Below are 144,179 nucleotides of genomic sequence, written 5' to 3'. Positions count from 1 at the left end.
ATCTCTGGCTTGCCCCTCACTTCCTCTTCTTCTTACTCCCAGGGTTTCTTTAATTCCTTTACTGTTTTTGTTCCTGGAGGCCGTTCTGTGCATTCCCCACCCTTATTCTTTTCTTGTCATCTAATGCAATTTCACTAGTTTTTAAGAGTGCTCCTGGTTTTGGATTCCACTCATGTGCCTCAGTGGCATCCCTGATGCAGAACTTTCATGCATCCGTGTGTCCCGTGCCACTCTCAGCCGAGAGGAGGGCCAGGAAGAGACCCGGGGTTGGGACTGAATGTGGCATTTTCAATGCTCTGTGGTCCGGATCTGGGGAAATCAAGACAACTGCAAACATGGCAACTCTGACCTCATAAGAACATAAGAACATAAGAAAATGCCATACTGGGTCAGACCAAGGGTCCATCAAGCCCAGCATCCTGTTTCCAACAGTGGCCAATCCAGGCCATAAGAACCTGGCAAGTACCCAAAAACTAAGTCTATTCCATGTAACCATTGCTAATGGCAGTGGCTATTCTCTAAGTGAACCTAATAGCAGGTAATGGACTTCTCCTCCAAGAACTTATCCAATCCTTTTTTAAACACAGCTATACTAACTGCACTAACCACATTCTCTGGCAACAAATTCCAGAGTTAATTGTGCGTTGAGTAAAAAAGAACTTTCTCCGATTAGTTTTAAATGTGCCCCATGCTAACTTCATGGAGTGTCCCCTAGTCCTTCTACTATCTGAAAGAGTAAATAACCGATTCACATCTACCCGTTCTAGACCTCTCATGATTTTAAACACCTCTATCATATCCCCCCTCAGTCGTCTCTTCTCCAAGCTGAAAAGTCCTAATCTCTTTAGTCTTTCCTCATAGGGGAGTTGTTCCATTCCCCTTATCATTTTGGTAGCCCTTCTCTGTACCTTCTCAGAGCGTGATGTCAATGCCGCCGCCCCCCCCCCAAGCCGATCCAAAAAATCTGTAATTCCAGGTACATCCCTTGAAGATGAACACCACCAAGTGGCCTTTGCTTTTGTGCTGAATAGAAACGATGCCTAATAATTAATGGCATGCAACTAATTGATCTGAAATCTAAGCTTTCCTTCACAGATTGGTTGGTGATTGCATGTGTAGCTTGCTTGGGGGAGAAGGCAGAGAAGTAATACAAAATGCAAAATCAAATGGATACCTGTGCACAGGTTTGGAAGAAAAAGATGTCAGGGCCTGATTTTGTGTTTGTGTACCACCAGGCACATCTTCCAGGAAATGTGACTAACCCGGTCATCCCTGGTACTCTGATACATCCTGCTCCCGTAGACGTTAAGAGGCCGGATTAGGATGGGGCAGTAAATTGTTTTACCTTTATTCTAGCAAAGCTCTTTTATAAATCAGATCCTCAAATTGCTAATGTAGAAAACAGTACATTTAATGTTAAAATACAACTAAGATTTGATTTTAATGTTCTTTGTGTATGTAGTAGTGGTTGTGATGTGAGATTGTGATACGTATTGCAGGGGTGTGCGATGTATAGTTTTCACTTAGGTTTTTATACAAGTGTTTGTGAATGGTGGGGGGTTTTGTTTACATTGCATTTATATGAAAATATTTCTATGAAAAGCATGTTTGTAACAGAATATATGATATATAATTGTATAAAAAATGTTCTTGTAAAAGATTTTGATCGAAGCGTTATGTAGTGTATTGAAACATAGCATGTATGTAATTGTTTGTTTTATTACAAAATAAAGATTGTAATTCTTTGAAACATTAGTGTTTAGTGAGACTTGCCCCTTTTCTACTGTAGTATTTGTTTGGGGAAGTGCTTAATTATTTAGTGGCCAATATTTATTTTGTTCCTTGTGTATGTAGACCATGAAAAAAATCCATAGGCAGATGGAGACAAAATAAGGGAATTTGTTATTGTCTGTGCATTGCTTCCAGGCACCTGGGGCCCAATATTCAAAGATATTCAGTTATTTAAGTTATTCGAATATTAATTATCTGGTTAACTTAGAATGGATGTTCAGCAGCCTGGCTAAGCTGCTGAATATAACCAGATAAGTGCTAGTTAACTGGATAAGTTATATCCGGATAATGTTAGACCTGCTATTGGGTTAATTTAACTGGATAAGGCTGAATATAGGCACTTATCCGGTTATGATAATCAGATAAATTACTCTGCCTTGATCCGCCCATTGTCCACCCCCAAGATATCCAGCTATCTAATTAACCAGATAAATACTTATCCGACTAAATGGCAGCTGCTGAACATAGCCTGATATTCAGCGGCTGCTACTTATCCGGCTAAGTAGCGTTTGAATATTTATTCCCTGGATTCTCTGCAGTGCAGCCCTTTGACTGGAACAACCAAAGGGGTTCTCCATAAAATGATGCTGTGTGTTAGCTTTCATAATAACAAGGGGTCTTTTCTTCGAACTGTTTTCAATTCAATTTATAGAAGCCAGTTTTTCTCCAGGAATAAACTCAGCCAGAGCTCTGCCCTTCAGGGTCTGCTTTGCTAAACTCCTGCTGTAATCTGCAGGGGGGGAAACAGGATTAGCACAAGCAAACATGGTGTCAGCATGATAATCCCTTTTGCCCTAGAAGTTGGGGGCTCTTTAAATTTCCTCAGTTTGATGCCTAAAACCCACTGATAAAAAGTTTCTTTGTTGGGTTCTCTTACCTTAAATCTCTCTTCCCAGGGGGCCTGCAGAAGCTGAATCATCTCCAGGGGGGATCCCAGCTCCAGCATGGCTGTGACCCTTCTCTCAGGATCTAAGCTATTATCATAGCATTCACCATACAACTGCAGGAGGCAGAAGAGTGATTTTCATATTAATGCGTATGCAAACAGAAGGGAATGCAATGAAATTACAGTGCTCTGAAACCTTTCAAAAACAAAAAAAAAAGACTTTTACACAAATGAGGGAATGATTAAAGGTTCTGCATTACTCAAATGTGTTTCTTCTAGGTAAACTGAGCATGAGGCGGTCTGAAACGAAATATTCTGTTAAGGATATTAAGCTGGGTACAGGCTGTTTGCTAGAGGACAGTCAGCACACATACTACCACTTCTGTGCAATGCAAGCTCTCAATTGCAAGCTGGGTAAGTCATTAACACCAATAATTATGAATGCATCAACCCCCACTAAAGGTCAGAGAGGAGGAGCGGCAGCAGCGCCTGCTGCATCCGATTCTGACTCCGGGGAATTGTCTTTTCGCTCCCTAAAACTTTCTTTTAAAATTCACTTCATCCCTTCGGCCTCTCGCGCCGGAGATTTTCTGAAGCTCCCTTCGGTGACCGCTTCCTAAGAAGCAACCGCCACCGCCTCCCAATGAGCGTTTTACTGACACCGATTGCAGCTCGGGCCATTTCGCCACCAACGTTTGAAGGGAGCCGGGCAAACCTGGGTTTCCAAATCCGCATAAAGTCCTGGAAAAATCGAAGTGGCCAGATCGCAATAAAAAGAAAATTTAACCTCAGTCATCACCATCATACAAACACTGCTGCTGACCCCTCTGTAAAAGTTCAAAGGGCAGCAGTGTACTTGCAGAGGTGGCCACAGCTGTATAAAGAGCCGGTAGGGGCAGTAATGATCAAGGGGTGAATGCCCAGATGATGCTGGGGGGCTATAAGGAGCTGGCGGGGCAGGGATCTCGGGGGGGGGTGTTAACATGCCTGGATGATGCAGGGGGGCTATAAGGAGCTGGCAGGGCAGGGATCTCGGGGGGGGGGTAACATCATGCCTGGATGATGCAGGGGGGGCTATAAGAAGCTGGCAGGGCGGGGATCTCGGGGGGGGGGGGGGGGAGGGTGGATCGGTAACAATGCCTGGACTTGATGCCGGGGGGGGGGGGTTTTATAAGGAGATGCCGGGCGGTGATCTCGGGGGGGGGGGAAGGTAACATGCCTGGATGATGCGTGGGGCTATAAGGAGCTGGCAGGCTAGGGATATCGGGGGGGGGGTGGGTGGGGCTAACATGCCTGATGATGCGGGGGGGGTATAAGGAGCTGGCAGGCAGGGATCTCGGGGGGGGGGTAACATGCCTGGATGATGCAGGGGGGCTATAAGAGCTGGCCAGGGCGGTGCTCTCGGGGGTGGGGGGGGTGGGAGGTAAACATGCCTGGATGATGCCGGGGGGGGGTTGATAAGAGCTGCCGGGGCTGTGATTCTCGGGGGGGGGGGGAGGTACATGCATGGATGATGCGGGGGGGGGGGGGGGTGTATAAGGAGCTGGCAGGGCAGGGCAGGGATTCTCGGGGGGGGGGGGGGTTGTAAACATGCCTGGATGATGCCGGGGGGGGGGGGGGTTTATAAGGAGCTGCCGGGGCGGTGATCTCGGGGGGGGGGGGGGGAGGTAACATGCCTGGATGATGCGGGGGGGCTATAAGGAGCTGGCAGGGCAGGGATCTCGGGGGGGGGTAACATGCCTGGATGATGCGGGGGGGGGTTGTATAAGGAGCTGCCGGGGCGGTGATCTCGGGGGGGGGGGGTGTTACATGCCTGGATGATGCCGGGGGGGGGTATAAGGAGCTGCCGGGGCGGTGATCTCGGGGGGGGGGGGGGGGTTACATGCCTGGATGATGCCGGGGGGGGGGTATCAGGAGCTGCCGGGGCGGGTGATCTCGGGGGAGGGGTGTGTAACATGCCTGGATGATGCCGGGGGGGGGGGGGGGGGTATAAGGAGCTGCCGGGGCGGTGATCTCTCGGGGGGGGGGGGGGGGTGTAACATGCCTGGATGATGCCGGGAGGGGGGGGGTATAAGGAGCTGCCGGGGCGGTGATCTCGGGGGGGGGTTACATGCCTGGATGATGCCGGGGTGCCGCAGTCCTCTCAGCAGGGTGACTTCCTTCCGCAGTTTGTAGCTCGCCAGCCTCTGGCAGCCGGCAGGGTCCCGGTACAGCCGCACACAGCGCCTCACGTCGCTGCCCTCCCCGTGGATGCGTTTCAGGGCGACGGCGCTGCCGTCCGCCAGGGTCGCCTGCAGGACCAGCTTGGAGAAGCCGGAGCCCAGGTAGCGCGTCCCGGTCAGAGAGGCGAGATCGGCGCAGCCCAGCCGGGACTCGGCCAGAGCCTGCGAGCTCAGGGCGCCGGAGTAGCGGCCCAGGTCCTCCCGCCGGGCTCGCAGCTCTCCCAGTAACCCGGGGGGCTCGCGGCCTGCCGCCCGCCTCCCTCTCCCGGGCGGGCAAAACGTCAGGAGGGCGAGGGCCCCTAGGAAAAGCACCGCCCCCAGGGCCACGCTGGTGCCCAGGGGCTGCATGACGCGTCCGCCGCCCCGCACTACTGCCCCCTGCTATAGGCTCCGTGCCGGCTACTGCCCCCTGCTATAGGCGCCGTGCCGGCTAGTGCTATAGGCGCCGCTCCGCCCTACTGCCCCCTGCTATAGGCGCCGTGCCGGCTAGTGCTATAGGCGCCGCTCCGCCCTACTGCCCCCTGCTATAGGCGCCGTGCCGGCTAGTGCTATAGGCGCCGCTCCGCACTACTGCCCCCTGCTATAGGCGCCGCTCCGCACTCCTGTCTTGAGCTGTCGGGTACAGCTCGCCGGCCACAGGCAGGGCAGCCGTGCTGTGTATTTATAGCCATTGCTGGTCCCAGGCAGGCAGGTTTGGGGCGGGGCTTCCATCACTAGGTTAACGCCCACCAGAGCTGCTCGACTGCTGGAGATCAAGCCCAAGCCCAAGCCCAAGCCCTTTAAGGCCCTCGAACCCCGGGCCGACACTGGCAGCAGAGCCACTTGGGCCATTTCTCTCAGCCAGCGGCTCTGCAGGGGTGCGGGGCGGAAGGAGAGGGACCTGGAGTCAGCCTGCGGCCGCAGCTCATTTTGCCTTCTTTAGGTCGGTGCTTTTTATTTGTTTATCTCAGGCTTTTTCATTGGTAACTCACGACAGGTTACATTCAGGGGCCGTAGGTATTTCCCTCCCTCCAGAGGGCAATGGAGGGTGAAGTGGCTTGTGCAAGGTCACAAGGAGTGGCAGCAGGATTTGAACCCTGGCTTTTCTGCTAATAGGCTTCTAAATACACACTGAACCTTAGATGCAAGAAAGTGGCCTCGGTAGACAAATAGGTTTATAGAGCCAGACTCCTACTGCGAGCTGAAACCTGCAGGGGTGGACGGGGCAGGCAGGGCAGTTTCACGTGACGGGATCTGTTGGGGCTGCAGAGAATTCCTCTAGGAGGACCTATGCTGCCCTGTGAGCCTGTCTGGACGGCAAACCGAAGGCTGAAGGCAAGGCACACACATCTAACGGTGACAGAAGTTAAGATAAAGTCTGGCTCTGGCAGATACAAACCAGACAGAGCATCCATCATTCTCTCAAAGAGGTGGAGGACAACACCCCCAAACTATCTCTGCTGAACCATTAAACAAATACATTCATCGGCAGATAGAAGCAGCAGCCTATGAGGAGACCTGTCTGATAAAGCCTGGACAGCTTCCTAATCCCCTTCTTATCTCCCCTTGTTTTGTTACCAGGATAGGATTCCCAGATCCCCCGGGGCTGTGGTACTGCTGGGGAGTCCTGGAATCTCATCAAGCCAGTGGCCACAGGGCGTTGGGGGCCTTCTCATGTCGATCGCCTTCTTTTGTCTCCCGCCCATCTCCCTTCAGAGCATCACTAGGGGGGCCCATGCAATATCAAGCTCGAAAAAAAAAACCTGCGTCCAAACTGGGCACGCACATCCCCCTCTCCGGGGCAAATGAGCTGCCTCGCTAAAAAGGAGGCACTAGGGATAAATTGTGCGTCCATGGCATCGGGCGGCGGGCGCCCAAGAGACAAGACGCCTGTAAATTGCGCATCCGTTTTTCCTAATTTGACCGCCGTCAAGCCTTTTTTTTTTTAACCCTGATGGTTTCGGTGGTTCCTCCAACTTAGTATCGCAACGATATTAAGTAGGAGGAACCACTGAAAAGCAGGATTTTTTTTCCTTCTTTTTGGGGGAGGCTTGGGGATGTCTCAAGGCTTAACAACAGCTCCTGGGCTGGGGTTAATTTTTGGGAGTAAAAACGTGCACCTTGGGCAGAAGGTAATTCTTTTGGCATGGGGGTAGTAGCAAATAGCCTCATCTACATGGCTGCATCTATGCGCCGGTTTGGACACGCGTTCTGGGCACGTTAATCCCATTATTGTATGGGGAGTTACTGTAGCACATCCCAAACGCGCGTGCAACTGCGCGGCAAGCTTTGCGCTAGGCTGAGCGCACTGTACTGTATTGGTGTAGATATGATCTCCCATCCCTAAATTTCGACTTATTTATTTCTATAGCACTGCTAGACATGCACATTGGTGTACAAATACACAACTGAGACAATCCCTGCTCCAGGGAGCCCACAATCTATTCAAGACAACACATGTCAAACAAGCGTCTATGGGAAACGTATCTATTGCAGAGAAGTGGTTAGGATTTAAAAGCAGCTTCAAAAAGGTGACTTTTTAAACTGGGTTTGAATATAGTCAGACCACGAACATGAGGCACTGAATCAAAAAGTTTATTTCAGGCCCACCGACGCAGCAAGGTGGAGAATGCAGAATCAGCAGCTGGGGATGGAGGAGAAGTGCACAACTAAGAAAGTCATGTCCGATGAACGGAGTTCATAAGGAAGGGTGTTGGGAGGGAGAAGAGGGGATAGGTAAATGAGGAATTGCAGAGTGAATGCAGTTGCAGTTAATGTTCCCTCTAAGCTGCACTTGTGTGCCGCCACGCATAACTTTTCTCACTGCCGCGCATGGCTTTTTTACCTCCCTCCCCCGTGCAGGAAGACCCATGGGGCTGTAGGGAAGTTCATCCCAGCACGGCCTGAAGCAAAGAGGAGAGCCCCAAAATTCCAGGAGCTCCTCCTCCTTCCTGCCCGCGTGGCCCTGGAAGAAAAAAAAGTTGCTGGATCCGTGTGGGCAGGAAGAAGGAGCAGGGTCTGTGGTAGGGCCACTGGGGATCCCATTTTGCAGCGGCCTGAGGAGTCCCGGTAGTAGGGCCGCCAGGGATCTCACCTCACGCCGGCTCATGAAGCTCAGCTCAGCCGAGCGCACTGTTTAACCTGCAGTTGGACGCGTGTTTTGGAGGCACGTCCACAGCCCCTTATGCTATAAGGGGATTAATGCATCCATAACCTGCATCCAATGAGCGCGAAACTAATAGTGCTCGTCACATGCAAATGCATGTTGATGAGGCCATTAGTTATTCATCCCACATGCAAAAAAAAACCAATGTGCGCCGAACCTGCACATTTTTACATTCAGAAATCAATGCGTTGAGCAGTTTTGGGACATATTAGTGACAGAGGTAACTCTCACTCCCGAGCAGACATTACTAAACTTGCTCTATGATGTTACAGTGGCTCAGGGAAAACTCATCTCCTTTATCATATGGGCAGCAAAGTGTGAAATAGCCTTAGAATGGAAGACGACTGGGCATCTTTCAATAGGAAAGGTTTCTTCCAGGTTCAGTAAGTTAAATCCGCTGCATACGAAGATGGGATATCCCAGGCCCTGGGAAGCGACCCAGAGCCAAAAGATATGGCAACCAGTCCGGGAATGGCAGGAGAAGAGGAGAGCGGACGGCCATGATGTCTAACAGTAACACAGGATTCACCTCAAGAACATCCAACTTATTGATGAACTAACATACAGGCCCGATTCAGTAAAGTCCGCAGGAGAGCGGACGAACGCCTGCTCTCCCGGCGCGCGCATCGGCAAGGGGCCGGTGCGCGCGATGCAGTATTCAAATTAGGTGGTGCGGTCGAAACGGGGAAAAGGAGGCGCTAGGGACACTAGCGCGTCCCTAGTGCCTCCTTTTTGACAGGAGCGGCGGCTGTCAGCAGGTTTGACAGCCGAAGCTCAATTTTGCCGGCGTCGGTTCTCAAACCTGCTGACAGCCACGGGCTCGGAAACCGGACGCCGGCAAAATTGAGCATCCGGTTTTCGGCCCGACAGCCATGGGCCAAATTCAAATTTATTTATTTATTTATACTTTTTTTACTCTTCGGGACCTCCGACTTAATATCGCCATGATATTAAGTCGGAGGGTGCACAGAAAAGCAGTTTTTACTGCTTTTCTGTGCACTTTCCCGGTGCCGGAAGAAATTAGCGCCGACCTTTGGATCAGCGCTAATTTCTGAAAGTAAAATGTGCGGCTTGGCTGCACATTTTACTTTCTGTATCCCGCGCTCGTACCTAATAGGGCCATCAACATGCATACCTAATAGGCTTGGCTGCACAGTTTACTTTCTGTATCCCGCGCGCATACTAATAGCGCCCTCAACATGCATTTGCATGTTGAGGGCGCTATTAGGTGCCGCGGGTTGGACGCGCGTTTTCCTCCCCTTACTGAATATGGGGTAAGGTAAAACGCGCGTCCAAGAGCAGGCTAACAGTGCGCTCCGTCGGCGCGCACTGTACTGTATCGGCCTGATAGCTTGTTGGCTTTAGGATCTGTTGATGTTTTGGGGGTTTTTTTCTCTCTCTCTCACACACCACTAGGGGAGGGAAGGGCTGGGGAGGGGAGGGGGGGATGAACAATTGAGGACAAATACTGTAAACTAATGAATGCCAACACATTGTTTTGTAAAATAGTTATATTTCAATTCTTAAGCATGTTACATACAATGTTCTACATTTGATCATTTTAATAAAAATATAAATGAAAAAAAAAAAAGAAATTAATGCCTGTCCAGAGCAGGCATTAATTTCTGAGCACCCCAAAAAGTTGTACAGAAAAGCAGAAAATACTGCTTTTCTGAACATCCTCCGACTTAATATCGTGGCGATATTAAGTCGGAGGAACCAAAAGTTTTAAAAAAAATACCAGTGGTCAAGTTAGGGAAATGGACTCTCAGTTAATGAACGTCCATATTCCTAACACGTGGCTGTGCACTGGTTAGGAAAACGGATGCTCGTAAAATTGAGCGTCAGCTTTCCTAACCTGCAGACAGCTGATCTCTCCCGGGCGCCCGCTGCCGAGGAGGCATTAGGGGCGCACAATCGACATTAGTGCCTCCTTGGCAGCGTGACCCTAATTTAGCTGTTGCATGGTGCCCCCAGGAGAAGTGCTTGGGCCCACTTTCGGTGCACTTTTATTGCATCGGACCCTGTATGTGTGTGTGTGTGTGTGTGAGAGAGCATGTGGGAGTGAGAACCTGTGTGAATGTGTAAGAGAGAGACAGCATATGAGAGCCTCTTTTTGTATGTGAGAGGCAGCATTTGTGTGAGAGCATGTGAGAGTGAGAGCCTGTGTGTGTGAGACAGCCTGTGTGTGAGAGAGTGAGACAGCATGTGAGAGCAAGCAAGGGTGTAAGGTGACTGCTGAAGTTGGTGGTACATCAGAAAATTTTCTGCTGCCGGTCACCAACTCTCTGAGCTGCCTCCCCAGCCTGACATCATCAGTAAAGGCCAGGCCCAAAATGTCTCCTTTTCCTTGCTAACACGTGCGACATTGAGCCGGCCTTTGATGATGATATCAGGCTGTGGGGGAGGTAGTTCAGAGCGTTGGCGGCCCAGAAGAGGAGCAGAACTTTACTTTATCGGTAACTGATGCGAGGGATAGGATAGGAAGAGAAGCCCTCTCCACTGCTGTCCCTGCTAAGGTACCCAAAAGGGGTGCACTCTGCAAGAGACAGCCCACACCAACTCACCATACAAAAGAAAATTTAAATTCTGGTGTCACCTCAGTAACAGCCACACAAACACCTTTCACTGCCAGAAACTTTGAAGGAACACCTGGAAGTTTTTAATTTTCAGTCACTCTGAGATTAATGGAGAAGAGATGGAGGGGAGCAGGGAACAGACCAACTTTCTCCTCACCCTCACCCTCCCACTCAACCCTTCCCTGTCACTCCCCTCCCCTCCACCCTTCCCTTCCCTCTCAGTCACTCACCCTCACCCTCCCACTCAACCCTTCCCTTCACTCTCAGTCATCTCCTCCCTCCCACTCACCCCTTCCTTTCCCTCTCAGTCGCTCCCCTCCCCCTCCCCCTCCCCCTCCCACTCAACCCTTCCCTTCCCACTCAGTCACTCACCCTCTCCCACCCACTCACCCCTTCCTTTCCCTCTCAACACTCACCCCTCCCTGCCACTCACCCCATACCTTCCCTCTCAGTTACTCACTCTCTCCCTCCCTCCCCCTCCCCCTCAACCCTTCCCTTCCCACTCAGTCACTCACCCTCTCCCACACTCATCCCTCCCTGCCACTCACCCCATACCTTCCCTCTCAGTCACTCACCCTCTCCCTCCCTCCCCCTCAATCCTTCCCTTCCCACTCAGTCACTCACCCTCTCCCTCCCACACTCATCCCTCCCTGCCACTCACCCCATACCTTCCCTCTCAGTTGCTCAACCCCTCTCTCCCACTCACCACCGTGCAGGGTCTCTTCTCACTGGGGAGGGATGGAACCCCTCCAGCGCATCACCACAGAGCGCTGCTGCGCAGGGCCAGTGCTAGCTTTCTGCTGCCTTGTGCAAACCATTACCATGCTGGACCCTCCTCATCCTGTTTTTTAAATGTTTAATTTGTATTCTTTTTCTAATCAGGGCCAGTGCAAGGATATTCGGTACCTTGTATAAAAGCCAAAAAGACACTTGGAACATATGGTATTAGGACTATTGTAGTGTATATTAGGTGTGGGCTTGGTGGTCAGAAAGCCATGAGCAGACTAAATTACAATATAATAAACTTCCCATTCCAAAATAACACTGACTGCCAGCACTCAAACAGTAACAACGCTACCTCTGAGAAGGCAGCACTGCAAATACTACACCAGGCCTTAAAACACAAATATAAGAACATAAGAACATAAGAAATTTGCCATGCTGGGTCAGACCAAGGGTCCATCGAGCCCGGCATCCTGTTTCCAACAGAGGCCAAAACCAGGCCACAAGAACTGGCCATTACCCAAACACTAAGAAGAACCCATGCTACTGATGCAAATAATTGATTCATAGCCATTAATGGACTTCTCCTCCAAGAACTTAGGCAAACCTTTTTTGAACCCAGCTACACTAACTGCACTAACCACAAGCTCTGGCAACAAATCCCAGAGCTTTATTGTGCGTTGAGTGAAAAAGAACTTTCTCCAATTAGTTTTAAATGTGCCCCCATGCTAACTTCATGGAGTGCCCCCTAGTCTTTCTACTATCTACTATCCGAAAGAATTTTCTCCAATTAGTCTTAAATGTGTTACTTGCTAACTTCATGGAAAGCCCCCTAGTCCTTCTATCATTCGAAATTGTAAATAACCGAGTCACATTAACACGGTTATCCACGTAACAGATCGGCGCAGGGGGAGGCCGGAATAAAAGACGGTTTTCGCAAATATACCACTTATCAGGAAAAAGAGAACAAACCAAGCTGCTATAGATCCCTGCACCGAAACTACACGCTGGCAGAATATCTCACCTCACTTACCCAGACAGACCCTCACTAAATACAGAATAAAGAGACCATAAATAGAAGCATGTAGACAAAACCTGAACTGGAAATCACAGCAAGTACATACAAAGGGCACCAATGAGAAAACAGAAACATCACCATTCCTCAGAAAACATCAAGCAATAAAATCAAGAAATCTAAAGCATCAATTATAATGGTAAAACTATAGTAATACAAATAATTATTTCATAACAACTGATGAACAGAACAGCATCCAATAATTAAAAATGCATATTTATATGTTTTTTTTTAAATTTCCCAAATACCAATAAAATATTTCATAACAATAAGAATAAAACAAATCACTCACTCTTCATACCTGGGAACTTCTGACTTCCAGTCGCCCTGAGATTGTCATGGATTAGTGGGAGAGGAAGGGAGGTGCACAAACTTTCTCCTCTCTCATATACACACATGTTGATTCTCATGCTCACACAGACATACACAAACCCTCAAAACTCACACAGGCTCACAGATATACACATACATGCTGGTTCCCTCCCTTTCTCTCAGGTGCACACACATGCTGGCGGCTCCATCTCTTTTAGATACACACTCACTGGATCCCTCTGTCTCAGGCACACAGACACATATACGCTGGCTCCCTAACTCTCAGGCACACAGTCAACACACTAGCTCTCTCCCTCTTTCTCAGGTACACACACACAAGCTGGTTCAAGCTCACACACACACTGGCTCCCACTCTCTCAAGCACACACACACTGGCTCCCTATCTTTCAAGCACACACATGCTGGCTCCCTCTCAGATAGCCAGACACACACACACTGGCTCCTATGTCTCAGACAAACACACACACACAAGCTGGTTCAAGCTCACAGACTCACACTGCCTCCTTGCTCCTTCCCTCTCATGCACGCACACGCACGCTCCCTCTCCTCCAGTTCAGACGAGATCCCCAAGGTGTCCTCCGCTTCGGCTGCCAAGCTTGGTGCGATCCTTCAGCAGAGCTGCTTTCACTTTGGCTGCTGGCTGGGTTGGGAACTCCCAGCAGCTGTGCAGGCCTCTTTCACTTTGGTTGCCGGGCGAGCTGGGATCCCCAGCGGTCATGCTGGGCTCTTTTACTTTGACCGCCGGGCAAAATGGGGTCACCCAGCGGCCACGCAGGCCTCCTGCAGTCTGGGCGCCAGGCAGGATGGGATCTCCCGGTGGCTATGGGCATCTAAAATTGGTGCACGGCATACACCTTTCTAAAGTTGGGGGTGCCTGTACACCACTGTACACAATGGATGCTATGCCCCTGACAGCAAGAGCCTGTGTGTGTGTGTGTGAGAGAGAGAGTGAGATATTATGTGAGAGAGAGCGAGCCAGTGTGTATGTATGTGAGAAACAGCATGTGAGAGTGGGAACCTGTGTGTGTGTGTGTGTGTGTGAGAGAGAGTGTGTGAGAGTGAAAGTGTGTGTGTGTAAGACAGCATGTTAAAGCCTGTGTGTGTGTGTGAGTGAGATAGCATGTGATATTGATAGACAGAGAGAGTGTGTGTGTGTGTGAGAGTGAGACAGTAGGTGAGAATGAGAGCCGGTGTATATGGATGGGAGAGAGACCGCCGTGAGTGTATGTGTGAGAAACAGCATGTGAGAATGAGAGCCTGAGTGTGTGTTTGAGGGAGGAAGGGAAGAAGACAGGTGGAGAGAGAAAAAACAGAAAGAATAAAAAGGGACCCTGTAAAAGGAATTGGGAAAAGAATGAGAAAGGGAATGTGGAAAAAGAAAAGCATGGGACCACCTGACGAGAAAAATAAAATCAGACAACAAAGGTAAAAGATAAAATATTCTGAATTTTTAATAATTAGCATATTTTATCTTTGGGAATGTGCATTACATATTGGTATTTTGTTTCTTCTTTGGGATTCACTGTTGGTTTCTGGGGCTTTCCATTTTATTTTTGTCTGCAAGTTTCTGTTTCTAATTTGTAATCCCTTATTCTGCATTAGGTAAGGGTCTATCTGGGTTCTGCATGTGTAACTGAGGTGCAGTATTTCTGCTGGCATGTAGTTTTTCTGTAGGGTTTTATTCTGTTAACACCAGTAGGTGGTGTATTAGTGTTCTAAGGCAGTGGTTCCCAAACCTGTCCTGGAGGACTCCCAGTCTGATAGTGGATCCCCCAGGACATGTTTGGGAACCTCTGTTCTAGGACATGGTATAATATTTGCATTGCTGCCATGTCATAGATAAGGCTGCTGCTGAGTCCTGATGGGATTTGTGATATTTCTAAAAGTGTTTGGCAGTGAAGGCTTTGCAGTACAGAGATGATTGTGTGTGCGTGTGTGTGTGTGTGTGGGAGAGGAGAAATGAGTGAGTGTGCATGTGTGTGAGACTCTGGGGAGTGAATGAGAGAAATGAGAATATGTGTGTGTTTGTGAAAGTATGCGTGCATGCATGTGAAAGAGTACAAGAGCGAAGATGCAAGTGTGTATATGAGAAAATGTGCGTGTTGCTACAAATGCTCCCTCTAAGGATTGGGTTGCTGTGAGCATAAAATTGATAGGCTTTTTGCATCAAAGAAAATAGTGCCCTCAGGGTAAGGAAGCCACAAAGTTCTGTACACAGCAACTCAGTCCTTAGAAGGAAGACTGGTTGCAGTTAAAACTGTTCTTGCAGAAATGTTCCCAGCTCACCTTCCTCCTGCTGGGGTCCGTCAGTGAGGACCAAGCTGTGGATCAGTTTGGGATAGGCCTGGATGGACACCACCTCCTTCTGGAGTACCAGGACTGTTGCAGGCGAAGAAAACGGCATCTGGGATGCAGCAGAAGAGCCTCCATCGAAGGTGCATATTAGACCAACCACAAATGTTCCAGAGAGCAAGCGACAGGTTTATAGATGACGAAGGCTAAAAGTGACACCTAATATAGTCAACAACCAATCTACAGTTTTACATTAGGTTTTCTAAGTGGCTTGCAACATCAAGAATCTTCAAGTTTTATGTGGCAAAACTGTGCCAAGGAAGAGGCGTGTGCAGTCAAAAATGTTTCATGTTTTTCATGTCATTTTCTGGTTTTTTCCACTTTCTTTTATGCCCTTTTGTTTTTAGTACATGAAAAAAGAAATGTAGTGCACACTAAACTGATTTATCACATACACATACGTTTAGATTGTGCATATTCAATCATGCCCATGCATATTCAATTTAGTGTGCAGTAAAAAAAAAACCAATTTGTGCAAAAAAACAGAAAACAAGTGACAGCACGATCCTATCATAAAGTACCAGGCTGGCATTCCCCAAAAAGCAAAGGAAGATCCGGTCAGCAAGGAAAAGGCACTGCCAGGCAGCCACAACTTGCCACACATCAAATGATGATCTCAATTGACTTCTGCAATATAAGTGCCAGGTGTCCGAGAGCGCAGAGACAGTTCAAAGACTGACGTGATCATCTTGCCAAATGTCCAATTTCTGTGCTGATGATACAAAGCTCAGAGGAGAAAACTTCATACTAAAGTTCACAGAATACATTCAGCCATGGTCAGCTTTCCCTCCAGTCTTCCTGGTGAGAAAACCGATGCGGGTTTCCAAGGCATCTCTGAAGTTCTGCATCCAAAAGCAAAATTCTTTTGAAAAGGTGTAGGGGAAGGGGGTTGGCTGCCGGTCCGAGGCAGGGCCCTGGGATCCAGCTGAGGGATTTTAAAGTGGAAATTTTGTCCTGCAAGATTACAGAACCCATTTATGTCTCTCCAGGCTCCCTTCTCTGCACAAAAAGATGCCATCAGAGTCACAGCGTGGGAGGACACTGGCAGGCCCAGCCGTAAAATGCCTTTAATTTCCTGATCACAGAATTAGTGCTGGGTGATCCTATGACTGGAGGATGATTGCTGGGGAAGTAACCTAGCAGATGATGGCGAATAAAGACTAATGAACCCGTCCAGCCTGCAAGGATATTTTCTGTATTTATTTATCCTGTTTCTAAAGCTGCATGTTCTCTTGGGTTTCCAGGAGAATACGCTCCGGCCGCCGGCCATGGAAGCTTGACCGCTTCCAGGGTATCGTCCCTTTTCCAAGTCCGTTTTTGTTGTTGTCCTCTTTGGTTTTTCTGGGCCTCCTGGGTAGATGAGCCTACGAGTTCCCGCACTTCCAGTAAGACCAGTAAGGCGGCCCATCAAAAATGAGGGGGGGGGGGGAAATGTTCCCGCCCCTGGCCACACCCCTTTTCTCTGCCGTGGATTAATTACAAGCGCACTTGGCTGCTTTGGCAATTTTTCTAAAATACCAAACTCTCTCTCTCTCCCGGCTGTAGGCTTAGCCAGCACCTTCTGCGAAAAGGGAAGCTGGCACTCGCCCTCCTCTGACCTTGGCAGCAGCTCTGGCACTGCACTCTTCTTCTTTCTTTTTTTAAAATTTATTTATATTTTGCTTTTCAGCGCTTCCAAGTGAATTGCATTCAGGCACTTCCCTTTCCCCAGAGGGTAAAAGTGATTTGCCCGAGGTCAGAAGGTGGAGCGGTGGGATCTGAACGCTGGTTTCCCTGGTTCATAGCCCTGCTGCTTGAAGCACTAGGCTAGGCCTCCTCCGCTCCTTCCCTTCAGCAGGGGCAGTGGCTGGGGCACCAGAGAGGAGAGAGAAGGTCACAAGAGGAGAAAGAAGGCAGGGGGAATAAGGGGAGGGAGGATGGGAGGGGGAGAGAAGGGCAAGGTAAAGAATGAAGGAGGAGATTAGAGATGGCGGGGGGGGGGGGGGCCCTTTCTGCTTCTACCTCTTTTTCTCACCACCCCTTCTCCTCCTCCCTGCAGGCTGATCCTCCTCCCAGCACTACAGAGGGAGACTTTCTCTCTCCTGCACAGTCTGCCTGAGATTCCTGCTTGCAGACATCCTAAGGGAGGGAGGGAGGGAGGGGGCAGCAGCGTTCCCTTGAGCTTGGCACTTTGAGTCATGTCCCCAAAACTGGCCCTGCCTCCTGCCGCTTGTCTGCTTACTCCCTTTACACTTTTCTTCCCCTCTTCCTCTCCTCCTCCCTTCTTTACCTTCTGCTTCTCTCCCCTCCCCTCCCTCCCTTACTCCTTATTCCTCCTGCCTTCCTTCTCCTCTTGACCTTATCTCCCTTCTCCTGTCACTGAGCCCCTAGTCCTTCTCTCCCCTTCCTGCTCCTCTTGCCCTCCACTCTCACCTCGCCTCCCTTCCCTCTTCTCCTGTACCTTGCTTTTCGTTGGCAGCAGAAGCAGGCTTTTCCCAGTGTGCATCATTTGCATTAAGCATATGCTAAATCCTATGATCAAGCATTATTCGCAGTTAGTGCATGCTTGCTCTTTTTAGAGGGACATTATTCGCAATTAGAGCATGATAAATCATTTTAGCGCGCATTATTTGCATTTACTGCATGCTTATTCCATGAAACGAGAGGGGCTGTAATACCAGCCCTGGCCATAAGGTGGTAGCATCATCACAATCAGAAAGACTGAACCAACGTTCCAGGGAGGTACAGAGAGCTTACAGAACAGAGGCTGGGATAATGGGCTCCCCCATGTGAGAGACGGGGATGGGGTGGTTGAAGCCTTTATAAACCCCTGCCACCATCTCAGATCATGGAATTTTTTTTGAGTTGGATTAACTCAGTTAACCTCATCAAGGGCAGCATGGCCTATGCTTTGCCAAGTTTTTATTATTCTATTTTCCTGGATTAGGAAGCTGGGGTTTCTCTGACTAGAGATTGGGACAAGTGAGGCGACAGCGTGCCTTATCCCTGTGGTTGTCTGTGCTTTGTTGAAAACCTTTTGGTACATCGAGGAGGATTTTTTTTCCCCTCCATTCCTGCCTTGTGTTTGGTTTCCCTCTTTGGAGTGAAATTTTGCCTTTTTGTGTTGCTGAGGACCCATGGGTCTGGGGCCTCAGCACTGGGCCATCTGGAGAAGGAGGTGCCTTTTGTGCCTGGGAAGGACCTGAGAAGAAGAGGTGTCGTCAGATAGGCATAGACTCACCTCCGTTCTCAGAGAGAGCCATCGGGGAAGAGCAGAGAACTCCCATGCCTCAATGGTACCGATAAGTGAAGAGTGAAGCCTAGAGAAGACCACACCAGAGGGATGAGAACATCCCAGGGAAAGGAGCTGAAGATTCAATTGCAAGGTGAGGAGGACTAAAGAGCTAAATTACTCAAGGAACTGGCTGAAGGATTGGGAGAACTTTTGGGGGAAGAAAAACGGGCCTCACATTTATTAAATTTCATCTTGTAACATTCAGTCGATGATTTTTTTCAATTTGAGCTGTAAAGAATCATCAGTTCACTTTTACAACCTATCAGTAAAATTGAGCTGGAACCCAAACTGTTTCCAGTGTGAGTATTGCTGCTATTGTTGTCAAGAGATCATCAGTGCTGTTTACAGAGAACTAAACATGTGGTTTTTGGGGTAAACAACGTAAAAGGGCCTTGAAGCTAGGCATCTCCCCCTGCACAAGAGATCCTGGACTCTCAGCGAGGAAGGATAGAGCTATGCACTTAGGGTCCAAAACTGAGATGTGAGCCTTTGGATTCATGATTAGGATTTTTCCTGCCCAGCGGTCTCAAATATCCATTAGATTATAATCTAATAGATATATACATAGAAACATAGAAATGACGGCAGAAGAAGACCAAACGTCCATCCAGTCTGCCCAGTAAGCTTTCACACTTATTTTTTCATACTTATCTGTTACTCTGGTCCCTTTTAAATAACGTTTTGGTTCAATTTCCCTTCCACCCCTGCCAGCAATGTAGATAGCAGTGCTGGATCTGCATCTATGTGATGTATCTAGCTAATTGGTTTGGGGTAGTAACCGCTGTAATAAGCAAGCTACTCCCACGCTTATTTGTTTACCCAGCCAGTGCAATTCAGTCCTTGTTGGTTGTTTGACTATAAATCCTCTTTTCTTCATTCCCCCTGCTGTTGAAGCAGTGAGCTGCACTAGATATGTATTCCAAGTGAAGTATCAGGCTTGATTTGGGGTAGTAACCACAGTAACAAGCAAGCTATACCCATGCTTATTTGTTTTACCCAGACTATGTAATTCAGTCCTTGTTGGTAGTTGTCTGAATATAAATCATCTTTTCTTCATTCCCTTTGCCGTTGAAGCAGAGAACTATGCTGAATATGCATTGAAAGTGAAGTATCAGACTTATTTGGTTTGGGGTAGTAACCATCGTAACAAGCAAGCTACTCCCCTGCTTTTTTGTGGATGCAAATCCTTTTTTCCACATTTCCTCTTGATGTTGAAGCATAGAGCAATGTTGGAGTCGCATTAACCGTGTGTATGTTTATTGAATAAGGACATTAACCATGTGTATGTTTATTGAATAAGTATATTAATCTCCAGGTAGTGGCCGTCATTCCCGCAAGCCACCCCCATGCCACTTCTCTTCATTCACATCCTCTAGACTTTATGGATCCACAGTATTTATCCTACGCCCCTTTGAAATCCTTCACAGTTTTGGTCTTCACCACTTCCTCCGGAAGGGCGGTCCAGGCATCCACCACCCTCTCCGTGAAGAAATTTAAATCGTGACCTCTGGTTCTGCTGATTTTTTTTGCAACGGAAAAGGTTTGTCGTTGTCTTTGGATCATTAAAAACTTTCAAGTATCTGGCTGTTTCCTGGCTGAAGGAGCACCGGGTGAGCTGATTATTGCTTGTTTTGAACTTTCCCGCTTGCCGTGACACCGGTGGGAGGAGCCAACAAAGGACACCCATAAGATCGGCGTCGGGAGGCTCCCAAGCGCTGCTGTTTCCTGGCTGAAGGAGCTCCTGGTGAGCTGATTATTGCTTGTTTTGAACTTTCCCGCTTGCTGTGACACCGGTGGGAGAAGCCGACACAGGACGCCCATAAGACCGGCGTTTCCTGGCTGAAGGAGCTCCTGGTGAGCTGATTATTGCTTGTTTTGAACTTTTCCGCTTGCCGTGACACCGGTGGGAGGAGCCGACACAGGACGTCCATAAGATTGGCGTCCCTAGGTGCGCCACTGCCGCCGGCGTGCCGCCAAAGCTGCACGCCCCTAAGGGGCGTGCGGCTTAGTTCAGATTTGAGAGGATGAGAGAGGGGATCTTTTTGGTCTGGATTACAGCCGCCACAGAGGTGAAATAAATGTATTGACAGTGGGAAAAGAACAGCCTGCAGGTGTGTGTTAATAATCTTTTTCCTTTGTTTAGTCATGCCTCCAAAACGGAAGGGGAAAGTTAGGGTCTTTCCCTCTCTACCCCTCCCGACATTTTCACAGCAGGAAATTGTTCGCTTTATGACCACTCCAGCACTGAAACCGGCAGCCAAAAAATCTGCTGATTCAGGCCAATTGGGAGGACGGTCTGAATCCATGGAGGAGGCTTCGCTGAGTCCCAATCTAGGATTGCCACCGGAGTGGAGAGCTGCTGAGGGAACTCTGGGATCCTCTCAAGTACAGCCTATTGCCCTTGGGTCACAGTCACCAATTGGTAACGGCGCGGGAGATCCAAGTATAGAAAGACTCAATCTGAGCCTGATGGGAGATCTAAGGGCACAATCTACTCAGCAAACTTGAGTTAGATAAAGAAAATCAAGCAATAGGAGGTGAGGGTACATCAGAGACCCTGACACACCCCACAGTGGTTACATCTGAATTCTTGTGGGATATGATGGCATTGATGGCATCTAATTTAAAAGGGCTAGAAAGAAAAATGGATTCTATTGCAGGGAAAAATACTCAGGAAATAACAGATATCCAAAGTGTTTTAAATAATTCAGAAAGTAGAATTAAATCTTTAGAAGAAATGGGGAAAAAGAATGTAGAATTTCATGTTGCTCCTGTTAAAGATAGGGATTTTCTATCTAGGCGAATTGAAATGTTTGAGAACAATACTAAACGATTGAATCTTCGTTTACTTAATTTTCCTCGAGTAGTAGGTGAAGTTCCAATTGAAACTTTACATAGATTTCTTAAAGAAATACTGTTTTTCTCTGAAAGTGAATTGCCTGAGATTAGTTATTGTTATTTCTTATCAAAGAGAAACCCCAGTTTGAGTACAGAGGAGATGCCTTTTCGAGGGAATCTCACAAATTTCCTAGAAAGTACAAGTAATCAGATAATTGATCGGGGTTTATTATTGGTTTCCTTTATGAACCTATTAGATTTAAATAAAGTGATGAAGCAATATTTTAGTAAATATCCTATCTCTTTTCATGTATGGTAAAGATTTTTCCTGACTTATCAGTAGCCACACAGTTAAGAAGAAAGAGCTTCTTGGCTTTCCGCCAAGAAGCTATTACTATGGGATATTCGTTTACACTGCGTTATCCCTGCAAGTGTATAATTAAAAAACAACAAGATACGTTTATTTTTTTCGTGCCTGATCATTTAAAAACCTTTATTGAACAAAGAAGGTCAGCCGTACTGTCCCCGATACCCAGTGAATAAAGTATGTGTTAGTGTTGGAAGTACAATGCAGGAATTAGGTAAAAAAAATTTCTGTTATATTATTTCCCCTTAGTTACCAAGCCTATGGTCTTTTATAGTTGACAATTAGAAAAATTGCTATTGATTATATCATAATATTAGATTGAATATGTTTTTGAAAATGTTACTTTGAAACTGTGTTTGGATTATGAATTAAATGTTCCGTAAATTATATTGAAAAAATCAATAAACATATAATTAAAAAAAAACAAAACAAAAACCTTTCAAGTATCTGAAAGTCTGTATCATATCACCCCTGCTCCTCCTTTCCTCCAAGGTGTACATATTATACCATGGTATATTGATGAGTTTTGAGGTGACTTAGGAGTCCAATCCATGAATGTAAGGTCTTGTCCACAAAAGTTGCAGCTCGTTTTTTTCTCCCTTTAAAGTGAGCTACTTGTCTCGGCCAGTGGCTGTCAGTCTACCTGCAATGTGCCTTTAAAGTGTCTTTGTGACTTGTCCTCTGGCCACTTGGACCATGAAGAGGAGGGAAAATGTTTAGGGAGTGCTTTTACTCAGCAATCGTTAGCAAGAGTCAGGGCCAGTGGAAGCTCTAGGACTAGGCAACTGCCTAGCACGCCACTGTTCTAGGGGCGGCATCTCCTCCCTCCTGTCCGTGCAGTGGCTCGGATGAGGAAGTAATGTAGTGGGCCCTCAGATGAGGAGGAGGAGGAGATGCCATCTCTGTTAGGAGCACAAGCACATTGCAGCATCGGCCAGCGCAGCAGCAAGAAGCAGAAGGCGTAGCAACTGACCCGTGAGTGGTAAGAAAAAGGAGGAGCAGCCAAGCCCCCACCGCTCAAGAACAAGGAGAAGCAGCAGGACCATGGGGTAGTCAAGGACGACAGAAAGCAGAGCAAGGTTGGCCGTTGTGGCCTGAAAAAAAAAAAGAGGAGACTGAAAGAGAAGGCTGCTGCTGCTGCTTCTCGGGAGCTGGGGGTGGGGGAGGGAGAGGGAGGGAGTGAAAGACTGTGTATGTGTCTGTGAGTGAGACCATGTGCGTGAGGGGGCATCTGTGTCTGTGAACATGTGAGAGAGAGCACGTGTGTGTATGGGTGAGAGAGAGGGGAGAAAGTTTGTGTGCAACAAACAATCCCCCCCTCCCTCTGCCTTGCTAATCCATGACAAGCTCAGGGAATCTGGAAATCAAAAGTTCCCAGGTATGGAGAATGGGAGATTTTATAAATCCTTTTTAATCTTAATTATTAGGTGTTATTTAATGTATCTGCTGTTTTAAAATATTTTATTAGTGTTTGGACAATATATGAGTTTTTAAATATTGGATGTTATTCTATTCAGCAGCTGTTCTGAAATAGCCTTTTTATTATTGTGATTTTACTATTATGATAAAATGATTTATATTTCTTGATGTTATTGTTTGATTTTTCATGAGGAATGGAGATGTTTCTGTTTTTTCACTGTTGCACTGCATATAGAGTCTGGCTTTCTGCAGTTTCCAGTTCAGTTTTTGTATGCATATTTCTATTTGTATTTTATGATCTCTTCCTTCTCCGTTTGGTGTGGGTCTGTCTGTGTTCTGCATGTGTGACCGAAGTGAGGTATTCTACTAGCGTGCAGTTTCTGGGTAGATCTATAGCAGTTTGACTTGGTCTGTTTTCCTAATAGGTGTATTGGTGTTTTAGGGCCTGGTGCTTTTTACTGTTTTACTTCTAGGAGTTAGTGCTGTTTTGGTATGGGAGATTTAATATCCTGAAATTGTAATTCAGTTTACTCATGGCTTTCTGCGGGCCGAGCTCACACCTAACACGCGTTACCATAGGGCTAATACCATATGGGCTCCAAGTGTCTGTTTTTGTGGAGTTTTCTTGTTGGTACCACAGTAGTGCTTGTAAATATAATGAGATGTAAATGATATTTCTATGTCGGAAGACTCTCCTTCATGCAAAATCTTTTGAATACATAATTTTTAAATTGTGTGTGGGAAGGGTTCAACTGGGGTGGGGGAAGGGGACGCAAAGCTGTGAGATTCACCTAGCGCACCTAATACACTTGCACTGGCCCTGGTAAGAGAGTGGACAGCCACAGGCACATCAATCCTGCAAGAACACGTAGGAGTCTTTAAAGAGCCCTGGCTCTGATTTGATTGTTTTTGCTAATCCCTCTTGTAACTAACAGTAATTTACCTAGACTTGGATGGCACAGTGACAAATCCTCAACAGGTGTGACAGTATAAGCTGCTGTCGTTCAGACCTGCACAAAAGAAGCAAATCCTGGACAAAGGAGATGGATGCACAACGATTTATTGATGCATTTCACCAGTTTAATAGAAGCTTAGACCGGGGCGTTGTACCGTGAGTTCCTACCAACCTACCTACCTCACAAGTTAGAGACTTAGGAGTGATAATAGACAACCGGCTAAACTTCAAAGCACATATCAACAAAACAACCAAAGACTGTTTCTATAAACTCCATGTCCTGAAAAGGATAAGACCTCTCTTCCATGCTCAAGACTTCAGAACGATCATCCAAGCAGTCATCTTCTCAAAATTAGACTATTGCAATTCCCTATTGCTAGGTCTGCCCTCATCCTATTCCAAACCATTACAGATGGTTCAAAATTCAGCAGCCCGACTACTAACAGGCGCAAAAAAGAGAGACCACGTAACTCCCATCCTGAAAGAGCTACATTGGCTACCCGTATACTTCCGTATCATGTATAAAGCCATGTGTGTCATCTTCAAAACTATACATCAACGCATCTCCCTCGATCTTCAAATCCCCCTCCAAGCATACAATTCGACAAGACCTACCAGAGAAGTTTACAGAGGCGCCCTCCAAGTTCCTCCCACGAAAACGACCAGACACATTACCCTCAGAGATCGGGCCACCTCCACAGCTGGCCCTTCTCTATGGAATTCCATTCCTACAGATCTCAGACTAGAACCATGCCTCCTAACTTTTAGGAAAGGACTTAAGACTTGGTTATTCAAGCAAGCTTTCCCAGACACAATCTAATGACACAATCCAAGGACTCAATCCAAGGACTCCCCAAAACATTCAACCATTAACAATACCATTTGTACATAGTATTTAATTAATTTAATTTGTATTTTGTCTAACCAGTTATTCTTTCCTATCTCTTCCTTCTTCTCCAAGTTCTGTGACCCTTGTTAATTGTAACTGTTTCCTTCGATCACCACAGTTTTAGTTTGATGTATTTAATGCACCCCATTTCATGTAAACCAGCAAGATATGTCCTCATGATTGCCGGTATATAAAAACCTTAAATAAATAAATAAATAAATAAATAAATAAATAAGTAGGTACAAGTTCCTTCCCCAGAGAGTTTACAGTCTGGGTGGGTACCTGAAGGCAGGGGAAATAAAGTGACTCGCTCAAGGTCACCAGACATGTCAGTGGGAAAAAGAGGGATTTCAGCCCTGGTCTTCTGCATCCCAGATCATTACTCTAACCACTAATCATCTCCTTTCCCATCCTGGACGCTTGGGTGTCTTTCCATTTTGTTTTGGAACACGAAACTTAAAAAACAAAACAAAACATCAGCAGGGTCTGAGAGCTTGCATGAAAGTCCAAGGCTAGGATAATCCATGAATGGGAGAAGAGCGAGGTCTTGGCAAAATTGTCCTGGAAGAAGCCAAAAACAATGGCCCTAAATAGTCTTGAATATTTTTACACTGGGAGACTGGTGCTGTTTGCTTGACAGATTTTCCGTTGACACATAGGGGGAGAAATTGACTTTTTTTCTTACATGCTTATGGAGTTGAAGGAACTTGCTAAATCTTTAACCATCTTTAATCATTCATGTCTCCTGAAGTTGGGAATTTACATCAGAATGAAAAAGGCACATCAAAGCAAATCTATCTGATATTTAATCATTGCCCTAAGCTCTGTGATATTGCAGAAAATTCAATCACACTTCCTCACCACATTACTTTAAAGGTGAATACATTTTGAACCAGCTATAATTAAGTGCCAAATTACCAGTTTACTGATGTTTCACTAATGAAGACATTTGCATTAATAAATGCAGCTCTTCTGGCTAAGTTAAACCTAGGCTTCCTCCAGCTGTAGTAACACCTGACTTCAGAGCAGGTCCAGGAAATGGGTAACTTAAACAACAAAAAATTAATTTCCCATCACTTGCTTTTGCATCATTTAATGGTACAGCAGCAGAATTTGTTTCTTTAAAAATGTAATAATGATGTAATTTATCTGTAAAATGCTTTATATCTGATGGAAAAGCACAATCTGGGTCCAAGTGCAAACCTTGTAGTGCGGCTATAAGTATTGGCACCACCTGGTGGACAAAGTGAATAATCATGTACACATGCTGCTGGAATTAGTTTTTCTGTCAATAGGCTGAATTAGCCATGATCTGTGGGCTAGCGGCACCGAATGGATCTTTCTCTCCACACTATCTGAACAGAGACAATGACTTCATGACTCACTACAACTATTGATGAACTTAACTGTTAGATCATTTTGTCTTTTCACACCTCCGTTGTCAGTAGGCTATACTTTAACGCTATTAACACTCTCTCCATACCATGTCCTGCCTAATCTAATGCCTTCTCTCTATTCTGTATATATTTTACTCATCTCTTGTACATCACTTCATGCATTTGACAAGTGGACTCTGTCCTCGAAAGCTCATACTTTTATAAACTGGTTAGTCCATAAGGTGCCACTCGACTCCTGTCATTTTTGCTACACCAGACTACCATGGCTATCCCTCTGAAGACAGTTTGCAGAGACAGATCATTTCAAGATGATCTCGTTGGGTACCATTCTTCCCTTCATACAAATGGGGAGATTAAATGTGCTCCCTAAATATCAAGGATGTCTATGTACACATCTCTATACCTTCCTCTTTTTGGCCTTACCTCTGCTTTCATGTGGACTCTGAACACTACAAATACAAGGTTCTCCTATGTGTTTTTTCAGCTGTGCGACCCCCCCCCCCCGCTTCTACATAAATTGCCTTGAGGTGGTGATGGTGGCCTACCTATGTCACTAGGGCATTTGTGTATTTCCATATTTGGACAGTTGGCTTGAAAGACGGTGTGCATAGGGATTTGATGACAACAATAGATGTCCTACATTCGCTCAACTTTCCTAACTTCGAGAAATCAAACCTAGTCCCGATTAAATGTCTTTGGTTCATTGAGACCGTCAGACTTGAAGCAAGTGAGAGCATACCTTCCGACAAAGCGATCATGCTAGCCAAAGTTGCTACCACCTTCTGGTGCTTCTGTCACTCATTGGGCATCAGATTATAGGCCACCTAGCAACTACAATGTATGTGGTACCTCTCCCGCGCTTGCAAATTGCCATCTTCAGTGGGGATGCACAATGGAATCAGCTTTTGCAACCCCTAATGACATTTGTTTGTCTCGCTTCAGAGATGAGAACAGTTATCAGTGCTTCTCAAAGGAGTGCCCCTTCTCCTCGTTCCTTATCAGCTGGAAGGGGGCACTCCTTCTCCCAGATATGGAAGCAGCTGGTGACAGATGTTTATACTCTGGGCTGTTGCGTCCACACCAACACCTTCAGAATGCAGGGCATTTGGTCTCCTCCAGAACATCTTCTCCAAATCATCCTTCTCGAGCTCCAAGCAATAAACAATGGCCTACAGGCATTTGCTCATCTACTATGAGGAAAGCACATCATGATTCAGAGAATCAGGTCGCCATGTTCATATATGAACAAGCAAGGCAGAATTGGTTCCTGGAGTTTGCCAGAGGAATAAAGAGGCCACAGTTCAAGCCACTTACTTGCCAAGAATAGCCAATACACTAATGGATCATCACAGTAGAATCTTCCATCCTCATGAGTGATCGCTCCAGCAGTCCATAGCCAACTGACTGTTTCAGCTTTGGGGGAAGCCCTAGATCAATTTATTTGTGACAGAGCAGAACCGGAAATTAGATAGGTTCTGCTCCATACTGCCCAGTACACTTCATGAAATTCAAGATGCCTTCTTACTAGACTGGGGTAATGGACTTTTCCTCCATTACCGCTTATTGCGAAAACCATGCAGAAACTTATGCGAGACCAGGCCACTATGATTTTCATTGCACCGGCATAGTCCAGGCAAGTGTGGTACATGTATTTCATACAACTTTCCATACCACCCCTGATACATCTCGGGGAAGATCCGTGTCTCTTGTCTCAAGAAGATGGCCTCCTTCTTCACCTAGCCCTTTGAACTTTCAACCTCACGGCTTGGATGTTGAGTGCACAACCTTAGCTCCTTGGTCTTTACCTAGGCTGGTGTAAGAAATACTCCTGTCAGTTAGAAAACCTTTCTTGAGGCGTAGCTATTTCTTCAAGTGGAAAAGGTATTCTGACTGTTTTATGTCTCCCACCCTAGATCCCTTCAGCAAACACTGAGAAGGAATGGTGATGAGAGAGCCCCGATGGGGAGACCCGCCCCTCCGACGTCATAAAGTCAGCACTGGACCATTAAACGGCGCCGTACCATCAGGCGTCCACGCTCAGAGGGGCCAATCACCATCATCAGGCACCCTGCAACACCTCAAAACAAAGAAAGAAATGGGAAAAAATGCCAGCAAACACTGAGAAGGAATGGCGATGAGAGAGCCCCGATGGGGAGACCCGCCCCCCCCCCCCCCCCCAACGTTATCAAAGTCAGCATCGGACTGTTAAACGGCGCTGTACCATCAGGCATTGCGCACTGTGCGTCGCGCACTGAAGGGGCGCGACAAAGGGGCACTCCCCTTTGTGCACCCCTTCCTGCAATCCGTAGTGCTAGATCTAGTTAAAAACTATACAAACGGTTGCCTCTCATTGTTAACTATCATATTAATATGTTTGTAACCTTCATATGTTTGTAATCCATTATGACAGCTTTATTATGAAGCTTCTTTTCCCCCCTCCCTTGAACCCTCCCATTATTTCATTGATTAGCAAATGTTAAATTAGCTTTAATGTTTGATGCTTGTAAACCGCTGTGATGGCTTTACCGAACAACGGTATATAAAACTCAACAAATATATAAATAAATAAATATGAACTGAGTCATCTTTTGTTGTTTCTCCATTATTTGTCTCAATCTGGTCTCATGACATCCTCTGTGTGCATAAACCTTAGTGCCATTGCAGTGTACCATTCGCCAGTAAACAGTGCACCTGTCTCCACGCACCCTCTCGTGTCCAAGTTCATGAAAGGACTGCTGCAGGTGAATCTGCGATTCGCAAACCTCCAGTTCCTTTTGACCTTAATGTGATCCTCACACCTTATGAAACCTGTTTGACCCTCTTGACTCTGAAATAGCTCAATTGGAAAGTTATCTTGCTGTAGTCATGTCCAATCTTAGAGTGAGTGAGCTCCAAGCTCCTGTACATTATCCTCCGTACCTACAGTTTTTTCATGACAAGGTGGTGCTTCACACTCATCCGAAGTTTCTGCCCAAAGTGGTATCTGCTTTCCACATCAATCAGTCAATTGTGCTGCACATCTTTTTTCCCCACCCTCATGCTCATGACGAAGAAAAGGCTCTTCATATGTTGGACTGCAAAAGGACCCTTGCCTGTTATAAGCAATAGACTTAGGCCCACAGGAAATTGTCTCAGCTCTCTATGTCCTTTGATCCAAATAGACTTGGCAAGGCTGTTTCAAAATTAGCTTTGCCCAGTTGGATTACAATCTGCATCCAACATGGTTATACTGCTGCTGGACTTGTCCTCTCAAATCTGATGTGAGCCTGTCAGGCGCAGGCCAGAGCCTCTTCAATTGCACATCTGTAAGAAGTGCCCATTGAGAACATTTGTAAGCTTATCACCTGATCTTCAAGCATACTTTCACATTCCATTACTGCCTGGACAGTCTGGTATCTTCTGGCAGTGCCGCTGGGAGGTCAGCGCTGCATTAGATGCCATTGTTGGTGATAATTCATCAGCATCAAGTTGAATCAACCAATTTGGGAGTTTTGGCTGCCGGCCATCATAAATTTGTATGGGAGATGAAGGCGAGGGACAGTAAAGCTCCTCCTGATGCAGATAACAGCAATACCCGGGGGCTAGGTCATGTTCCGTCACCATTCCCGTGCCTTTGCACTTCTTCTATAAGGTTTTTGGACCGAGATAAAACATTGGATAGTTATTATTTAAGAAGTTTAATATACTGAGTGATTTTGTTTCTAATGTGGGCACAGAAGAATTTTTTCCCAAAAATTGTTGCCACATTCATTTTTGGTGTAGACTGTTAAAAAGATGAATATTCAAAAAGTGCCACACATAAAAATCTGCATCTACACATGTAAATAGCATATACTCGCTTGCATGCTATTTTAGAAACCTCCAAAATACACACTTAAGAGTTCGCGCGTAAATGTACGCGTGTAAAAAAAAAAGGGGCGGTCCAGGAGCATTCCCGGAGGGGGCAAACATTTACGTGTGAAAGTTTCTCTTTTATAAGAGATTTGCGCATGTTGATTTGGCAGCTTACCCGCGTACATTTACACCTGCTCTATATCGGGAGTAAGTGATCGTCAACCTCTTAAAAGTGAAATACTGACTGGGTGAAGGGTCTGGGTGAAATGGAGAGAGTTGAGGCTGAAAAGCCAGAAGGCTCTCGATGACCTGCAGATGGACTGGGTGAACTGGTAGACTAATTGATAAAACTGGTAATTTCATTGCCGTGCGCATCTTAGAAAATCTCCTGATTTACACGTGTAAAACCTGACTTTTGGGGGTAAATGCATGCAAACTATGCTGGAAAACTCTCCTTGGGTACATTTTTTAATGTTAAACATAAAATACATGGTTAAAGCAGTTGCATGCCATTTATCCGGATAAGTAGCACTAGTTAAGACTTATTTGGCTACTTAGTCCAAGCTTATCCAGATAAGTGCAATATCATTTTGTGCATTTTTTAAAAATACGTGCGCAGGTTGCAGGTGCATTTGCGCATATTTTATAACTCGCGCAAATCATAGATACGTAGGTTATAAAATTCAGAAGTAGATTTCCTCCCACTCATATACATGCAAAGGTAGCTTCCTATGGTGTAAGCTCCCTTTTTATATAAGTACAAAAACACAAAGATGACCAGTAGCATATGAGATTAATGATTATATTTATCCAATGTAAAGAGTTTATCTCTGTGACCGTTCGCTTATGAATTTCCCCTTTACACTAATGGGTGCCGAGTAGTAATTTCCTCCGATTTAACCGTGACCCAGGAATACTGCCAAGATGGGTGTCTGAATGCTGCTCCTGGACAGCTAGAAGGCCTGGGCCACCAAACTGTTTAGCCCTCCAGCTCAGAGCACGGGGCACAGAATTTGGTATCAGCAAAAAGCACCAGCAGTGTCTGAAAGGGCTTCCAGGGCTCTGCTGAAGACTCGAAATGCACGAGGCAGATTTTAAAGTACAGCTGCAGGGCCGAGGAGGGAGGAGATAAGAGATGCGCTTCCTAGCACTAACTCGCAGGGCCGGTGTGATCTCCAGGGGAGGCTGCACTCTTTCCAATCCTTTGTCAAAAATGTGGAATGGTTGTGCAGGAGACAAAAACGAGAAGATGCATAGACTACAGATTTAAAAAGCCCAGGCAGGAAGCTTCTGCAGGGCTCCTTACCGGAAGCTGGGGAAGGGGGAGGGTTCTAGGGCAGGGGAGTCGAACAGATCTGATTTTAGAACCAAAATGTGCAAATTAATTAGATACAGGCATGAAATAAATGCAGATGTTATCTCATGAATATTCAGGATGAGCATCCTTAACATCAGATCTGTCCATGGTTTATGAGGTCCTGAGTTGCTTGCATGGTAGGTTAGGATGTTATCTCATGAATATTCAGGATGAGAATCCTCAACATCAGATCTGTCCATGGTTTATGAAGACCTGAGTTGCTTGCATGGTAGGTTAGGATGCTATCTCATGAATATTCAGGATGAGAATCCTCAACATCAGATCTGTCCATGGTTTATGAGGACCTGAGTTGCTTGCATGGTAGGTTAGGATGCTATCTCATGAATATTCAGGATGAGAATCCTCAACATCAGATCTGTCCATGGTTTATGAGGACCTGAGTTGCTTGCATGGTAGGTTAGGATGCTATCTCATGAATATTCAGGATGAGAATCCTCAACATCAGATCTGTCCATGGTTTATGAGGACCTGAGTTGCTTGCATGGTAGGTTAGGATGCTATCTCATGAATATTCAGGATGAGAATCCTCAACATCAGATCTGTCCATGGTTTATGAGGTCCTGAGTTGCTTGCATGGTAGGTTAGGATATTATTACCTCTCTCGGAGTGTGCAGGATGCCGTGGCGGGGGGCAGATTTCACTGGTATGAGTAAATCTGAAAAACACTACCCCTGTCAGGAGTATCCCCGACCCTCCTGACATGCACTGAAAATAGGGTGGAGCACACATAGCCACAGCAATGTCTTAAGTCTTCTTTTCTTTCGGGTACCAGGGAAAGGACTTTCTTAGGAGAATAGATGAGGGAGTTGCATCTATTAAAGCAGAGATAATAATGCATTCTAAAGGGGGCACATACTTTAAACCATATTCTACCTAGGAATATACAGATGAAAGTTGCCATACAGAATTCACTAATTAATCGTTTCCTTTCTATTCTCTTTGCTATGAGAGCAGCACTGCCACAAAAGAAACAGAAGAAAAACTTCCCAGGTCTGTAGGTTTTCATTTTTCATTGAAAGATGAAGTCTTTCTGATCGGGACAGGGAATTGTCATTTGGCATCCAATTTAATTCCACTCCCCCCCCCCTTCTTACATTTGATGGGGGAGGGGGTGTGTGCAGAGAAGGGATGTAGATATGAAGACTTGGTCAGCGGTCACAAAATAAATAAATAAATAAAATATGTTGATACCAACAACAATGCTTGGGAAACTTTATTATACTTTTACATGATTTATATTCCATCTTGCAAGCACCTCAAAGTGGATTATATATTTTTTTGTCCATGCATCCCATCCCATACATTCCCTCACAGCAAATGGCTTTCATGTGTCACATTTCCTGATCGAACGACCTGAGCAGAAGTCATGCAACTGGTGTATGGATAAATAATGTGGCCTTGGAGGAGATTTGGTTGAAAATTTTATTCTCTGTGATTTGAATAAAACAGATTTATAAAACAAAAAATAAATTGTACACATGCTCTAATCACAACTGATAGCTTCCTCCGCATTTTGATTTGATTCCGTGTGGGACAGCAAAATGAATTTCATTTTGAAGGCAAAGGCCACCACCTATAAACCCTCCCAATTTCAGTCTTCTGTTGCTGCTACCAGGAGCCGGCTGTGTCTTCCCGGGGCTTTAAGCGGCAGATGACGCCATCCAGCGGCCGCAGCGATCCTGTGTCCAGAATCTTGAAGCTCTGTCCTGCCACCAGCCGAAACTCAAACCTTTGCACCAGTTTAGCCATGACCACCTTCGCCTCCATCTGCAGAGAAGGAGAGAGTGTGAGCAGCAGTGCAGCGTCACATCTGACATGCAAGAGAATTCAGGATTAGGCTGTTGAAAAATGCTGTCGCAAGAGATGTGCCAAGAGTTTAAGCAGCCAAGATGTAACTTGCTACATCTCAGGCTCCCAAAAATCTTAAAGCTTTCTCTCTTGGTCTTACTCCTGGGTCTCCTCTCTTTTGTCCCTATGGCATTTTCTTTGTAACATTTTCACTCTTTTTGGAATAAAAGATGCACGCTTTTAGTATGACAAACCAGAGGCTTAGCCAGAAGTAGGCAATCTGACACTCGAGGGCCACAAACAGGCCTGCTTTTCAGGATATTCATCACAAATATGTATCATATACCTCTACATACAAAGAAGACAGTGCAAGTAAATCTATCACATGCATATTCATGGTGGATATCCTGAAAACCAGGCTCAGTTGTGGCACTCAAGGACCGGAGCTGCCTATCCCCGGGCTAGGTTCTCAAAGTAAATAAATGAAGTATCGCATCCTAAACAGAATATTTTAGTTTATTAATACAACAGATCATAAGGGGAAAATGGAGTAGAGTGATTCGATTTTACAAAAATAACAAGTGATACATATATATATGGAGCCCAACAACGGCAGAAGCATTCCCAGAAGCGATGGTCCCGGATCCCATTAGGATCCTGGAGACCAACTTGAAATCAAGCTACAGCGAGGCGGGGGGAGAAGGGAAAAACCTGGGGTGGGCACTGCAGTGATAGGAGGAATCGGGGTCCCGCAAAGTTTAAATTTTTGAGGTATAAGGAAAAGTCAAAGCAGTGGGTTGGGGAGGGGGACTCCAGCGCCAATAATTTTTTTGTTTACATTAAATGGGCCATTTTGGGGGGTGGTGGTGGCTAGTTTGGCCTGCTAGGACCTTTGCAACTGGGGTGGGAGGGACGCGAGGGACAGGCTGCAATGGTTTTTTCAGGGAACCTAACTTAACCAGATATATTCTTTTTTTAAAGTATCCGGTTAAATCTAAAATTATACGGCTAACCAAAGCCGGGCAACCTTAAACATAACTGGCTTTGGTTAGTCAGATAACTAAGCACGTATATTCAGCTGTCGTTTATCCCGCTGAATATATGGGACAAGTCCACTAAACGGCCTATTGAATATTGACCTCATAATATCTTATAATCACTTATCAATATAACGCAAACTCAACCCTTTTAGGATGAAACACCCATAAGCATCAACCAGATAGCCCAACATACCCACATATTCATGTATCCTAATTAAAAATGAACTTCTGCTCACATTGCCTTAATTTATGAGAAATGTCTCCTCCACGATTATTTGTCACTTGTTTAATCACGAAAAACTTCACATCCTCAACTGATTGGGATGATGCTGACCCATGGGACATCAGGGGGGCGTTTTCCTTCAATGTACGTACACTACTTTTATGTTCAATAATTCTCAGTTTTATCTCTTGTTTCGTCTGGCCTTTGTAGATGTAATCACATGGGTATTCAATCACTTATATTACGCATGATGATCTACATGAAAAACAACCCAGTAAAAAATATGGGCGAGTTAAACAACTATTAGAAAAAGACTTTATTTGCATAACATTATCACATACTGAACACTCGCCGCAGACAGACTGTCCACATTCCTCTTATCTAACTGGCTCCAAACATGAATCTTTGGCACCATATAAAAATAAGAAATGGCTGGGTGTTGTTCAAACAAAAAATCAATGTTCCTTAGCTGAAATGACCCAAGGTTGTAAAGCCCTATCTAATATCTCCTTAATCTGTTCTTGAAGCCTATGAGTAGGGTCATGATCCAATATACGGTACACATCTGAATTATTCAACTGCCGAATGGCTTCTTGATCATATGCAACCTTGTCAAGTATGACCACACCACCGCCCTTATCAGCAGGGCATATCACTAAAGATGTCTCCTCCCTCAAAATCTTAATGAACCGAAATTCTTCTTTGTACAAATAAAACTTCACTTGCTCCTTCTCAGCTTCCAACCCCTTCAAATCTTGCAATACTAGATTCAAATGCTATCATAAGGGGGTTAGGAGGTTCAAAGGGCAAACATTCAGCTGAGGATGTGAATATTTTTGTGATTAAACAAGTGACAAATGATCTTGATGGAGACATTTCTTGCAAATTAAGGTAATGTGAGCAGAGGTTCATTTTTAATTGAGACATGTTGTCCCCTAATGATTTGAATAATGAGGTGGAATGGTCTACATTTGTATAATTATTTTGGTATAATTGTCCCTGGTTGGTTTTCATTATACCTTTGTTCGGGGAATACAGGTTTGGTGAAGAGGTACTTAAACACATTGTGGCGAATGAACGTTTATCCGTTGACGTTAACCCTGTTGTTCAAGGAGTCAGTGTTGAGGTGAGAAGATATGCATCGGCGTGTCTGGTCAGTGCAACAGTTTGTATGTTATTTTGGTATTTAGTACTTATGTATATTATTTTGGATATGGTGAATTTAAAGTTATGTTGAGTGTATATGTATATTTTGCTTCCTTAGGAATATCGTGGAAAAAGAGGTTGTTCGATGTATGAGGATTCATGACTGATGTGAAGGGAGTGTTAGCAACAAGGCTTTTCATGATTTTCGCTACATGGTGTGACACTTAGAAGTTTGCAAATGTTGGTAATATTTGCAGTCATTGGCGATTTGGGTTCTTTAAAATGTGCGCTAGATTGATAATGAGTTATTGTTTTGTAGGAATCTTGCCCCCTGAGGATGCCCGGTTGGGCGAAACGAGGGTCCCTTGTTAGGGAATATTAAGTCACCATGCACACTAAAGTATCATCCTAACTGACAAAAATATCAGTGTAGGAGGAAGCTATTTGATAGAGAGCCAGCGCTGAATGTTGCCGGCATGCTTTTCAGTACATTTTTGTACAGTGGTTGGATTTGGTTTAGAATTTTTTGAACATTTTGAATTTTTTATATTTTTGTATCTATTCAAAGATAAGGAGATGAAACAGCGGAAAATAATTCAATAAGTAGAAAAACGCCCTCAGTTACCTACGTTTAACAGCACTGAATAAAGTTTATTTAATTTGGAGGAAAAAACTTCAGATGCCTGATCTCGGCTAAAAGACTGCTTACTATCAGGTGACTAGGGCGCCATCATTAGTTTAAAAAACCTCCAAAAATACTTTTATTATTTTTTTGTTACATTTTTAATTTTATGGTTTTAGTAACATATAGGAACTGCTTATTGGGAAACCTCCAAACTGTGAAATGAGCAAACCCCAGTACATTCAAAAGACTTATCTTTGTCTGTTTAAAAACGTATCTTTGTCTTCTTAGTGGTTGAGATTCTGCATTGGCAAAACATCATGGTTTTAATAATGCAGAGACTGGACAGACTTTGATATACTTCTATCACCGACACTGACAGCGTTTTGCCCGCTAAAGGCTGCGTCAGCCCTTTTCTGTTGGAACATGAAGACTTCACATCTCTGAAAGTTTGATCGTGTGAGTATGCACTGTCTGAATGATAAAAATCTATTTTTTGAAAGGAATTCTAAGATCTTTTGTCTTTCTAGATGCATTGTGCGCTATCTGGACTGTCTCCCTGACGCAGCCTTTAGCGGGCGAAACGCTGTCAGTGTCGGTGATAGAAGTATATCAAAGTCTGTCCAGTCTCGGCATTATTAAATCCATGACGTTTGCCAATGCGGAATCTCAACCACTAAGAAGATAAAGATAAGTTTTTAAACAGACAAAGATAAGTCTTTTGAATCTTCTTGGGTTTGCTCATTTCACAGTTTGGAGGTTCCCCAATAAGCAGTTTCAAAATAGAAAAGTTGAATCTCCTTTCTATATGTTACTGAAACCATAAAATAAAAAATGAACTAAAAAATAATAAAAGTATTTTTGGAGATTTTTTTTTAACTATCGATGGTGCCCTAGTCTCCTGATCATAAGTATTTTTGTATCTGGCAAATTTTAAATTATTGATATTAGTATAACTATTGCTGCACTTTATTCTGCTTTACAATTTTAGAGTGGTTTTACGTTTATGAATGAGGTAAGCATGAGTATGGAATGTTTTTTGTATGAATAGAGTGAAGGTTTTTAGTAATTTGGGGTATGCAGGTATATTGGGCTATCTGGGTGATGCATATAGGTGTCATCCTAATAAGGTTGATTTTATGCTATATTGCTTTATATTGGTAAGTGATTATAAGGTATTATATTTTGTATATTTGTAATCTCACAAATATATACTGAAAGAAGTGACATTAAGATTGGAATATATTTAATTATAATTGAGACATTATTGTGAATGTTCAATTTTACAATAGCCAGAAATTCTCCCCAAAAAAGTGTTGGCTATCACTGCTGCTTTAAATATACTGATTTGGATTTTCTACACTTTTTGAATAAGAAATTCCCCCAAAGCGGGGTACAACATATTAGAATAGCACCAAACAATGCAAAGTCATTAACGGTATTAAAGTGCGCATTGAGGACTAAACTTTACATAAATCTCCATACTGACTGACTAAGCTGGAGCAGTAGGTCAGCCGAACACTAGTGGCTAACTCAAAATACATTCACAATAAATAAAATCACCCCTCAGCAAAACAACAGATGTACATAACGTTCAATGCTCCATTTTGGAGGTTGTTTGCAAAGAAAATGGCTGCAGTAAGGCAGCCGGGGACTCTGTGTGTGGAAGAGCGTGTGCGTCACCCTTTCACACATAGTTTTATGTGAAGTGCAGACAGGCGCTCCTGGGGAAGGGAAGAGGGTTGGAGTTGCTTTAAAACGTCTGTGCGGAAGGGTACACACGTTACGCCCTCTGAAGAGGTGGTGTAATTTTACGCAAGGTCATTTCTGCTTGCACTCGACCAACTGCCTGAGGATTTTCAAAGTAGAACTATGCACGTGAAGTCACTTTGAAAATCCTCCAAGAAGTCTGCCAGACTTTACCGCTATTCAGGGTAAAAACGAAGTGCAGGATTGCAGTCCTCGAGTCTTTCTGCGAATCCCGAGGTGGGGTGTGGCAGAAAGTCACAGAGAAGACACCCGGCGCAGCTCCTCACCTGTGCAAACACCTGGCCGATACAAGAGCGGGGTCCCAGGGAGAACGGGAAGTACGTGAAATACGGCCTGTTGTGGAGAAGCAGCATGGAGCCAGTTACTCGACCAGTAAGGCAAATTAACATGCAACAGTCACAGAAGGTTTAATAATCACATCTCAGCAGTATTTTAGCATTCAGCCTAAGTATCTTCTGGAATCCACAACATCTATCCTGCCTCGAATGATAGAAAGTGCACGTAAAAAATGGTTGCAAATAAATACATTTCCGATCGTCTTTTTTTCCATGAAGATGTCATCTGATCCTTATTCCTGTTTCAGGCACAGGCTGCCTTTCCAGGTAAAATAAATAACCAAAAAGTGACTGAACGTTAGTGAGAAGGCTGCTTATGACCCGTCTCCAGGAAGTCACCTGTGTTACAACCGTAGTCTGTTCATTACTCCAAAAGTGAGCAGCACGAGGCCTTCCCTTTTCTGTTTCAAATGGAAATTTCTATCTAGCCCAATGATTCTCTATTTTGGGGGGGGGGGGGGGGGGCAGGCAGCTGGTACTAGCTGGAATCTCTCGCCCCACCACCATTAGAGAGAGGAGGGCTGCAATCTTCCCACACATCTGCCTGCCTGTGAAAGAGAGAAAAGCAAGAGGGGAAAGGAACCTCCTGCCCCAGGACCACAGAAGGAAGAGAGGAGCTAGAGAGAAGGGTCTGCTGTCATTTGCAATGACATCCGTATGTGAGGAGGGGAGAGCGTCCATGCTCTAACTGCTCTAACATCCAAGCACACTAGTTAACTGAATGTGAAAAATCACCCAACTGCCCATCAGTGAGAATATAGCCAAGCAGGCCCAAGGCAGACGTGCAAATCACCAACAATCAGTTATTTGATGTTTAATAAAGGCTTCTTATGCTCATTTATGCTGTATTTCTTTCAGTGGGTAAAACCAGTCAATTAGGCTGGTTGGCATAATGAAATTACTACATTTTATATAAAACTGAACGTGGTGGAGCTCAGTGCAATGGCTTGCTTTCCTCACTGGATACTAGTAATAACAATAAATAGGGAACTATAGGAGAAAATACTTATTTTTTTCTTTTCAGAAAAAAAAACCATATAAGCTTCTTTCACTGGCAGCTAAGAGTACAGAAGAAAATGTGGCCACTTGATGTGTTAAAATTATTTTAGGTAGTTATTTTTCGTTTCCCAGAAAATTACTGTATGTAAAAGAAGGATTAATAGTGAATCAAAATAATCACCAATAATTGATAAATGTGGATCAATATATGTACATTACACATAGCTTAAAAATAAGGAAGGCCTGGAATTGTAGCATGCTGTCTTTCGTTTTTCTTTCTAGACTGCTTGGTACTAATGAGTTGAAGATAAGCAGGAGACTCTGTTCTTTCTAACATTTGTTTTTCTAAGAGATAAGGCTGGTGAAGGCCAGTATTCAGCAGTCTAGCACAGGATGCCTCTCTAACAGACATAGCCAGGCCATACATTTTATTCTAACTGTGAGTTTTAATTAGCCATAGCTTAATGAGCAATGGCTGGCTACTGTCAGAGTTATGAGTCCAAGTCAGAACACCTAACCCTTGTAGACTCTAGATTAAAGCCAGAAAATGAGAATATAAGGAACTGCATTTGACAGTGTTCTTTGGCTGAGCGACAGACTTGAGCTGGTAGCCAGTTCGTGGAATCCCCAAGCTCGTACAACCTTTCATTTTCAAGAATATACTGTTTCATAGAAAGGAAGGCCTACAAGGGAAGTATTTCCTATGTAGACTCTTTTCTTTATTACTATCTTTGTTATTGCATTAACAATTTGCCTTGATTAATCTATGTAATGCTTACTGTGATGCTGTATATGGATTACAATATTCACTTTGATATTGTTTATCTTTACTGATTATATAATTTTCTACCAATTTTTACCATATTTAGTAAACTAAGTTTTGCTTTTATAAGATTGTGTATGTGTGTTCCATGGAATAATATAACACCACTTTAGGCCACTGCTTACTCTTGATGTTGGCAATGGCTTGCGAAGAAGTCAGTAGCAGTGCACAAATCTGAGGCACCCTCTTATGAAAGATAAGCAAAACCATTTGATCAATTTTGGCAAAAGAAAGTCACATAAGTTGTCCATCAGCAAGGCACATAATTCTTATTTCTTATTTCTTTCATCTCATCTCCCATCTAGCTCAAATTCCAGCAACTGACGGAAAATAGTTACCTTGGAGCATCAGAGCTGAAGCGATCGGGGTTAAAGGTGAGCGGGTCTGGGAAAAACTTGTCCATCCTTCCCATTATGTACATGCTGAACTGTTAAGAGAAAACATTTGCCTGTATGAGCTGCGCATACTCTGCAGTTCTGAGTGAGCAGCCCAGAGGGAAAGCTCCCATGCATGCATACATCCATCTCTGTATGGAACAACTTGTTATGGGCCCACCCCAGATCACATGATCAACTACAGCCATGTAAGCACGATGCACAGACCATAATCAGAAACGTGCATTGTGATATAACACTGATTGAACAAAGCTTCAACCAACACACGTATAAGCTCAGTCTCACCCACTCACCAAATCACTGCCCAGTTATAGACTTAAAGTCCTGAAACAAATTAGGGGAAAACAGTTTTCTTGCTGTTTGCCCAATATTTGCCCCATGGCTAGAAGTGAAAAAAACTGGACTTTTTTTTTCCCATTTCTAGCCTTGGTGGAAAATACTTTTTCCCAGGCCTTCACATCTCATACTGAGGTTTTATAAATAAGGCATAATCTGAGCTGGAGGGCAGTGCGGGTCCGTTTTATGGGCATTGTCTTTGTTGGTTGTTTTATAATTTTACAAAAGATTTATTTTTTGTATAATATTCTTCACCACTCTGGGCAATCTCTTAAAGACAGGGATAGTGGTAAAGACATTTTTTTAAATAAATAAATCAAACTCTAGGCCTGTACACTGTAGAGAGTGGTGGGAGTGTCCCCAGGTCTGGCTGGGATTCCAAGCCTGGATCTTGTGGTAGATTGCTGAGCTGAAGGGAGAATCCAGTTTGGCTGATGGATGGCTTCTGAGCCATTGTTCCCAGGATGCTTCATGTATAATTGCAGTTCCAGATGTTCTTATGCAATTTTTATACCTTCAAAAAGCACCGATGGCAATTTTGAAGCTCCCCATGGTGCTTGTAGGCGTGGAAGAGAATTTTCAAAGGGAAACCCCCTGCAGAGTTTCCCTTTGAACATTCCACAGAGGGCCAGTGCTTCACAGAATTTTTATCCCACATACTTTGAAGATGCCAACTACATGGGCTAAAGAACAAGCAGGGGCCTCAAAATGGAATCCCCTTCTTCAATGTGTACTTAAGAGAGTCTGCACTAGCCCATCCCCTAGCACCCCACTCGTTTACCCATGGAAATCCCTTTGAAAAACTGCCCTGTCATTATAATTCATTCCTCAATAAAACTAGCAACAACTGTTGCCCTCTGGAAGGACATTAGGTCATTTAGCAGGCAAGCGAAGTTGAACCTGAACCATAAAGCTTCCTATACCTTCCTTTCTAGAAAACCTACTGTTATGGTTAAGCGGTGTTTGGGTGGATTCTTGGGTACTGAGGCAAATGACCACTCCCACGGGGAGGAGCCCCGTGAGGCGCCACAGTACTGGGCTAAACGCAGATGCACAAACACAGAGTTAGTTCTTTTATTAAACAGCCTGAAGTGTACCACCAGAGGTGGCAGTAGTGAGGTAGTCTGGATGTAGCAGTCTCAGGACCCTCGGCAGAGGGGACCCTTTTCACCCCATTGGTATAGGGGAATTCCGGAGTAGGTTTCCCAGCAAGGTAGCACTGTGGATAAGATAGACTGAGAATTAGATTACTCACTAGATGGTTGCTGTTGGTATGCGATTCCACCAGGTTGAAGAAGTTGGTAGCGGCACCGAGGCAGGGAGAGCAGGCCCTCGAGGAGCGAGTACCTGATCCTTGTAAGGCACCTGAAATAAAGCAGAGGGCCCCTGAGGAGCGGGTACCCAGGTTAGCAATACCCCAAAGGGCAGAGAAAGAGCTTCCAATGGCAGCACGGAAGCGGCAGAGTAGCTTAGACCGGCCGAGACCAATCCTTTGCTAACTAAATGAGCTAGCAACTTAGTACAGGCTATATACCCGGATGGCGTGACGTCAGTAGAGGGGAACGCCTCGGAGGTTCGCGCCAATACTGGAATAAAGACGTGGGTGGCCTGCACACCCTAGTAGGCCCTTGGGAGGAGCATGGCGGGAGGCAGCACCATAGCCATTCCGGGGATGCCGGAGAGGTCGGCTTGTAGACTTGACGGTAGCCATTTTCCCAAGGGAAGCGGGAAGTGCTGTGAACAAGGTGAGGCAAACGGGGCGAAACCGTCTAGCACCGACGGACGCAACTGTACCCCCCTTCAAATGGTGTCCTCCGGACTTCCTACCTGGTCTTGGTTTCAGAGGATGCATTCTGTGGAATTCTTGTAGCATCTTTTTATCCAATATATTAGCCAAAGGTGTCCAAGAGTTATCTTCAGGTCCATAACCTTCCCATGACAGGAGGTATTCTCTGCCTCTTTTTCTTACATCAAGGACAGCATCTACCTTGTACTGGATGTCTTCTTCTGCATCTACTGGTGTAGGTTCAGGTGTCTTGTTAGAGAACTCACTAAGGATCAATGGCTTCAATAGTGAGACGTGGAATGCATTATGAATCTTCAATGTAGGTGGTAGCTTCAGACTATAGATGAGATTGCCTAATCGTCGGAGAATGGGAAAAGGTCCAACGAAGCGTGGAGTGAAGTGAGCTGAAGGTATTTTAAGTCTTAATGCTTAGTGGATAGCCAGACTTTGTCACCAGGCTGGAAATCTGGAGCCTTGCAGTGGTGAGCATTGTATCCTTTCTTAGCTCGAAGTCCTGCTTTGAGAAGCATCTCTTTGGTCTGAGTCCAGAGTTGTTGAATATCTTTGGCAGTAGATTGAGCTGCCGGGGATGACACGGACAGTGGAAATGGCAGTGGTGGCAATGGTAGTCATCCGTAAACCACTTCGAATGGTGTTGATCCAGTGGATTTTGCTGGATGAGAGTTGATGGCGAATTCAGCCCAGGGCAACAGTTCTGCTCAATCATTCTGGCGAGTGTTCACGTAGGCATGAATGAACTGCTTGAGTGTCCTATTCATCCTCTCTGTTTGCCCGTTAGATTGAGGATGGTATGCTGAGGTGAAGTTGAGAGAAATGTCAAACTTCTTGCACAATGCCTTCCAGAATTTAGCTGTGAATTGGACTCCGCGATTGGAGACTATGTGCTTAGGCATGCCGTGTAGGCGGAAGATGTGCGGGATGAAGAGCTTGGCAAGCTCCATAGCTATGGGTAAACCAGGGAGAGCCACGAAGTAAGCCATCTTTGAGAACCGATCTACAGTTACCCAAATCGTGTTGTTTCCTCCTGAGAGTGGTAAGTCCACCACAAAGTCTGTAGCAATGTGTGTCCATGGCTCGTCTGGTACTGGTAAGGGTTGGAGTAGACCCCAAGGATGACTGGGTGGCGTCTTCTGTCTGGCACAATTTGCACAGGAAGCAACGTAGGAGAATGTGTCTTCCTTCATGGTGGGCCACCAGTAAACCTTTTGTAGTTTAGACAGAGCTCTGCATTGACCAGGGTGTCCAGTCAGTTTAGAGTCGTAAGCCCATGCTAACAGCTTTTTTCTGAGGTTCTTGGGTACGATGGTTTTACCTGCAGGTACTGAGTGAGTAGCTGCCAAAATGACTCTTTTCGGGTCAATGATGTGTTGTGGTTCCTCTGGGGTATCCTCAGAGAGGAATGAGCGAGATAGGGCATCTGCTCTGATGTTTTCATCTCCAGGGCGGTATTTCAGCACAAAGTCGAATCTGTTGAAAAACAGAGACTGTTTCGCTTGCCTATGGTTTAGGCGCTGTGCGTGGCGGAGGTACTCCAAATTCTTATGGTCTGTAAAGACTGTGATTTGATGTTGCGCTCCTTCAAGCCAAGGGCGCCACTCCTCAAATGCCATCTTTATTACCAGGAGCTCTTTATCTCCTATTCCGTAATTTTTCTCTGCAGGAGAGAAGCGATGAGAGAAGAATGAGCATGGGTGTAAGGCCTTGGAATCACCAGCTTGGCTTAACACGGCCCCTACGCCAACGTCTGAGGCATCAACCTCAACGATGAAGGGCTTAGTGGGATCCGGGTGTCGGAGACACGGGTTGCTTGAGAAGGCGTCTTTTAGTTTCTGGAATGCAAATATTGCCTCCCTAGACCAATTAGCAACATTGGCACCTTTCTTCATCATAGCTGTAAGCGGAACGGTGAGCGAGGAGTAGGTCTTGATGAAAGACCTGTAATAGTTGGTGAAACCTAAGAAACGTCTGAGAGCCTTCAAACCAGTGGGTTGAGCCCAATTCTTTATGCTCTCCAGCTTCTGTGGATCCATCTGGAACCCATGGTTGGAAACAATGTAGCCCAGGAAAGGCACTGATTCCTTGTGAAATTCGCATTTAGACAACTTAGCTACAGATGATTCTCACAGAGTCTTTGCAGCACTCTTTTGACATCCTCCAGATGAGTGGTCATGTCTTGGGAGAAAATCAAGATGTCATCTAAGTATATGATGACACATTTGTAGAGGAGATCCCTGAAAATGTCGTTCATTAAATTTTGAAAGTCAGCCAGGGCGTTACACAGGCCAAAGGGCATCATTAAATATTCAAAGTGACCGTCCCGGGTGTTGAAGGCCGTCTTCCATTCATCGCCTGCGCGAATGCGAAGTAAGTTGTAGGCTCCTTTAAGATCAAGCTTGGAAAAGATCTTGGCTCCTTGTAGTCTGTCAAATAGCTCTGAGATGAGAGGTAGCGGGTATCAATCTTTCACAGTTATCTCATTGAGACCTCTGTAATCAATACATGGATGTAATGTTCCATCCTTCTTCCCCACAAAGAAGAAGCCTGTGCCAGAAGGAGACTTGGAGGGTCTTATGAAGCCTTTTTGAAGATTTTCCTGAATATATTCGGACATGGCTTTATTCTCTGCCACGGAAAGAGGGTACACCCGTCACTTGGGTGGTTCAGTGTTCGGCTTCAGATTAATAGCGCAGTCATAGGATCTGTGAGGCGGTAGTACGTCTGCAGCTTCTTTAGAAAAAACATCTTGGAATGATGCATATTGAGGCAGCAACCCCGGCATCACTGGGGTAGTTGGCATGCAGGGTATAGGAGCGACCTCCATCAGGCAGTAACCATGACAATCTGGGCCCCATCATGAAAGCTCCAGAGTAGCCCAATTGAATTGAGGCATATGCTGCTGCAGCCACGGTAACCCCAGCAATATAGGGTGCATGGCTTTCTCTAAAACAAAGAAGGAGATAGTTTCAGAATGGAGAGCACCAGTTCAGACATACTGGTTCGGTGAGCTGGGTTACTTCACCCGGCAAGGGCTCTCCATGAACTGAAGATAGGAGTAGCGGGGACTTCATAGTGGTAGTGGGAATCCGCAAGTGCTCCACTAATCGTTGAAGAATGAAGTTACCTCCTGCCCCTGAGTCCACTAGGGCAAGAGTCTGATACTCTAAGGGTCCGCAGATCAAGGATACAGGAAGAGAGAGCGGAGGGAGGAGAGGGGGCAGTAAGACCTAAGAAGAGTCCTCCCGCAGGACTTAGGTCTGCCAGTTTCCCAGACATATAGGGCATGTATGAACAGCATAGCCAGCTTGTCCACAGAACATGCACAGCCCCAGTTTCTTCTGTGTCCTTCTCTCTTTAGCTGTCAGATGGCTGCAGCATAATTACATTGGTTCTTCCTCGCCAGCCTGGGTGTGGACCCAACTCGAGTTTCACCCTGTCAGGGTCTTCTAGGAGTCTTGGTCTCTTGAACCTTGTCACGAAGTCAGCGATCAATCCTTGTTGCCAACTTCACTAGTTCAGCCAAGGTCTTAGGCATTTCACGAGCAGCGAGCTCGTCCTTCAGATGAGAGTTCAGTCCTTCAAAGAAGAGGGTCCTCAGGCATTTAGGGTCCCAATGTAATTCAGAAGCTAGTGTCTTGAATTTGATAGTGAAATCAGCCAAAGGTTTATTACCTTGCTTCAAAGAAGATCCTGCAGTGGTATACCGGGCAGGGTCATCAAAAACCGATTGAATAGCTCGAGGAATCCTTCAGTGTCATGTAGAATAGAATTCTCGTGCTCCTACAGCAAAGAGGCCCAAAACAACTCTCTTCCGTCCAGATAAGACAAGATATAGGTGGTCTTGCATAAGCTGTGGGGAAATGGCTAGGTTGCAGGGCGAAGTGCATACAACACTGATTAATAAAACCTCTGCATCTCCAAACTTCCCCCGAGAAGCGTGTAGGAGCAGATAGAGGTACAATAGTCTTGACCGTCATTTCTGGCGGTGCAGCTTCTTTACCTGTGGTGGTAGGTAAATTCATCTGTGTGTGCAGCAAGTTGAATGCAGTAGTCAAACTCTCCAGCGCACTCTGCTGTTCAGAGATTCGCTGGGCCAGGCCTGAAATGGCCTGCAATGCGGTGAGCTGAGCCGAATCCAATAAGTTAGCAATCTGTTATGGTTAAGTGGTGTTTGGGTGGATTCTTGGGTACTGAGGCAGATGACCACGCCCACGGGAAGAAGCCCCGTGAGGCGCCACAGTACTGGGCTAGACTCGGGACGCACAAACACACAGTTAGTTCTTTTATTAAACAGCTTGAAGTATGCCACCAGAAGTGGCAGTAGTAAGGTAGTCTGGATGTAGCAGTCTCAGGACCCTCGGCAGAGGGGACCCTCCTCATCCCATTGGTATAGGGGAATTCTGGAGTAGGTTTCCCAGCAAGGTAGCACATTGGATGAGATAGACTGAGAGTTAGATTACTCACTAGATGGTTGCTGTTGGTATGTGATTCCACCAGGTTGAAGAAGTTGGTAGCGGCACCAAGGCAGGGAGAGCAGGCCCTCGAGGAGCGAGTACCTGATCCCTGTAAGGCACCTGAAATAAAGCAGAGGGCCCCCGAGGAGCAGGTACCCAGATTAGCAATACCCCAAAGGGCAGAGAGAGAGCTTCCAGTGGCAGCACGGAAGCAGCAGAGTAGCTTAGACCGGCTGAGACCAATCCTTTGCTAACTCAACGAGCTAGCAACTTAGTACAGGCTATATACCCGGATGGCGTGACATCAGTAGAGGGGAACGCCCCTGAGGTTCGCGCCAATGCTGGAATAAAGACGTGGGTGGCATGCATGCGCACACCCTAGTAGGCCCTTGGGAGGAACATGGTGGAAGGCAGCATCATAGCCGTTCCAGGGACGCCAGAGAGTTCAGCTTGTAGACGCGGCGGCAGCTATTTTCCCAAGGGAAGCGGGAGGAGCCGTGAACAAAGTGAGGCAAACGGGACGAAGCCGTCTAGCACCAATGGATGCAACACCTACATAGGGCTACCTGCAAATAGGCCCTTGTATATATGCAGGCTGATACATATGCCATACACTAAACGCACAATATTTCACACATATCAGATCCTTTACATGATTTAGTCTCTCCATCCATCCATCATCTATCAGTCTTATTGATGACCAGCTCTGACCTTGTGTGCAACCAGCAAGGCTGGAGTTTGGGATCTCCACAGTATCTGCACATAAATCAATGCATAGCTGTGCATCTGATGTATAATTATGAATGTTGTGTAATGCACACCGGACATCAGATTTGGAAGTTGTGGAATATAAGTACATACAAATAAATACAAAATGGCTAGTTTAAATAAGAACAAGCTACTTTGCATGTTGGTGGTCCCTGGGAGCTGAAGCTGGTCACTGCTATCATCAGAACATGATCCCCATTAGCTGAACTTACGAGTAAAGCAGTCTGAGCAGGAACCTTGACTTCTTCTATGACAGCATCATCTTCCAGCCAACGAGAAGTGCCAGGAGCCACAGGGTACAGTCGCAGGGTTTCCTTGAGAATCTGTATAACAGCAAAGAAGAAAGAGGGCTATAGGTGGAACTGGGCAGTTCACAAGAAGTCAACAATACAGGAATGCTGGAAATGGTGCCGTCGGCATTTTGTAGGATTTTCTACCTAAAAGTATAGAACTGGAGAATTGTGAAGAAGGATACGACGCTCCAACTGGAGAATCTGGTACCTGTGGCAGATGGCCATTCTACCCAGCCATAGGGGACCAATATAAAGAGACAGATGAAAGTGAGAGGAGCCAGAGGAAACACAGCCCAGGAGGGTAAGCTGGAAGGCCGAAAGTCCTCAATCTGGTTTTAATCCCTTGTCACTGTTTCAAAGAGCTAACAGGCTTAGCCTGGTCCCAAACAGTAAGGTGACTTATTTTATGTAATGTATTCCATGCATTAACAAAGGTGGAAGGAAGATCAAATGATTGCCAGTATGGTCCAATGGTGAGGTAAATGAGGAAGTTAAAGCCAAAAGAACATCTTTCAAAAAATGGAAAGCAGATCCAAATGAAAAAATAGACAAGAGCATAAGCACTGGTACGTGAGAGATATAAATCAGTATTAAGACAGGCCAAGAGAGAATATGAGAAGAAGTTTGCCAGGGAGGCAAAAATTAATAAAACATTTTGGAAGTGCATTTGAAGCAAAAACTCTGTGAAAGAGTCAGTTTGGCCACTAGATGAGAGAAGGGTGAAAGGGGTATTTAGGAAGAACAAGTAAAAGGCAGAAAAACTGAATACATTCTTTGCCTTGGTCTCTTCTGAGGAGGATGTTAAGAACTTAGCCACACCTCAAATGTCGATGATGGAGGATGTAATAGATCAGACTGACAAGCTAAAGCATAACAAATCAAAATCACTAGGACCGGATGGTATCCACCTCAGAGTCCTGAAAAAACTCAAACAGCAAATTGCAAACTTGTTACTGCTAATTTGTAATCTATCATTTGAAACCGGCTCAATGCCTGAAGACCGGAGGGTGGCCAATGTAACGCTGATTTTCATAAAGGGCTCCAGAGATGATTCGGGAAACTATAGACCGATGAGCCTGACACTGGTCCTGAGCAAAATGATAGAAGCCATTCTTAAAAACCAAACTACTGATTATATATATATAGACATAGCTCAATGTGGAAGCATCAACATGGTTTTTGCAAAGGGAAATCCTTGAGATTTGTTTGAAGGTATAAATAAACATGCGGATAAAGGTGAACCTGTTGACAGAGCGTTTTTGGATTTTCAGAAGGCGTTTGATAAAATGCCCCCTGAAAGACTCCTGGGAAATCAAAAAGACAAGAAATGTAAGACAGTGTCCTGTTATGAACTGGTAACTGGTTAAAAGGCCAAGAAACAGAGCTATAGACTAAATGGTCAGTTTTCCAAATGGGGTGGAGTAACATAGGGATCTGTACTGGGATCTAAGCTATTTAACATGATCCTACCTGATCTGAGAAAAGGGAACAACGAGTGAGGTGATCAAATTTGTAAATGACACAATTATTCAAAGCTGTTAAATCACAGCAGGATTGTGAGGAACTGCAGAAGGACCTTACAAGACTAGGAGACTGAGCATCTGATTGGCAGATGAAATGTAATGTGGAAAAGTGCAAAGAGATCCGCACAGGGAAAAACAAACCCGACTACAGGTACACAACGCTGGGTTTCGTATTAGGATTCATCAGCCAGGAAAAGGATCTTGGAGTCTATGTGGACAATAAATTGAACTACTTGGCTCATTGTGCAATAGGGGGTCAGAAAAGCAAATAAATTGTAACCCTATTCTCTGGCCATGAAACATGCAGACCATCAGTTTCTAACAAGTGATAAAAGGTCATTCTGTTCATTTGCCAGAATCCAGCAAATCCCAAGTCAAAGCAGAAAATCCATATTCCAAGGTGCAATTTCTTTTTTTGCCCACAGAAACATGCCGGCATGCTTGCACCAGCTAATTCTGAGAAAAGAAGCTCCTGCAGCCGTTGCCTTGTAAGAGAAAAACTTACAGAAACTCCATCAATAACAGTGCAAAACCAGATATCTCCCTCTGGCTCTGGTAACCAAGTCAGCTGGAGCTCAGGATGCTGTGGAGGCAGCGTTCGTAGCCCCAGGGAGAGGACGTCATGGTGTTAACATCTTCCTTCACTACATCAACTCCTCTTCACTGTAAAATGTTTTGCAACATTCTAAATAATTTGCTCTTAGTTAATCTTTTTCTTTACTTTCTTCTGCTCCCAGTTGTACACTTCCCTGTTTTATTGTAACTGCAATTTTCTTACCATGCACTTGTTAGAATTTTTTAGTTATATGTATATATCACACCCTGTTAAATGTAAACCGACATGATGTGACTCATGTCATGAATGCTGGTATAATAAAAACACTAAATAAATAAATAAATAAATCATTCAAGAATGACAACTGTGGCACAGACTTCAGGTTGGACTCTGGCAAAATCTTTCACAAACCTCTATATTTGTGACCAGAACAAACAAAACAGCACTGCTATTCCTTTACAGTTCAACAAAAGCAAATATGATACTACAACTTACAGTTCAGGCTTCCTTCTCTCCCCTGGGCTAGTTACACTCTTTTCCCAGGGACCTCCACCAGGACCATGATTCCCTGGTAAATCAGGTTTAGGGTGGACCAGGCCCGATCTCTGGAGCCGGCCCTTTAAGGTGTTCTGGGGTTTTCTCCTGCATAGCCCTTCACAGACAGACACCTCGTGGCCAGGGTTAAGGCCCATGATCGCAGGGTTCCAGACGGAGGCCTGCTGCAATGATCCAATTAATGTTGGCGTGGGGGGGGGGGAGACATACATTAGGGGAAATATCCCCGAGTACTTCGTAATGAAGGCTCATGATGCCACTTCCCAGCCCAAAGAGACACGAGGAAACTGCCAGGTCAAAAAAAAATAAAATAAAACAAAAACCACCCAGATCTCTCAGTAGGTTTTATTTCCGCTGTGGGATCTAGAAAAATTTTAGATCCTCAAGTCCCTGTTTATCTTGCTCACGTGCTCGGGATAAAAAAATAAAATAAAATAAAATCTACCTCCACACCTAAGATAGCTTCGGTAAAAACTTGTTTTTTCCTATGTACATTCATGCACGGAGGCAGCACAAACATATGCTAATCTAAATAAATCAGGAAATTCAGATCAATATATAGTTTCAGTTGCTTAACAGTCACTCGTTACTTAGTATGCAGTTACTGATTGAAGCTTTGCACATTTTTGGGTGGTTTTACTCACAACATGGGATCAGCTTTTGACTAACAACACTGTTATCTATGTTTCTAACGGTTACCGCACTTTAATCATTTTACCTGTATAACTATTTCTAGGTAAACTGATTTTCTTAGTGAAAAACAATATCCAGACGGAACTGGCTGTGACAAACTAAAACTTATCTCCAGTTTCATCATTTCTAAGGGTAACTACTGGGCAGAGCTGATACAAAGCAGTAATATAACACATTTTAGCTAATTCTATAAAACCGCACCGTGGCTAACTGGAAGGTGACCAACTGGGGCTTCTACAATTCGACATCACAAGAAAAGATAAGAAGCACATTTCCTGAAAACAGTGCACGGCTCTCATGAACCAGGATGTGCTTCAGGGGTCAGTGCAGAGCTGACAGAAGACTGCCCGTCCTTAGTAGGCCTCCATCCAACCCTTCGTGATTAGATGGGTCTTCACTAATGGTGGTGAGAGCATGTCACATTGGCAAGCGAGAAGTGATCTTGTCTTTTGGCCTCTGTAGAGCTCCCCCTTCCCCCTTCCCTCATCCCCCGCCACATTCGTAGACCCTTACTGGCCCTCCAACCAGGCAGAGTCTCTAATGTGACCCTTAGGCTCAAAGGTCTGCCCACTCCTGCTCAGAGTTCATTTAATTTTCCCATTTACAGGCCTCTCTTTAAAAAAAAAAAAAAAAAATAGGACCTGAGGTGGCTTATAAAAGAGCAAAAATACAATATAAATAAAAAACATTAAAATACAATAAAAATCCACCCAAATGTATCTTCTCCTACCACCACAAAGTCTTGCAGTAACTGCCAATTGACTCCAATTAAGTTTGATGACCTCATCTGACTGTACCTGTGATAAGTACTTCAGTTTGCCAAGGTCTTCATAGTCAATGTCCCTCTTAGAACCAATAACTTCATCCACTTCAGCCCGAACCCTGTTGATAAAGGAAAAGAGCAGACTTAGCACATCTAAATCCTTTCCCACCATTCCACACAACTAAGAACATAAAAACATGCCATACTGGGTCAGACCATCAAGCCCAGCATCCTGTTTCCAACAGTGGCCAATCCAGGCCATGAGAACCTGGCAAGCACCCAAAAACTAAGTCTATTTCATGTTACCGTTGCTAGTAATAGCAGTGGCTATTTTCTAAGTCAACTCAATTAATAGCAGGTAATGGACTTCTCCTCCAAGAACTTATCCAATCCTTTTTTAAACACAGCGATACTAACTGCACTAACCACATCCTCTGACAACAAATTCCAGAGTTTAATTGTGCGTTGAGTAAAAAAGAACTTTCTCTGATTAGTTTTAAATGTGCCCCATGCTAACTTCATGGAGTGCCCCCTAGTCTTTCTATTATCCGAAAGAGTAAATAACCGATTCACATCTACCCGTTCTAGACCTCTCATGATTTTAAACACCTCTATCATATCCCCCCTCAGCCGTCTCTTCTCCAAGCTGAAAAGTCCTAACCTCTTTCGTCTTTCCTCATAGGGGAGCTGTGCCATTCCCCTTATCATTTTGGTCACCCTTCTCTGTACCTTCTCCATCACAATTATATCTTTTTTGAGATGCGGCGACCAGAATTGTACATAGTATTCAAGGTGCGGTCTCACCTTGGAGCGAAACAGAGGCATTATGACATTTTCCGTTTTATTCACCATTCCCTTTCTAATAATTCCCAACATTCTGTTTGCTTTTTTGACTGCCGCAGCACACTGAACTGATGATTTCAATGTGTATTTCAACTACTATAGTAAAATCAATAAGCACATGAACAAAAGTAATTCTGCCATATGTAGTTTAACGGCGAATAGATAAATGACATATTCAAAATTCAAGGTCAGTAAGATGACTATCACCTCCCTGGTCTGACAGGATGTTTTCATCGATTTGATATCACTCAGGACCTTTTACCACTGGCTCCCTCAGTCACACATAGTCAGCAATACCTCTGCCCACAAGTAGCGTGCTCTCTCAGGCAAGTCCCATCTCCTCCCCAGGGCTCCGTTTACCCAAACATAATCGGGGTGTGCAGGGAATGTCTCGTGCAGTGAACTCTGTCACAGACGAAAGCTGGGCTGATTCTGGGGGTCGAGGTTTAATTGGATCATGATCCTGGACCTCCAAACTCTGATCCATGCACATTTGGTTAAATTAATCCCAGATCACCATCTTCAACAGATCACCAAAACAGTGTAAACTGATAATTATTTCTGGTTCTAATGAATCCCATTAGATATATATTCTTAGGTGCTTATAAATTGTAAATTTAGGTGTTCATTTTCCAGCTAATTAGGGGTTCTTTGCAACTAAAAAAAAATAAATAAGTATTTTCCTCCTTCAGTTATATTGTAAACTGGCATGATGTACCCATGAATGTCGGTATATAAAAGCTAACAAATAAATAAATAAATATTGCTGGGTACCTTTTTTGACTGAATTAAATACAAATGCTCTTTAAAAATTCACAGCAGCTTCTGTAGCGTCAGAATTACCTTCACACAGAAAAAGCTCCATTATCTGTCAACTAACCAGCCCCTAGCTATATGGCTTCTTTTTTTGGTAGTGCTTCGGAGGGGCGGGGATCGCGCACGTGCACGCTCCTGTTATGGCCCTGGGTGAAGGAGGTATGCTGGGACTCTTAGGTAACCGGCAGGGACCTTTCCCCCAGGCAGGCTGGATAACGAGGCTCTCGCTTACTCTATGCCATCTGTATCCAGGACTAGTTGAGGAGAAATCTACGAGTGCCATATCCAGAGGCATGGATACATCCCCTTTGAAAATTAGTGTAAATAAAACGTACCCACAGAATTTGCACCAATGATCCCTTGCACGTCCTTTCACCACAGACCTCCCTGGATGGAGGCTTCATGTGTATTAGGGTTGTACTGCGTTCGGGCTTTTGTTTAGAAGGCAGATACAGGTCAAAGGGGATTCTAACCCCGCAGAGCCTGAAACTGAAAGACAGGTAAAGGCAGGATCCCAGCCGAGTGAAAGAAAATCAACCGTTCACCTACTTTTCCATTATCTCCGGATGCCTCGCCAATTCCATCACGGCAAAGGCTAACTGGCCGGCGGTGGTCTCCTGACCTGCGATATTCAAAATCAGTATAAACAGACAGCAAGGGTGGAGAGACGGCAGCAGCAGCAGCAGCACGAGGAGACCGTTAAAAACGTCAGACATCAAACATATGGTGACAGAGAATCTCAGGTCAAAACCAAAGCTACCCCTGTGTTATAAGGTACAGGATTCACCTACGTGTAAGAAAAACATCGAGCCCCGTAATGTGTCAGAAAGCATCATATGACATCGGTTAAAGGCAAGTTTCAACAGTGGATGCATCCATGCTGTCTGCTGCCGCTATTACCCATGGGCTTGGCCTCAATTCTCCAAGGGAAAGGATGAGCAGACTGTGAAAACTGCCCCAAGACCCCAAGAGAAAGCATCTGAAGATAAAGTGCGTTTTCCGCAGAGATTTGAAGATGTCATTTACCCCTGCGGGCTCTCCTCCCCCCGCCCTAAGTCCAGGGACCACCCACTTTTTTGCCCGGCTGAATGCAGGCAGCTTTGGATCCCCATGCATGCGGTTATCCGGGCAATGGCCAAATTATCCAGGTAAATGGCTCCCGCACACTGCTCTCGCCACCTGGGCCGTGAACGCGAGGAGGCATCAACTATCAACACATCAGGAAGGCGTCCCAGTGCGCATAAATGCCAACCCAAAATTCCAGCTCGGTTCACGGACACACACTTAGAAAGGATTACGATGAAGCTATTCTTTTTAAAACAGGTAAGACATTAAAGGATTTTGCCATATTCCTAAGGGCTACAGACACAGTAAGCCTTCAACCATGGGCATGAAAGTCCTTTCCTGCCCTCTGCCGGTGCTTCCGTACAGCAGGCCTACTGCTATCAGGGGGCCGCGTTACCTTACAGAGAAAAGCAAAATAAGGCTCTCCAAGTGGCCACTTTGTCAAATTTAGAAGCCTATTTAGAATTATTTAGTCTCCGCCTCCTCTCCTCCAGTGAATGTTTAACTAGGGAGGCAGAGCCAAGCGGATCTCTGCGCAGCATTCAACAGAAAAGGCAATCTTCCTCATCAAAAATCCCCCAACTTTGTTCCTGGTTGCAAGAAAAGCAGGTTCTTTTAGCCAGGATTATAACTTTAACAAGGTGGCTCTGAACCTATTCCTTGGGACATACCCAGCCACTCGAGTTTTCAGCATATATACAACGAATATGAATGAGATAGAGCTGCATACAACTGAGCCAGTGTGCAAGCAAATCTATCCCCTGCATAGTCATTAGGGGTGTCCTGAAAAGCAGACTGGCTTGTGGCCCTCGAGGACCGGAGGAGGTTCCCCTCCCATCGAGCAAACTGATCAGGGCGACCACAGACCAGCGATGAAGAACGTGACGAAGTTGTCCAGCATGCTCTCGTGATCACAGTCCTCCTCCAGCGCTGCCAACAGAAGAAGCAAACAAAAAAAAAAAAAGGATTAATGAGTAACTCGTGACCTCACTTCACACGCAGTACTAGGCGCGAACTCACAAAACCCACGGAGGGAAAATCCCAAATTACTCGTTTGCCAGCTATGTCTGGCAGCATAACTCAGGACTAACTCAAAAACCACAAATCCTCAGATCAGCTGGAAGGCAAAGTCTGCGCACTGAGGCGGTAACTGTGGGTGCACGTTTGCGCACATTGGCTGGCTTGCGTCCCAGTTCGTTCCCAGTTCAGGGATAGGACTTCACAACCCCCCTAGTTTAATAATCTCCATTTCCCCCTGTTAGCACCCACCCTTAAAACCCCACTGACTAGATTTGTTTTTATTTTATCACTTACACGCCATCCATAGCAATAGTAAAGTTACGCAGCAGGGCGTTAATTTTTATGCGCACATCTCTTGGCCTTCCCCTCCAACACACCCATGCCCCGCCCCTTTCTCAAAACCTTTGGCTTGTGCGTGCCGGCCCAACTTGAGGGCAATATCTCCCGGTTTTGGCCCCACAGGGCTTTTAAAATTTGCCTTTAAAAGTGTCTGCGTGCTTCGCGCCTGTGGCGAGGGACGTTCAAGGGAAAACAGCACACGCATGTTTGAAAATGAAAAGCACATGCGCCCTTTACCTCCTTGAACCTAAACTCACCTACAGGAACACTTCTTTTTTCATGGAGCCCGCACTGCTTTAGCCATGTTTGAGTGGGGGCAGTATCGAGTCGGCGGCCATTTTACCCGCGTACAGGCTTTTGAAAGTTATTCTCCCCTTGACTTGGAAGCTGCCCTGCTGAAAGAGGCTGCAATTACCGAACCATGATTCACTGATAATTGGGAATTAGAAGAGAATACGCCAGGATTCGCTCTTTTCTGGGAGGATGGGAAAGGTAAAAAGTGAAGGATACTTTTATGTGCTGTAGGTCTGTTTCAAAGTCAACTAACTGCCTAATAAGGGCGCTAGGGGGATAGATCAAAGGCCTTTAAAATGTATTCCTGCTGAGCAGCTAGATTTAGCCGACTAGTTTTAGCTGCTCACATTCTGGGTGGTCCCAGGTGTGGGATCAGGTTGGGAGATAGAAGTTAGGCAGCTGGCACCAATTTTAATTGCTAGCCATCTAACTTGGCTGGCGACAACAAGGCGTTGCAGGCTGAAGATCTTCCGAACCCCAGGTCAGCCGAGACTGGGGAGGCTGTGGAGATGGCATTCACTGATCTTTGCGGCTGGGGGTGAAGGAGCTGGGATCAGAAACACAGGCGACATCTGATGGCTGAATCAGCCCACAGGGCTCCGTGCCTTAGGACCATTGCTGAAAAGACCAGACTGGGAAAACGTGGATCTTTTACAACGGTGGAATAATCCTTGGGAATGAAGGAGCCATGGTGCCAGTATCCCAGCCCTGGTTCTGATTGAAGTAGAAGAAAAAAAGGAGAAAGGAGGAACCACCAGGCCAAAATAACTCCTAACTACTGCAACAGCAGACACATTTAGGGAGCCAGTGCTGCACCAACGTCCCCCAATCCACAGTCTTCGTTGATCCATATCTGAAGTCCCCACTGCTCATCAAGCTGCTTACCCCAAAGTTCCCATTTATGCAACAACCCTCTCTACCCTGGAGCTCCTGCTGAAGGACAAGTCACCCCTGCCTAACATCCAACAGGATCTTTCTTTCCCTCTTCCTCCAGCTTATCATGCCCCTGATCACCCGCTAGATCAAAGATAACAAACTCTGGTCTTCAAGGGTCAAACTGGTCAGAAATTCTTCCTCAACAAATATTCACATGAGATGCTTGCATGCCCTTGATCCAAAAACCAGGTTATTTTGCAATTTGTCTCTCACAGAAACCAGACCCTTTTGATTAAATTTTATGTATTTCATTATTTTGTAAAAATAATTAAGATATGGTTTTTCCATGTTTTTAGGTTTATTTGTTTTTTTTTATTATTTTAGATTTTTAATGGACACAGTGTTATTTTTATTTTTGAATGAATTTTATGACATGTCGTTAAAGACTGTCTGGTAACGTTTGTAAACTGACTTGAGGTGTATACAATTTGTTCGGTATATAAAAATGTCTTAAATAATAAATAAATAATAACATGAAGACCAGAGTTCACTGCACTAGGGGTATCCGCAAAGGTGTCTGGGAAATTGAGTTAACAGAGGAAAGAAGAAGATTTAGAAAGCCCAAGATCTTCAGCTCTTCAAGACTACATTACTGTTAGTCCTGTAGGAATCCTGTGCTACTGCGGAGCGCAGAATTCCCACAGAATTCCCCTGCTGCACAGAATATGGCAGGCCCGTGCATGCCGCAAGCAGGACAGCCCCCGCTCGTGGCTAAGATGAAGCAGGCCCAGGTGTGCTGCAAGCGGAGGCTGCCCCGCTCACTGCGAAGATGGAGCAGGCCTCGCTGAGAGTGAATGTGTGTGCTTGTGCGTGTATGTGTAAGACTGCGAGCCTGGGGGGTGAGAGAGAGCATGTATGAGGGTGCCAGAGAGAGGGATCCTATGTGAGTAGATTGTGAAGGAGTGTGTATGTGTGTGAGCAGGGCCAGTGCAAGGGGATTGGGCGCCCTAGGCACCTTCGGCCTTGCGCCGCCCCCCCTCCCCCCCGTCATGCTGCCCCCAGCCCCGCCCCCGATCGCAGCCCCGACTCTAAGGGCGAGGACCACATGCTGTCACTCCCTCACTCCCCCACCCTCCCAAAGCCCCGCAAAACTCATAAAATCACCTGGTGGTCCAGCGGGGGGCTCGGGAGTGATCTGCCGCTCCTGGGCCGTCGGCTGCCACTAACCAAAATGGCACCGGTGACCTTCAGCCACTAGCCCCTACCATGTGACAGGGGCTACCGGTGCCATTGGTTGGCCCCTGTCACATGGTAGGGGCTAAAGGCCACCGGCGCCATTTTGGTTAGTGGCAGCCGAGGCCCCGGGAGCGGCAGATCGCTCCCGGGCCCTCCGCTGGACTATCAGGGGGGCGTCAGGAGGGTGGCATGATTTTGCCCCTTCAAAATTCTGCCGCCTGAAGTGGTGGCGGTGCCCCCTAACTGTCGGCGCCCTAGGGACAGGCCTAGTTCGCCTAGTGCTTCCGCCGGTCCTGTGTGTGAGAGATTGGGAGCTGGTGTGGGTGGAAAAGGGATTGTGTGTATGTTAGGGTGCTTGTTTGTGAGAGAGGGAGCCTGTGTGAAGGGATTGTGTATGTGTGAGAGAGAGCCTGTCTGAAGGGATGTGTGTGTATGTGTGTGTGTGAGAGAGAGAGAGGGAACCTATGTGTAGGGGGGTGAGCGAGAGAGGGAGCCATTGTGCAGGGGTGTGTAATAGAGAGACATAGGTAGCCTGTGTGAGGGTGTATGCGAGAGAGAGAAAGGTAGCTTGTGTGTGTGTGCGTGTGTGTGAGAGGGAGCCTGTATGAGGGGGTGTGTGTGTGCGAGAGAGAGGGAGCCTGTATGAAGGGGGTGTATGTGTGCGAGAGAGAGGGAGCCTGTGTGAGGGTGTATGCGAGAGAAAGAAAGGTAGCTTGTGTGTGTGAGAGGGAGCCTGTATGTGGGGGTGTGCGTGTGCATGCATGAGAGAAATAGAGGGATCGTGTGTGTGCGTGCATGAGAGAAAGAGGGAGCCTATATGAGGGGTGTGTATGGGAACTAGAGAGAGGGAGCATGTGTGTGTGAGAGAAAGGGAGAGAGGGTGCCTGTGTGAGGGGCAGTACGGAGAGAGGGGTCAAACTCTGGGTGTGGAGATAGAGTGGAAGGGACTGAGCCTAGAGAGGGAGGGGAGAAACAGGTGGAGGAGTTGGGACCTGAGAGGGCAAAGTGAAAGGTGACTGGCCAGGGGAGTAGGGAGAGAGGGTGGAAGAGACACTTACAGTGAACTTCTAGGGAAATTCTGCTCAAATACTGAAAACTCTGCATCTTTAAGTAACAACCTTTTTTCTGTATTACATTTTAAATTAATTACTTGAAGACTGTCGTGTATATTGTGTTTTTCTGACTAATATAAAGTATGCAGAATTTTAAGCTTCTGTGCGCAGAATTTTACATTTTTTTCCGCAGAATTCCCCCAGGAGTAATTACTACAACTGATGGTCAGTTTATTTCTTTTCTTTCACCACATTCTGAAAATTCCAATTTTACAGCAATTATCAATCACTAAAAAATGTCCATAGCTGTTCTTGAATACCCAAAGCAGACTACTACAAACATGAAATCCAAGTGTTTGCTGCGTACCGGCTCCTTTCAGTATCTGAGTAAGAATATCTGTGGGTATGTCCTCTCCACGCTGCATGGCCGCCTTTCTGCGCTCGATGCACTCCACCCCTGTCTGGCGCAGTAACCTCACGCTCTCCTGGACCTCCTTCACATACTTCCTTTTTCCTGGCATGAACTTCACGGGAACACAAGAAGTGACACCTTAGCATATCAGTGCACTTTTAGACAGCAAAAAAACCCGATAAGATAGATAAGAGTGAGTACTTAAAGTGCTTTGTGGGGTCATCAACGAGCTTCTTGTGAAATCATAGATTATGGAACCAAAGGTCAGACACTCCAGTACCACCAGAAATCCAATACACTTCCAAATATCTCATTCTGTGCCTGTTTGCAAGGTTTTATACTTTGCATTGTGGTCCATATTGTACGGCGACCGTGGACGTTTTACAGCGTGACAGACTCCTGCAGAGCACATAACAGACCAGGTGTTCAAAGGCTGCAGGAATCTGTTTCCTGGAGAACAGGCAACAATTGGAAGAAATGTTGAAAACCTGAGGCAAAACGAAGAAGCAGGCAATGAAATGGATCCAGGGCTGATAAGAAGGATTCCCCGAGAAATGTCCTTGGGGGGATGAGGGCAGGACTCCACTGCATCTAATTACAGGTGGCTTCAATGAATATTAGGGATATGCATTCATTTACAATGAGAGTGCAAAACGCGAACAAGGTTAATTTGTTTCATTCGGGGGAGGGGCCCTGAAACGAATTGGGGGCCCCAAATGAAACAAACCTCATTCATTCGCTTTGTTTTAAACTAATTTATTGGGCTTAGACCTAGGCCCAAAGTCAGGGCCTTGCCTAGAGTATAGGCCGAGGCCCAAAGCAGGAGCCACTGCCTAGGCCTGAGAGTGACACTGGGGTCTTGGTGAAGGCATGGGCCAATGCTGGGGCCTCAGCCAAGACCCTTGGAAGTTTAAAAAAAAAACAAAAAAAAACAAAACACCTTATACCTGATCCATCAGGTATCTGACGAAGGCCAGGTCCCGACACTGGGGCCTCGACCTAGGCCAGGGCCCAGATCCAGGCCCGATGCCCAAACTCGACCTGGAAGCTGGGTCTCAGTGCCAGGGCCTCTGCCTAGGCTGGAGTCTGAACCCAGGCCCAATGCCACAACCCGGAGTCCAGGTCCTGGCACCAGGGCCTCATTCCAGGTCCAGGCCCAATGCCGCAACCCGATACCTGGGCCTCTGCCTAGGCTGGATACAGATCTGATGCCATGACCCAACCTGGAGGCCAGGTCCCAATTCCAGGGCCTCAGCCTAGGCCAGAACCCAAGTCCAGGCCCGACCCAAAGGCCAGTCCCTGGTGCTGGTGCCAGGGCCTAGACCCAGGCCCAATGTCACAATCCGACCCAATGGCTGGGTCCCGACTGGGGCCTCCCTCAACCCAGACTCAAGCCCGACACTGCAACCTGACCCGGAAGCCAAGTCCCGATGCAGGGGCCTTGGCCAGGAGGTCGGGTCACGATGCCTGGGCCTTGGCGTACATCAAAGTGGCGCTGTCCACTGGTTTTAATGCACTGGAGTTAATTAATTCCGGCACGACCCCTGCAAATGCCGACATTTGGCACTGATGAGCCGGAGAAAGAAGAGGATCTGAAGAGAAACTCCCAGGCCTGGGCTCCGAGGCCTGGGCCTGACCCTGGGCCAAGGCATCGGGACCCAGCCTCCTGGCCAATGCCCCAGCATCAGGACCCGGTCTCCAAGTTGGATCGCGGCATCAGGCCTGGGCACGGATTCCAGCCTATGCCAAGATCCAGGCGTTGTAACCCAGCCTCTGGGTCGGGTTGTGGTGTCCGGCCTGGGCTCAGACCTAGGCCAAGGCCCATGAGTTGGGTCTCAGCCTCCGGGTCAGATCATGACTTCAGCCCTGGGCTCAGCCTCTGGCCTAGGCAGAAGCCCATGTGTTGGGACCTGGCTTTGGTCCTGGGTCCGGGTTGAGGTCCAGGCATCAGGACCCGGCCTCTGTGCCGGACCACAACATTAGGCCATGGCCTCATTGCTGGGCCACGTCATCAGGCCTGGGTCCATGCTCCAGCCTAGGGCAAAGCTTTGGTCTTGAGAATGCCGAGGCCATGGAGACTATCATGGCCTTGGCCTATGCAAGGCCGAGGCTTCGGCCTAATCCTTGTCGGCAGATTCCCACCGGTCCAAGTAAGTGAGGGCTAGGGGGGATTCTGGCCCCTGTATTTTTCTGGGAGGGAAGCTTCTATTTCGTTTTTTGGCCATTGTTTGGTGGGTATTTATTGCTTGATTCGTTTTTTTCACATGAATGAAACCAATCAAGCAATCCATGAACTGAAATTTATGGGGAAAAAACCCTCCCTAAATCACTCTGAGAACCAATTTTTTGTCCCCTGCACATTCCTAATGAATATAAATAAAAAAAAGGTACTTTAAAACATGGCCAGAGCAGTTAGGAAGGGGAAAAGAGAGCGAGAGCGAAAGAGAGGGAGAGGGAGAGCGAGAATGAGTGCTACCTTGCCCTAGACAAGCCAAAGGAAATGTGCAGTAAGGGCAGGAAGTTACCTGGGACCACGTGTGGTGAGAAGGCTGCATCCTGGTGGGGGTCAGGATGCTGTTCCTGCTTTCACTGCTGCTGTAAAGAACATGAGGCTGTTTACAAGTCTTTTGTTTTGTAAAATGTAAGGCCTGTGAGGTCTGGTTTCTTTGTTTATTTTATGTTGGCTGCATAGGTTGGACCCACTCAATAGCCACTGATACATAATATATATTTTACACACACACACACACACACACAGAACTGTGTATAAGATTTCTCTTTTATTCAACTCTTGCTCTGACCAGCCCGTCAAGTTTCCCACCCACACATAGGTTTCTCTTTAATGCTCTTCTTTCTTTCAGATTTTTTTTTACCAGCCCTGGTTCTCCCCCGCCTCCCCTTCACTAAGCAGTTATGGACTGATCAGGGTGATCGCTCAATGGTCACTCGATCAATGTCATGCTGTGACAGGAACAGTGCCCTTGAGATTACAGCTATCCATCAGCGACGCAAGGGATCGTGTATCCCCTCCCAACTGCAGACCCGGAAGCAACAGCGTCCTCTCGCCGGCTCGGGCTCTAATTGCCCAAAACTCACAGTGCTTTAGCTCAGGACATGGCAATGCTCTGCCAGGTCACCAGCTCAGAGCCTTTGTCAACTTTGCTTCCTTTTCCCACAGGGAAGGTGGGGGAGGGGAGTACCACTGGACCCGACCCGGAACCTTTTTTAATTAAGAAAATTATCACTGAGCTAAAGGTTAGAGCTCAAGGACAATTTTCTAGCAGGAAGGTCGTCTTTAGAAAATGACAAAGGTATAGCACAAGTTGTTAAGTTGCCAGCAGGTTGGTCTTCTGGAACTCGCAGCCAATCAACCGGCACAGTCATTTCATTTTCCAATCAGTAGCTCCTAGTGGTCAATATGCAAAGAGCCTGTCCAGCCAGGTAACTTTTTAAATCGCCCGGACAAAACCAGAGAGTTAAATCATTTTCCCCACTCCCCGGCTAAACTTTGGCCAGGTAACTTTTAACCTGTCCGGGTACCTTTTAATCTTCCTGCCCCCGGGAAGCGTTTGGGAGTGGGGATTACCTTTAGACTGTTGATGCTGACAGTCTGCTCCAGTTGCCTGCCACATCCAGGAAAACGTTATCTTAAAGTTACCCAGGTAACTTTCAGTATAGCAACCTGATAAAATGTGATGAAGTGCAGGCTGCTTTAAAGCAGGAAAACCCGGCCGGATCACTGCTAGGAAGGCCCGGTGCCAAGTTAGGCAGCAAAAGGTGCCGGGGAGCAGGGGAAAGACTACAACTCCCAAGCTCTCAGAGGCACAGCTCAGCCAATGGGAGAGACAGCAGGCTGATTCTGCAGCCTCACACACCTGAGCCCATGATTATAGAGCAGGAGGATGTGCCAGAATGGTTCGACTGGCCAAAAAAGCTGAGCTCCTCGGAGGAGGAAATGGAGACAGAAGTCCCTACTATGGAATCCTCCGATTCAGAGATGGAGACCGCTTGAGTGGCACTATTTAAAGAGGATTTCTGGGGGCTTGGGTGTATTGCTGTTTTGTTTTGACCTGCTGCACAAAAGAAGGGGAGTTGGGTCGTGTTGTGCAACTCCCCAGCAGGGCGGTTGGGGCTGGCTGAGAAGCCAAGCTGGTGTTTTGTTCCTACGAAAGGGAAGTGTTTTGAAACCCACAGGGAGTTTTTTGTAGTGGGAATTGGAAGAGAACTGTTTTTCTTGCTAATACAGACTATTTTGACAAAAACTGTATTTTGTACTGTTTTGGGAGAGTTTGCTACTGGCACATTTCTAAAGTGTTCACAAGCGCTGCTGGGGCAGCGGAGGCCTAGGTCGTGGCCAGAGGACTTTAAGGTGCCGGAGTACTGCCGAGGGGACCTGAGGACAGGAGAAGAGGAATCGAGGCTGAGGGGAAGGCCGGATCCGAGTGAGAGTGATGCCCAGACCTGTCACATAAGAGCTCAATGCTGAACCTAAATGCATGGGCTGGAAACCAATGACCTCTCTTCTCTGCCAACCATACAGATATCCCTGGTGCCCTGGGACCCTGTTGACCATAATTGGAACTAAACCCATTAGAAAGTCCGCACCTCTCTGACTGAGCTGCAAGGGGTAAGAATAAAAGCACCTCCTCAGCACGAAGAGGCAAAGTGACCATCAATACACAACACTGCTGTAAATAACTCTATACTGTCTACTTCAAGTCAAAAGGAGGACAAGTCTGAGAACTTTGCCCAGATAACTTAGCCAAACATCTGGGCAACTTTCCTGCTCATTGACCCACTGAATATGAACCTTATTGGGCCTAAATTAGATAGCAAATATGTGTAAGTTTCACCATAAATCCACTCTTAAAATTATCCCACCAAATCTACTCGCACACATATTTACATCTGCTAAAATGTGCATATCAAAGTTTTTTCTTAAAAATTTGCATGTATACCTTTGGAGATCCAACAGTATGCAAGCAAGTCCAAACCCTGTGATTAGAATGCCTCTGCCCAGTCTGGGTACACTTATGCACATGGATCCAGGGAGGTGTTTTTATCTGTGATGATAACTGGAATTCCATGGTAGGGTGTTCCATCAGTGGTGAGCCCTGGAAATTATCTCCACCAACCTCCCCTCCAGTGGCCCTGTCATCTTAAAGAGCAAGATAAGAACATAACCTGTTCCTTCTCTCTCCTGCTGAAATTTTGCTTTCTGTCTCAGTGTTGCTGGATTTCACCTACTGTGCAACAACTGCAAGCCCCTTACTTGGGTTATGATGGCTTGCAAAACTTTGCACCAATATGTACAGTAGAGTAGTGAGGAGTCTACCAGGGCAAATAAGCCTAGTCCACAACTCAGCATGCGAATAGATTAGGCTATCCTAGTTCTAAGGCCCAAGAATCACCTCCAAATCCTTGAGGACAATAATCTTGAAATCTTCAGCTCTGTGTGAGATGACAGGATATTAGGAATTATTTGCAGGCCGATACAGTAAGGAGCGCTAGGAAGAGGTGCGTTAGTGCTGGGCGCACCCACGTTTGCCGCGCACAGTCCGGCTCACCTACCGCTCGATACTGTATTAAAATGGCATGCAAATGCAAGCAGCGTCCAACGCGCGTCCATGAAGCACAATCCATTTTACTGTATAGGCGCTTATACAGTGCCTATACAGTATCCTGGGTGCGCTGGTAACTGTCATTTCAAATGACATTTCAAATGACAGGTACCAGGAAGTGGATCCCAACTTTAACCAAAGAAAACTAAAATCCCCTCCTCCCGAAGCAAGGCGCGAAAAGCGACTCGAAATGTAAAGTGTAACTTACTTTTCTTGCAGCCCTCCTCCGGAGACGCACCGCGGCTCCCCTGCCTCCCGTGGGCTGCCCCCTGCCTCCCGGGGGCAGCCGGCGGCGAAAGCGGCCCCCACCGGCGAAGATGGATGCTCGTAGTGCACGGGCGCTCAAGCCAGCGAGTGCCCGTGCACTACGAGCATCCATCTTCGCCGGTGGGGGCCGCTGGCTGCCCCCGGGAGGCAGGGGGCAGCCCACGGGAGGCAGGGGAGCCGCGGTGCGTCTCCGGAGGAGGGCTGCAAGAAAAGTAAGTTACACTTTACATTTCGAGTCGCTTTTCATGCCTTGCTTCGGGAGGAGGAGATTTTAGGTCTTCTTTTGGTTAAAGTTGCTTCGGGAGGAGGGTAGAGAGGACTGGGGCTGCCCCGGAGACCGGCACCCATGGACGCGGCCAGGGCAGGTGAGCGGGGGCTGGGGGAAAGTTTGCCGCCTACCCTTACTCCTGCCTCTAACGCAGGGGTAAGGGTAGGCGGTAAGTTAGCAGATTATACGCGCGGCAAAACTGCAGGTTTAAAAAGCGATAATCAGGGCGCGCGTTACTGTATGGGAGGGAATAGCTAATCCGATCGTTTACATCTCATATACATGCCGTGGGCGGAAAGGGTTACCCGTTGATTTAAAGAGGCGGTAAGGATGGGTTAAAAGGGATAGTGAATCGCGGGTTGGACTAACGCGGCCAAATTGTGAGTAGAAAGCGGGTTAGAAGCAGGGTAACCGCGGCCGCACTTTACTGTATTGGCCTGTTGGAAAGGAATACAAAACAGAACTGAGAATATCATAATGCCTTTGTATAGATCCATGATATGACCGCACCTTCAGTATTGTATGCAGTTTTGGTCACCCCCATCTGAAAAAAGACCTAGCATACATAGAAAAGGTACAGAGAAGGGCAACAAAAATGATAAAGGTGTAGGGAGATATCCTATGTTTTACCACTGAAAGCACCAAATATGAATCATAATAGCCAAGAAATGTTCAGACAAATATACTGACAGGCCCCAAAAACACTGTCACAGCTAAAGGAAAGAAACTTTAGCCAGATGAGAACTATAAAGCAGAACTGAAGGACACTATCAAGATCTGCCTGTTTGTAAGCTTCTGTGTATATACAATCAAGGCAGAGGGACAATGCAACAACTTAAGCTCATAAGTAGTAGTCATGGACCAGCCAAGGGAGTCCAGAGGTGAGAAGGACCCCCACCATTGGAAGAGAGAGGGGGGGGGGCAGTCTGAGATGGAGAAAACACAGGCTCTGGCATACATGACAGGACCCCCCCCCCCCCCCGAAGTAAAGGAGAGGGGGGAAAAAGACCTGCAATGCGGCAAAGACCCTCCACCCACAATGTGATTATGCATGAGCTTATGCATATTTACCAGCTGGAAAGTATAAGATGAGAAGGCAAATAAAGAGAAGGAAGTGACTCAAAGAAAGAGCAAACCCGAAGCAGCCCAGTACCCCCTGCTACCATAGAGGGAGAAGACTAGGTGTGGCCCTGAGACCGGAGATGCCCTGCTGGGATCAGTCAGATGCGCAGTCTGAGGCAGTGATGAGCGGAGAGCAGCCCAGGAGCTCTGCCAGTACCAGACCCATAAGCCAGCCCCCAGATAGCCTGCCAGCTCTACCAGTACCAGACCCAGAAGCAAGCCTTCTCCCCTGCCCACATTCTCCAGACCTCCAGCCAGAGCTGCTTCACAGATGAACAGAGGGATATTGCCTGAAGATGGGACTAGGGGTAAGTAAGTAGCCATAAGTATTAATATATTAAGCAGGCTAAGGTTTATGGCATGTTTGAAACCACCCATGCTACAGAACTTTCTTTAGGGAAAACTGGTACTTAGTAGCCAGGATGTTAGAGAAAAGTACTGTTATCTTCTAAATGCTAAATCCTGGCAAATTTGATAAATAAAAGTCTGATTCTGAGGAGAACACATTTTCTTTTTCTTGAACTTAGGATCGTGAAGTGAAGTGAGAGGGTAACTGGAATTGTTCTGCAGCACACAGGTCCCTGCACTGCTAAACTTACTTACAAAGGGGATGGAAAAGCTCCCTTATGGAATAAGGCTAAACAGATTAGGGCTCTTTAGCTTGGAGAAGAGATGACTGTCAGACAAACCTGATTGATTTTTTTTATTGGACTAAAGAATTGGATCAAGGAAGAGCTCTCGATGTAATCTATTTGAATTTCAGCAAAGTTTTTGATATGATGTCACATAGAAGACTTGTGAATAAAATGAGAAGCTTGGAAGTGAGTGCCAAGATGGTGGCATGGATTACAAACTGGTTGACTTGATAGGAGACAACGTATAATGGTAATGGAACCTACTCTGAAGTCAGAACCGTGTTAAGCGGAGTGCCACAGGGATCGGTATCAGTTCAGTTCGATATCTTTGTGAGAGACATTGCGGAAGGGATAGAAGGTAAAGTTTGTCTATTAGTGGATGATACTAAGATCTGCAACAGAGTGCACATGCCTGAAGGAGTAGAGAGAATGAAAAGTGATTTAACAAAGCTTAAAGGCTGGTTGAAGATTTGGCAGCTGGGATTCAATACCAAGAAGTACAGAATCATTCATCTGGGATGCCTTAATCCAAAAGAGCTGTATGCGTTAGGGCTGAAAGATTGATGTGCACGGGTCAAGAGAGGCACCTTGGGATAATAATGTCAGGCGATCTGAAGATGGCGAAGGTGATAGCTAAAGCCATAAGCATGCTGGGCTGCATAGAGGGAGGAATAACCAGCTGGAAAAAGGAGGTGATAATGCCCTTGTACAGGTCCAGGATGGAGGCAGTCCAGAGAAGGGCGACCAAAATGGTGTGGCACAAGTATCGGAAGATTTATGAGGAGAGGCTGAAGGATCTAAATATGTATAACCTGGAAGACAGGAGGTATAGGGGAGATATGATACAGACCTTCAGATACCTGAAAGATTTTAATGATATACGAACTTGCAACAGTTTCTGTTGAAAAGAAATCAGTAGAAACTAAGGTTCACGAAATGAAATTCCAGGGGGGGATGACCTGCATGGAGCAGCAGTTACTACCCTAGACAAAAAGGTATGGGATCACTACCCTTAGCCAATAAGCCTTGATGCTATTGACACAACTGCATTTTTTTTAATGTTTAACCACCCATACAGATTGATGAATTTTTCTTAACCCCTTTTTCTTAGTAATTGAAACAAAAAACCTTTTGTTTTGACACAACTGCCAACATTGCTCCCTTCTTTGATAGCAGGGGAATGGGGAGGAAGAGGAATTGGATTCAGAGGACAACTAACACGGACCCTGACTTTTACAGTCTGGGGTACAGATACACAGACATAAGAGAAAAAGCACAGGGCTGCTTCTATGGCCAAGTTCATAAGCAAAACAGGTCAACCAGCACTGTCTGAATTTTCAAGAGGGCTCATCACCCAGTAAAAATGTTGTTAGCTGTAAATTTTTTTATGGGTTATGATAAGGCTTGGGGGTAACCCGCATGGCGCGTTTGATACTACCATAAGAAGCTTGCTGGGCAGACTAGATACCATTCAGTCCTTTTCTGCTGTCATCACTATGTTACTAGATTACTGAGAGGGGATATGATTGAGATTTATAAAATCATGAGTGCAGTGGAACGGGTAAACAGGTTATTTACCCTTTCTAGTAACAACTAGGACTAAGGGATACTCCATGAAAATAGCAACTGGAAAATTTAAAACAAATCGTAAGAAATATTCTCTCACTAAAACAGGGCTTAATTTGTAGACAGAAAGGAAGTGGACCTGTGGAGGGGGTGAGATGAGCCAGATTTGACTCGTGCAAAGGGGCGGGACCAGGGCCAGGTGTGAACTCTCTCTCTCACACACACACACTCACATCAAAGCCATGTGGCTGCCCTTATCTCAGGGTAAGTAAGCTGCAGCACTCTGTTCTTTTTTGCCTCCTTGAATGGTTGGGGGCCATAAAGGATCCATGCAACTACTGTTTCTTTAAGGGAGCCAGAACTGATATACATGGCCGGCTCTGCTCCGTTTTCTTAGGTCCCAGCAAAAAGGTGGCTGAACACTGTTCTGGGTTGTTCTGCCAGACTTTAAGTCCTTGGTAACTGACACAAAAAGGAGTTGAAGTAGCCTAAATCTGAAAGCTGTGATCCGTAATGCCATTTATTAAGACCAGGGCTGAAGCCTTGACAATTGGCATTACTGCTCACAAGTTTCAAACTTGTGCTAATGCAAACCTTTTTTTGTGTGTCTTCTTTGCTCTGTGGTGTCTGCTTCAATATCAGCCCTTCCTCTTCTGTGGAAGGAGAAGTGTGGGGAGAGAGGAGGAACAAGAGGGGAAGGGCTGGATAAGAGAACAGAGTGGCTGTTGGCTTCTCTGTGTGCTTCAGGATCAGCTCCCCTCTGCTCTTCCCTGCAGGCTGCCTGAAGCTGGAGCAGGACTGCATTTCACACCATTTCCCCACAAATTAAGCCCTGCACTAAACATACAATCAAGCTAAGGAATCTGTTATCAAGGCAACCCACATGGTGGGGTTCAGAAGAGGATTGGCCAAGTTCGTGAAGGAAAAGTTCTTATACAGTTATTAGCCAGGTGGACTTGGGAAAACTAATGCTCCTACCTGGAAGTGAAATACAAGAAATAGATCAACTATTGGGGATCTACCAGGTACTTGTGATCCAGACTGGCCACTATCAGAGACAGGATGCTGAGCTTGATAGACCTTGGTCTGACCCAGCATGGTACTTCTCCTGTTCTCTTTCTTTCTTTTGTTCATATGCCTCCTACATCCTGTCGACTGTTCTGATTCCTGTCAGTTATTGTGTGGTCTCTCCCAGACCAGATCAGCTGCAGGGAGCAGGCTAAGTCAAACAGACACTGATATGGGTGTAGGGTTTTTAAGCTAGGGACTGGTTTTACTGCTTGCTTATAAATCGGGACAGTATTTTTTAGGATTAGATGGGAGTGTCTTTGGTTATTTGAAAGGATTTTAGGAATATTATTTGTCAGTAGAGTTTTTTTTATGTAAGACTTTTTTAAAATGTGTTTATTTTTTTACTAAATTTTATGACTTTCATTTTCCTGTATTTCTATGTACTGCTCTTTGTACATTACCTTGAGCAACATAGGAAAGGCAATTTAAAATATAAATAAATATAATATCACTTTACTCAGATATTTCTTTTCTGTAGGGATAACCAAGTCCAGGTAAGTTATTCTCCTACAGTCAATCCCAGTAACAGCACACACTGATATCCAAGTTACTAGGAACACTGAACTCTTCAAGATGTTCTCTTCACTAGCTCACAGACTCTTTACGTGACAAGATATTTTTTCACTGTGGCGAAACAGGGGTTTTGCATGCTTTTGTAGTTTATTTTTCTGCCCTGAGACACTTTTTCCCCAGAGAGCTCATTTCCTGTGTGCTGGCCTGCAGGTGGTGTTTGACCTCTGCCCGTAGTTCAAGCAGAGGCTTTAGATGCTATCTTGACTGAAGATGGCTTTGATCAGCATACACATCCCAGCAGCCCTGGGTGCATGTGACACTGAAACACCCTGCAGTGCCATTGGCCAAAAAGCTTAACTGTTAATCCTGTGTGCCCTGATTGGCCCTGGAGACAGAGAACTCGCCCTGAAAGTTCTGAAATTCTCTAGTCTAGACTGGGAGTGCAGAGGGAGCAGATCTCTGCATGGAGGCCCTGTTCAGCTCCTTTTTCCTGAGCTCCCCAGGCACTAAATAGGTAGTGAAAAGTGTTCAGTTAACTTTTGCAGTATAATCCTTGTTGTTTTACCTGTTTCTGTTTGCAGTTTAAAAACTTTTAACCGTTCACTGTTCCTACTTTTTCTTAATAAACATATTACTTTGTTAGCTGTGCCTGTCTTGGGCTGACTAATGATCCTGGTATTGTACATATCTGTCTATGGGGCCATCCTCTCTTCTCCCTGATCGTCTCCTTCCAAACTCCCCTCTCACCCATGATCACTGACTGAATCCAGGAGCAGGAGGAGCATAGCCAGAGTGCCTCAGGTGACCTCCTCGGACTTTACTGCTGGGAGCTGAAATGCCAGCATGTCCTGTGCAGTTCAAAGTGTGAGAGAAGGATGACACAAGACAATGTGTGAGGGGTTAGGTCAGGGGGAGGAAGGTCAGTGCATTTAAATGTGATTGTATTTTAAGATTCCTATTAGTATCCTGATCAAAATTATTGTAAGGCGAGTTATATATTTTACAATTTTAATTTATATGTTTGATGCATTTATTATGCATTTTATTGTCTGTACATTATATTTATATTTGTAAACTGTCTTTGAAAAGCGGTATATCAAGCTATTTTCAAGACTATGCACGCTGTTTGACTACCCTCGTACCCCCCCCCCCCAACCTGATCAATTTCCGCCAGAAATAGTAGGTACAAATGTACGCAGAGGTTTTGCACATCCTTATCCTGCAAGGAATTTTCAAAAGGTAAAAAAAACTACCCAGGCGGTTTCCCATAAGCCATGAGGGTGGAAGGTGCTAAAGAGCACGCGCCCCTTGCAACACCGCGGGCTACCAAACGCTGCCCCCTCCCCGTGTACAGGAAGGGGGGGTGGGGGGAGAACAACGTTCATATTACCCGCATAGCTGCACGGGTTGTTTTTACTTTGAAAACTATCCAAGGACAAAAGGAAAAATTGCCTGCAGAGATTTGCACCTTCTCTTTGCATGGGTCCTTTTTTTTTTTTAGACCAAAACCAATCAAATAGGTTTGCTCCCCTGACCTTACGCTGCCCCAAGAATGCCTCCACTACAATATGGACGAAGATATGAGGAGGCTGGAGCCATACCAGTACTTTTACCCGCCTACAGGGTGGGCATTTCCAGGGACAAAATGCTATTATTTTACATGTGGAAAATGGTTTTGAAGTTCACTCTCCCGACACGCTATAAGAACTTCGCGTTCTCCCTCCTGTGGGAGAAGCAGGGGAGAAGCACAGCGGCGACATATCTACAAACCTTGATGAAGGGGTTGCGAAGGTCCATAATCCCCTTCATGGCCATGGAGACTGCTCGAGGGAACGGCGTCTGGTCGTCGTGCAACGCATTCAGTTCTAAGCCAAACGCTGCCTGAGAAGAACCGGAGAAAAGAGAGCTGCTCAGTTATTGTACTGCTTTATGTTCGGGTGCCCCATGTAGAACAAAGTGCGGTAGCCCCCTCAGGCGGTTTGTTGATCTTATCACTTACACTGCAAGGCTTGCTGGCACTGTCTTCTGGCTCCTTTTGTACGCTGAAGCCTTCACCTGTAAATCCCACTCCCTTGTTCTGACAATCAATTAACCTCCGAACCAAAAATACAGGTCTTTAGTTCCATGAGCGTTGTGGCTTGAACAGATTTGCCAGCAGGGGTTGTCACTTCACTGAAGTCAACCCTTGAAGAGGCTAATCCAGTTCTCGCCTTAGATGTGGAGTAGTTGTTCCCTACTTTTCTTAGGAAAATTAGAACTATAACTCCACGCATGCATGCAATAGGGCAAAACTAGGACTGGATGAACCAATTTAGGTTGACCTGAGTGAAGTGGCCACCCTACTGGACAGATTATTTTTATTTTGTCGAAAGCCCTACCAACTTTCAGGGTACTCACAGAAAGCAGCCAAAACCCTTTCACAACCCTGCACCCCAACATACAGGTTGATACAGTTATGCCGCGTTAGAAAGAGTGCGGCAGTGCCAGGCGCACCCTCGTTCCCCGCACGCACAGTTCTCTTCACCTACCGCTCGATACTCTCTTCAAATTGCATGCAAATGCATGCCGCGTCTGCGAAGCGTTAGGCGAAGGTTAGGCCCGCGCAACCCATTTTACTGTATAGAGCGCCTATACCAGTGATGGCTAACCTATGACACGCGTGTCAGAGGTGACACGCCGAGCCGTTTTGGCTGACACGCGCAGCGTTTCGAGGACTATAAGGAATTTTATTTTTTTTTTATCGGCTGCGCCGAGCCTTTTCTTTTTCAGCTGCGCCGAGCCTTTAAATGTGTTTTTTAGTTTCCCCCTACCCTCCACCAATGCCCCCGGGCGCAGGGAGGCTCATGCGTCGCAGTGATGAGGCTCAAGACAACGCGCTGATGCTCCTCCTTCCTGCCTGTGCGGCCCCGGAAGTAAACGTTGCCGGAGCCGCGTGGGCAGGAAGGAGGAAGCGAATCAGCGCGTGCAGAAGAGGAGGAGCCGCCGCGGGTCGCTGCGAATCCCAAGTCGCAGCGGCCCAAGAAGAGGAAGAGGCCCGGTAGCAGGGCTGCCGCGGCCCGAGAAGATCAGGGCCGCTGCAGAGCCCATCCTGCGGCGACCCGCGAAGAGGAGGCCCAGAGGTGAGAGAGAGGCTGAGGGCCCGTAGAGTGCGTGTATGAGGTGAGTTGAGAGAGAGGACCTGAATGTTTGCAGAGACAGCATGTGAGAGCCTGTGTGTGTGTGTGTGTGTGTGTGAGAGAGAGAGAGAGAGAGCATGTGCCAGTGAGAGCCTGTGTATATGAATGATTGTATGAGAGAGCATGTGCCAGTGAGAGCCTGTGTGTATGAATGATTGTATGAGAGAGAGCATGTGCCAGTGAGAGCCTGTGTGTATGAATGATTGTATGAGAGAGAGCATGTGCCAGTGAGAGCCTGTGTGTATGAATGATTGTATGAGAGAGAGCATGTGCCAGTGAGAGCCTGTGTGTATGAATGATTGTATGAGAGAGAGCATGTGCCAGTGAGAGCCTGTGTATATGAATGATTGTATGAGAGAGAGCATGTGCCAGTGAGAGCCTGTGTATATGAATGATTGTATGAGAGAGCATGTGCCAGTGAGAGCCTGTGTGTATGAATGATTGTATGAGAGAGAGCATGTGTCAGTGAGAACCTGTGTGTATGAATGATTGTATGAGAGAGAGCATGTGCCAGTGAGAGCCTGTGTATATGAATGATTGTATGAGAGAGAGCATGTGCCAGTGAGAGCCTGTGTGTGTGAGAAAGAGAAATGCATGTGAGAATGAGAACCTGACTGTGTGTTTGAGGGAAGAAGATGGAGAAAAAAGAAACAGAAAAAAAGACAATATAAAAGGAATTGGCAAAAAAATAAGAAAGGGAAGGTGAAAAAAAAGCCTGTGACCAACCAATTAGAAAACTAAGATCAGACAGCAAAGGCAAAAAAAAAAAAAATGTACTTTTTAGTGATTGGCACATGTACTCTTTGGGAATGTGCAAGAATAGCACTTTCTCAACGGATCTCACAATGTATGAGATCAGCATGGAGAAAGTGGAAGCCCACAGGGCCTGCACAGAGGAGGCAGCAGAATGGACTTCAGTGTCAGTAGCAGCAATCGGCACCTCCGCAATAGCCACGCGGCATCAGTGACAGTGGCAGCAGAGGAATGAGAGAGGTTCTGAGGTTGCTGGCAAAAGAGAGGGGGGGTCTACCTTTAGTGTGTGAATGTGTATGAATGGGACTCTGCCTGGAGAGGTGTATGTGTGTGAATGCATGGGTGCCTGCCTGGGGGTCTGTGTGTGTGAGAATGAATGTGTGCATGCCTGGGAGATGGGGAGGGAGTGTTGTGAACATGAATGGGAGCCAATAAAAGAAACCGACTGACAGATGAAGTTTGTAACGCTTGCTTGGACTTGAAGTGTACGAAATACCAACCTTCAATTGAAGATTTAGCCAATGAAATTCAGCAACAAAAAAGTCACTAAGCAGGTAAGGTAAAGAATTATTTGTTTTTGCTTTATTAATAAATACAGTATATATATTAAAATTATAACTTTGTTGATTAGAGCTACAAATATCACAAAATTATGGATTTTTCTAGAAGTGACACACCACCCGAGTTATGCTCGGTTTTTTTATGAATTTTGACACACTGAGCTCAAAAGGTTGGCCATCACTGGCCTATACAGTATCCTGGGTGCGCGGGCCTAACGCTTCACGGCCACGCTGGTATCTGTCATTTCAAGTGACATTTGAAATGACAGGTACCAGGAAGTGGACAGTTATGTTTTCCGATGCTCGGCAAACTTTCCCCCAGCCCCCGCTCACCTGCCCTGGCCGCGTCCGGTCTCCGGTGCAGCCCCAGTCCTGTCCCCTCCTCCCGAAGCAAAAAAAACAAACCCGAAAAAGTAGCAAGAGAGCGAGGGGAGAGACGGGCAATCCTAGGCTCGGGCCTGCTAGTCCCTTCTCCTCTCCTCCTGAAGCAGGGCGCGAAAAGCAGCCTTGCTCCGGGAGGAGGGGGGGGGGCAGTTTAAAGCGACTTACTTTTGCAGCCCCCCCCCCTCCGGACATCGGCGACGACCGCGGCTCCAGCCTCCAGCTGTCAGACAGACGCATCGCACGTGGGAAAGCGGCCCCTATGCGTGCAATTGGCTGCTCAAGACGTGACGTCACGACGTTTGGCGTCACGGCATGTGACGTCACGTCTTGAGCAGCCAATTGCACGCATAGGGGCCGCTTTCCCACGTGCGATGCGTCTGACAGCTGGAGGCTGGAGCCGCGGTCGCCGCCGATGTCCGGAGGGGGGGGGGGGCCTGCGGTGCAAGGAGAGTAGACGCAACTTACTCCAGCCAGCCCCCACTTCAGCAGCCCCCCTACGGCGGAGACGGCAGTGTAAAGCGAGACGGACCTTCAGCGGAGACGGCACTGTAAAGCGAGATGAACCGCGGAGCAAGGAGAGGAGGAGAGAGAAGACGCAACTTACTCCAGCCAGCCCTCCTCCGGACAGCGGCTCCTCTGCCTCCCAGCTGCCGGTGAAGATAGACGCCCGAACGGGTAGGCCCCTCGTGCAATTTGACCTCAAGGCGTGACGTCGCATGCCGTGACGCCACGCCTTGAGGTCAAATTGCACGAGGGGCCTACCCGTTCGGGCGTCTATCTTCGGGCATTCCTTAAACATTTTTGCATTCTAGCAGTCTTTGCTTCCAAGTTTACTACCCCTGTTGAATGTAACTTTGTTCTTCCTATTTTTACCTATGGTTCTTGTTACAGTTCCCCCTTTCGATGTAAACCGATCTGATATGGTCCTCAACCATGAAGGTCGGTATAGAAAAGTGTTAAATAAAATAAATAAATAAATAAAACAAACAGAGATGTGACCTATATAATCTATTGTGTCAATAATGCTCTGAGAGACTGCTTCTGAATTGCCTTGCTAGTAATCTCACACTCTCCTGGAGTATTCCAGGCTTCATCCAAATAAAGATCTTTCTTTAAGCTGCCGGTATTAAGTGTTTATTTTGATAGCCCACAACAGCGGACACTCTTTGAGGTTGATGCAATAAATTGCGCATAAAAACGTGCATCCAAACTGGGCGCCCATTTTTTAACGCGCACACATTCACCTCTCTTGGGCGCCCGATGCAATATGTAAATGAGTTGCCACGCTAAAACGAACACTCTGGGGATAAATTGCGCATCCCTAGCACATCCTTGGCATCGGGCACCCAGGAGACATGGCTGTGTGTGGGTTACCAAAACGGACGCTCGATTAACAAGCATCCATTTTATCCCGCGCTAGTGAATTTACTGGCACAATATACACGGCCTGGAGTGTGTATATTGTGCGTGTTTATTGTACACCCAGAATGTTTATTTTTTCTGTCAAGCCTTTTTATTTTTTCAGGATGCTGCTTTCTGTGGCGCCTCCTACTTGTATCGCGACAATACTAGGGAGGAGGAACCACAGAAAAGCAGTATTTTTTGTTTTTAAGTACACCCCTTGACGCGCAGCAAGACTTTATGCCAGCTCTGGGGCAGGCGTAAAATCGGATGGGTTAAGAAGTGCACCTTGGGCGCATGGCAATTACCATGGGGTAATTACTAATAACCTCATCTACGTGGCATTTATATGTGACGAGCGCTATTAGTTATGCCTTTGTTTGCATGTGTGTTTTGGGAGGCGCTGATCCCCTTACCGCATCAGGGGTTATGGACGTGTGTCGAAAACGCACATCCAACTGCTCATTAACCTGGCTGGGCGAACCTTATTGCACTGGCTTGTTTGTGCTGATGACTTTGAGAGGCATTAAAATTGCACATCTTCTCCAGGGGGGGCTACCAAAATGGTGCACAGCCTGCACCATAAAACCTAAGAGGAGAGGCTGAAGGACTTCACATAGGAGACAGACATTCAAGTACCTCGGAGATATGCAAATGGCAAGGGGTCCTGCTGTGCCCAAAGGGGGTAGTTTCTGGTGCTATGTAAGAATATATAGAAAGGGTGCTGGATGACTGGAATAGCTTCCCTATGGAAGCAGAAAAGTTTTAGAATTTGTAAACTTACAAGATGAACAGAAGAATCCTGTGGATTCAAGGGTAAAGTCAGAGGTCAGTAGGAGAAAGATACATGTGTGAGATGGGATGGGCCTTGCAGTTATTACATCTTGTGTTTTTATGATCTCTCATATAATAAATTGAAACCAGACTGAAGTGCATTTCTTCTTTCAGATGGCTAGGATTTCAGTGTGAAACATCTGAAGGGCCATCATCATCCCTGTAGTTCCTTGGGGTTTTGCTATTGGTGTGCAGGGTGCACAGAGAACAGTTTCAAGAATTGCAGTGAAGGATACTGAGGAATGAAAACTAATTCCAGGGCCAGGTTTCTGCTCCCTAAGGATTCTGCAGAGGCAGCGTTCACAGCCCCTGCTGAGGATGAGGTAGGGAGGAGTAGTCTCTGCCATTGTACACTGGTGAAGCCTGCTGGCTGACCTTCACTGCAGATGGAGCTACAGGCAGTGGCACCAGTCAGTGAACATCATTGCACTGTCTGAGCTAGGTGAGAGGTTTTGAAACAGTGGAGGAGCAATCTAGTGGTTACAGCAGTAGGGCTGAGAACTAGGGAAGCCAGGGTTCAAATCGCACTGACGCTTCTTGTGACCTTGGGCATGTCACTTCACCTTCCATGCGTAAATGGGCTTTTGAAAATTGCTACGCATAACTCCTTTGAAAATTACCTCTTTAGATTGTAAGCCTTCTGGGGACAGGGAAATACCTACAGTGCCTGACAGTGACTCGCCTTGAGCTAGCAATGAAAAGGCATTAGCTAAATCTAAATAAATAAATAAAAATAAAACAGAAAAAATAGGGGAAAAAATCCAGGGGTGCACTAGATATGGAAATGGCAGTACATAAGATTGTTTTAAATAAATAAATAAAATAAATAAAGTCGGGTATGCATGAAGGCCCATGATGCCATTGCCCCATAGGTGGCCAGTTCTGACTGAACATGGAAGGCCAAAGAAAAAAAAAAGAAGAAGACTTGTCAGATCAAAAGAAAAAGAATCGCAATTCTGTTTTTGGGAGAACCTTTTGAGGTGAAATGTTGCTGTAAGTCGACACTTCCAGAATAATTAAATCCCAACAGGAAACCCTGCCCCATGCTCTGAACAGAGAGCAGAAGCCTAGTCTGAGAGTAGGACGAGAGTTTGTGTCCAAGGAAGTCCTGGTACTTCGCCTCCAGTCTCAGGGCCCTGCAGCAGAACGCGGTGCAGAGAGCGCGGAACGTGCATGAACCTTCACCTTTGTCTGCTCGGCAACTTAACCCAAGCGGCAGAAAAATAATCCTCACCTTTGCAATCACATCCAGGGTCACTCTGCTCAGCAGGTCATGCATTCTGACCTCCGTTCTGCCATCTGCTTTCCCCATCAGATTCTCCGTTAGGTCCTCGGCCTTTTCGTTGAATATTCCCATCAAACCAGTCAGGTAACTGCAGGGTACAGAACGGTCACAGCAGGCAAATTAGTTCTAGTTGTCAAGTCATCCCAGGCATGTCTCAAAGTCATTCAAAGAGCCACATAACCAACTTTACAGACCAGTTACTCCAAAAGGGGGCATGTAGATAGACACCTGTGCACACTGTAGTCTTACTTGGGGCTTATTCCCTCCAAAGGATTAGAATGGCCAGAATGAGAACCCCCACCACCATCTTTCCAACCATATGCTGCAGGTCAGGATGAAGTATCAAGAACTGCAGCAATGGGTTTCACTCCTCTGGAGTATTGTGCCCAGTCCTGGAGGCTATTTCCATCAGGATGTAAACAGAGGGAAGGGCTACCAAAACAGTTCAAGCTCTGCAGAAAATCCCTATGAGATGAGACTTCGGGTCCAAAATATGTACACTCTAGAGAAGACAAGAGAGCTGAGTGGGGAAACACGACAGACATTCCAGTATCTCTGAAGCACCAGGAACGAAGAGCAAATATTCTTCATGGGAAAGGAAATTCTAGAATAAGACAGGAAGCTCCAAGAAGTAATATTAGAAAATATTTCTCCTTGGCAAGGTGGCGATACATGAAGTGGACTTCCGGAAGAGGTGATGAGTCTCAGAACACAAGAAAGCCAAGGATACGCACAGAGAATCCCTAGTTACGAGTGAATCAGCTGGGGTTTAAGGCATTCCAATAGGAAATAGATTGGACAGATTGGATGGGCTCCACTGCAAAAGTTGGAAAATTCTGGGGCAAAGTTTCTGAAATTCTGCTGGAATTGTGCAGCACATTTGCATAGATTTACATATTAAATAATGCAAATGTGTATTTTATAAACAAAGCTTTTTCTATAATTTCTTGTGTTTCTGAATTATTTATTTTGTTCTTTTGGTGGTGGGGGGGGGGGAGGGAAGGAATCTTAATGATCAATGCTGGGAAGGGAGAATGGGAGATGGAAGAGGATTCTCATGGGAAGTGACAAAAAGGAGACAGAGGCAACAGGAAGTTTGAGAAGGGAAAGATCCAAGAATAGAGGGGACAAGTATGAGGAGAGGCGGTTCCTGGAAGAAAGAGGTAGAGATCTGGGATCAGAAGAGGGAGGAAGGACCCACTCTAACATCCCTTCTCCCCATCCCTTCTCTTGAACTTGCACTCCCCACCAAGTCCCTCACTGACACATACATACCCTCCCATCCTTCACTCTCTCCACACGCCGTCCAATCCTCTTACTCACTCACTCCACACCCCCACCCTCCACCAATCCCCTCCCCTCACTATGATCTCCCATTGGCCCAATCTCCTCTCCCCACCTCCTCCTCCTGCCAATCGGGACTTCGCAACAGCAGGAAGAGGAAGTAAGGATACGATGCCTTAGGCTGCCTCCTCTCTGCTGCCCGACACGGAAGCGACACCCTTGCATCAAGCGGGACCCCATTCAGCTTCAGGCAAGAGGAAGAGGAAGCATCCCGAGGTACCACCCTGCTGCTTTCCTCTGCCAACGACTTAGTGCGGGCTGCAGAGGGGAAGAGATGTCCGGGCCACTACCTGACCCCCAATTTCCCACAGGGATTCTGCAGCCCTTACCACAGCGCATCTAGACAGGGATACATCTCAGGGCCCACGTCGCATGGGGTTTATCCTTAACAGTACGGAGAGCAAGAATAATGGGGCAGACTCTAGGGAACAATTGACACTTTTTTTTGCCATCATCTACTACGTTACTGTGTTAAAACAGGAAATTAAACTGCTCGTCACAATTGACAACACACAATACAGTAAAAGAAGAGACGACAATTCTCTCCTTCCAGAAGAGGAACACAGAGTTGTTAGAAATCTTCAGTCAGCCTTGCATTCTTTGGGCAGCAGCTCAGCCATGACAGACTGCAGGGCTTCTTCGGACAGCCTCACTCAGTCCAGTCAGAAGGTTATCCGCTTCCCATCAGCCAAACTTAGCGATTATGTGCAGAAGCTGATATTAGAGGTGTATCCTCTTCCGCCTCCACCCCACCCCCCTCCCAAAAAAAACGGCATTTACCAATGGGGTGGGCTGGCAAAAGCACAGACTTTGGTTCTCCAGGGACGTTACTCCGCGGATAACAGGCGGGGGTACATAGATTAGGGTTTCTCAATCCACCTTGAGCTGGCACAAGGGATGTCACAGTTCACGCACCGTGAGGAAGTCAGAGTTTATGAATGCTTACGTGCGACTGAAGGCAGGATCCATAACTCTTCGCTGTTTATGCCAGTGATCGTAATCTTGGTCAGTCACCAAACCTCTCCCTAAAAACCTAAACACAGAAAGTCATCTTTTTTTTTTAGTCTACAGCAGCATGCAGAGAGAAGTAAACAATCCTTTTCTTGATGACTAAGCTAACAGGCAGGATCGCAATAAACGGAGGAAGGGATGCACCAAACTTTCTACACAATACATTTTCAACAGCCCAAGGAAGAGAGGATGAGGACACGCTGAGGTCCAAGACTGAGTTCAAAAGCAGACAGTGGGGAAAGCAATGTAGACGATGTTACTGTGGCCACCACACCAGGATCTCTACCTTCATGCTGAAGGGTTGCATCATCTGTGACTTCAGGGCTATCACCCAGAGCCGTTCAGTTCCCCCTTCATGGAATTTGAAAGGGGGCACATTTAAAGTGGCCGAGGCATTTTGCAGCCGGGATGCCGGTGTCTCATGAGCGGGATCAGCCCGGCATGAGACACCGACAGCCGCTACTCCTGCCCACGGGGACTTGTGCGCATATGGCACACTTGGACTCTTAAAGGGGACAGTGGTGGGAAAGTCCCTGCGGTGCCCTCCGATGACATCAGCAATGCATCACTATTTAAGGTCTCCTCAGATTCCCCATCCCTGCCTCAGCATCTCGTCTTCTGTCGTGCAGTGCATGCTGCCTAGTGTTTCCGGTTCCCGAGTTCCTGACTCTTCATCCAGCCTTGCCTTGTTCTGCCTTGCCTTCCAGCCTTGCCCTGTCCTGCCTATCTCGTCCAGTGTCTTCTGTGTGTCTAATTCCACCCTTGGCCTGATTCTCTGGATCCTGACCTCTTGCTCGAACCTGACCACAATTGCCTGCTGCCTGGACCTGACCTTGGCCTGGTCCTGATACTGTTACTCTGCTGCCTGCCCTGCAGTTATCTCCTCCACCCTATGGACCTGCCTACGTTCTACTGGCCACCAGAACACAAGACCTCAGCCTGCAGGGGAGGAGGCTTGTAAAGGTGACACTCCAGACTGTCCTGCTACAGGGCGCGTTCGCCAACTGCCGCTGTAGGCCTCAGGGCTGCATCAACCACGCCACAGCACAAAAGGCCCATACACCCTCTACCCTATGCAGTAATCTTGCATGTTTACTCACGTGCTCCGAATCGGAGCTAGGGGTAAATACCACAGCAAACACTTGAAGTTGTACTTGACGGAGACTCATTCTGCAATGCAAATTCAGCTAAGCAAGAGCAAGGGTCTACTCCTGACTCCAAGGTTTAAAGCCACATCAGATCTGAATTCTCAACTCCCAGTTCATCGTTTTCCCAGGAGCCCAGAAGGTGAACTTTTTTCTTGGTGCTCCTTTAAGACAGGGTAGGCAGCTCCGGTCCTGGAGGACCCCAAACTGGTCAGGTTTTCAGAATAACACTAACGAATATGCAAGAAATATACATTGCAGACAACCGAGGCAGTATGCCTGTAAATCTCTCACGTGCATATTTATTAGGGATATCCTGAGAGCTCGACCAGTTTGGAGCCCTCGAGGACTGGGGAATGGATTCCCATCCCTGCATTATGAGGCATCAAAGGCTAGAAACGCATTCTCCAGGACCAACACAGCTTCAAAAATTCTCCATTATTGCTTTTTCACATTAACAAACTCTCAAAATGCTTGGAGATAATTTAAAATCCAGGACTGATGCGCCCATCCAATATGCTCTGGACTCTTTGTAGCAGGATCTGTCAGCTGACAGAAATGCACTTTTATAGCCAGTGCTTTTCCTGGTTAAAAAGGCTTTATGCATAAGCAAGGCACATTCTGAATAAAACTCCACTTTACCTTCTCCCCTGTCCAGCCCAGAGCTAGCACGTCCTCCCCCTCCCCCACCACCACAACAGGATCGCCGGAGACAACGGGGGAGGGGAGTCCATCACCTTCTGAGCTGTAGCCCTTCCCCTGCCTGACAGGCTCTTTAGGCTCCCCGTATTGATCATGACAGGGCATTGGGAGCCTGTGGCTCTCCTACCAGCCTCGTTCCCCCAAGGCCCCTCCCCTCCAGAAACAAACTGCGGCCCAACAAGCTTTCCTGTGCTGGGAAACCGCTGTCTGCGCCATCTTGTCTCCACTCGGCCGGGCCTGCTGCAGAGGAACAGAAACCGCGTGATCGCGGCGCGCACGCAGGAGAGGAGGGGAACACGGCCCAACGCAGCCTCTGGCTCCCCGAGCAGCCCGAAGCTTTCCCATGCTGGGAAATTGCTGTCAGACCCATCTTACAGAAAACACAGAAATGACGGCAGAAAAGGACCAATGGTCCATCCAGTCTGCCCAGCAAGCTTATGGTAGTCTCTGCCGCGCCATACAAGTCACCCCCATATTTTTCAGTTTCCCAGACTGTCAAAGTCAGGACCCTTGCTGGCGGCTGCTCGAATCCTGTCTCCATGCAGCCGGGCCTGCTGCAGAGGCACAGAAGCCGCGTGATCGCGGCCCACGGGAAAGGAGGGGAACGCGGCCCAACGCAGCCTCCGGCTCTCCAAGCAGCCCAAAGCTGCGAACACGAGGAGCTACACTGGCCCTGTCCCCCCAGCCCGGGCCTGCCCCAATGTTCAAACCAGAAACAGCCCAAGCGGTTGCTGCTGAAAGAAATATTAACACTTTTTTTTTTCTTTAAAGAAACAGCAGCCACAGCAAAAAAAAAAAAGGGAATACTTCCCTGCTGCTGGCAAACTTCTGGGAAGGAGCCTTCAGGGGATAAGAGGGAACCAGGACCCCTGGATCTGCTGCGGGGCTCCTCCCCCACTCGCCCGGCTCAACCTGAGGGATGGCCCACGAAGGAACCTAACACCTCAGGGAGCGTCTACTAACTTCTCTTCTTCAGTCCCTTCTTTCTTCTTAACTGCAGGTTTGCACCTCTGCCATCTGCTGGAGACAGGGAAATACTGAGGGGACTGCAGATGGCACTCTCGCTTATGTAGCAGGGCCTCAAAGTTTTTAGTTCTCTGCCTCCACCTGCTGGTGGGGTTCTAAAACCCAATTGTCTGGACTGATCTGGGGTATGAACAGGAACAGCCATGCAGCATCCTTGATTTCATAAGTGGGCCCCCAGAGTGTGAATTTTAGCCCAAGGATGAGCGAAAGACCCGCAGTTGCTGCACAGCCTTTTACCTTAAAATATTCAACAGCATCATCTCTGCACAACTAAAACATTTATGTTTGTTTGTTTGTTTGTTAAACAAAAAACAAAGGAAAATTGGTTCTTACCTGCTAATTTTCATTCCTGTAGTACCCGGATCAGCCCAGACTCCTGGGTTTTACCTCCCCTCCAGCAGGTGGAGACAGACCAATTTCTGTGGACTCTGTCGTATACCCCTGAGGAGCCCCCTGGAGTCTGTCAGTATTCCACTGTACCCAAGCAGAACAATAATAAAGATTCACACTGAACCTCTTCCCCGAAGAGAGAGGAAATGAAGAACTCGTAACTGAAACTGAAAAACAATGCCCTATAATTCTGACCCTGAACAAGGGGGCATATGAAACTTACAACCAGAAATAATGAACTACCGGCCGAGCGGACTCTCCCTGGGTGGGACTCTGGGCTGATCCGTAGTACTACAGGAACGAAAATTAGCAGGTAAGAACCAATTTTCCTTTCCCTGTATGTACCCGGATCAGCCCAGACTCCTGGGATGTACCCAAGCTTCCCTAACCAGGGTGGGACTGCGAGAGTCCCGCTCAGAGAACACTGGCTCCGAACTCCCCAGGCTCAGGTGCCCGGACATCAAGTCTATAGTGTCTCGCGAAAGTATGAGTGGACTTCCAGGTAGCCGCCCTACAAATATCTTGCGGCGCCACCTGTTGACATTCTGCCCATGAAGTCGATTACGAGTGCATAGAATGAGCCTTAAGCCCTGTACAAGGTATGCCGACACGATAGCCTCCTTCAGCCACCGGGCGATAGTTGCCTTGGAAGCTTTCTGACCCCTTCTGGGTCCTCTCCATAAGACGAAAAGATGATCCGTCAAACGAAAACTATTCGTGACCTCCAGGTAACGCAACAATACCTGTTTTACATCCAGCTTTCGCAAAGCTCTGGCCTCTGACGAAGAGGAATTCAAACCTGCAAAGGAAGGAAGCCGTCGACGGCTAGACTGATTTAAATGAAAAGCAGAGACCATCTTCGGGAGAAAGGATGGAACCGTGTGCAATGAAACACCCGCATCCGAAATCCTTAAGAAAGGCTCTCTGCAGGATAGCGCCTGGAGTCCGAAATGCACCTCGCCGAAACAATAGCGACCAAAAAACACCATTTTCAAAGTGAGATCCTTCAAGGTCGTCCGCTTCAAGGGCTCAAAGGGGGCCGAGCAAAGGGCGTGGAGGACCAAATTAAGTTTCCAGGAAGGGCAGGGATTCCGAACTGGAGGGCACAAGTGCTTAACCCCTTTCAGGAACCTAGCCACATCGGGATGCGAAGCAAGCGCCACCCCCCTGCACCTTACCTCGAAAACAACCTAACCTAAGCTGGAACTGCTGGGAAAGTGGACTCCAGCAGGAGAGCAACGCAGACTGCAGAGAACGCATATGAGCAAAGGCTCACGGAACGAGCTCGAGAGTGGAAGCCATCGACCCCAGGACCTGCAAATAATCCCAGGCCGTGGGCTGAAGCATGGAACTGAATAAATCCACCTGGGAAATCAACTTGGAAATTCTCTTTTCTGTAAGAAACACCTTGCCCGAGGCCGTATCGAATCTGGCTCCCAAAAACTCCAAGGACTGAGAAGGAATCAGATGGCTCTTGTCGGGGTTTACCACCCAACCTAAGGAAGTCAACCTCCGGAGGACCCGCTGGACCGCGGTCCTGCACAATTCCTCCGAATTCGCATGAATCAGCCAATCGTCCAGGTAGGGATAAACCAATACTCCCTCGTGCTGCAGGGCTGCTGCTACCACCACCATCACCTTGGTGAAGACCCTTGGCGCTGTCGCAAGGCCGAACGGGAGTGCACAAAACTGGAAATGTTGGCAGAGGATCGTGAACCGTAGGTACTTCTGATGATCTGGACGGATGGGAATGTGCAGATAAGCCTCCGTCAGGTCCAACGACGCCAGAAACTCTCTCTTGTGGACGGATGCTATCACGGAACGCAGAGTTTCCATCTGAAAGTGAGGCACCTTCAGCTTCCGATTGACCTGTTTCAGATCAAGGATTGGGCGAAATGTTCCTTCCTTTTTCGGCACAATGAAATAGATTGAGTAACGCCCACGCCTGATTTCTCTGGCTGGAACTGGAACTATTGCGTCTCTTTTGACGGCACGCGCATGGGGAAACCATAAAGGGGTCGCGGATCGGCCGTGCAAAATCTAAAGTGTAGCTGTGTTCGATTATGCTTAGCACCCATTGATCCGACATTACCGTGGTCCACTCCTCCAGGAATAAGGACAGCCTGCCCCCAATCTTTGGAACCGAGGAGTGAACCGGCCGCCCTTCATTGTGAAGGCTTGGGACCCCCATGAGGTTGAGGGGCTCCATCTCTGGAGGACTGCCGGCCTCGAAAGGACTACGGCCACGTGTTTTGTCCCTGACGAACAATGAGCCCGTGGAGCAGGAGGAGCGAAAACCTCGATTTCCCCGAAATCTTGCTCTCTGAGGGAAAGATCCCATGGTCCTAGGCCTGTCCTCCGGTAGCTTATGGACCTTGTTCTCTCCGAGTGTCTTGATCATATCATCCAACTGCTGCCCGAACAACAATCTGCCTTTGAAGGGCAGCGATCCCAAATGCGACTTGGAGGATACATCCGCTGACCAATTCCGCAACCATAGGAGGCGACGTGCAGAAACTGCTGACACCATCGCTCTTCCTGATGTCCGCAAAAGATCATACTGGGCATCCGCAGTGTAAGCCACCGCAGACTCCAGCCTCCCTACCTGTAGTGACTGGGCCTCTGTAAGTTCCACGGATGCTTGGAAATCCTGGATCCAGTGGAGACTGGCCCGCTGCGCGAAGCTGTTGCAGATGGCAGCCCGGACACCAATAGCCGAAACCTCAAAGATCTTCTTCAGATGTACCTCCAACTTACGGTCCTGCAAATCCTTCAAGGCTGCGGCTCCTGTTACCGGAATAGTCGACTTCTTCGACACCGCTGAGACCGCAGCATCCACCTTAGACACCCTGAGAAGATCCAGCGTGTCCTCTGGGAGCGGATACAACTTATCCATGGCTCTGCTCACCTTTAAGCCCAGATCAGGAGTGTCTCACTCCTTGAATAAAAGGTTAGACACCGAGAAGTGAAACGGGAATGATCGCGCTGCGCCTCGGAGTCCCAGCACCACCGGATCCATAGTAGCCCCCAGTCTGGAATCCTCCTGAGGGGCCTCAATCCCCAGTTCATCTAGGACGACCAGAATAAGGGGACCCAGCTCGTCCTTTCTAAACAAGCGCACCACCTTGGGGTCATCCCCCTCCACCGGAGGGGAGCCCATGTGCTTGGATGGAGGAGCCTGGGTATCAGGGTCCACATCCTGATCCCGATCAGGAACTGGCCGCGGAGAATCTGCCTGATCCGAAGAGTCCGAGGATGTGCTGTCCCTCGGACATACCATGGACCAAAACGGGTGTGTCTCCTTGGGTGCGCCACCCGATTTCAGTGGCTGAATCCGCTTCCGAGCCTCAGAGGAACCTCCTCCTGGCCCTGCTGCCGCAGGAGCCCTGCGAGCTACCTTGTGCCCCTGTGCCTTACCAGCCCTGCGCGCCTTAAAAGCTTTATGCATCAAAAGCACAAAATCGGAGGTGAACGACGAAGAAGACCCTTCAGAATCCTCCCCCTCGTCGTTCACCTGCCCAGCACCAACCAAACCGCCCCCCCCCCCCAGGAGCACTAGGCCACAGCGACAACGGGGGAAGCAGGAGCCAATCCTCTTCAGCTGCTGTGTCCTGCTGCCGCATGGTCCTTAAAATGGCCTCCGATCTCGTACTGAGCTGAAACGAGTCCAGGGCCTGATGTGACAAACTCGGGACACCAACCCCCCGCCGCGATCGTGAAGCCTCCCCCCGTCGATTTCGTGGGCGCAGCGACCCCTGAAGAGCCCTCTCCCCGAGAGAAACTCCGTACAAACGCCGGTCTGGGAGAGCCGCGCGTGTGCGCTGCCGCACGCGGCACAGGCCACACCACGCGGCATAAGCAGGGACCTAAATTTAGCCCGGCCGGAGAGAGAAGCAGGAGAAATCAAAGGCCGACGCGATCGGAGCTGTCCGCCGTCTGAAATCAACACCCGCGGTGAGCAAGCTAGGCCGGCAGAGCAGGAGAATTTAAAGCCGCAGGAGCCCACATTTTTTTTTTTTTTTTTTAAATCTTACAGGGGGCTAACTGAAGGTGAGAGCCCGAGACCCCCGAGATCACCTTCAGTGGGCAGTTACAGGGTCCTCAACCCTCTGCTCCTGAGCCTCAAATACCAGGGGGGATGGTCCCACCAGGACCTGACAACCCCCTGGGAGGCTAAAACGGAGAACTAGCCTAAGATAAAAACTCTGACCCCTCGCTAGTCAGCCGTACACACGAACTACCCGAAAAACATACAAAAGACCCTTAAATCCTAATCAAATCCCAGACTCCAGGGAAGCACCTCTTCCACCTGCTGGAGACAGAAGAATACTGACAGACTCTAGGGGGCTCCTCAGGGGTATACGACACAGTCCACAGAATTTGGTCTGTCTCCGCCTGCTGGAGGGGAGGTAAAACCCAGGAGTCTGGGCTGATCCGGGTACGTACAGGGAAAGTGTGTATTTTTGGCAAGCTAACACTGCTAACCTACAACTCAGTGATGACCAACACTAGATTATGAAGCCCCATCTTCCTGTCAGAAGTTTGGAGAAGGGGCTTTTTATCTGACTACTCACCTTACGCCAAACAAGTTAAAGAGTTGGTTATAGAACACATCCTTTGTGTACTTGGGTGACATCAGGTACTCCTAGAATCAATTCAAAAAGTGCACTGCAATTACCCGTATAGTGTAAGGAAAGACAATGGGGCAATAAAAAAGTGCACATTAAATCATTCAGCAGTGACCAGGGGGCACTCCATGAAGTTAGCAAGTAGCTCATTTAAAACAAATCGAAGAAAATTATTTTTCACTCAGTGCATAGTTAAGCTCTGGAATTCAATGCCAGAGGATGTGGTTACAACAGTTAGTGTAACTGGGTTTAAAAAAGGTTTGGATAAATTCCTAGAGGATAAATCAATAGACTGCTATGACAGTAATTAATAAGCAGTAGTAGCTTGTGATCTATTTAATGTTTGGGTAGCTGCCAGGTACTTGTGACTTGGACTGGCCACTATTGGAAACAGGATTCTGGGCTTGATGGACCCTTGGTCTGACCCAGTATGGCATTTCTTATGTTATTCTTATTTTGATTTAAAAAAAATGCAAAAAGGTTTTGCTAAGAAAATTCAGTGTGCTGTGAAAATGAATCATTCAGTTCCTCCTTTCTAGTTCCAGTTCCTGAGGAGATATCTGTGCTTGAAACTCCTCCTCCTTTCCAGCTTCCACCTTCTGACTAGGACCATAAAACCACAGTGCCAAGCTGCTAACCTCTGGTGAACCTGATGGAGGCCTCACCCAGATATGCGCACAGCATAAGCAGAACAAGAGCCAGCAAAGAGCAACTCCGAGATGGAGAGGCTTTAAAGACAGGGAGGCGAGACCATTTTATTCCAACAGTGTGTAAGAGATTTAAAAGAGATAAAATACTCCAGGGCACAAAAGAAGAGAGAGCCAGGAAGCAAATCAAAAGGAAAAGTGACAGATCTAAGAAACAGGTGAGCTGTTATGAGGAATGTGGTTTGTAACCGATGCTTTAAAAATAATCCACTCCGTTTTAATTTCCTCTCTCCATCCTGTTCCCCTTCCTATTATCTACCAGTGCAGGATTTCAAGCAGCTTGGACTGATTACCTTATTCCCATGACTTTTGGAATGAATGGAAGAATAGACTAGAAAAATAATTTTCCAACTTGCTCTTTAAACATGACCGTGTGTACCCTCTCCCCTCAGATTCTCCTACCCCAGTGCAGGAGTTCCCTGCTGGATTAAACTGGGAGAGGGGCTTCTAGGTGGTTCACTGTAGAAATACTGGGAAGAGGAAATGGGAGGGCAACCCTGGAGGGTAGCAAGAATGACTGGGATGGGCTGCCCCAGTGGCTCTGCAGCAGTGCAATGCAGAGGACCTGAGTTACATTCAGAGGGATACTGCAGTGGCAACGAGGGAGGGAGACCCCCAATCATTGCACAATAGTGACACCTTGTGGCCAGATTCATGACTGTGGTGCTCCAGAAGGAATTCTGGTGCTGCAATGAAAGGGAGCTATAAAAATGGGGGGGGGGAACCCCCCCAGGTAGTTGCAAATGAAGATTCAGAGTTTGATCTCAGCCCCGAGATCCAATACAGCAGAAAGCCAAAGAAGCAGGAGGAAATTGCTGGATTAACAAAAAAAAAAAGAATAATCAGAAGAAAAAATTATTTTACAACAGAAATAAATATTTAAACGGCAACACCCTCTCCCCCTCCTAGAAAAAGCCTTCCAGTTTTACTTTTCGATGAATACTTTTTGTCACCGCTGAATGCTTAGGTTAAAAATATTGGGGCGGATTTTAAGAGCCCTGCTCGCCTAAATCTGCCCAAATCCGGGCGGATTTAGGCGAGCAGGGCCCTGCGCGCCGGTGAGCCTATTTTACATAGGCTCACCGGCGAGCGCAGACCCCGGGACTCGCGTAAGTCCCAGGGTTCTCCGAGGGGGGCGTGTCGGGGGGCGGGCCCGGTCGTCGCGGCGTTTAGGGGGCGTGCCGGGAGCGTTTCGGGGGCAGGCCCGGGGGCGTGGTTACGGCCCAGGGCGGCTCGGGGGCGTGGCCGCGCCCTCTGGACCCGCCCCCAGGTCGCGTCCCGGTGCGCTAGCGGCCCGCTGGCACGCGGGGATTTACGCCTCCCTCTGGGAGGCGTAAATCCCCCAACAAAGGTAAGGGGGGGGCTTAGACAGGGCCGGGTGGGTGGGTTAGGTAGGGGAAGGGAGGGGAAGGTGAGGGGAGGGAACGGGGGTAGGCTGCGCGGCTCGTCGCGCGCCGGCTATACAGAATTCATAGCCTTGCGAGCGCCGATCCAGGATTTTAGTGGATACGCGCGGCTCCACGCGTATCCACTAAAATCCAGCATACTTTTGCTTGCGCCTGATGCGCCAGCAAAAGTACGCCTATTCGTGTTTTTTGAAAATCTACCCCATTATGTTCCACAGCACCGAATAACTCACGATCAGAATGAGTCTGCAGTTCATTAGCGCAGGGTCAGGAAACTGAGTAAAATGAATAACTACTGCCGGAAAAGTGCACAAATATATTTCAAGTGGGAAGGTTTGACTGTATCTTACCTTTACTGCTTCAGGACTCAAAACAAAAACGACTGCCTTGTGGAAAATATTAAGACGTATCAAAGGACCGCAGGTCTTTGTCCTAAAGAAAAAACAGAGACGATAATCAAGGAAGCAAACTGAACCAAAATGCGTAGAGAACCTTGAATTTTCCCTGAGCCAGAACCGGAACCACTATTTTTGGATGCTTTCAGCGTACGGACTCTGCAGTCACTCTACAGAGGGAAACCTCATGCGTCGCTCCCCTTTGAAAACCAGCAAATGCAGAGTCTGTGCGCCAAAAGCTGGTATTTGTTGGGGGTCAGTTGAGGGGGCATGCGTACCACTAAAAATGTCAGTACATGCACGGTTTTACTCTCCCTCCCCCCCAAGCTAGACTCTTTTCAACCTGAACAAACGTCTGTGTGCTGGAGAAGCTTCCGTATACTCTTAGCTGGACAGAGGAAGGCAGTTTGAACCCAGGGCCGATTTACTCAGAAAAATGGTTTGGAAAAATTGCCTTCCACATTTGGAGAGGCAGTAAGGAGAGATCTTGAAAACGGAGAGGATAACTTTCAAACGACTGCTCACAGTGGCATATACACATGCATAAAGGCACACGCAGATTTACGATAGTATTTTATAACCTGCGCATATCTGATACAAGCGTATTATAAAATATGCGTATCTTAACCCTGCAACATATGTGCTTAAATACGCTTACACATAAATACATTCAATGCACTGAGCACGTATACTTTTCCTATTTTAAAAATATACACACCTACATTTTACATGTGAAAATAAAATGGTATTTACGTGTGCAAGTCGGTAAATATTTTAAAACATGCATGCATTTTATGCACATAAAGTAATGAAATAAAGCAAATGTACATCCCCAGGGCGTAGAAAGAAGTCTGTATCACTGAGCTCTGATGTGCAAAAAATTAAGTGCTGGTTTTACTTTACAATTTCCTGCTAAATGCAAAATGACAGGAGATGTATTTTGTGACCCTAAACAGCTGAATCCTTTTAAGTCTCATGAGATGAAGTGGTTACAGGAGTTACGGGTGAAACGGATTCGTTTCCTACCTTGGAGGCCTCAGTCTAGGCTTCCCTGAATCCTCCCACGTTCATTTATAATGTGTTAATAGCCTTATTGGACCTAACTTGCAAGGTCCTTTTCCAATCCTTGGTTACTATTGCCGCCATCTTGGACTCAAATTATTTTGGGGACTGAAAATGCTTAATACTGAATTTGTATCTTTTTTTCTTTCTTCTCACGCATGTGGCAGGATTAGCATTGCTAGAAGTATTACTTTACCATTATATTTATTAAATTTGAAAAAATTATGTAAAAAAAAAAAAGAAGACTGAACTTACCATTCGAGAAGGTGATCATGTAATAAAAAGTCACTGTTATCCAACGACTGTACAAACAGTGGCCAATGCCCCAACAAAAAGCTGGAACAAAGAAAGGAATTTCAGGCTTATAACAAAGGCATTTCAAGGTTAGAGTACTAAGTTCCTGCATATCTGTTTGTATCAGGGCTAGAGCGCTGGGTTCCTGCTTACCTGTTTCTATCAGGGCTAGAGAGCTGGGTTCCTGCGTATCTGTTTCTATCAGAACTGGAGCACTGGGTTCCTGGCGCTGGGTTCCTGCGTATCTGTTTCTATCAGGGCTAGAGAGCTGGGTTCCTGCGTATCTGTTTGTATCAGGGCTAGAGTGCTGGGTTCCTGCGTATCTGTTTGTATCAGGGCTAGAGCGCTGGGTTCCTGCGTATCTGTTTGTATAAGACCTAGAGCGCTGGGTTCCTGGCGCTGGGATCCTGCGTATGTTTCTATCAGGGCTAGAGCGCTGGGTTCCTGCGTATCTGTTTGTATCAGGGCTAGAGCGCTGGGTTCCTGCGTATCTGTTTGTATAAGACCTAGAGCGCTGGGTTCCTGGCGCTGGGATCCTGCGTATGTTTCTATCAGGGCTAGAGCGCTGGGTTCCTGCGTATCTGTTTGTATCAGGGCTAGAGCGCTGGGTTCCTGCGTATCTGTTTGTATAAGAGCTAGAGCGCTGGGTTCCTGGCGCTGGGTTCCTGCGTATCTGTTTCTATCAGAGCTAGAGCGCTGGGTTCCTGCATGTTTCTATCAGGGCTAGAGAGCTGGGTTCCTGCGTATCTGTTTGTATAAGGGCTAGAGCGCTGGGTTCCTGTGTATCTGTTTCTATCAGAGCTAGAGCGCTGGGTTCCTGGCGCTGGGTTCCTGCGTATCTGTTTCTATCAGGGCTAGAGCGCTGGGTTCCTGCGTATCTGTTTGTATCAGGGCTAGAGCGCTGGGTTCCTGCATATCTGTTTGTATCAGGGCTAGAGCGCTGGGTTCCTGCGTATCTGTTTGTATAAGGGCTAGAGCGCTGGGTTCCTGTGTATCTGTTTCTATCAGAGCTAGAGCGCTGGGTTCCTGGCGCTGGGTTCCTGCGTATCTGTTTGTATCAGGGCTAGAGCGCTGGGTTCCTGCGTATCTGTTTGTATCAGGGCTAGAGCGCTGGGTTCCTGCTTATCTGTTTGTATCAGGGCTAGAGCGCTGGGTTCCTGTGTATCTGTTTCTATCAGAGCTAGAGCGCTGGGTTCCTGGTGCTGGGTTCATGCGTATCTGTTTCTATCAGAGCTAGAGCGCTGGGTTCCTGTGAATCTGTTTCTATCAGAGCTAGAGCGCTGGGTTCCTGGTGCTGGGTTCCTGCGTATCTGTTTCTATCAGGGCTAGAGAGCTGGGTTCCTGCGTATCTGTTTCTATCAGGGCTAGAGTGCTGGGTTACTGTGTATCTGTTCATATCAAGGCTAGAGATCTGGGTTCCTGCGTATCTGTTTGTATCAGGCTAGAGCGCTGGGTTCCTGCATATCTGTTTGTATCAGGGCTAGAGCGCTGGGTTCCTGCGTATCTGTTTGTATAAGGGCTAGAGCGCTGGGTTCCTGGCGCTGGGTTCCTGCGTATCTGTTTGTATCAGGCTAGAGCGCTGGGTTCCTGCGTATCTGTTTGTATCAGGGCTAGAGCGCTGGGTTCTTGCTTATCTGTTTCTATCAGGGCTACAGTGCTGGGATCCTACTTATCTGTTTCTATCAGGGCTAGAGCGCTGGGTTCCTGCGTATCTGTTTGTATCAGGCTAGAGCGCTGGGTTCCTGCGTATCTGTTTGTATCAGGGCTAGAGAGCTGGGTTCCTGCGTATCTGTTTGTATCAGAGCTAGAGCGCTGGGTTCCTGGCGCTGGGTTCCTGCGTATCTGTTTGTATCAGGGCTGGAGCGCTGGGTTCCTGCGTATGTGTTTGTATCAGGCTAGAGCATGGGGTTCCTGGGTAGCCAACAGTTTAATTTTTTTAGGTTTGTTTATTCATTTTTTTTTATTAATCGCTATTTCCTTAATCATCATAACAATTTAAGAAAATAATAAAATGAAGTGTTGAGTTCTTGTGTATCCCATACTATGAGAGAATTTTTACCTGCATAACATTTTCATGCATTTTCTTGGATATGATATGGAGATAGATTTACTGCTACATTAATAAGCTCCTTACTGATTTTCCTTTGAAAAACTACTACAGTCACTTTCAGGGGAATAGCTCCAGTTCTAAATTGCATATTTTTATATTATAATTAGGATGAAAGAGGCAACATGACTGGCTAGTGAAGCTACATTGTTATATTTTTCTACAGCAATGGCACCAAAGTTTTACAAGTCAAGTAAACTGCGAACAAATATATATTCCATTACAGCAGGAAGGCAAGCGCAGTTCTGTTTTCCTTGACCTTTATAACCAATTGCCTTTGTGGTGATGTTTAATGCCGTCATGAGTATGACTATGGGCCTGATTCTCTAATACATTGTACAGGAGAAAAGCATCAGTGCATGCACAGGGACTTTTGTTTTCAGTTTTATTTTCCCTAAGAATTTATCAGTGTTTATCATAATGAAAAGAAAAAAAAAGAGACAATTCAGAGGGAAAAGCATGACTCCTCTTCTGCACTGACAAATACCTGGAGAAATTAAATAAAAACTGAAATCTGTGTCTACAGATGCCTTAGTGCAGTAAGGAAAGAGAACTACCGGTGACCCTATCTGTAGCAGCCATGGCTCATGTTTCATTAACTGGCGTAGGAGCTCCCTCATCCTATCCTCGGTGTAATCTGTAAATTATCCTACTGGTGGTCAGAGACCTTCCGAGAAGAAAGAGAGAGACTGAATGTTCAGTGGTTATTTCCAGGCTTCCAGATGAATCACGGTTTCCTAAAATTGGGATTGCTTTAGAAAATCCATCCCCAAGGTAACTCTGATAAAGGCTCATCCTCCTACTGCAGCATAAATGTGATTTCCCCATTATGATTTGGCTTCACAACGCACCCATGACAAGCTAAAGTTACCAGAGGAAAAACTTTGCTTATTGAATGAAAGCCCTATAGGTGTTGTGAGGCTAAAACATTAAGGTAAGGACCTTGCTCTACCAGCAGCCAAAGTAGCCATGGAAGGTCTACGCCTGCCTCCAAAAAGTTCACCTTTTGTTGTTTTAAAGCCTGGAAATACTGTAAATGCATTGAAACTGTGTTTGTTCCATGTAGCCCCATATCCTGCCCTACAACTGCCAAGTGCAAAGTACAGTCCAGACTTCCTGAAAAAAGGAAGTAAACAGAAAAACATGGAATAGCTTAACCGGATAGGTCTGCACCCATCTTGTACTTCTGTAGCAATTTTAAATACTTAGGGATTTTTGTTTTTCTGGGAATGTTCATGTTATAACAAAAAAAAAAATTAAAGTGGAAAAATGACTTTTCCCATCGACTTTTCTTCTGCATGTTATAACAAAGTCATTTTTTCACTGAATATTTTTTTTTTTAGAACACTGAAATTCCCAGGAAAAATACAATTAAAACTGAAAATGAAGGTCCCTATAAAGACTTAAAGCACCAGTTTAACCAATCGCGTTCAAAAACACACGCCAAGGGAGTTGGCCCTACCTGTGTTAAACTGTACTGAGTACATGACAGGATACATTCAACCGTTCCCATTGGTTCTCTCTGCTGGGTAGTGCATTTCAAAGGGAAGACCCAACCCTGAGCACCAGGGAGCTGTCCAAAGAACTCCAGGACAAAGTTGCAGCAAGGAACAGATCTGGGGATGACTATAAAAGAATTGCAAAGTCCTTGAATATCCTTTGGAGCATGGTCAAGATGATTATTGAGAAATGAAATGTGTATGGCACTATCAAGACTCTGCCTAGATCAGGCCATCCCTCCAAACTGGATGACTGGGCAAGGAGAATGAGCAAGGAGGCAACCAAAAGGCTGAGAAAGAGCTACTGGCTGCCATGGTCAAGACTGGACAAAGTGCGCATGTGACATAAATATCCCAATCCAGCCTGTATGGTAGGATGGCAAGAAGGAAGCCATTACCGTACTCAAGAAAGCTCACCTTGAATCCTATTTGAAGTATTTAAAGGCTAACTCAAGGGGATACTGGCACGTGGCAAAAGGTTTTCTTGGCTGATGAAACTAAAGGAGATCTTTTTAATCTGAACGAAAAGCGTTAACATTTGGCATGAACCCAACACATCACATCACCCAAAGAACACCATCTCTAGAGTGAAGCATAGTAGTGGCAGCATCAGGTTATGGGGATGTTTCTCATCAGCAAGGACTGGGGTAGTCAAACTAGAAGTAGAAAAGTTCTTGAAGAAAGCTTGCTAGCATCTGTAAGAAAAAGCTGAAACCAGCCTACCGGTGACACCACCAGAGAGACTCTCTGCCTGCGGCACTTAGCTAGGTCTTGCAGCTATAGAAGAATCACTCCTAGGTTTTCTAGTTCCTTCAAAGGCCTGGGGCTTTGTCCTTGTTGTCTGCTGAGGTCCATAATTGCCAATTTTAAATCTACGGTGTTTCCCAAAGTGTTGCCACCTTGGAGCTCAGGGCGCTTGTCTATGGGCTATCCTTCAGAAGCCTTTGCAGCTTAGATTCCCCGAGATACTTCACAGGTTTCTCTATCTCCTTGCCAATGAGAAACCCCTCTCCAAACAGTAATTTGCACAGGCAGGTTTTGGAGATCCTATCTGCTGCCCAATTCTGGAGCCACAGTAGCCTTCTCCCTGCCATCCGAGGCCATAGCCTGGCCATCCTGATGAAGTCATAGAGGGTATCAATGAGGAAGGCTACTCCTGACTATATCTTTGTAGTTGAGCAGTTGTTGTTGTATCCAATGTGCTATTGCCTGAGCTAAGAAACCTCTGCAATAGAGGCCTGCTAGGCCATCGCATTGGTTGAGAAGACTTGTTTCTATCCTGGTGGCTATTTAGGGCTGTCCCGCCTTCCACTGGAATGGTGGTTTTGTGGGCAATGGCTGAGATCAAGACGCCCATCTTAGTGCTAGGCCAAGACCTGAGAGAGCTGAGGATACAATCACAGAGGAGGGGAAGGTGGAGAAAGAGACAGTCAGAGTCACAGGGTGGGGAAAGGGGAGAGCCAGAGGGGTTTCAGAGAAAAGAGGAAGGAAAGGAAGGTAGACACAGGGGGGCCGATGCAAAACAGTGCGCTCAGCCGAGTGCACTGCTTAACCCGTGGTTGGTCCCGCGTCCACAACCCCTTATAGGATCAGCGCGTCCAAAACGCACGTCCAACCCCCTGCGAAACTAATAGCGCTCATCACATGCAGTTACATGCCGATGAGGTTATTAGCTATTCTCCCCAGATCTAAAAACCAAATGTGCACCCGACCCACACATTCTTACGCTCAGAAATTAACGCCTGCCCAGAGCAGGCGGTAATTTCTGAGCAGTCCAAGCAAGTGTACAGAAAAGCAGAAAATATTGCTTTTCTGTACATCCTCCAACTTAATATTGTGGCAATATTAAGTCGAAGGAACCAAAAGCTTAAAAAATAATTTTTTTTAAAAACAGGGCCGCCAGTCAGGTTAGAGAAATGGATGCTCAATTAATGAGCGCCCGTTTTCCTAACCCGCTGACAGCCAGGCGTCCTGGGCGCCCGCTGCCGAGGAGGTGCTAGGGGCGCGCGTTTGTCCCTAGCTCCTCTTCAGCAGCGCCACTCCTCACTTAAATACTGAATCGCACACCCAGGAGAAGTATGGAGGAGGGTGTGCATGAGAAAGGCAAAACTGCAGGAGCGAGGCTGCGGTTGATGTGCTTTATCAGGATAGCTGGAATAACATTTTATAAAACAAAGAATATTGAGGGGGTGCTTCAATGCCAAGCAATGAGCGGATTGACAACCGTCCCCCACCCCCCGACCCCCGCCTCCCCCTCCCGAAGTATGATGTTCAGTGGGGTGTCCGGTTACGGTCCATGGAAACGTTGGCCACCCTAGCGGTGACCCCACATCGTCCTATTCGGGAGTTGGCACCTGAAAACAGCAGGTGCTGACTCATTCTCACGCAGGCTCCTAAATACTGGGCTGCAGCCGCTCCCCACCCAGAGTTGGAGCCTTTGGACCGGTCCTAACTGGGAAAAAGGGCAGGCAGGCGGAGTAATCATAGTAGCAGGGGAAGGCTGGATTTGTTATCTTTATGGTTGTTTTTTTTTTTTATAACAAACTGAAGGCTGGCTGGAAGGGGGGGAGAGAGGGAGGGATTTTTTTTACTGTGAGGACAATACTGTTGGCTGGCTGGGCGAGGGAAGGAGGAGAGAAAGAAGATTTTGTTTGTTTGGTTTTTTTTTTAGAGAGCAACAATTTTTGGATGAAACAGTTTTCTGAAATTGGCATGGACCACTTGCAGGGTTGCCCCATGAGGTTACAGAAGGGGTGGGGAGAGGAATACAGTACAGTCCTCCCCTCCCCTCCCCCCCCCAGCTCATCAGCACTGAGAAATACTGAAATATGGTAAAGAGTAGGAACAAACTCACATAAATGCATGCAAATCTGACACAACAAACCTGAATAATATTCAAAGGGATACAGACTTTCTACAGCCACGGTTCAGATAGGCAAAGGGTGCAATCCTCAGACGTCTTTATGCAGTGCGCCCTTACCCCTGGACATATACAGTGCCTTCAGAAAGTATTCACACCCCTTTACTTTTTGTTATGTTACAGTCTTATTCTAAAACGGATAATATGCATTTTTTTTCCCCTTCTCGATCTACACTCAATACCCCATAATGACAGGCCCTCTCCCCCCTCTCCACATTAGCACCGCACACACTGTGGGGTGGGAGGGGGAGGGGAAGGAGAAAGTGGAGAGTGCAAGGGAAGAGAGAGGGAGCAGGACAGAATAGAGAGTGCAAGGCCGGAAACAATGCTCCCTCAGCTACTCACACGTACACATCCTTCCACATCGGCGGAGTTGACGACCGAAGCCCCTATTAATAACAATAATTTTGCCGGCGAGTAGCAGGAGCTGGGTAGGCTCTGTGCCCCAAGCAGGTCTCTAATGCAATCCCTCCTCTCACTGCTGCGGGCTATCAGGCAGATATTGCTTACTTTCTTAGCGTCCAGTCAGATGAATCCAGAACAAGTGGGTTACGCACCTCTACCAGTAGATAGAGACAGAGCAAATTGACGTCACAGTATATATATATACTCCTGCAGTGACATCAGCATGCCAGTATTCTCTGTCTCCAGCAGATGGTGGGCATGTATCTCCCTACTGGGGATTGCTTCAAGTTTTAGAAAGAGAAATAAAAGGAAATTTAATCTGCCCACTCTCCTGCGGTGATACCAAATAGTCCCTCCCCCAGTTAAGAATTCCTGAGGTGATTTCCATGTTCCTCAGATGAGTGCCTTGGTCTGGTAGCTGGTTTTTCAGCCGGTGTGGACTTAGCTGTTTGAACAGCTGAAAGGTAGTGGGTGCAGGAAGCCGAGCGCGGTGGTGTCGGCAATTGCCCTCTCCCCCCACAGCCGGATGACGATCTCTGTACTCAGCCAGGTAAGGTTGAGCTCAGGTAAGTTTAAAAAAAAAAAATTACAGAGACAGAAAAGGGGAGTTTTTGGTGTAGGGCTTCCTCTTTCCCCGGTCTCCAAGCTTGGCATGCTGTTCTGATGTTCGTCCCGCTCCATGGGAGGTTAAGAGACGTGGGCAGCCTGGCGGATTGAGCAGCCTCCGTAGGCTAGGCACCGCTCTCAGGCCTTTTCGCTGCGCGCCGCATGGTAGGCCTCAACGGCTTTTTGTGTGCTTTGTCTGTGTGTGTTAGGCTGCTCTCTTCAGGATTGTTGGTTCGGCGTGTGTGTCCAGGTTGTGCGTCCAGTTTTTAGATGCATAATCGGGCCTTGGTTTGTGTGTCCAAGTTAAGTGGTGTCTTAGTGGCCGTCCTGTTTACCTATGCGCACAAGTTGGGTGTTTGCCATGCGCTTAAGTTTCCTGCGGTGCCTAGGCTTAGGGACGCCTAAATGTTGGACTCCTAAGTTTTTGGATGCCTAGGTTGGACGCCTAGAATTTTTGGATGCCTAAAAAAAAACAAAAACAAAAACAAACAGCTGGACGCACGCCTTAAGTCGCCGTCTAGCGTACTGTCAGCCTAATAGTGCCTATACCTAAGAAACCTAAGCACCTTTCCCTTTGCGCTGCCTGTCATATTCGGGCATCTTGGCCTGCAGTGCCCGCTAACTTGTGCCAGCACTATTTGGAGGCTCAAGGAGAATTATCTTCCTCTGATTTCACTAAGCCTAGTTCTTCCCAGCCAAATGTAGGTCTGGGTAAAGACATGTCAGATGGGGCATCTGATATTGGAACTCCCCTAACTGGTTCATCAGCAGGGGAAGGTAGCTCAGTGAGTTCGTCTCAAGTGCCTTTATGGTTTTGGCATGGATCCTTCCACATTTTCATGGATAGAATTTTTCCAGGGGTTACAATCCTTTCTTCACGTGCAGTCCTCAGCCTCATCCAATGCTCCCAGGGCACAGTCGCAGGTAGGAACCTCGCCTGGACCTACTGTTAAGCGCCGGGGTACACCGAGATCGGCAGCGAGTCTGCCCAATAGAGATCCAAATGGCACGGATGATGAGGCTGATCCTGACTCTCTGGAGGATGGGGAAATTCCTCCGGGATTAGAACCATATAGGACTATGCTACGGTTCTTCCATAGAGATGAACTGCTGGCCCTGATTTCCCAGACCTTGAATATGTTGGGAGTACCTGGGGCAGATTCCATGTCTGAGCCAAAGAAAAATCCCATTTTGGTTTCACTGCATAAAGTCTCTTGTTTTTTCCCTGTGATGGAGGCCATTCAAGAATTGATCGATCTTGAGTGAGGTGCCCTAGAGGCTAATTTCAAAAGAGGTCTGGTTTTGGAAGGCTTGTACCCTCTAGATCAGGTGGTGAGAGCGTTTACGTTTTCTGAAAGTGAATGCACTTGTATGTGCAGTCTCAAAGCGAACGGCTATCCCCAGGGACGGAAGAGCAGCCTTGAAGGATGTACAAGATAGGATTGAATCTATCCTTAAGCAGGCATTTGAAGCAGTGGCAATGACTTTGCAAATAGCTTCTAGTTGTTCCTTGGTGGCTCGCTCTTTTTACTCCTCTCTCAGGAGGTTGATGACTCTGAGGTGAATTCCAGGGCAACTATGGAACCAACAAGTGCATTCTTGGTAGATGCAAGCTGTGATTTGGTCTGTACCTCAGCCAGACGGGTGGCTTCAGTAATAGCAGTCAGGCGTCACTTATGGCTGAGAAACTGGTTGGCCGATGCAACCTCCAAGGCTAACCTCATGAAATTGCCCTTTAAAGGCTCGCTCTTATTTGGGAGCGATTTGGAGAAACTGACCAGTAACTGGGGTGAATCACTGGTTCCTTGATGACTGGAGGATAAGAAGCAGATGCCACGCTTCTTTAGCATGAGAGGCCATGCTAGGACTCAGCCTTTTGATAGGTCTCAGTCCTTTCATCCCAGGCAGCCCAGAAGGGGGGCGGGCTCGGATAGTGGAACCTCCCAATGAAGGTTTGCTGACCTACCCCCCGGAAGCAGGAGATAGAAGAGAGAGCGGTGTCCCCCTATCAGAGATGGGTTGAGATCATATTGGATTAATGGGTCCTGGAGGTGATATGAGAAGGATATGTGCTGGAGTTTCACAGTGTTCTTCGGGTCGTGTTCAGGGTCTCTCCCTGCCACTCCCCGCAGAAGAGGCAAGCAGTGGAGAGTACATTGACAAAGCTGCTCAGTCTGAGGGCTGTGATTCCAGTGGCCAAGTCTCAAGAAAATACAAAGCAACATTCCATTTATTTCGTTGTGCCCATGACTGGTGACGCATTTTCACAAGGAAACCTTGCACTCAGTGATAATGGCGTGCAGTTGGGGGAATTTCTGACCTCTTTGGACCTGTCCGAGGTGTATCTTCACATTTCCATTCGACTAGACCATCAACGCTTTCTACGGTTTGCAGTTCGGAGACGCCATTATCAATTTTGGGCACTGCCTTTTGGTCTAGCCAATGCTTCCAGGACCTTTTCCAAGGTAATGGTAGTAGTTGCAGCAGAATGAGAGAGGTTGGGATCCTAGTATACCCATATTTGGGCGAGTGGCTGATTCAAGCCAAGTCACTGGAAGAGAGCCGCCTGGTGACCCGCAAGGTGAGCTCCCTGTTGCAGGAGCTCGGCTGGGTAGTGAACCGGGTCAAGAGCAGTCTTCAGCCGGCTCAATCATTGAAATACCTTGGGGTTCGGTTTGACATGAAGAGAGCTTGTATTCAGCTTGTATTCAGAAGTTGATAGTGCATCTATGTCTATTGATGAACTCTCTGCGTCCAATCGTTTGGCCCTACCTGCAGATACTTGGTTTAATGGCAGCAACTCTGGAAGTGGTACCATGGGCGAGGGTGCATATGCGTCCTCTTCACCACTCCCTGTTGTCTTGGTGGTAACCGCAGTCTCAGGATTATTTGATTCGGCTCCACCTGCCGATGGAGGTCTCCTCCTGACTTCAGTGGTGGCTGCAGGCGAATCATATAAAGAAGGAATTTTCCCTAGCACCACCGAACTGGCTAGTACTGACGACAGATGCGAGCCTTCATGGTTGGGGAGCTCACTGTCAGGAGCTGACGGCACAAGGGCACTGGAATGCAGATGAGTCTCTCTGGAACATCAATCACCTGGAAACCAGGGCTGTTCAGCTGGCAGTTCAGCGACAGGTAGAAGGGTCAATTGGTCCGGATAATGTCAGACAACGCAATGACTGTGGCTTACATAAATCAACAGGGAGGAACCAAGAGCCAGCAAGTGTCAGAGGAACTAGATCACCTTATGGAATGGACTAAACTACATCTCCAGATTATCTCAGCCTCGCACATAGCAGGAAAAGACAAAGTAAGAGCAGACTTTCTCAGGAGAGAGAGTATGGACCCAGGAAAATGGGCGCTATGAAACAAGGTGTTTCAGCTGATTCTGCATCACTGGGGTCTCCCATTTCTAGACCTGTTGGCAACTTCTCACAATGCGAAAGTTCTGTGATTCTCCATTCACAGGAGAGATCCAAAGTCATTGGGGATTGATGCCTTGGTGCAGGAGTGGCCAGAGGACAAGTTGCTGTACAACTTTCCTCCATGGAACATGTTGGGCAGATTAGTCCGAAGGATCGAGCACCACAGAGGGATGGTGCTCTTGGTTGCTCCCGATTGGCCCAGGAGATCGTGGTATGCAGATCTGCAGCGGCTCCTGGTGGAATCGTCCCTTCGACTTCCGGCGCCCAGGGATCTGTTTCAGCAGGGTCCTGTTCTTCATGAAGATCCGACTCGATTTTATCTTACAGTATGGCACTTGAAAGGGCTCGCTTGCTGAAGTGTGGACAGTCTGCGACAGTGATTTCCACCTTGTTAAGAGCTAGAAAGTTCTCTACTTCCTTGGCCTATGTGTGGGTTTGGTGAGTGTTTGAGGCCTGGTGTGAAGATCGTGGTACTCTTCCTTGTTCAGTCAAGATCCCGCTCATTTTGGAATTTTTGCAGGATGGCTCGTACAAAGGCTTGGCCCTCAATTCCTTAAAGGTACAAGTAGCAGCTCTCGCCCGATTCAGAGGTCAGGTGAATGGTGGATCCTTGTCAGATCATCCTGATGTGACCTGTTTCCTGAAAGGAATGACACATCCTCGTCATCCCTTGCGGTTTCCGGTACCCTCAATTTGGTGTTGGAATTCTTAGTGGGCCCTACGTTTAGGCTAATGCGTAACCTGTCCTTGTGGTTACTGACCTTGAAAATGGTGTTTCTTGTGGCAATTTGTTCAGCGCATAGAGTTCCGAGGTGCAGGCCTTGTCTTGATGGGAGCCATTCCTCCGGGTGACTCCAGGGATGGTACAGCTGTGTACTGTTCCTTCTTTTCTACTGAAGGTGGTCACTGACTTTCACATGAATCAGTCCATCTCCCTGCCGTCTCTGGACAGAGAGAGAGAGATGAAGAGGAGTATCATCTGTTGCGACCTTTAGATGTCAAGAGACATATTGTCAGGTATCTGGAGATTATTAAGCCTTTACAGAAGACTGATCACCTGTTTGTCCTTTCTGGTGGTACTAGGCAGGGAGAGCTGGCCTCATGGGTCTCATATAGCTCAGTGAATTAAGGAGGTAGTCACGGCTACATATGTGGATCTGAAAAATCGTTACCTAGTCAGGTCAGGGCTCATTCCATTAGGGCTCAGGCAGTGTCATGGGTGGAAGTGAAATTGTTGCCTCCTGTCGACATTTGCTGAGCTGCGACATGATCCTCATTTCCCACCTTTTCCAGGTATTATCGCCTGGATGTGCAGGCCTGGGAGGATGCAGCCTTTGCACATGCGATTTTGAATGGACCACGGGCATCCACCCGCCCTATTCAGGAGTCGCTTGGGTACATCCAACTTGTTCTGGATTCATCTGACTGGACGCTAAGAAATGAGAAATTACTACTTACCTGATAATTTCCCTTTCTTTACGTCAGTCAGATGAATCCAGCTTCCCTCCCTTGCTGCCGAATGGTTGTATTATGATCCTCGTGTGACTACTTGTTACGGGGATTACTGGTAAGTGTTAATCCAGTCCCTAGACTAGTGTTAATACATTCTTTGTCTGAGCTCAGTGTTTCCTGTTGCTGAGTGCTGGGATGGTTATATGTTATTAATCAAGTTTTGTTAGTCTGTCCTCAGTTGCTTTTGAAAAGAATACTGGCAGGCTGATGTCACTGCAGGGGTATATGTGCTGCAATGTCAGTTTGCTCTGTCTCCATCTGCTGGTAAAGGTGCATCTGACTGTCCTAAAGGGAAGGAAATTATCAGGTAAGTAGTAATTTCTCAATCCCCAACTATTACAGAAACTATCATCTCATCAGAAAAAACAGATTTATGCATGGGAAAATAGTGCTTTCCTCAAGCTGCAATAACTTTATGACGCCGATAAATACCCACAAGAAACATTTCAAGGTGGCTTTGCTTGAAATGTTGCTTTACTAGTCTCTGGCAGTTCTGGATGGCCAAGGGTCAGGTGAAGTAAGGCACTCCCTTACTGACTGGTACATGAATCTCATTTGCTTAACCTTGGCACACATTCATGCCCTACCTCCTCCCCACCCCCACCCCCAGTAAAATAACTCCCCATTTGTTATTCTGTTTCAAGCTTTTATTAACCCACATATTTAACCACCAACATTAGGGTACATGGCAACACTAACTCGCTAATTCTAGCCTCAACGCTAAACAGCTTCGAATATCTTTTATAATGCAGCCCTCACCACCGAGGAGGCTTTTACTGTGTGACCGTATTGTTATTCCCCATGTCACCATTATTCACCTTGTAACCCCTCAGCATCAAGCCGTGCCAGGCAAGATGGCTGGGACACAGGACAGCCTTGCTAGACTGTCCCCGCCATTTATTTAGTCACCACCTCCCTGTGCCGGCCGCATTCCTGGCATGGGTCCTTTTATTATTTCCCCCCACCTTCCCCAGCCACCCAATATTTGTGGTCTGTGTACTCGGGGCTATTATAACCAAGCTAAAACCAGTGCCCATTACCAGCCCAGGAGTCTACTATCTAATGGCACCTGAGCGCCCCGCCATTTTTCATCTTCCTTTTTGGCAGGCGAGTTGCCGCCATGGAAGGGGCGAGTAAGCCCTTACTTGGATCCAACCCCCACCCACCCAAGGGCAGGCATTAAATTCTGAGCAACCCGGAAAAGTGCACAGAAAAGCAGAAAATACTGCTTTTCTATGCACCCTCCAACTTAATATCCTAGCGATATTAAGTTGGAGGAACCAAAACTTTAAAAAAAAAAAAAGTTTTAAAAAATCTGCCCGCCGGTGAGCAGGTTAGAAAAAAAAAAACAGACGCTCAGTTTTACTGGCATCCGATTTCCTAACCCATGGCCGTCAGCGGGTTTGAAAACAGACGCCGGCAAAATAGAGCGTCTGCTGTCAGACCCGCTGACGGCCACCTCTACCGCTAATAAGGAAGCGTTAGGGACGCGCTATTGTCCCTAGCGCCTCCTTATTAGCGCAGGCCCTCATTTAAATACAGAATCGCACGCATTTCTTACTGTGAACCTCCCCAACTTTTACATTCCCACACATCACGAAATGAGACTTGCTTATTCTCAGCCTTTTGCTTTCACAAGTGCCCTCTCTCTCTCTCTGTTTACCCAGCTTTTTCACAGAGGACATTAGCTAGCTCGGACAGTAAATGAAACCATCCTTGAATTAATCTGTCAATTTGTTGAAAAACTGTTGGTATTATAAAATAAATCAATCTCCTCCAGAAAACATTCAGAACTGTACGTTTCTCACTCTGCCCTTTTAAGTTATAATTTAACAGCCAAGTAACCTCCACAAGCTTTGCAAAATGTAACTGAACTCTTATCTTTTACTGTAGGCTCTTGCCATTTGTTAACTCTTTGAAAGTACAACTTGCAGACAAGCTGTGCGCATATTAGGGAAACGGGTGCTCGATTTAACGTGCATTTTATTGCATCAGCCTGTTTATATCCATGCCGCTCCTTGTCTGCCTGCATCTCTATCTGGTCCCTCGCCATTCCTTCGGCTCCCTCTCTCTCCTCCATTCGAGAGACCCTATCTGCATCTTCTTTATTCCCGTTGCCTGCTACCTTGCTGCTCCACCGGCACTGTCATATAGTGAAACTGAAAATCCCCCTCTGTCCAGCCTATACTGCACCCCTCTGATTCCATAACTACATATGCTATACACACAATCACCTTCTTCCAGGTCCTTTAGTCTGGTTTTCATGTTGGGGATAAGTTTATAGGCTACTGTGTACCTGATATTAAATGGCTATGCCTCTGCTGTATCCTGGATCAATCTCCTCTCCTGTTCTGGAGCAGGTTGGCACCCAGTCTGAGCGATCTCCATGTCGGTGCTATACTGGGACAGCCACACTCCTCCTCCTTTATAAGCACTGCCTAGTTGTCCTTATACAATATGAAACAAACAGGAATCCCAGCTGTACCTCTGAAAATAAAAACCTGTGTTATCGCCCAGCCCCTCTCCTGCTGCTGTTCACATCTGCTGCTCCCTTCCTTCTGCTGTCACTGAAGCTTTTAAGGGCTCACTCTCCCTCCCCCCCCCCCTTATCTTTTGCATCTGCTCCTATTCCTGCCCTGAACAACTGGCTCCTGCTATGCTAATTAGGGATGTGAATCGTTTATCTGACGACTGAAAATATCGTATGATATTTTCAAACTCGTCAAATATCTGGGGGTCCCCAATAGCGATAGGAGAACCCCACGATTAATTTCGTGGGGTTCTCTTATCGTTTTTGGGGGGGGGGGGGCGGGAAGAAAGGGCACTCAAAAACAACCCCTAAACCCACCCGACCCTTTAAATTTAATTATTTCGAATCCCCCACCCTCCCGAAAACTTTTTTAAAGTACCTGGTGGTCCAGCTATTTCGGCGCAGGCCATCCATTCCTCCTACCACGTGACAGGGGCCGGCCAATGGCACAGATACCCCTGTCACATGGTAAGGGCAAAGGGCCATCGGTGCCATTTTGTTTAGTGGCAGCCGACAGCCCGAGAGCGGGAGATCACTCCAGGGTCCCCCACTGGACCACCAGGTACTAGTTTTGGGGGGGTCGGGAGGGTGGGGGATTTGAAATAATTAAATTTAAAGGGTCGGGGAGGGTTTGATTTTTTCGGGCCGAGACAGCTGACAAAAACCACTAAGAACGGCGGGAACGAAGATTTCCTGTGATTTTTACCCGAACCCGATACCAGAAACGAGTCCGGTACTGATTCACATCCCTAATGCTAATCCCCAACCCCCTCCTGTACCTCCTGAATTTTGTTCCACCCTCTGTTGTTTTACACATCCCCCCACCCTCCCCAATGATTAGACGTTGGGACCCATCCCATTCTTAAAGTGCGCTCGGCCGTGCGCACTGTTTAACATACGGCTGGCCGTGTGTTTTCGGCGCATGTCTGTACCCCTTATACTGTAAGGGGTTTAGCACGTCGAAAAAACACAGCCAAACCCCCTGGAAACTAAGCGGTAGATTTTAAAAGGTGCGCACGTGTCTATGTGCATGCACGTCCCAGCGCGCACACATGGACTCACCAATTTTATAACATGCGCGTGCCGGCGCATGCATGTTATCAAATCCCATAGATGCACACGCATGTGCGGGCGGCGCATGCAAGGGAGGGGACTTATGCAATTTCCGCACGGCGATGCATCCCGACCTTCCCCAGTTCCCTCCCAGCCCATTCCAATTAAGGAGGGAACTGCCCTACCGCCCTACCTAACTTCCCTTCCCCTCTCCCTAAACCCTTTCTCCTACTTTTTCTATTTTGTTGCTGAGCAGTAGCAAATTGCGTGCACCGGACGACTGCTGGCACGAGCTTCCCCGGCACAGTGGCAAATGGCTGCTGTACTGGCCACCTCTAGCCCCTCCCCCCCCGGACCGCTCCTTTCTCTGAGCCCGGCAGTTCTGTGCGTAACGGGGGTTACGTGTGTGGCCAGGCCCCTTTGAAAATGCGCGTGTATGGCCCGGCCATACACCTAACTCCCATTTTTTAAGCACGTGGCCGATTTAAAATTCAACGTAATAGCGCTCATCAGTATGTTGATGAGGCTATTAGTTAGTCACTCAGGATACCAAAAGTAAAATGTGCACCAATCCGCACACTTTACCCTCATAAATTAACACCTGCCCAATTTATGAGCAGCCTGAAAAAGTGTACAGAAAAGCAGAAAATACTCCCTTTCTGTACACCCTCCCACTTTAATCCTAGCGATATTAAGTCGGAGAGACCAAAAATGTTAAAAAATAAAAATAAATATTAAAAAACAATGGGCAGGCCTGTCCGGTTAGGAGAAGGGACGCTTAATTTTAAGGGCATCCGTTTCCCTAACTGATGGCTGTCAGGGGGCTCCGAAAACCAACACTGGTAAAATTGAGCATTGGTGACAGAGCTACTGCTCCTGGGCCAAGGAGGTGCTAGGGGATGTAATCGACCCTAGCACCTCCTTTTAGCGCGATCCCTCATTTAAATCGGGCTCGCATGCCCAGGCGAGGTGGCTGGGTGCACGCTGGAAGAGCGGGCTCTTAACACGGAGCACCGGTTCTCCCGCGATCCTTTCTGCATCGGGCGGTAAACTGTGAACTATTGGGGTGGCCGAAAGCGATGACCTGGTTATGCGCTTCTGGCTACCCAGGGCGGCCCTGGCATCTAATAAGTTTGCCGATCCCCCGTTTAATAGCGCAGTTCCTTCCCCGGAGGAGGTCAGTAAATCCCCATCCCCCCTCCCCAGGAAGCAGCTGTCAACATCTGTCAGAGTCTCCTCCCCCCCACCCCTCCTAATCTGGGCCTCTTCCAGCTCCCGGACCGTCGGGGGCAGGTGGGGGCGGGTCTCACCTGTGCCGCGGGGGCCCCGGGATGTGGTCGTACTTCAGGTGAACGGATTTCACGTAGGCGCAGTAAAGGAGAAAGGCCAGGACGGCGGCGCCCAGCAGAAGCCAGGCCAGGGCTGCCCACACGGCCATGACCCGCGGCTCGCGTGCGACCGCGACAGGGAAACTGCGCTCCAGCAGCTGCAAAGTGCACAGGGAGGAGGGAGGCGGAGCCAAGCCTCAGCTCCACCCCCTACGCCGCAGACAGAACCCGGGGGCGGGGACAGGTGGAGACCGGGCCGGACATCGCCCCGCCCCCCTGCATGCGCGTCTGAGGTGCTGGAAGGCTCGTGCGATGGGGAAAGTCGTTTGCCAAGTTTGTGCTGGAGCAGCGCAGCTTTCCGTGGCTCCCCGGTGGGACGTTTGTGCCTTTCTGCTGTGTTTCAGGAAGAGGCCCTTGACTCCATGGTCGGGGCCGCGGTTGCACTGAGCTCTGCCCCCCTTCCCCGCACGTGACTGCTCCTCCTCCTCCTCCTCCCTCAGCCTGCCGATGCCCTCTGCTTGCGGTTTAACGTCCGTTGCACCTTCCCCCAGCTTTTCCTTGAAAGAATTTATAAAGAGAGAGCAGGCTCAGGCAGGGACTGCCGCTTCCTGGAAAGGACTGAAGTTTTATTTTCAAGTCACCATTCATTATTTTGTGCTCGGCCGCTTTCTCGGGCCGGACCTTATAAACTCCCCCTGTCATTCAGAACTGCACAAAAGAAGCAACTCCTGGACAAAGGAGATGGATGCACTCACGATTTATTGATGCATTTCACCAGTTTAATAGAAGCTTAGACCGGGGCGTTGTACTGTGAGTTGTAAGTAGGTACAAGTTCGTTCCCGGGAGAGTTTACAGTCTGGGTGGGGACCTGAAGTCAGGGGAAATAAAGTGACTTGCTCAAGGTCACCAGACATGTCAGTGGGAAAAGAGGGATTTCAGCCCTGCTCTTCTGGATCTCAGAGGATTACTCTAACCACTAATCAATCATCTCCTTTCCCATCCTGGACACTTGGTCTTTCCACTTTGTTTTGAAACACGAAACTTAAAAAAAAAAAAAAAAAAAAAAAAAAATCAGCAGGGGCTGAGGGTTTACGTGAAAGCCCAAGGCTAGGATAGAAAATTAAGAAAAAAAAGTAATTACATGCTTACAAGGGTGAAGAAGCTTGCAAACTCTTTAACCATCTTCAATCATTCCTGCTCCTGAAGACAGGAATTAACAACAGAATGTAAAAGGCACATCAGACCGAATGTGATATTCAATTAATCATACTACCTCGCCAATTACTTTAAAGGTGAATACGTTTTTGAACCAGCTATAATTAAGTGCCAAATTACCAGTCACTGATATTTCATTGACATTTGCATTAATAAATGCAGTTCTAGTTAAGTTAAACCTAGGCTTGCTGTAGCTGTAATGTTACCACCTGACTTCAGAGCAGGTCCAAGAAATGGGCAATTTAAACAAAGAACTAATCGCCCCTCATTGCTTTGGCAGTGTTTCGTGGCACAGCAGAATAATTTGTTTCTTTAAAAATGTTCTATATTTAATAAAGATTTAATATTCCTGTAAAATACTTCTCAACAGATTTAAAAGCACAATCTGGATCCAAGTGCAAACCATGTAGTGCAGCTACAAGTACTGGCGCCACCTGGTGGACAAAGTCAGTGATCACACACAGTAAAAAAAAAAAAAATAATAATTCCAGTATCACTTGTAACAAAATAAAAAACATAACCTTGCTCTGACACCAGAAGAGAGACAATGGGGATGTTGAGGCAGGAACGCTTTAGGCTGTCAAATTGCTGGGTTTAAAGCTTGCTGGGGGCGGGGAGTGAAGGGTCAGTTCCTACTGTCCATAAGGTCCTTGTACTAACTAAAGGATGCTAACACACTTTAAAACTGCTGTTAGTGCATGCAAGTCAGTTTACGCGCATTAATTATCTCACAAGAATTTTAATGCAAAACCTATTCTAATGAGGTAACAAGTAACATGTTTTTCTGTAAACTAATAGCAAGTTACAATGCTTAATGCAAAAAAAAACAAAAAACAGGTCTGTCTGCTTTTCTGTACTTCTCAAGGAGATATAAAGGATTTACAACAACATCCACATCAATTTACTAGCATTAGTGTATGAATGTAGAACTCATTTGTATGTTAACCTGCACCATTTGGGCAAATTAACACACATTAACAGCTGATGTTAATGCATTTTAGAACATTGACCTCTGTATGGCATTATATCAGCTGTCCATCTTACTGATAATTAATCAGTTGAATCAACCAGCTTGGGAGTTTTGGCTGCCGGCCATCATAAATTTGTACGGTAGATGAAGGCGAGGGACAGCAAAGCTTCTCCTGATGCAGATAACAGCATTACCCAGGCCAGGTCATGTTCCCTCACCATTCCCATGGTGACTATGCCACTTGAGGTAGCTCTTCAGGGCAGTGATGCTTTCCATTCGCTATAGCATTCCCACTGGATTTCTCTTTTCAATGCCTCTTCCCAGAAAACATTGGTCAGATAAGTATATCTGCTTTCCTTGACACAGTAATGCCTTTGAACTTTTTCTGTAAGGGTTTTGAACAGAGATAAGACGCTGGATCGTGTTACAATTCCGGCTGCTATTCACTCTCCCCACCAAGAGGGGACACTGGCGAGCACACCGTGTTCCTGGTCTCATGTCTCAGTCTGTCATACAGCATCTGCTCCACCAGGGTACCTCCTATGAGCACAAAGCTACAGGCTGGCCAAGCCCCTCCTTCCTGCCTGCACCACACCCAGACTCTAGCCCTACTTAACTCTGTCTGTCCCTTGCCTCAGTCCTTCTGCATCGAGTTTCCTTTGGTTCCCTGCTCTAGCCACTTTTGCCTTGTGGCCTATCGTTGCCCTTCTGATCCCAGTTCTGCCTTGCCCTGTCTTGTGGCCTCTGTGCTTTCTGTCCTCAGTCTTGCTTTCTGGCCTCAGTCTTGCCTTCTGGCCTCAGTCTTGCCTTCTGGCTATTCGGCATTCAGTTTCTAGCCTTACCTTGCAGCCTAAGGGCCTTCCTCTGCTTACCTTGTTCCTTGGCCTACCTAGGCCTTCCAAATGTCTTACCCCTCGGGGCCTTCCTTGCTTTGTTGCCTTCCAGCCTTCATGTTCAATGTTCCGTGTTGTCCTTGTCTTGCCCTGACTTGTCCTGTCCTAGTCTGTGTTCTCAAGTTCCACTCTTAGCTGTTCCTGTGTTCCAGCCTTGCCTGCACCCCATTCCTGAAGTTCCAGTCTTATCTCTGACCACCTCCTCCACACTCCCCAGTCAGTCGCCGCAGGGCCCATGATCTTATACTGTCCCGGTGGCGCCCGTTGATGACGTCACAGCCTGGGTCTGCCCACTCGGTCTGGGCTCGCTTCTCACCCCGTTGTAGAGAAAAGATGGTAAGTCTCTTTGCTGCACTCCTGCAGCTAAACGGGTACCTCTCAGCTCTCTGACCACCTCCTCCACACTCCCCCCAACATAAAGAGTTTACCTCTGTGACCATTCGCCTATGAATTTCTCCTTTTATACTAATGCCCATGTCTACAAGTACTTTGATGACCCGGAGTTCTACAAGACCAATGTTTGCTTCATCCTAAACAGCAGCGTGAGTCAGATGGAGCTGATGTTTGTGGAAGAGAAGCACAATAGATTAGGATAGCTGGAAAAGACTGTACACTTGCTAATTAGTGGGGCCCAGATCCCAGTGAAGAATGAGAATACAATTCAGGTTCAGATCAGAGAGGAGATGGAGCACTTCCTGAAAGGTCTGAGCGAGTTAGTCCTACAAAATTTCTGGGCTATTTTTGAGTTAGAGAGAATCAAATTCTAATGTAAAATGATGGGGTTTTTTTTAAAGCATGGCCAGAGACTGGGCCGAAGTACTTATGTGATTTACTGGTTCCATATGGACCAGGGAAGAGACCTGTGCTCTTCAGAGCAAGATATTCTATCCATACCATCATTAAAAACCTGTCGACTGTCAAGTACCCGAAAAAGGGTTTTTTGTGCTCTCGGGCCGGTTCTCTAGAATAGCCTTCCTGGATGTTTAAAAAGGAGACGGATGTAGAAAAATTCTGGAAAGTTCTGAAGACTCCACTGTTCCAAGAGGCCTTTCAAATATGACTGCTCTTAAACTCCAGCCCTCTTTTCTCTTGAATGGGTACTGCAGAGAGTTAAGAACATAAGAACATGCCATACTGGGTCAGACCAAGGGTCCATCAAGCCCAGCATCCTGTTTCCAACAGTGGCCAATCCAGGCCATAAGAACCTGGCAAGTACCCAAAAACTAAGTCTATTCCATGTTACTGTTGCTAGTAATAGCAGTGGCTATTTTCTAAGTTAACTTAATTAATAGCAGGTAATGGACGTCTCCTCCATTACACAAACTGCACTAACCACATCCCCTGGCAACAAATTCCAGAATTTAATAGTTCTTTTTCACTCAATGCACATTCTCAGATTAGTTTTAAATGTGCTACATGTTGTAATGTTCTGTCACGTGGTGATTATTCAGTGTGTCTGCAATGGCTTCCCTTGCTGTTGTGGATTGAAATGCTTCTGTTTGTACCTTCTCTAAAGGAGAACCTCGCAGTAGAAAAAGCTGCATTTTAGTATAAGCCGTTTAGACTCAAATCTCTAAACGGAAAATATAAAAGCTGTGCCGACCCTGGATTATAACACAGGCCAGAAAACATTTTGTGGTGCCGGCTTGGTGGCTGTGCAAATTCAGATACGAAAAACAAAAACCCAGGACCAGTCTGTTGGATCAGTGGCCCTACTAGGGTCAACTCATGGCTGGGGATGCTGCAACACCATTACTGAAAAGAATAACGGAGAATTAAGTAAACGACGTCCATAATAAAATCAAAAGTGAGGTGAGGCGCTGCAGAGAGTCGTTGTCCCTGCCCTGGGCTCTTGGCAGGGTTCCATTCAGCCCGGGAAATCTCCGCAGGAGTTTTCCCGCCACAGTTCAAATTCCCAGGACTGAGAAGGAGCAGGCCACTGGAACAGAGGGGAGGGGGGAGGTAGGATGTAGGCCGAGCATGGATCCCATCTTTCCAATTGGCTCCATGCATAGGGACCCCAGGCCTGGGCAAACGTCTGAAGAACTTTTACTCAGCCTCCCAACTGGGGTTCGCTTTCCTACCCAAAACTATATCTGGGAATGAGCATCCTCCATGCCTGACCTAGAGATGAAGCTTTTTGGTAGTACTGGAGTATAGTGTTGCATGCAAAAGTGGTTTGGCTTGCTAATGTGCATTTATGATAAGCAATGTGTACCAATTTAGAAAGTACTTATTTGGGATGTCATTTGTTCAGTGGATGACCCCTCCTTCCCCCCCATTTTCATTATCATTTGCCTGGAAACAAGTAGGGCAGATTTATTTTATTCTTATCTCTATATCTAAATACTGTTGGATGCCTATCATTCTCTCTGTTGCTACATTATGAATTGATTACCTGCTATTATCATCCCCAAGCTGTATAATGAACAAGCAGGTGGGATTACCACAATGGGAGGGAAGAGATGTCTTATGTCTTCATTCTTCTCCCCTTCGCAAGAAGCCCTATATTTACATAACAGTTGTAGAGATAATACCTTGCATTTATTCCCCTGGGTTCAATCAGAGTATTAGAGATCAGCCAGAACAATTGGACAAATGCCAGCTGTCCTTAGAGTCCTATCATGACACCAGATACATTTTTAATTATTATTTAATTTCTGTCTCTATTCTCCTGAGTGGCATTATCTCACAGCACTTGCATGCCCAATTATCCTCCACTGTGAAGTGAATTAATTCACTGAGAAAACGAATGGGGATATTTCTTCATCACCCGATACGAATGGGTCTCTGTTTTCTTTTTTTACTACTATTTGGCAGGAAAATAACAAAACAGGAACGGTTTTGCTTTTTTAGAAATTTGTTGCCTGGTGAAAACCAATTTAAAGCACATCCTAAAGATAAATAAATGGGTCTTCCAAGGTCCCATGGAAGGTGAGTGGCAGAGGGACATGTTGAACTCATGCCCTAGGATTTCCCCTGAATCAAGCACCCACAATTCAGTATTCCAACCATTAAGCCACACTTCTTTCCTTAAAGAAATACTATGGAGACAGGCTGGGGATACCAGATTAACCAGACTTGAACATGTTCAAAAGCCCTGGTGGTTCATTTTCCCTGTAACCACCTTGCAAGCATTAATAAACTATCAGGCCGATACAGAACGGTGCACTCGGCTGAGCACACCGTTTAACATGCGATTGGCCATGAGTTTCCCACCAGCATCTATTACCCCTTATACTGTAAGGGGTAATAGCGCATGGAAAATGCGTGGCCAACACCCCCAAAACTAATAGTGCTCATCACATACAAATGCATGTTAATAAGCCTATTAGTCACCCAAGGGCAGGCATTAAATTAGAAGAGACCCTGAAAAAGTGTACAGAAAAGCAGAAAATTCTGCTTTCCTGTACACCCTCTGACTTAATATCCCAATGATACTAAGTCTGAGGAACCAGAAATAAAAAAATCTGCCCGCCAGTCAGCAGGTTAAAAAATGGATCCTCATTTTGCCGGCATCCATTTTCCGAACCTGTGGCTGTCAGCGGGTTCGAAAATCAATGCCAGTAAAATTGAGTGTCTGTTGTCGGACCCGTTGACAGCCATCCCTAACGCTAATAAGGAGGCTCTAGGGACTCACTATTTTCCCTAGCGCCTCATTAGCGCCTGGCCTCATTTAAATACAGAATCACATGTCCAGGAGAGGTGCCTGGGCATGCGTCGGGAGAACGGGCGCTCAACTCAGAATGCCGGCTCTCCTGCACCTCTTATTGAATGGGCCTGTATGGTGGAGAAACCTGTTTTACTGATTAAACAGGATGCAAGTTTCTCCCGAGATGCCACACTTCCAATAATACTCCAGCCCAGTTGGAAACTCTCTCTAGGGGGCTCCTGTGGAGAACATCCTGTGACTTGCCCAAGGGGCAATGGGATCAAGCCCTGGTTCTCAGCCCATTGCTCTAACCACTAGGCCACCCCTTCTACCTACCACTGCTATGCCTAATTGACCAAAAGAAAGCTGGAAACTACGGGCCAATTAGCCTCATCTCCGTGGTGGGAAAATTAAAGAAGACGTTGCTGAAGGAAAGGCTAGCGAACTAGCTACAATTCAACGGGTTGCATGATGCGAGGCAACATGGTTTACCATAGGACGGTCCTGTCAAATGAATCTGATTTGATTTCTTTTGATTGAGTGGATCAAGAATGAATGCTTGATGTGATTTTTCTGGATTTCAGCAAATATAATCCTGCCCAGGAGGCTCATGAACAAACTGAAAAGCCTGGGAGTGGGTCCCAAGGTGTGAAATGGATCACAGATTGGTTGACTGGCAGATGATAGCGAGTGGTGGTAAATGGAAACTACTCTGAAGAGAGTGGCAAGTTGAGTGCCTCAAACATCAGTTTTGGGCCCAGTTCTGTTCAATATCTTTGTGAGCAATATTGTGGAAGCGTTAGAAGGAAAACTTTATCTTTTTGTGGATGACACTAAGCTCTGCAACAGAGTGGGCACTCTTGAAGGATTAGGGAGCATGAGAACTGGTCTAAGGAAACTTGAGGAGTGATTGAAGGTTTGGCAGCTGGGATTCAATGCAAAGGAATGCAGAGTCATGCATTTGGGGTGCAGTAATCCAAAGGAACTGTACATGATGGGGGATGAGAGACTGATGTGCACGGACAGGGAGAGAGACCTCGGGGTGACGGTGTCTGAAGGTGGCGAAGGAATGTGACGAGCAGTGGCTAAGCCAGAGGGATGCTGGGCTCCATAGAGAGAGGCATAGCCAGCAGGAAAAGGGTGATAAAGCCCCTGTCCGGGCGGTTGGTGAGGCCTCATCTGGAGTACTGTACTTAGTTCTGGAGACCGCATTTCAAAAAGGATAGAGACAGGATGGAAGCGGAGCAGAGAAAGGTGACCAAAATGGTGTAGGGTCTGCACTGGAAGACTTATGAGACTGAAGGACCTAAATATGTATACACTGGAGGAGAGGAGACACAAAAGAAATACAATACGTTTTTAAATTCCTGAAAGGTATTAATGTTGTACAAAAATCAAACCTTTTCCGATGGAAAGAAAGCTGTAGAACTAGGGGTCACGATATGAAGGCTTGGTTTAGTTTAGTTAATTTGCCTTGATTTATCGCTTATCTTACAATAAAATCAAAGCGATTTACAAAATAAAAAGTATATAAAAAATCAAAACAAAATAAAGTTTACAGATACGTTCTTCAATACATTAAATTAGTAAAAACAAATAATTAAACATAAAGAAACTACAATAACAACCAAAATATAGAGAAAACAGTAAGAGCTGCTAAAAGAAAAGAAGATAGTCTTGCGGTGGAAAAAAGGTTTAAAAAATGTTCTACATTTTGCCAATAGTTTTTTTTTTTCCCAAATGTAAGGCTAATAAAAGTGAATTCCAGAGGCTGGGTAAAAGATATGAAAAACAAGTTTCACACACTTCAGTCTGATTATCTTTGCTGAGGGAAGCATCATTAGCTCTTGTTGCCAGGAAGGAAGATTATGCGATGGGTGATAAGGAATGAGACAATTAGACAGATACTGGGGAATACCCCATCCGATTGCTTTAAATGTTAAACAGCCTAATACTGTATCCCAAGTGAAATGGGAAGCCAGTGTAGTGCAGTTAGGAGTGCTGTGACTTTTTTTTTTTACTAATAATTAATTTAGCCGCTATATTTCAGGCTAATTGAAGTCTTCTAATTTGATTAGAAGTCAGACCATGGAACAAAGCATTACAGTAATCTAGAATCTAGATGACTCAAAATGCATGAAGAGATTAAAGACTTAAGACCACCACTGTCCCAGAAAAGCTTTAATGTAAATAATAGTAATCAGTCTGCTGAATCAGACTGCTAATGTGGAAAACTAAGCTTAAAGAAGAATCTTATTTGAACCCCTAAAGAGGGAGCTACATCTCTAAGCGGAATTGGTATAAATTCATCGTTCCTCACTATCCACATAGCCTGGGACATTTCGGGGTTAACTTTGAGTTTAGAGGATTTCATCCAGGCTGCTACCATACTGAGACGGTCATTGAATTTTCTCTCAGAATGCATCTTCCTTGGGATTTAAGCTCGAAACCATTAAACGTTAACTGCTGAAGCCAGGATCCTGAATTAGGATCGCTGAGGGAGCGACGCACAACTTGGAAGAGTGTGGGAGAAAGAACCGAACCTCCGGGGGGACACCGCAAGGAAGCAGACAAGACTGAGAAAGTAAGGAATTCCACTGCACAAAATTAAGATCTACTTTCCAAAAATGAATTGAACCAACTACGGGGAGAGCACAGCAAATCCCAAACTTCATGTAAACGAGTAAGGAGCTACTGATGGTCGACGGTGTCAAAGGCCGCACTCGTGCCGAGGAGAACCAGTACCGCCCCATCTCCATCCAGACTGAAAGTGACTTCAGGCTTCGAAGCTGTTAAGGCAGTTTCAATACTAACCAAACCCCCCCCCCCCCTTTGATACCCCAATTGCTTAGGATGCACAACAAAAGCACTGTCAAGGAAGATGGAAAGCTGAGCAGGCAGAACCCGGGAACAAGGTCAGAAATATTTCTTCACTGAGAGGCCAGAAGAGGTGATGAAGAGGGGGAACGGTGATGGAGTTCAAAAGGGCGTGGGATAAACAGAAAGGATCCCTAACGGCTAAAGGGCAGGAATGAAGAAAGGAAGTAAGCTGTATTAAATGGGGCCACCTGCACGGAGCGGCAGTTACTACTCTAAAAAAACCCAAAACTAAATACAAATAAACTTGCGGGGCAGACTGAATGGATCAATTGGGTCATTTACTGTGGTTACTGTACAGTACGTGCGTAGGAGGCTGGGCCGGTGTTCAGGACTTTGTTGCTAGTGTTGCCATCAGATAAAATTGGTTTCCAGACTAAGATGCAATTCAGAGTTTTCTTCTGGACCTTGCAAATGTTTCAACCCCCCTCGATATACCACCCACCAATAAATCTCCCTCCCCAGCCAGTAACGCTTATTTTTACTGTGTTATACCTGAGCTACAGTAAAATCTATTGCTCTGCAAATTATCATTTGGCAGCTACCGCATCCGCCAGCTAACCCCAATTCATCCAGATATTTTTTTTCCTATAGCAAGGCAGACTGGGATTTGAAGTCCTGCTTCCACTATAAAGAAATCAGAGCCACAAACCCTGCAATTCCTAAGCCTGGAAATGGAAACTTAGGAGTGGCTTAATCATACAGGTGACCTGGCAGGATATAGAGAAATAATACTCTTTCACAATGAAGCCTATCAAATAAAAAAAAAAGTTAAAAAAAATAGAAACCACCCAGCTCTTGCTGCTAAGCAGGCATTCTGCCACAAGATGGCACTGCAACTCTTTATTTTTTCCCCTGGGAAGAGTGCAATTAATCTTTGATCTCACCTGGAGTCATCTACAGTTCTTGGAGTGACAGCCATTAGGAGGGGGAAGGGGTGGAAATTAATTAAAAACAATTCTCATGGCCCAGAAAACTTAGCTACCAAAACATAGTGTTATGAAACTCATACCGGTTCCTAAACTTGGCTTCTGCGCACAGGGCCAGCCAGGACTAGGAATGCTGGGGAGGTAGCATTCACAGCCCCAGCCATTACACATCAGTGACACCTACTGGCCAAACGCAGGGTGGGCGCATGCTGGACTGTGGAGGAAGCAGCGGTCCCTGGCCCCTCCCCCGGTTAATCATCATCACTGTAGCGGCCGAGTTAGATAGGAGGGGGTTAACAATTAGGGAGAATGAAGACACAAGGCACCGTAACCCAATAGAGACTAGTTCCGATTGTGCTGGCCGCCCAGAGGAGAGAGTGGAAACAGCTGGGACCCCCCCCTTAAATATATATATATAATCTTTCTTAAGTTACCTTCTAAATAGGACAATGCCAAACCAAAAGTATAATAGAAAGGATATTAATTGTAAAACAAGTGCAAACGCAAGAAGGAACTTAATAGAATAATTGAAGATTCTGTAAGAATAAAGATCACTTTGATATTTGCCCTACGGGGAGAAAAGCAAAAATACAATGGGATGACATCTGTAAATCTGTTAGCTGCAGGATTCACAGAGTTAAGGAAGATGCTCTCTCTCTCTCTTCTCTACAATCGGGCTCTGATGCAGACCTAGGGTTTTAGCAGAGACAGCTGCCCGGGGTGCCGAATATCCAGGCCACAGAGGATCCTGCTCCCACTTACAGAAGGGCCACGGGCTGGTGCCCTTTCAGTGAGCCACCACCATGGCGCTCTGACCCAGCACCCCTTTTCCCCTGTTTTTCCAGCCCTTGAGCTCCATGGAGATCCCTTGCCCCCTACCCTCCGGTCCTGCCTAGGGGTGGGGCGTCAAATTCTTAAATCAGGCCCTGTTCCGCTGACACTGCTGCTGGTGAATGTGATGCTTGCTCGCTTCACATTTCCATAGTAACATACGGTAGTAATGACGGCAGAAAAGGACCCAGCAAGCATCTCATGGTAATACCTACCGCGCGGCCATGTAGGTCACACCCTGGCTTCTCTTAAGGGTATTCCGTGCAGTTACGCCCAATCCTTATGAAAAGGGTAGAAATATTTACAATCAAAAACCAAGCAACTGTCAAACCCATAAAAAAAAAAAATTACTGCTAGCAACATTTTTACTGGGTGAGGGCCTTCCTGAAAATTCTGGCACTGCTGATGACCTGCTTTGCTGACTTGGCCATAGAAGCAGTCCTGTGCTTTGTCCCTTATGTCTGCATAGGACCGTAAAAGTCCAGGCCCGTTTTTGGTTGCCATCTGAATCCAGTTCCCCTTCCTCCCCCTCCCAAGGTCAAAGCAGAGAGCGATGTTGCAGTTTCAACTCTCCAACAGATTCAGCAGGGAACCAAGAAATTCAACACCTCCCCCTCAACACCAGTTTGGATGCAGCATCAACAGCGCATGACTTAAATCTGAAAAATGCCTGTTAAGATCATCACCCCTATCCAGCACCACCTACCCTAAGCTATGAGATTGGAGTTGCCGACCAAAAATGCAATGGGCGGTTTTCTTTGCTGGTGTCCCGCCAGGAAATGGTGGCGTTCTAGCAAGACACTGCCCCCCCTCCCCCGTCCCCCAGCCATTGCCTCCGATTTCCACGAAACCTGCCTCCTTCCACGGGCTACCAGGTGTATTTCCTGCAAGCTGATGTCCATTTCAGCCTTGGCAGGACACAAGGCCTTCCCCGGATACTGTGATCCTTTATAGCACTGCAGGACAGGTGGCAGACTGTTTTTTGGATAACCTTAAAAACCTCCAGGAAAGAGCACTGAGCTCTAATGCACTTCTGTCAGCGGCAGACTCGTTATCCAGACAACCTCAACTCTGGCAACACAGACGGGCCGATGCAGTAAAGTCCGCAGGAGAGCGGGCAAATGCCCGCTCTCCCGGCACGCGCACAGGCCACTCACCTGTGCGCGTGATTCTGTATTTAAATGAGGCCCGGCAGTAAAAACAGGCAAAAGGAGGCGCTAGGGACACTAGCGCGTCCCTAGCGCCTCCTTTTGGACCAGAGCGGCGGCTGTCAGCGGGTTTGACAGCCGACACTCAATTTTGCCGGTGTCGGTTCTCGAGCCCGCTGACAGCCACGGGTTTGGAAACCGGACGCCGGCAAAATTGAGCATCCGGTTTTCGATCCGACAGCCACCGGATCAATCTGTCCTGAAAATCTGGAGCCAGTTGGCAACCCTAATATCAGCCATTCAGCAAGCAACGGTAGCCCACAGGCACACAGTCTTAATATAACAGCCTAGCAGTAGCCATTAACCTAATAGCCGCCCAGAAACTATTCTAACTCCTTATTTACTGCGTGTGTGTGTGTGTGTATTGCCTTAGAGTCAGTATCACTCTGTGTCTTCTTTGCTGCTCAGTGTGCAAGGGCCTGCCTGCCCAGTGCAATTACATTATTTACTTGCTCTCATTCATTAATTTTTTTTTCCCCCTCTGGTATGAGTTTCATAACACTATGTTTTGGTAGCTAAGTTTTCTGGTTTTGCTCCATCGTGTGGCCCATTGACTTTACAGAGTGATCCACTTCTCATATTATTATGTATGTATGTTGCAGTGCTGGTGTTGGATTGATTAATTAATAATTAACATAGCAATAGTTATTATTACAGCATAACTTAGCACTGAGAGTGCATCAGTAGTACTACTACTTACTTAGTAGCCCTGCAGCAGTACAGCACAGAGAGGAGGCTCAGACTAGCACACTGCGCTGAGGGAGATTTAACTTCTGATTTTTATGGCTCTGCAACTGCTGCTGAGCTGAGTGCATACTCAGCAAGGGTCTCTACGGGGTATGCTATGGGTCTCTATTTCCATTTTGGTTTTTGATTGTTTAAATTTTCACTCACTTTTCTGTGTTACTACATTTACACTGTACACTCAGTGAAGTCACCTTAGTGTACTCACTGCACTGAGTTTGCTCACATTTGTAGTGTAAAAAAATAATATTCTAATACTTGTTGTTTGCCCACTCTTGCAGCACTTGCCTTTCTATTAGTAATATTAAAACTACAATCGATCAATCATGCCATTGCCATTCGGAGGAAAACGTGATACTGCCTGTCAGGTGTTAAAATATGGTAGTACGAGCAGCAACTGCACTGGTAACAGTGTATGTACGTACACAAATTCAACTTTTACGTAGTAGTAAGGCTGTCATTCAGCCTCAAGCAGGCATTGGTGGTTGCAGTTGGTGCTGCTGCTGGTGGATTGGTACTGCGGGCAGTGTCTCAGGCAGACAACCTGCGAGGTCTAGCAGGTGCTGTGGTTGGCTGACATCAAACAACAACGGTAAAATGCATAAAAAATGCAACCACACATGAACGCTGATCCTGCGCAGTAATGGGAGCTACTGCACAGCAACTGTATTCATGCGCTTTAACCCCCATTACTGAGCGGGATCAGCATTCATGCGCCATAACTACCATTACTGCCAGGTAATACCAAAATTTGGGGAAAAATTTTTTTTTTAAACCCACCCAACCTATTTTAAACATGAAATAGATACAAAAACAAAACAATCTGAAAATGAACCCCTAAAAAAATAACACCCCTACTGTCACCCTCCATCCCTGTTTTAAAGTGGCTGCACAGTCCCAGAAAAAACCCTTTCCCCCCCCCCCCCCCGGTGGAATAAAGGGACCCCCCTCCTCCTCTGGCACATTAACTTACCCCCTAGTTAAGACTCCCCCCGTTTATGTGAAATCCTGGTGATCTGGCAGGGGCCACAAGTGTTTGAAAGTCCATGAGGGCAATTTTGAAAGCCATTTAGCTGGGTAAATGCATCCTCCCTCCATTCACCTGCAGGTGCACAGGGCCTTCCATAGTGCGCACAGGTTTAGCAGAGAGATTGGATTTTCACATCCATGCGCATTATTTTCCACTGAAACTTCAACCGCCCCAGAAGCAGGAGCAATGGTTTGCAAAAGGAAAAGGAGACATAGCCTTTTCCCCTACACGCTCTGACCTAGGCAGCGAGTTTGAGAATTGCCCCGTGAATCATCAAGAGTCTCAGGAACGCAACATTTAGGAACAGAGAAAAGCGACGGCAGGAAAAAAGAGCACACGGCCTATCGAGCCTGGCCATCCACATCAACTATTCATCTTTACAATCCCTGCCACCCCCTCGGAGAGCTGCACTTCAAACTCCATTTCCCACGATGCAGCGTTGATGCTTCAGCCAGCCACGGGCAAGTGGGGCAGTAAGACCCAAGGAGCTTATGTTTCAAGAGACAAAATATGCGTGTGTGTGTGTGTGTGTGTGAGACATGCTTATGACGTTTTTCTTGTGCACAGGGAGAGTCACAGCCAGTGATTAGACAGCCATGCACACAAGCTCACATACTGTGACGTCAAACCGGAGGTAGGCCTCTCGCCCTTACCCTGTCTGTACAAACACTCACCCTGCTGCACAAAGCTGAGATCGATTTCATTATGCAGGGACGTGGATTTTCACTCGGGGAACAGTACTAATGCTTTGCTAAGAGGAGAAGGGGGTGCACCTCACAGTGCATGACTTGTGCTTGGAGGCGGAATAGCCTAGTGGTTAGAGCAGTGGGCTATGAACCAGGAGACCAGGGTTTCCATGTAAACCGATGGAATGTCAGTATATAAATATTGAGCAACTACAAGTTAACATTCTCTGAAGCATGGGGCCTGCTCTCTTCCCTCCCAACACTAATCCAGGCCTTTCCAAGGAGTCACCCACTCTTGGAGCACCTTCTTAATGCCCCCCATCCAACATTTTGGAGAAAATTTAAAATATATATTTTCTCCTTTTTGAAGCCAGCACTGTATTTTAGCGCTATACACCCACATAAAAACCAACTTAGCCGATGTAATGAGTCAGGCAATGGTGTTCTTCAAAGCTCTCATTAAAGTACTAGAGGAAATAAACATTTTCTCACGTGTGAATAATCCTCCCGACGCGTTAACGTGCCACCACACAACAGTCTGCTGCTTTTCTAAAGATACACAAAAGAATCTGTGCGGTTTCTGCAGGAGTCTGAGATTTCAATCTGCTCTGGGCTTCACCGGAGCGATGAATCCTGCATGAGAGAGGTGCCGCAGGGCAGAGCTTCTCACGCGTGCAGCGCAGGCAGCACCTGCAAACCCGTCTCGTGTATATTCATCGTGGGTGGCCTGAAAACCAGACTGGCAAGGGGGTACCCCAGGGCCGGCTTCAGAGACGTCGCCATGGGGAAGGTTGCCCACCAATATCCGTGAGGTTTGGGCTAAAGCCTCACTCTCAGAATTTACACATCCTTTGAACTTATAACTAGAAATGTGGAAGCCCAGGAATAAAAAAAAAAAAAGTTTCCTTTTGTATTTTTCAGAGGCCACAAGTGAAAAAAAACTTCTGAAATATTTGCTCTCTTAGAATGATATGTGAAATGCTAATCAAGGCGTGATTTTAAAATATTACCCATCCATTACTCTTTCAAAATGATTAATAACTATGTACTATGAAAACAAGATTGAAAAAATATTAGATAATTACAGTTAACATAAAAACTGCCATAGTGGGTCAGACCAAGGCTCCCTCAAGCCCAGTACCCTGTTTTCAACAGTGGCCAATCGAAGTCACAAGTACCTGGCACTTACCCAAACATTAAATGGATCCCAAGCTACTATTGCCAGCAATAAGCAATGGCTATTCTCTGTTGATTAATAGCAGTTTATTGACTTTTCCTCCATAATTTTAGCCAAACCTTTTTTTAAACCCAGATACACTAGCTGCCTGAAACACATCCTCTGGCAATGAATTCCAAAGCTTAAGAACATAAGAACATGCCATACTGGGTCAGACCAAGGGTCCATCAAGCCCAGCATCCTGTCTCCAACAGTGGCCAATCCAGGCCATAAGAACCTGGCAAGTACCCAAAAACTAAGTCTATTCCATGTTACCGTTGCTAATGGCAACGGTAACATGGTAGCTTAATTGTGCGTTGAGGGAAAAATAATTTTCTCCAATTAGTTTTAAATGTGCTACTTGCTAATTCATGGAGTGCCCCCTAGACCTTGTATTATCTGAAAGAATAAATGTTTCACATTTACCTGTTCAAGTCCTTTCATGATTTTGTAGACCTCTATCATATCCCCCCTCAGCCATCTCTTCTCCAAGCTGAACAGTCCTAACCTCTTCAGCCTTTCCTCATAGGGGAGCTGTTCCATCCCCTTTATCATTTTTGTTGCCCTTCTCTGTACCTTCTCCAGTGCAACTAAATCTTTTCATGAGATGTGGCAATCAGAACTGCACATAATATTCAAGGTGCAGTCTAACCATTGAGCGATACAGAGGCATTATGATATCCTCTGCTTTATTTGCCATTCCCTTCCTAATAATTGCTAACATTATTTGTTTTTTTTTTTTCTGCCACTGAGCCTAGATCTTTTTCCTACATGATAAATACTAAAATGGAAACTAACATTGTGTAACTAAAGCATGCGTTATTTTTCCCTATATGCTTCACCTTCCACTTGTTCACATTAAATTTCAACTGCCATTTGGATGTCCAATCTTGCAAGGTCATTTGGATGTCTAAATTGCAAGGTCCTCCTGCAATTTATCACAATCTACTTATGATTTAACTACTCTGAATAATTTTGTGTCATCTGCAAATCTGATCATCTCACTTGTCATACCTCTTTCCAGATCATTTATAAATATATTAAAAAGCACTGGTCTAAGTACAGATCCCTGAGGCACTCCATTGTTTACCGTTTTCCACTGTGAAAACAGACCATTTAATCCTACTGTTTCCTGTTTTTTAAATAGTTTGCTTTCCACAAAAGGACATCACCTCCTATCTCATGACTTGTTCGTTTTCTTAGAAGATTCTCATGAGGGATTCTCATGTCAGTGTCTTCTGAAAATCCAAGTACACCACATCTACTGGTTCACTTTTATCCACGTTTATTCACCCCTTCAAAAAAAAAATGTAGATTTGTAAGACAAGACTTCCCTTGGGTAAAGCCATACTGGCTGTGTCCCATTAAATCATGTCTGTCTAGATGTTCTGTAATTTTATTCTTTCTAATACTTTCCAGGATTTTTCCTGGCCCTGAAGTCGGGCTCACCGGTCTATAATTTCCCAGATCACCTCTGGAGCCCTTTTTATGTATCGGGGTTACATTGGCCACCTTTCAGTCTTCAGGAATGACGGATGATTTTAATGATAGGTTATAAATTTTGTAATAAGTCTGAAATTTCATTTTTTAGTTCTTTCAGAACCCTGGGATGTATACCAAATCAAGTCATCCGGTCCAGGTGATTTGCTGCTCTTACAGTCTGTCAATCTGGCCTACTACATCTTCTAGGTTCACCAAGATTTGGGTCAGTTCATCTGAATCGTCACCCTTGAAAACTGTCTCTGGAATGGGTATCTCCCCAACACCCTCCTCAGTAATTCATTTAGTCTTTCCATGATGGCCTTATCTTCCCTAAGTGCCCCTTTAAACCCTTGGTCATCTAATGATCCAACTGACTCCCTTGAAGACTTCCTACTTTGGATATATTTTAAAATGTTTTTATTATGAGTTTTTGCCTCTACGGACAACTTCTTTTCAAATTCTCCTTTAGTCTGTCTTATCAAGGTTTTACATTTAACTTGCCAATGCTTATACTTTTTCCTATTTTCTTCAGATAGATCCTTCTTCCAATTTTTGAAGAAAGATTTTCTTGGCTAAAATAGCCTTTCATCTCACATTTTAATCATGCCAGCAATCATTTGGCTTTCCTTCCACCTTTCTTAATGTGTGGAATAAATATATCTGGACTTCACTTCTAAGATGGTATTTTTTAACAATGGGTTAGTAAGAGTCACTGAAAAACCATTGCTAAGACACACAAAAAATATAGAGAAAGATTTTACTTAAAGAAATTGCATAAGGACCATCATTCTAAGCACTACCGGTCCAAAAAGCTTCTTTGCTTTTTAAATAATAATCGGTCCAAAAGTCCAGATATAGTTTTGGTATTTTTTTTGCAAATAAAATGAGAATGAATAAACACTTACCTTTGTCCTTCTTATTATCTTTTTTATGGTTGTATCTTGAATATAATCATTCAAAAAATAAACCCAGCCATTCACCCCCTCGACCCTATCCCCGTCAAGACCCTCAAACTCATACCAGACATCATAGTCAAACCCATTGCTGACATAATAAATACATCCCTAGAACAAGGCATCTTCCCCGAAGCCCTAAAATGTGCTATAATCAAGCCCATCCTCAAAAGACCACAACTGGACCCTTCCGACCCTGCCAACTACAGACCCATCTCAAACCTGCCCTTCATATCCAAGATCATGGAAAAACTTGTTAACCTCCAACTCACAGAATATCTGGAAAATCATAATATAATGCACCCCGCACAACACGGCTTCAGGAAATCCCGTAGCACCGAGACTCTCCTTTTATCACTCTCAGACACAATCCTCAGAGCCATTGACAATGGACACTCCTACCTCCTGGTACTTCGACATCTCTGCTGCGTTCGACACCGTAAATGACAACACTCTACTAACTCGACTGATGGCGATTGGCCTAGGAGAAAATACCCTCAAATGGTTCAGTTCCTACCTATCTAACAGATCCTACAAAGTTCAACTCAATAACGCTGAGTCAAAACAATTCCCTCTCCCCCATGGTGTGTACCCCAAGGATCCTCACTCTCCTCCTCCTCAATATATACATGCTCCCCCTCTGCAAGCTCCTCTCCAACCTGGACCTCACCTACTACATCTATGCAGACGACGTCCAGATCCTTCTTCCCATCAAGGAAAACATACCTAACACCATCTCATTATGGGAATCCCTCTCCAGCCAAATAACAAACCTCCTCACTCAGATATCACTGACACTCAACCACAAAAAAACAGAATTATTACACATCTCCAACAAAACCACAACAAAGACCATACAAGAAATTGTGTCTGTTCAACCAAACTTTCATTTCTCCAACGAAGTAAAAGACCTTGGCATTACTCTAGACTCTGATCTCAACATAAAGAAACACATACATTTAACAATCAAGGAGGGCTACTATAAGCTCCAAGTCCTGAAAAGAATCAAACCCCTCCTATTCAAACATGATTACCGCACAGTACTCCAGTCCCTCATACTTTCCAAACTCGATTACTGCAACTCCCTCCTCCTTGGACTCCCAGCCTCCTCCATCAAACCCCTCCAGCTTCTGCAAAACGAAGCGGCCAGATCGCTCACAAACTGCAGTCGTTCCTCACACATCACCCCCATACTAAAAGAGCTCCATTGGCTTCCTGTCTCCTACAGGGCGCAATACAAAAGCCTTACTCTACTACACAAAACCATTAACAACGATAATCACAAATGGCTAAAGAACACCCCCCCCCCCCTCCATCACGACCCGCAGAGAAACCTGCGATCCCAAAACACCGGCCTGCTCACTATCCCTCCCACAAAACTAGCCCACCTCTCCTCCACCAGAAAACACGCCATCTCAATAGCAGGCCCATCCCTTTGGAACAAACTGCCCACCCAAATAAGACTGGAACCCTCCACCCAATCTTTCAAAAAAACCTGAAAACCTGGCTATTCCAAAAAGCCTACCACCACAGAGACCCCACCCACCTCCCACAGCAGATATAAGTACCCCATCCTCCCAGTACTCAACGTCACCTACCTATACATTGTTCCACACCCCTATACTATTATACGCCGAAGCATCAATGTCACCACTTTCCCCCTTGCAAGATACCATGTATCCCTTCTAAGAAACCTCAATCTCAAGTTCAATGCCTTATATGTTATAGTGCACTGACAAGCTTCTTTAGCTCATGAAGTTATTAAGTTATATATGTTTCTGCAATGTTACAACTTATCAAAAGTAAGACTCCTTAGTCCTACTAAGTCTCACAGTCTCAATGCTTATACTCCTTAGCTCATTAAGTTAACTATGTTTTGCAATGTTACAATGTATCAAAGTAAGACTCCTCAGTCCTATTAGTTCTCACGGTTATAATGTAAACCGATGGGATATAATCCAATGAATGTTGGTATATAAAAACAATAAAATAAATAAATATGATTTAGCAGATTGCACAGCTTCATGTAAAAAGGAATCAACAAAAATTAATAAAGGTTCCAAAAGAGACTGAACAGACAAAATAATTGGACATCCAGGTGGATTGATTTAGATTCTTATGAATTTTAGGTATTGTGCAGAAAATGGGAATTTTAGGATGTTTCTGTAGTCTTTCAAGACTAGTCAAGAAATCAAGTTCTTTTATTTCATTCAAGGTAGAAACAATCAATTACATTATCTCATGTGAAGGGTCCACTTCACATGAGATAATGGTATAGCTATGGGGCCAACAATGGCCTCAGTGTTGCTAATCTTTATGTTTTGAATTTTGAAGAATTATTTTTGTATCCATCTTCTTTTTTTAAACAAAACATCATAGGCTGGTCAAGATATATAGATGATATCTTTTTTCTGTGGCAAGCTCCAGTAGAGGATTTAAAGTTGCTTTCACATTAGCTTAACTCTCTTGATCCTCATTTACAATTTACTATGTCACATCATCGAGTACTTACCATTTCTTGACATTTTGATTCAAAAAATGAATAATAGGTTGACAACTCATATATTTAGGAAACCAGCTGACAACTTTCTACGATTTTATAGTTTTCATCCTTATACATTGCGTTCTAATTTGCTGATTGGACAATTTTTGCGTTTACGCAGAATTTGCTCAAGCAAGGAAGACTATGTCATACAGGCAAAAGATGTCTGCTCAGTACTCTTACAATGAGGTTATCCTAAGCAGGTCATAAAACCAGCTTTTAAGAGAGCTTTAAATGCCCACAGAGTGGCTTTTGCTAAAACAAGATAAAGAAAAATCTTCAGAACGCTTGGTTTGTGTTATCCGTTACTCCAGTAAATCTCAACAATGAATATCAATTTTACAGAGACATTGGCATGTGTTACAGCTACATTCCATCTTTCAGGAACAACCTTTGATTGCACACTTGAGGGGAAGAAATTTAAAGGATGTGTTGGTGAAATCGATGTACACTGTGCCAAAAAAACATGATAACTTCAAATTTTTCTGGACATACTCCTTGTGGTAATTGCTCAATGTATCCTTCTACAATTTCATTATCTTCATGGCATGATCCTGCTTCGGGTCATGTCTTTCAATTAAAGGATCAATCTAACTGCACATCTAAAAATGTTGTATATGCTACTCGCTGTCCCTGTAAATCTTTTATATGTTGGACGTACAAATCAGATGATAAAAACTCACCTTTTAGAATATAAAAGTTGTCTCTACAAAAAAACTGCAGGTTCTGATGGTTGATGTCATGGGTCTTTTTTCATCTAGCTAATTAGAAGTCTAAGCTAAATAATAGAATTCTGTAGTGCTTCCAGGGTTGGATTAGAACCCACAGATCATTGGAGCTTATAAGAATGGTGTGTATGCTGTATTGCTTGTTGTGCTATGGGCATATCTTCTGTTTTAATGCTCTCTTTTTATTTTAGTATTGGTGTGACTTAAGAGAATCCCCTAAAGCAGAAGTTTTACCTCAAAACATGGCACATGTTGGGAACGATGGGGTTTTCATACCAAAGATAATAAGAAGAACAAAGATAAGAGTTTGGTCATTCTCATTTTATTTGTAAAAACAAATTCCAAAAAATATATCTGGACTTTTGGACTGATGATTATTTAAAAAGCAAAGAACCTTTTTGGACCAGTAGTGCTTAGTATGATGGTCCTTATGCAATTTCTTTAAGAAAAATCTTTCTCCATATTTTTTGTGTATTTTTTAACAATGTCCATGCCTATTGTACACTCTTAACCTTTGTAGCTACACCTTTCATTTTGTTTTTTTAACTATTTTCCTCATTTTATCAAGTTTCCCTTTTGAAAGTTTAGTGCTAGAGCCATGGATTCCAGTCCTGAACAAAATATTGGGGTAGATTTTCAAAAGGGTATGCGCGTACCCCCCAAAAACCTACCCCAACCCCCCCTGCGCGCGCCGAGCCTATTTTGCATAGGCTCGGTGGCGCGCACAAGCCCCGGGACGCGCGTAAGTCCCGGGGCTTGCATGGAGGGGTGTGTCGGGGGCGTGCTGCGGCGTTTTGGGGGTGGGCCCGGGGGCGTGGTGCCGGCCCGGGGGCGTGGTGCCGGCCTCCGGACCAGCCCCTGGGTCAGGTGATGGCGCGCGCAGATTTACACCTGCTTTTTGCAGGCGTAAATCTGCCAACAAAGGGGGGGGGGGGGGTTAGATAGGGCCGGGGGGGTGGGTTAGCTAGGGGAAGGGAGGGGAAGGTGAGGGGAGGTGGAAGGAAAGTTCCCTCCGAGGCCACTCCGATTTCGGAGCGGCCTTGGAGGGAACAGGCAGGTTGCACAAATGTGCACCCCCTTGCGCGCGCCAACCCCGGATTTTATAAGATATAAAATCCAGCGTACTTTTGTTCGAGCCTGGTGCACGAACAAAAGTACGCCCGCACGTACATTTATAAAATCTACCCCATTGTGTGCACTATGGGCCGGATTTTAAAGGCCCTGCGCGCGTAAATCCGGCCGGATTTACGCGCGCAGGGCACTCGCACGCCGGCGCGCCTATTTTGCATAGGCCGCCGGTGCGCGCACAGCCCCGGGACGTGCGCAAGTCCTGGGGCTTCGTAAAAGGAGCAGGGAGGGGGTGTGTCCGGGGTCAGGGGGCAGTTTGGGACGGGACCGGGGGGTGTGGCGCCGGCCCGAGGGCGTGGTCGAGGCCTCCGTACCAGCCCCCGGGTCGGGTGATGGCGCACGCAGATTTATGCCTGCTTTCAGCAGGCATAAATCTGCCAAGAAAGGTAGAGGGGGGGTTTAGATAGGGCCGGGGGGGTGGGTTAGGTAGGAGAAGGGAGGGGAAGGTGCGGGGGGGGGGGGGGTGGAAAGAAAGTTCCCTCCGAGGCCTCTCCGATTTCGGAGCGGCCTCGGAGGGAACAGGCAGCGCGCGCCGGGCTCGGCGCACGCAAGTTGCACAAATGTGCACCCCCTTGCGCGCGCGCTGACCCCAGATTTTATAAGATACGCACGTATCTTATAAAATCCAGCGTACTTTTGTTCGCGCCTGGTGCGCAAACAAAAGTATGCGCTTGCGCAAAATTATAAAATCTACCCCTATGTAAATAAGTTCTGAGCGAGACCATTTTAATATGACGGTTTCTCAACCTTCTGTATGCCAGGGACCTGCTAGCTACCTTCCTAAAATTGTGGACTGGTTGCAATGCTGATGAGTGGGGGGTATAAGAATGTAATCCCTCCCCCACCCGGTCTTTAATCTCATGGTTCATCCCTGCAGCAAGTCAGGTCATTTTAAGAAGATAACTAGCCAGTTTAAGAAAGCTTTCTTCTTGCTCAGGTGCAGCTGCACGGTAGGTCCTGCTTCATCCTCCTTGTCCTATAATCAGAGTTGCTCCGTGGAGTGGCCAGAAGAGCTGCCAGGGACTAGTGCCCCGGAGCGGTGGTTCCGAAACACTGACTTCAAGAAATGTTTGCATCGCTCTGTTCTTTGCTGTAATATGCTATTTTATGGTTGTTGCCAATCGATTCACACTGCTGCAAATCTGTTTGATCCAAAACTACAAATTAAAAAATGTTTGCAGCGATGAGGGGACTGCTACTGCAAGCAATAGTCTTAGGACAATTGTAGTCCAGCTGCAGGTACTTGGTCCAAGAGTGCAGTCTAGGACTCTGCCACGAGTGCGGGCTGGGCCTTTGTACGACACTGCCTCTGACCCCTCTGTCTTCTGCAGCAGATGAGAGAAACTGATCTGGGTTTGGGAATATACCCGTCCACATCAAGAAACAGCGGGCAGAGAAGCTCATTTCAGTCTGGGTAGGAGGCTATTCGGATACGGATTCTAACTGGAGACAGAAGCTAGAGGTGCTGCTATGTTCAGAAATGTTTTGTGTAAATGACAACATGTTTCATGTGGCTCATATTCTCCAATTAGAAGCAAACTATTGTTTCATGTTATAAAGTTTAATTGAGGATCTGCATTTACTGCTAGTGAATACTATTGATTTTTCACCAGCATGTTTTTGTTTTTCATTTTTCCAGAGCACCGAAGGCAGTTTGATGCTAAGATACTCAATAGAGAGAGCTCATTTTCTCAATTTCAGATAATAAAAGCAAATTTTTATGCATTACAGGTTTCAGAATTCTTATTTTCAAACTGGTTATAGTTCAGACACACCGGGTTGCAACAGCTCACAGGTCAGCCTCTAGCAGTGGTTGTATCTGTAATAACTCTGTGACATACTTATGAGATTGAAAAGTATAAATGCTTTAGTTTCATATTAAAAAAGACAAATTTCATATACTTATTTGTGCATAGTTAATTTTGTATCTTGAACGCAGTAAGATAAGTTTAAATATTATACAAAAACAAGAATTGTGTAATTTCAATTTTTCACAAAATTTCCATATTTTTTTCCGATCACTTCAAAACTTCCGGAAATTTTACATTTCTGCATGTTAAGCACCTGGCAAATGTTTTGATGTTGCATTTTAAGTGCAGAAGAGTTAGGGTGGTGTGGCTCCATGTCAGAAGGAATAGACTGAGCCAGTCCTGGTTTTAGCCATGGAGATGTCATTCAGCTTTGGATTACGTCTTCATGCATACAGAGTATGGTAAGAGCAGGACTGCCTCAGCTTGCTCCATGTGACGTGGCTCCATGCTCACCCGACTGAAGAGGAGTTTGCTACATGTTGTTCTAAGCCACCATTAATTCACTTCTATCTACCTTTATTCATGGATGGCAGTGCTCCAGTCTTTCCCTTCTACCTAACTCATAATTTAAATGCTATTTCTGCAAACTTGTTTTAAGTTCCTGCTCAGTTTTAATTCATTTTTGGAAGACAAGTTCTGGAATTCATGAAGATACATGCATTGCCATCAAGAGGATGCAGCATATGCACCAGATGGCTCCAATCATCAAACAGGATTTTTTAGGGTACTTCTCTCCCTTTGTCATCCCTGTGGGGCACACATTCTTTACTACAAATGTCCAGACAAAAGGCTTGAAGGCAAACAACACAAAATGTGTTAGGAGGGACATCTAGAGCAGCGTTTATGACTTGGGGACATAGCACACGAAGGAAGTCTCTGGAGCATGGGGTATAGTTGATTCACAGCCAACATGAGCCAATATCAAAGACATAACAACTATTAAAATAATGGACTTCATCCGTGATACCTCTTATAAGTCTATTTCCATGGGTCTCTTGTTGCTAGTTTTCGCTATCTGAATGGCTACATACAACCCCTGCATCCTCCTGGTGGGAGCAGTTGTGTGTGCCCACGTTGGCGTGCTTGCACTCCAGCAGGTTCCGCTCCTTCCCGGTACACTGAACGTCATCGAGCAGGATCTGCAGCGAGAGGCCTTCCCCAAATTCAGACTGTGTGCTTGCCCGGATCACGGAGGGGAAGCCCAGCTGGCGACACACCACAGCCGCTGCCTTCACGTTCCACAGGTCATCACACACCGTGCCCCAGGCTCCGTTAATAAAAATCTCCACCCTTCCTTGGCCGGTTCTGCCTTGACCATCCACCAGTCTCACTGTGCCACTCTGGGGTTCCGAGGAGCTAGTCCTGCCGGCTGCAGGGCCCCTGGATCTGTTCTTCTTCCCCTGTCTCCTCCTTTCTCCGCTCTTTCCATCTTTTCTGGACTTCGGAGGTTTCGTTGTGGGCTTACTGGCTGCAGATACTCGTCGTCCTCTCTCTTGATTTCTCAGAAGTTGCAGAAGCTGGGCCAACCAATCAGGAGTGGTGCTTGGAGGTGGCTGTACCGTGGATCTGACCCTTTCAGAGACTTTAGAGGTTGGTTTCGCTTTAGGGCGTTTCGTTGGCAAAGGTTTCACTATCAGCTCTGTGAAAACAAGCAAAAAAAAAAAAAAATCCAAAAAAGATGTGATCAGAGACATTGTGCAAGGGAACAGTCAAAGGTTAATCCGAATGCAGTCTTCATGATTCTCTTAAGATTCATGAATTGCATTATCTAAAAATGGTTTTGCTAGTACTGCTGTTTTAATATGTTAACACCTGTGACAGGCATAGTTATTAAAAAATGTTCTGCACTGGCCAGATGCATCCTGGCATTGTATTAAGAGACTTGAGCAATTTTTGGAACTTTGAGTAATCGATTTTCTATTCTACCTACTGCAAGGAACACCAGGGATAACTTCCAGGCCTGAGTTCCCTCGAGCTCCCTACGGTGCATGCATTTAGGTTAGGGTGATGTTTCCATCACGGACACTTTACTCCAATGTTCCTGGTGCTTGGCAATATTATGTGCAAACATTTAACGAGGGCACTCGCTGGGATTCCTCTTCTATTATGCCACACCCCTGGGCTTCTAAGATATCACTTGCCACTGTTTTCTCTAACACCCACAGAACAAAAATAATAAAATAAGAACTTTCATGAACCAAAAAAGTAAAAGAAAAATGAAAACGAAAAGCCTAATTCTGGCTTTTGCTTGCAGGTGGCACAGCGTTCAATCAACAGAACAGCCCTGCTCTTACGTTAAAAAACAAAACAAAAACACACACACACACTAGAAAAATTCCTTCCTTCAAAGCATTACCCCCGCAAAGGAGGAGGCCATGAAGAACAGGTCTAACTCTAGTGCAGGGTAAGGAGATTACAGAACTTCAACACTATAGGATTAGGTTTTCTCAAGCGCCAGGTCTTGTCTGTGGATTCCACTATGCCCTTATGCATCTCCATGCAGTGTCCCCATGACAAAGGGCAGTCTGTGTTTCCTCTCCTGCTGGAACAATACAGTATCACTGGCAACAAGAACAAAGGTCAACTTTGTATTCAATATTTATGGATGCCCCCATGCGGCAGCACAATTGTAAGATGAGAACTCACTTTCCTTTGGCACAAAGTCAACGAGTCTACTTTTCACTCTCACTGGCAAAGGCTCAAAGTGACAACTTCCTGGTGGGGCCCTCCTACAAGAAGAAGAAGAAAACAGGAGACAACAGAGCTGTCTGTTCATAGCAAGCAATGTTTTCATTCACAACACACAACTTTTCTGTTGCTTTCCCAAGGAAGGTCATAACAACAGAGACTATGATGGCACATAAGGAACCCAAAGGCCTGTCTAGTCTGTCCGGTTTACTTTCTTTTGCAATGCAAATAGGCCCCAGCTAATCTCTGGCATTCCCTTCACTTCTGTGCAACTGAACATCCTCTGTGCTTTTTTTTAATTCTGTTACTGTTTTTTTTTTTGTTTTTTACCTCCACTGGGAGGCTATTCCATGCATCAACCACCCTTTCTGTGAAGAAATGCTTCCTAACGGTTAGACCCCCCTCTGAGCCTTCTATCATGACCTAGAGCAGCGCTTTTCAACCCAGTCCTCAGGGCACACCTAGCCAATCAGGTTTTCAGGATATCCACCATGATTATGCATGAGATAAGAGTCGCATGCACTGCTTTTATTGTATGCAGATCTATCTCATGCATATTCATGGTGAATACCCTGAAAATCTGACTGGTTAGGTGTGCCCGAGGACTGGGGTGAGAAGCGCTGACCTAGAACTCCCATTTCACATCAAAATACTTGCTTCTTATGTATTATTAATACTTTGAGGCACCTGAATGTCTCTTATCATATCCCACTTCTCTCCTCCCCTCTAGGGGGCACATACTTGAGTACGTTAGTCTCATCTCCTAGGGCCTTTGCTGCAGCCAGACTGAAAAGAGCTACAACTAATGCTAACGATCAGGAAAGGTTCCTGCAAATCTCAAAAACCAAATTTTGAGTATTAAAAGGCAAATCGATTCTTACCGCGAGGGGTCTACAATTTTATAAATCACACCGCTAGGAGAGGTCGCGATTGGAATTCCGGTAGACATGAAATAAAGCTCTCCTTGGAAAAAGAAAACAAAACAAGAAGAGACAATATATATCTGAATGGAGTCCGGGTGCCCTGCCAAACAGCCTCGGCCAGGGCCGAGGGATGAAGAGCGCCATCCATGCAGGAAACCGGACAGGAATGTTCTCTCGTTTTTCAGACCAAAATTATTAAGACTGTCTCACATAAGTTAATTTAACTGAACGGCACGGAAAGCAAGCACACACATTTTTATTCTAGGGTAGGGAAGGGGGGTTCTCTCAGCCAAGTTTTCAGGATATCCACAATGAATATGCATGAGATAGATCTGCATGCACTGCCTCCATTGTATGCAAATCTATCTCCTGCATTATTAATTGTGAATATCCTGAAAACCTGGCCTGTTTGTGGCTCTTAAGGACCAGAGTTGGCCACCCCTGTTATAGTGCATGACCTGAAACAGTGTAGACCCTTCCTTAAAACATCATGTCAGAAGATGTGCTGAGGGAGATAAGTCATTTAGCTATCGTTACCCGGGGGCACTGTGACTGCTCGTTGGATGCACAGCTTTCCCCAAGAGCACGCTGGCTACTAATAACTGTGATAAATTACTGTTTGCAGGAACTTTAGGCTCATCAATAGCTATTCCTTCACTGATTACTGGGAAAAAAAAGAAGAAACTCACAGACTTCCTATACTCAAGGCATCGCTTCTACAGCTGCTCTGGGAAATCGGCACTCCGTAACAGCAGACCGCAGGCGTTTTGGCCCGAGATTTTCTGTTTGGAAGCCAGCGGCCTCACCCCACTCTTGTTACAAGAAGAAAATCTTTGACTAGCAAACCGCTGTGTGCTGCTGCCTAGCAGCCGGGACAAACACTCAAGAGCAAGCGCGGCCTCCCAGCAGACTCTCGGCATCAGGCACACTTTCTCCTTTTATAGCCTTTCAGCTCTAGACGGTTACATCACTCGCAGGGCTTCTCTCGCATGTTTGTCCAAAGGGGAAAAAATAAGGAGTCCTCCTGGAAACCTCCACACGCAGAGATCGCACAGCTGTCTAAGCATTAACGGCTAACACGGTCATTTTTAGCAAAAGGAGGCAGAGGGAGGGAGATCTCTGAACGTCACCCAAGAACAAAAGATGGGAAAAAAAAATCTTAAAAGCTGCATCGTAATCAGTATTCTTTGGAATTTATTTCTGGATCTGATTACGCCCAGCTTTCATCTCTCCACTCGCTGGGTTTAACCTTCCCCACCCCCCCACTGTGGATGTGAACGTGCACACATTATAGGATTATTATATTATTACAATGACCAGGAAACGGAGGAAAAGATGAATTCTTTCTCGACACAAACAAGCATGCAGGGCGGTGTAGGAGTGCTGTTAAGCGCGATTACCTGCCTCATCTTCCCCAAAAGAGATAATGTACTGATAATAGTTATTTATGAGACCAGGGAATGTGCACGTCTGTCCAGTTCCCATGCAGACTTCATTGTATTCCCATTCCCTGGTTTGACGATTCTCTTCCAACGACATTAAACGTCTGCAGAAGGGAAGACAAAAAAAAGTGACAGGCACAAGACTTTTCCGGCAAGCTGAGAAAATCTTAATTCAGTCATACTGAAATCAGGGACGCCTGCCACAACGGGATTTGGGAACCTTGCTTCTGATTTTCTGTGAATCAGGGTTAGGCGGGGTGGAGAGGGAGGGCCTGGGGGAAAGCCACTCCTGCTGACTACCTCTGCCAGAGAGAATTTGGGGCCTAGTGAGGGGGCTAGGCCTGTCTCCTGCCCTCTACCACTGCAAGCGGCCATGGCTCCAGAACTAGCTCGTTAGCAACGAAGGCGGGCCTCGCAGACAAGGAATTCCTCCATTACAGTGAAGAATGACTAGGAAGAGGGTCACTTCAAGGAAGCACCAAGCCAGACAATTAGGAGGTAACTAGATTACCTGTCCCGAGCCCAGAAGTACGGGAGCCCAGGGGAAACTGGCAAGGTCAGTGAGGTCGAGGGGGGGGGGGGGGGTAAGTGGCGTGGCCTACGAGCTCCACGGCGTAAGAAACAGGCAGCCAGTCTGGGCTTTACCCATCTGCATCTCTGGACTGTAGTTCCATTTTCTGTAACAAAGTCAGGGAGTAAAATCGGGAGTGGAGCAGCTGCCCCCTCATGGCATGGCGTGGCTACTTAAGAGCCCTGAAACGGCACATCTGAAGGAAGGCAGCAAGAGAAGGCAGAGGGGATTGAAATAATGATAATAAACCAGTCAGGTAAACTAATCATTTATAGTTACGATGAAAAAGCAGGCAAAATTGTTTTAGAAGACGCTGCAGCCCTTAAACCTTTGTATATGGACGTTTTAATATTGGTGCGTGATAAATACTTGGTGATCCTGTTTCACTGCGGTATAAACTTTGTGCTTTAAATATGTTGGATAGGGCCTGTCATTTAATAACGCTTTTTACAAATATAAATGTGATATTAATTCCAGCCTGGCATCGGGCGCATTACTGCTGCTTCTGCGCACTCGGGAAATAGCCCTTGCTTATCGCCCGCCCAGCACCAGGCTAAGTCATCCACGAGACGCAGTAATGTGCGCCCTACCGGGCCAGGGCTCTCGGGAGAGCTGGGGCTGGGCTTAGCCAAGGGCACAGCACAGAAGCTCAATCCAATGCCAGGACTCTGCCCGGTGGGCGACTGGAAACTTCACTTACCCGCTCATGAAGTCACCAAATACGTAGAGGCCATTTAAGTTTGGAGACTCGCAGCCTCGATAGACGTACCCTCCCGTAACAGATTTCCCCATTTTGTGCGGATAAGCGAAAATCGGAAGCACGTCATCTGCAGAAGGAGGGGGGAAGGGGAAGAAAAAATACAGAATTTCTTGCCACGTTTGACGGTACGGGCTTTAGTTAAATGAAAATGCGCGTGGGGTGGGCTCTGCTCTGCTTGGGAGGGGATCAATCTTCAGAATGCCCGCACAGCTAATATTGTATCTGATTTTCAACAGTAAACCACCCAAAAAAGCCTGTGGGTACAATGCGCCCATTGGACTTTTTCTGTAGGCAAACATCAGCTGGAAAACGAGACGCATGCATTTGAAATCAAACCTCCCCACGTTCTTCCCTGTCCCGGAGCCTGCGTGCAGGGGAGGAATTTTCCATTGGACCCGTTTGCCCAGGTCACTAGCGCTGAGAGCTGCCCTCTTATGGGGTGGGGGGGGTGGGGTTTAATTCTTTCAGAGCGCGTGCATGTATAAAACACGGGTTTGTGCACGTGCATGGCTCGTTACAGAATGACGCAGAGGCCGGGCGAATAAAAGTCTGTGTACAACCTCATTTCACGCTTACTTTCATGCCCAAGAAAAACAGATGTTCCAGGAGGGAAGGGGGCAGAATCAGGACAAAGTCAGGAACTACAGGCATGCTTTTAGTTTTTAAAAGCATGGAGATGATTTGCAAAAAAGGTTTTACGTGTGTAAGTGGGCTTTTGAAAATTGCTAAGATATATGCTACTTTTATGCACGTAACTCCTTTGACAATTACCCCCATTGTGCCTAAGGGAACCCGCCCAAGTTATGCCCTTTGTGCGTGTTCCTAGGGATAACTTTCAAAACAAACTTATGCGTGGAAGTTGGCTTTGAAAACTGGCAGAACATGCACTTTTGGCAATGCCTAGGTGTCACGGGTCATTATAACGTTACCCTCCCAAAGGACTTGTGTCCCCATGCAAATGTCTTTCCCCAGGTTCCTGCCTGGTTGACTTTTGCTGTGGTGCGCCCGGGCCTAGCCTGGCCAGCTGCCGTACGTGTATGGCAAATTACGTGCAGCGACAGCTAAGCATTAGCTTTTCAAACCACAGCATCGGCCCGCAAGCGCAGGAAAGAACTGCTTGCAAAACCTGTTTCCACGAGCCAGGCAGTCAATGGGATAAAACGTGATGCCAAACAGCACATTTAAAAGGCAAATTAAAGAAAAAAAAAAAAAGAATTTTGCATCTACATCCCCAAAGTATGTTTTATAAACGTATGCTATAAATAAAAATGACAGCCAGAGCAGAGAGCAATTATGTATTACAAAGGTTGTGAATCCAGCGGGAGTTCTGGGAACAATCCATGCGCCTGCCCTCAAAATGCCAAGACAGGGATTCCAACCTGGTTATAATCCTGACCGGTTCCCAATGGTTGTTAACATGCAATACCACGGTTCCCACGTTCTGTTAAGCTGCCAATCAAAAAGAGGTCGTGCTATCGATTCGATGCTGCGTTAGCGCCGTGGCAGCTCAGTGAGGGGAAACGTCCTCGTCCGCGCTGTCCGTCCCTGGTCAGTAAATATTGCTTGGTACGGCTTCTGTAATGAAATCGTGGTGCGCCCGGGCGGCTTCGCTGACAAAGCGGCTCCTGCGAAACGTCGAACGCGAGGGTG

The 144,179-nt window shown here is 46.4% G+C and overlaps 3 protein-coding genes across 6 annotated transcripts in view; all 3 read right to left on the bottom strand.

Annotated features, from left to right (window-relative positions):
- LOC115089711 (extracellular tyrosine-protein kinase PKDCC-like) overlaps positions 1-5,544 on the bottom strand; it is a 20,074-nt gene extending 14,530 nt beyond the window's left edge. The window contains exons 1-2 of the mRNA XM_029597925.1: positions 4,792-5,544; positions 2,669-2,791 (exon numbers count right to left, since the gene is read on the bottom strand). Of these exons, the coding sequence (XP_029453785.1) occupies positions 2,669-2,791; positions 4,792-5,247 (579 nt within the window). The 5' untranslated portion in view covers positions 5,248-5,544. The remainder of the gene's footprint in view (positions 1-2,668; positions 2,792-4,791) is intronic.
- A 27,317-nt stretch (positions 5,545-32,861) lies between these two features.
- On the bottom strand, positions 32,862-111,661 carry LOC115089710 (cholesterol 24-hydroxylase). Of its 3 annotated transcripts, XM_029597922.1 has the most exons (15): positions 111,233-111,654; positions 93,824-93,904; positions 92,462-92,543; positions 89,945-90,015; positions 82,043-82,129; positions 79,702-79,840; positions 73,130-73,240; positions 60,252-60,408; positions 55,935-55,997; positions 54,552-54,624; positions 52,378-52,462; positions 48,173-48,283; positions 40,542-40,630; positions 38,313-38,379; positions 32,862-33,224 (listed from the first exon to the last, which is right to left on the bottom strand). In XM_029597922.1, exons 1-15 carry the CDS (start codon positions 111,358-111,360, stop codon positions 33,066-33,068), a joined length of 1,503 nt encoding a protein of 500 aa, XP_029453782.1. In that variant the 5' UTR covers positions 111,361-111,654; the 3' UTR covers positions 32,862-33,065. The 3 variants fall into 3 exon arrangements, with proteins under 3 accessions (XP_029453782.1, XP_029453784.1, XP_029453783.1); XM_029597924.1 differs by lacking the exon at positions 38,313-38,379 and having other exon boundaries at positions 111,233-111,661; XM_029597923.1 differs by lacking the exon at positions 55,935-55,997 and having other exon boundaries at positions 111,233-111,658.
- A 24,517-nt stretch (positions 111,662-136,178) lies between these two features.
- The window catches only part of HHIPL1 (HHIP like 1), a 13,903-nt gene continuing 5,902 nt past the window's right edge, over positions 136,179-144,179 (bottom strand). Inside the window, exons 5-9 of one of the 2 annotated variants that reach the window (XM_029597920.1) lie at positions 142,470-142,596; positions 141,157-141,302; positions 139,715-139,796; positions 138,792-138,874; positions 136,179-137,784 (exon numbers count right to left, since the gene is read on the bottom strand). In XM_029597920.1, coding sequence (XP_029453780.1) covers positions 137,147-137,784; positions 138,792-138,874; positions 139,715-139,796; positions 141,157-141,302; positions 142,470-142,596 — 1,076 coding nt within the window. In that variant the 3' untranslated portion in view covers positions 136,179-137,146. The remainder of the gene's footprint in view (positions 137,785-138,791; positions 138,875-139,714; positions 139,797-141,156; positions 141,303-142,469; positions 142,597-144,179) is intronic. The other variant, XM_029597921.1, reaches the window with a different exon arrangement.

Source organism: Rhinatrema bivittatum, chromosome 4 (assembly GCF_901001135.1).
Source record: "Rhinatrema bivittatum chromosome 4, aRhiBiv1.1, whole genome shotgun sequence".
NCBI classification, from domain to species: Eukaryota; Metazoa; Chordata; class Amphibia; order Gymnophiona; family Rhinatrematidae; genus Rhinatrema; species Rhinatrema bivittatum.
The sequence above is the reverse complement of the archived record's forward strand: the minus strand, read 5'-3'. Positions and strand labels throughout refer to the sequence as shown.

Excerpts from the sequence above, each read along its gene's own strand:
- LOC115089710 (XM_029597922.1), bottom strand. The coding sequence starts at position 111,360 with ATGGCCGTGTGGGCAGCCCTGGCCTGGCTTCTGCTGGGCGCCGCCGTC. Across the intron at positions 55,998-60,251 it reads TCAGATACTGAAAGGAGCCG|CGCTGGAGGAGGACTGTGAT; the intron begins GTACGCAGCAAA and ends TTCTGTTGGCAG. Across the intron at positions 33,225-38,312 it reads TCGGCCAGGTGTTTGCACAG|ATGGAGGCGAAGGTGGTCAT; the intron begins GTGAGGAGCTGC and ends CCTTCTCTGCAG.